Source organism: Somniosus microcephalus, unplaced genomic scaffold, assembly GCF_052327205.1.
Source record: "Somniosus microcephalus isolate GS21.2 unplaced genomic scaffold, FLI_Smic_1.0 scaffold111, whole genome shotgun sequence".
NCBI lineage: Eukaryota > Metazoa > Chordata > Chondrichthyes > Squaliformes > Somniosidae > Somniosus > Somniosus microcephalus.
The window spans coordinates 166313-310491 of NW_028225298.1; positions in this window are offsets into that span (position 1 = coordinate 166313).

The window sequence follows — 144179 nt, forward strand, 5'->3', positions numbered from 1 at the left end:
CACTCCGTCCGACAAACACTCCTTCCGACAAACACCCCGTCTGCCAAACACCCCGTCCGGCAGACACCCCGTCCGACAGATACTCTGTCCGACCAACACGCCGTCCGACAGACACGCCATCCAACAGACACGCCATCCGACAGACACGTCATCCGACAGACACTCCGTCTGACAAACACTCCGTCCGCCAAACACGCCGGCCGCAAAACACGCCGTCCGCCAAACACGCCGTCTGACAAACACACCGTCCGACAAACACGCCGTCCAACAAACACGCCTTCCAACAAATACGCCATCCGACAAACATGCCGTCCGACAAACACACGGTCCGACAAACGCGCCGTCGGACAAACACGCCGTCCGACAAACAGGCCGTCCGACAAACACGCCGTCCGAGAAACACGCCGTCCGACAAACATGCCGTCTGACAAACACGCCGTCCGGCAAACGCTCCGTCCAACAAATGCAGCATCCGGCAAACACTCCGTCCGGCATACACTCCATCCGACAAACACGCCATCTGTCAAACACGACGTCCGGCAAACACTCCGTCCGGCATACACTCTGTCCGGCAATCACTCCGTCCGTCAAACAATCCGTCCGACAAACACTCCGTCCGACAAACATTCTGTCCGACAAACACTCCGTCCGACAAACACTCCATCCACCAAAGGCTCCGTCCGATAAACGCTCCGTCCAACAAACGTTCCATCTGCCAAATGCTCCGTCCGACAAACGCTCCGTCCGACAAATGCTCCGTCCGGCAAACACTCCATCCGGCAAACACTCCATCCGTCAAGCACGCCGTCTGTCAAACACGCCGTCCGGTGAATAGTCCGTCCGGCATACACTCCGTCCGGCAATCACTCCGTCCGTGAAGCACTCCATCCGGCAAACACTCCGTCCGGCAAACACTCCATCCGGCAAACACTCCGTCCGACAAACACTCCGTCCGACAAACACTCCGGCCAACAAACACTCCGTCCGACAAACAATCTGTCCGACAAACACGCCATCCGACAAACACACGGTCCGCCAAACACTCCGTCCGCCAAACACTCCGTCCACCAAACACTCCATCCGACAAACACTCAGTCTGACAAACACTCCATCCGACAAACACTCCGTCCAACAAAAACACCGTCCAACAGAAACTCCGTCCGACAAACAATCCGTCCGACAAACACGCAGTCCGACAAACATGACGTCCATCAAACATTCCATCCGCCAAACACTCCGTCCGCCAAACACTCCGTCCGACAGACAGTCCATCCGACAGACACTCCGTCCGACAGACACTCCGTCCGACAGACACTCATCCGACAGACACTACGTCCGACAGACACTCTGTCCGACAGACACGCCGTCCGACAGACACGCCGTCCGACAGACACTCCATCCGACAGATACTCCGTCCGACCAACAGTCCGTCCGACAGACACGCCATCCAACAGACACGCCGTCCGACAGACACGTCATCCGACAGACACTCCATCTGGCAAACACTCCGTCCGGCAAACATTCTGCCCGGCAAATACTCAGGCCGACAAACACTCCGTCCGGCAAACACTCCGCCCGGCAAACACGCCTTCCGGCAATCACGCCGTCCGGCAAACACTCCGTCCGGCAAACACTCCATCCGGCAAACACTCCGTCCGCCAAACACTCCGTCCGCCAAACATTACGTCCACCAAACACTACGTCCGCCAAACACTCCGTCCGACAAACACTCCTTCCGACAAACACCCCGTCTGCCAAACACTCCGTCCGGCAGACACCCCGTCCGACAGATACTCCGTCCGACCGACATGCTGTCCAACAGACACGCCATCCAACAGACACGCCGTCCGACAGACACGTCGTCCGACAGACACTCCGTCCGGCAAACACTCCGTCCGGAAAACACTCTGCCCGGCAAATACTCCGTCCGACAAACACTCCGTCCGCCAAACACTCCGTCCGACAAACACTCCGTCCGCCAAACACTACGTCCGCCAAACAGTACGTCCGCCAAACACTACGTCCGCCAAACACTCCGTCCGACAAACACTCCGTCCGACAAACACACCGTCCGACAAAAACTCTGTCCGCTAAACACTCCTCTGCCAAACACTCCATCTGGCAAACACTCCAAACCCTCCGTCCGGCAAACACTCCATCCAGCAAACACTCCATCTGGCAAATACTCCGTCCGGCAAACACTCTGCCCAGCAAATACTCAGGCCGACAAACACTCCGTCCGGCAAACACTCCGCCCGGCAAACACGCCGTCCGGCAATCACGCCGTCCGGCAAACACTCCATCCGGCAAACACTCCATCCAGCAAACACTCCGTCCGCCAAACACTCCGTCCGCCAAACAGTACGTCCGCCAAACACTACGTCCGTCAAACACTCCGTCCGACAAACACTCCTTCCGACAAACACCCCGGCAGCCAAACACCCCGTCCGGCAGACACCCCGTCCGACAGACACGCCATCCAACAGACACGCCGTCCGACAGACACGTCATCCGACAGACACTCCGTCTGACAAACACTCCGTCCGAGAAACACTCCGTCCGGCAAACACTCCGTCCGCCAAACACGCCGGCCGCAAAACACGCCGTCCGCCAAACACTCCATCCGCCAAACATTACGTCCGCCAAACATTACATCCGCCAAACACTACGTCCGCCAAACACTCCGTCCGACAAACACTCCTTCCGACAAACACCCCGTCTGCCAAACACTCCGTCCGGCAGACACCCCGTCCGACAGATACTCCGTCCGACCGACACGCTGTCCGACAGACACGCCATCCAACAGACACGCCGTCCGACAGACACGTCGTCCGACAGACACTCCGTCCGGCAAACACTCCGTCCGGCAAACACTCCCTCCGGTATACACTCCAACCGTCAAACACTCCGTCTGACAAACACTCCGTCCGACAAGCACTCCGTCCGGCAAACACACTGCCCGGCAAATACTCAGGCCGACAAACACTCCGTCCGGCAAACACACCGCCCGGCAAACACGCCGTCCGGCAAACACGCCGTCCGGCAAACACGCCGTCCGGCAAACACTCTGTCCGCCAAACACTCTGTCCACCAAACACTCCATCTGGCAAACACTCCAAACCCTCCTTCCGGCAAACACTCCATCCGGCAAACACACCGTCTGGCAAACACTCCATCCGGCAAACACTCCGTCCAACAAACGCTCCGTTCTGCAAACACTCCATCCGGCAAACACTCCGTCCGACAAACACGCCGTCCATCAAACACGCCGTCCAGCAAACACACCCTCCGGCATATACTCCGTCCGGCAATCATTCCGTCCGTCAAACACTCCATCCGGCAAACACTCCGTCCGGCAAACACTCCGTCCGGCAAGCACTCCATCCGGCAAACACTCCGTCTGGCAAACACTCCCTCCGGTATACACTCCAACCATCAAACACTCCGTCCGACAAACACTCCGTCCGACAAGCACTCCGTCCGGCAAACACTCTGCCCGGCAAATACTCAGGCCGACAAACACTCCGTCCGGCAAACACACCGCCCGGCAAACACGCCGTCCGGCAAACACGCCGTCTGGCAAACACGCCGTCTGGCAAACACTCCGTCTGGCAAACACTCCGTCCGCCAAACACTCTGTCCGCCAAACACTCTGTCCGTCAAAAACTCCGTCCGCCAAACACTCCGTCCGCCAAACACTCCGTCCGACAAACACTCCGTCCGACAAACACTACATGCGCCAAACAGTACGTCCGCCAAATACTACGTCCGCCAAACACTCCGTCCGACAAACACTGCGTACACCATACACTCCATCCGTCAAACACCCTGTCCGCCAAACACTCCATCCGCCAAACACTCCATCTGGCAAACACTCCAAACCCTCCGTCCGGCAAGCACTACCTCTGGCAAACACGCCGTCCGACAAACACTCCATCCGGCAAACACTCCGTACACCATACACTCCATCCATCAAACACTCTGTCCGCCAAACACTCAATCTGGCAAACACTCCAAACCCTCCATCCGGCAAACACTCCATCCAGCAAACAATCCTTCTGGCAAATACTCCGTCCGGCAAACACTCCGTCCGGAAAACACTCTGCCCGGCAAATACTCCATCCGACAAACACTCCGTCCGCCAAACACTCCGTCCGACAAACACTCCGTCTGCCAAACACTACGTCCGCCAAACAGTACGTCCGCCAAACACTACGTCCGCCAAACACACCGTCCGCCAAACACTCCGTCCGACAAACACACCGTCCGACAAAAACTCTGTCCGCCAAACACTCCTCCGCCAAACACTCCATCTGGCAAACACTCCAAACCCTCCGTCCGGCAAACACTCCATCCAGCAAACACTCCATCTGGCAAACACTCCGTCCGGCAAACACTCTGCCCGGCAAATACTCAGGCCGACAAACACTCCGTCTGGCAAACACTCCGCCCGGCAAACACGCCGTCCGGCAATCACGCCGTCCGGCAAACACTCCGTCCGGCAAACACTCCGTCCGGCAAACACTCCATCCGCCAAACACTCCGTCCGCCAAACAGTACGTCCGCCAAACACTACGTCTGCCAAACACTCCGTCCGACAAACACTCCTTCCGACAAACACCCCGTCTGCCAAACACCCCGTCCGGCAGACACCCCGTCCGACAGATACTCTGTCCGACCAACACGCCGTCCGACAGACACGCCATCCAACAGACACGCCATCCGACAGACACGTCATCCGACAGACACTCCGTCTGACAAACACTCCGTCCGAGAAACACTCCGTCTGGCAAACACTCCGTCCGCCAAACACGCCGGCCGCAAAACACGCCGTCCGCCAAACACGCCGTCTGACAAACACACCGTCCGACAAACACGCCGTCCAACAAACACGCCTTCCAACAAATACGCCATCCGACAAACATGCCGTCCGACAAACACACGGTCCGACAAACGCGCCGTCGGACAAACACGCCGTCCGACAAACAGGCCGTCCGACAAACACGCCGTCCGAGAAACACGCCGTCCGACAAACATGCCGTCTGACAAACACGCCGTCCGGCAAACGCTCCGTCCAACAAATGCAGCATCCGGCAAACACTCCGTCCGGCATACACTCCATCCGACAAACACGCCATCTGTCAAACACGACGTCCGGCAAACACTCCGTCCGGCATACACTCTGTCCGGCAATCACTCCGTCCGTCAAACAATCCGTCCGACAAACACTCCGTCCGACAAACATTCTGTCCGACAAACACTCCGTCCGACAAACACTCCATCCACCAAAGGCTCCGTCCGATAAACGCTCCGTCCAACAAACGTTCCATCTGCCAAATGCTCCGTCCGACAAACGCTCCGTCCGACAAATGCTCCGTCCGGCAAACACTCCATCCGGCAAACACTCCATCCGTCAAGCACGCCGTCTGTCAAACACGCCGTCCGGTGAATAGTCCGTCCGGCATACACTCCGTCCGGCAATCACTCCATCCGTGAAGCACTCCATCCGGCAAACACTCCGTCCGGCAAACACTCCATCCGGCAAACACTCCGTCCGACAAACACTCCGTCCGACAAACACTCCGGCCAACAAACACTCCGTCCGACAAACAATCTGTCCGACAAACACGCCATCCGACAAACACACGGTCCGCCAAACACTCCGTCCGCCAAACACTCCGTCCACCAAACACTCCATCCGACAAACACTCAGTCTGACAAACACTCCATCCGACAAACACTCCGTCCAACAAAAACACCATCCAACAGAAACTCCGTCCGACAAACAATCCGTCCGACAAACACGCAGTCCGACAAACACGACGTCCATCAAACATTCCGTCCGCCAAACACTCCGTCCGCCAAACACTCCGTCCGACAGACAGTCCATCCGACAGACACTCCGTCCGACAGACACTCCGTCCGACAGACACTCATCCGACAGACACTACGTCCGACAGACACTCCGTCCGACAGACACGCCGTCCGACAGACACGCCGTCCGACAGACACTCCATCCGACAGATACTCCGTCCGACCAACAGTCCGTCCGACAGACACGCCATCCAACAGACACGCCGTCCGACAGACACGTCATCCGACAGACACTCCATCTGGCAAACACTCCGTCCGGCAAACATTCTGCCCGGCAAATACTCAGGCCGACAAACACTCCGTCCGGCAAACACGCCATCTGTCAAACACGACGTCCGGCAAACACTCCGTCCGGCATACACTCTGTCCGGCAATCACTCCGTCCGTCAAACAATCCGTCCGACAAACACTCCGTCCGACAAACATTCTGTCCGACAAACACTCCGTCCGACAAACACTCCATCCACCAAAGGCTCCATCCGATAAACGCTCCGTCCAACAAACGTTCCATCTGCCAAATGCTCCGTCCGACAAACGCTCCGTCCGACAAATGCTCCGTCCGGCAAACACTCCATCCGGCAAACACTCCATCCGTCAAGCACGCCGTCTGTCAAACACGCCGTCCGGCGAATAGTCCGTCCGGCATACACTCCGTCCGGCAATCACTCCGTCCGTGAAGCACTCCATCCGGCAAACACTCCGTCCGGCAAACACTCCATCCGGCAAACACTCCGTCCGACAAACACTCCGTCCGACAAACACTCCGGCCAACAAACACTCCGTCCGACAAACAATCTGTCCGACAAACACGCCATCCGACAAACACACGGTCCGCCAAACACTCCGTCCGCCAAACACTCCGTCCACCAAACACTCCATCCGACAAACACTCAGTCTGACAAACACTCCATCCGACAAACACTCCATCCAACAAAAACACCGTCCAACAGAAACTCCGTCCGACAAACAATCCGTCCGACAAACACGCAGTCCGACAAACACGACGTCCATCAAACATTCCGTCCGCCAAACACTCCGTCCGCCAAACACTCCGTCCGACAGACAGTCCATCCGACAGACACTCCGTCCGACAGACACTCCGTCCGACAGACACTCATCCGACAGACACTACGTCCGACAGACACTCCGTCCTACAGACACGCCGTCCGACAGACACGCCGTCCGACAGACACTCCATCCGACAGATACTCCGTCCGACCAACAGTCCGTCCGACAGACACGCCATCCAACAGACACGCCGTCCGACAGACACGTCATCCGACAGACACTCCATCTGGCAAACACTCCGTCCGGCAAACATTCTGCCCGGCAAATACTCAGGCCGACAAACACTCCGTCCGGCAAACACTCCGCCCGGCAAACACGCCTTCCGGCAATCACGCCGTCCGGCAAACACTCCGTCCGGCAAACACTCCATCCGGCAAACACTCCGTCCGCCAAACACTCCGTCCGCCAAACATTACGTCCACCAAACACTACGTCCGCCAAACACTCTGTCCGACAAACACTCCTTCCGACAAACACCCCGTCTGCCAAACACTCCGTCCGGCAGACACCCCGTCCGACAGATACTCCGTCCGACCGACATGCTGTCCAACAGACACGCCATCCAACAGACACGCCGTCCGACAGACACGTCATCCGACAGACACTCCGTCTGACAAACACTCCGTCCGAGAAACACTCCGTCCGGCAAACACTCCGTCCGCCAAACACGCCGGCCGCAAAACACGCCGTCCGCCAAACACTCCATCCGCCAAACATTACGTCCGCCAAACATTACATCCGCCAAACACTACGTCCGCCAAACACTCCGTCCGACAAACACTCCTTCCGACAAACACCCCGTCTGCCAAACACTCCGTCCGGCAGACACCCCGTCCGACAGATACTCCGTCCGACCGACACGCTGTCCGACAGACACGCCATCCAACAGACACGCCGTCCGACAGACACGTCGTCCGACAGACACTCCGTCCGGCAAACACTCCGTCCGGCAAACACTCCCTCCGGTATACACTCCAACCGTCAAACACTCCGTCTGACAAACACTCCGTCCGACAAGCACTCCGTCCGGCAAACACACTGCCCGGCAAATACTCAGGCCGACAAACACTCCGTCCGGCAAACACACCGCCCGGCAAACACGCCGTCCGGCAAACACGCCGTCCGGCAAACACGCCGTCCGGCAAACACTCTGTCCGCCAAACACTCTGTCCACCAAACACTCCATCTGGCAAACACTCCAAACCCTCCTTCCGGCAAACACTCCATCCGGCAAACACACCGTCTGGCAAACACTCCATCCGGCAAACACTCCGTCCAACAAACGCTCCGTTCTGCAAACACTCCATCCGGCAAACACTCCGTCCGACAAACACGCCGTCCATCAAACACGCCGTCCAGCAAACACACCCTCCGGCATATACTCCGTCCGGCAATCATTCCGTCCGTCAAACACTCCATCCGGCAAACACTCCGTCCGGCAAACACTCCGTCCGGCAAGCACTCCATCCGGCAAACACTCCGTCTGGCAAACACTCCCTCCGGTATACACTCCAACCATCAAACACTCCGTCCGACAAACACTCCGTCCGACAAGCACTCCGTCCGGCAAACACTCTGCCCGGCAAATACTCAGGCCGACAAACACTCCGTCCGGCAAACACACCGCCCGGCAAACACGCCGTCCGGCAAACACGCCGTCTGGCAAACACGCCGTCTGGCAAACACTCCGTCTGGCAAACACTCCGTCCGCCAAACACTCTGTCCGCCAAACACTCTGTCCGTCAAAAACTCCGTCCGCCAAACACTCCGTCCGCCAAACACTCCGTCCGACAAACACTCCGTCCGACAAACACTACATGCGCCAAACAGTACGTCCGCCAAATACTACGTCCGCCAAACACTCCGTCCGACAAACACTGCGTACACCATACACTCCATCCGTCAAACACCCTGTCCGCCAAACACTCCATCCGCCAAACACTCCATCTGGCAAACACTCCAAACCCTCCGTCCGGCAAGCACTACCTCTGGCAAACACGCCGTCCGACAAACACTCCATCCGGCAAACACTCCGTACACCATACACTCCATCCATCAAACACTCTGTCCGCCAAACACTCAATCTGGCAAACACTCCAAACCCTCCATCCGGCAAACACTCCATCCAGCAAACAATCCTTCTGGCAAATACTCCGTCCGGCAAACACTCCGTCCGGAAAACACTCTGCCCGGCAAATACTCCATCCGACAAACACTCCGTCCGCCAAACACTCCGTCCGACAAACACTCCGTCTGCCAAACACTACGTCCGCCAAACAGTACGTCCGCCAAACACTACGTCCGCCAAACACACCGTCCGCCAAACACTCCGTCCGACAAACACACCGTCCGACAAAAACTCTGTCCGCCAAACACTCCTCCGCCAAACACTCCATCTGGCAAACACTCCAAACCCTCCGTCCGGCAAACACTCCATCCAGCAAACACTCCATCTGGCAAACACTCCGTCCGGCAAACACTCTGCCCGGCAAATACTCAGGCCGACAAACACTCCGTCTGGCAAACACTCCGCCCGGCAAACACGCCGTCCGGCAATCACGCCGTCCGGCAAACACTCCGTCCGGCAAACACTCCGTCCGGCAAACACTCCATCCGCCAAACACTCCGTCCGCCAAACAGTACGTCCGCCAAACACTACGTCTGCCAAACACTCCGTCCGACAAACACTCCTTCCGACAAACACCCCGTCTGCCAAACACCCCGTCCGGCAGACACCCCGTCCGACAGATACTCTGTCCGACCAACACGCCGTCCGACAGACACGCCATCCAACAGACACGCCATCCGACAGACACGTCATCCGACAGACACTCCGTCTGACAAACACTCCGTCCGAGAAACACTCCGTCTGGCAAACACTCCGTCCGCCAAACACGCCGGCCGCAAAACACGCCGTCCGCCAAACACGCCGTCTGACAAACACACCGTCCGACAAACACGCCGTCCAACAAACACGCCTTCCAACAAATACGCCATCCGACAAACATGCCGTCCGACAAACACACGGTCCGACAAACGCGCCGTCGGACAAACACGCCGTCCGACAAACAGGCCGTCCGACAAACACGCCGTCCGAGAAACACGCCGTCCGACAAACATGCCGTCTGACAAACACGCCGTCCGGCAAACGCTCCGTCCAACAAATGCAGCATCCGGCAAACACTCCGTCCGGCATACACTCCATCCGACAAACACGCCATCTGTCAAACACGACGTCCGGCAAACACTCCGTCCGGCATACACTCTGTCCGGCAATCACTCCGTCCGTCAAACAATCCGTCCGACAAACACTCCGTCCGACAAACATTCTGTCCGACAAACACTCCGTCCGACAAACACTCCATCCACCAAAGGCTCCGTCCGATAAACGCTCCGTCCAACAAACGTTCCATCTGCCAAATGCTCCGTCCGACAAACGCTCCGTCCGACAAATGCTCCGTCCGGCAAACACTCCATCCGGCAAACACTCCATCCGTCAAGCACGCCGTCTGTCAAACACGCCGTCCGGTGAATAGTCCGTCCGGCATACACTCCGTCCGGCAATCACTCCATCCGTGAAGCACTCCATCCGGCAAACACTCCGTCCGGCAAACACTCCATCCGGCAAACACTCCGTCCGACAAACACTCCGTCCGACAAACACTCCGGCCAACAAACACTCCGTCCGACAAACAATCTGTCCGACAAACACGCCATCCGACAAACACACGGTCCGCCAAACACTCCGTCCGCCAAACACTCCGTCCACCAAACACTCCATCCGACAAACACTCAGTCTGACAAACACTCCATCCGACAAACACTCCGTCCAACAAAAACACCATCCAACAGAAACTCCGTCCGACAAACAATCCGTCCGACAAACACGCAGTCCGACAAACACGACGTCCATCAAACATTCCGTCCGCCAAACACTCCGTCCGCCAAACACTCCGTCCGACAGACAGTCCATCCGACAGACACTCCGTCCGACAGACACTCCGTCCGACAGACACTCATCCGACAGACACTACGTCCGACAGACACTCCGTCCGACAGACACGCCGTCCGACAGACACGCCGTCCGACAGACACTCCATCCGACAGATACTCCGTCCGACCAACAGTCCGTCCGACAGACACGCCATCCAACAGACACGCCGTCCGACAGACACGTCATCCGACAGACACTCCATCTGGCAAACACTCCGTCCGGCAAACATTCTGCCCGGCAAATACTCAGGCCGACAAACACTCCGTCCGGCAAACACGCCATCTGTCAAACACGACGTCCGGCAAACACTCCGTCCGGCATACACTCTGTCCGGCAATCACTCCGTCCGTCAAACAATCCGTCCGACAAACACTCCGTCCGACAAACATTCTGTCCGACAAACACTCCGTCCGACAAACACTCCATCCACCAAAGGCTCCATCCGATAAACGCTCCGTCCAACAAACGTTCCATCTGCCAAATGCTCCGTCCGACAAACGCTCCGTCCGACAAATGCTCCGTCCGGCAAACACTCCATCCGGCAAACACTCCATCCGTCAAGCACGCCGTCTGTCAAACACGCCGTCCGGCGAATAGTCCGTCCGGCATACACTCCGTCCGGCAATCACTCCGTCCGTGAAGCACTCCATCCGGCAAACACTCCGTCCGGCAAACACTCCATCCGGCAAACACTCCGTCCGACAAACACTCCGTCCGACAAACACTCCGGCCAACAAACACTCCGTCCGACAAACAATCTGTCCGACAAACACGCCATCCGACAAACACACGGTCCGCCAAACACTCCGTCCGCCAAACACTCCGTCCACCAAACACTCCATCCGACAAACACTCAGTCTGACAAACACTCCATCCGACAAACACTCCATCCAACAAAAACACCGTCCAACAGAAACTCCGTCCGACAAACAATCCGTCCGACAAACACGCAGTCCGACAAACACGACGTCCATCAAACATTCCGTCCGCCAAACACTCCGTCCGCCAAACACTCCGTCCGACAGACAGTCCATCCGACAGACACTCCGTCCGACAGACACTCCGTCCGACAGACACTCATCCGACAGACACTACGTCCGACAGACACTCCGTCCTACAGACACGCCGTCCGACAGACACGCCGTCCGACAGACACTCCATCCGACAGATACTCCGTCCGACCAACAGTCCGTCCGACAGACACGCCATCCAACAGACACGCCGTCCGACAGACACGTCATCCGACAGACACTCCATCTGGCAAACACTCCGTCCGGCAAACATTCTGCCCGGCAAATACTCAGGCCGACAAACACTCCGTCCGGCAAACACTCCGCCCGGCAAACACGCCTTCCGGCAATCACGCCGTCCGGCAAACACTCCGTCCGGCAAACACTCCATCCGGCAAACACTCCGTCCGCCAAACACTCCGTCCGCCAAACATTACGTCCACCAAACACTACGTCCGCCAAACACTCTGTCCGACAAACACTCCTTCCGACAAACACCCCGTCTGCCAAACACTCCGTCCGGCAGACACCCCGTCCGACAGATACTCCGTCCGACCGACATGCTGTCCAACAGACACGCCATCCAACAGACACGCCGTCCGACAGACACGTCGTCCGACAGACACTCCGTCCGGCAAACACTCCGTCCGGAAAACACTCTGCCCGGCAAATACTCCGTCCGACAAACACTCCGTCCGCCAAACACTCCGTCCGACAAACACTCCGTCCACCAAACACTACGTCCGCCAAACAGTACGTCCGCCAAACACTACGTCCGCCAAACACTCCGTCCGACAAACACTCCGTCCGACAAACACACCGTCCGACAAAAACTCTGTCCGCTAAACACTCCTCTGCCAAACACTCCATCTGGCAAACACTCCAAACCCTCCGTCCGGCAAACACTCCATCCAGCAAACACTCCATCTGGCAAATACTCCGTCCGGCAAACACTCTGCCCAGCAAATACTCAGGCCGACAAACACTCCGTCCGGCAAACACTCCGCCCGGCAAACACGCCGTCCGGCAATCACGCCGTCCGGCAAACACTCCATCCGGCAAACACTCCGTCCAGCAAACACTCCGTCCGCCAAACACTCCGTCCGCCAAACAGTACGTCCGCCAAACACTACGTCCGTCAAACACTCCGTCCGACAAACACTCCTTCCGACAAACACCCCGTCTGCCAAACACCCCGTCCGGCAGACACCCCGTCCGACAGATACTCCGTCCAACCAACACGCCGTCCGACAGACACGCCATCCAACAGACACGCCGTCCGACAGACACGTCATCCGACAGACACTCCGTCTGACAAACACTCCGTCCGAGAAACACTCCGTCCGGCAAACACTCCGTCCGCCAAACACGCCGGCCGCAAAACACGCCGTCCGCCAAACACGCCGTCTGACAAACACACCGTCCGACAAACACGCCGTCCGACAAACACGCCTTCCGACAAATACGCCATCCGACAAACATGCCGTCCGACAAACACACCGTCCGACAAACGCGCCGTCGGACTAACGCGCCGTCCGACAAACAGGCCGTCCGACAAACACGCCGTCCGAGAAACACGCCGTCCGACAAACATGCCGTCTGACAAACACTCCGTCCGGCAAACGCTCCGTCCAACAAATGCAGCATCCGGTACACACTCCGTCCGGCATACACTCCGTCCGACAAACACTCCATCCGGCAAACACTCCGTCCGGCAAACACTCCCTCCGGTATACACTCCAACCGTCAAACACTCCGTCCGGCATATACTCTGTCCGGCAATCACTCCGTCCATCAAACAATCCGTCCGACAAACACTCCGTCCGACAAACATTCTGTCCGACAAACACTCCGTCTGACAAACACTCCGTCCGACAAACACTCCATCCGCCAAAGGCTCCGTCCGATAAATGCTCCGTCCAACAAACGTTCCATCTGCCAAATGCTCCGTCCGACAAACGCTCCATCCGACAAATGCTCCGTCCGGCAAACACTCCGTCCGGCAAACACTCCATCCGGCAAACACTCCATCCGACAAACACTCCGTCCGACAAACACTCCGGCCAACAAACACTCCGTCCGACAAACAATCCGTCCGACAAACACGCCATCCGACAAACACACGGTCCGCCAAACACTCCGTCCGCCAAACACTCCATCCACCAAACACTCCATCCGACAAACACTCAGTCCGACAAACACTCCATCCGACAAACACTCTGTCCAACAAACACTCTGTCCAACAAACACTCCGTCCAACAAACACACCGTCCGACAGAAACTCCGTCCGACAAACACTCCGTCCGGCAAACACTCCGCCCGGCAAACACGCCGTCCGGCAAACACGCCGTCCGGCAAACACTCCATCCGGCAAACACGCCGTCCGGCAAACACTCCATCCGGCAAACACTCCGTCCGGCAAACACTCCGTCCGCCAAACACTCCGTCCGCCAAACATTACGTCCGCCAAACACTACGTCCGCCAAACACTCCGTCCGACAAACACTCCTTCCGACAAACACCCCGTCTGCCAAACACTCCGTCCGGCAGACACCCCGTCCGACAGATACTCCGTCCGACTGACACGCTGTCCGACAGACACGCCATCCAACAGACACGCCGTCCGACAGACACGTCGTCCGACAGACACTCCGTCCGGCAAACACTCCGTCCGGCAAACACTCCCTCCGGTATACACTCCAACCGTCAAACACTCCGTCTGACAAACACTCCGTCCGACAAGCACTCCGTCCGGCAAACACTCTGCCCGGCAAATACTCAGGCCGACAAACACTCCGTCCGGCAAACACACCGCCCGGCAAACACGCCGTCCGGCAAACACGCCGTCCGGCAAACACGCCGTCCGGCAAACACTCTGTCCACCAAACACTCTGTCCACCAAACACTCCATCTGGCAAACACTCCAAACCCTCCTTCCGGCAAACACTCCATCCGGCAAACACACCGTCTGGCAAACACTCCATCCGGCAAACACTCCGTCCAACAAACGCTCCGTTCTGCAAACACTCCATCCGGCAAACACTCCGTCCGACAAACACGCCGTCCATCAAACACGCCGTCCGGCAAACACACCCTCCAGCATATACTCCGTCCGGCAATCACTCCGTCCGTCAAACACTTCATCCGGCAAACACTCCGTCCGGCAAACACTCCGTCCGGCAAGCACTCCATCCGGCAAACACTCCGTCTGGCAAACACTCCCTCCGGTATACACTCCAACCGTCAAACACTCCGTCCGACAAACACTCCGTCCGACAAGCACTCCGTCCGGCAAACACTCTGCCCGGCAAATACTCAGGCCGACAAACACTCCGTCCGGCAAACACACCGCCCGGCAAACACGCCGTCCGGCAAACACGCCGTCTGGCAAACACGCCGTCTGGCAAACACTCCGTCTGGCAAACACTCCGTCCGCCAAACACTCTGTCCGCCAAACACTCTGTCCGTCAAAAACTCCGTCCGCCAAACACTCCGTCCGCCAAACACTCCGTCCGACAAACACTCCGTCCGACAAACACTACATGCGCCAAACAGTACGTCCGCCAAATACTACGTCCGCCAAACACTCCGTCCGACAAACACTCCGTACACCATACACTCCATCCGTCAAACACCCTGTCCGCCAAACACTCCATCCGCCAAACACTCCATCTGGCAAACACTCCAAACCCTCCGTCCGGCAAGCACTACCTCTGGCAAACAAGCCGTCCGACAAACACTCCATCCGGCAAACACTCCATACACCATACACTCCATCCATCAAACACTCTGTCCGCCAAACACTCAATCTGGCAAACACTCCAAACCCTCCATCCGGCAAACACTCCATCCAGCAAACAATCCTTCTGGCAAATACTCCGTCCGGCAAACACTCCGTCCGGAAAACACTCTGCCCGGCAAATACTCCGTCCGACAAACACTCCGTCCGCCAAACACTCCGTCCGACAAACACTCCGTCTGCCAAACACTACGTCTGCCAAACAGTACGTCCGCCAAACACTACGTCCGCCAAACACTCCGTCCGCCAAACACTCCGTCCGACAAACACACCGTCCGACAAAAACTCTGTCCGCCAAACACTCCTCCGCCAAACACTCCATCTGGCAAACACTCCAAACCCTCCGTCCGGCAAACACTCCATCCAGCAAACACTCCATCTGGCAAACACTCCGTCCGGCAAACACTCTGCCCGGCAAATACTCAGGCCGACAAACACTCCGTCCGGCAAACACTCCGCCCGACAAACACGCCGTCCGGCAATCACGCCGTCCGGCAAACACTCCGTCCGGCAAACACTCCGTCTGGCAAACACTCCATCCGCCAAACACTCCGTCCGCCAAACAGTACGTCCGCCAAACACTACGTCTGCCAAACACTCCGTCCGACAAACACTCCTTCCGACAAACACCCCGTCTGCCAAACACCCCGTCCGGCAGACACCCCGTCCGACAGATACTCTGTCCGACCAACACGCCGTCCGACAGACACGCCATCCAACAGACACGCCATCCGACAGACACGTCATCCGACAGACACTCCGTCTGACAAACACTCCGTCCGAGAAACACTCCGTCTGGCAAACACTCCGTCCGCCAAACACGCCGGCCGCAAAACACGCCGTCCGCCAAACACGCCGTCTGACAAATACACCGTCCGACAAACACGCCGTCCAACAAACACGCCTTCCAACAAATACGCCATCCGACAAACATGCCGTCCGACAAACACACGGTCCGACAAACGCGCCGTCGGACAAACACGCCGTCCGACAAACAGGCCGTCCGACAAACACGCCGTCCGAGAAACACGCCGTCCGACAAACATGCCGTCTGACAAACACGCCGTCCGGCAAACGCTCCGTCCAACAAATGCAGCATCCGGCAAACACTCCGTCCGGCATACACTCCGTCCGACAAGCACGCCATCTGTCAAACACGACGTCCGGCAAACACTCCGTCCGGCATACACTCTGTCCGGCAATCACTCCTTCCGTCAAACAATCCGTCCGACAAACACTCCGTCCGACAAACATTCTGTCCGACAAACACTCCGTCCGACAAACACTCCATCCACCAAAGGCTCCGTCCGATAAACGCTCCGTCCAACAAACGTTCCATCTGCCAAATGCTCCGTCCGACAAACGCTCCGTCCGACAAATGCTCCGTCCAGCAAACACTCCGTCCGGCAAACACTCCATCCGTCAAGCACGCCGTCTGTCAAACACGCCGTCCGGCGAATAGTCCGTCCGGCATACACTCCGTCCGGCAATCACTCCGTCCGTGAAGCACTCCATCCGGCAAACACTCCGTCCGGCAAACACTCCATCCGGCAAACACTCCGTCCGACAAACACTCCGTCCGACAAACACTCCGGCCAACAAACACTCCGTCCGACAAACAATCTGTCCGACAAACACGCCATCCGACAAACACACGGTCCGCCAAACACTCCGTCCGCCAAACACTCCGTCCACCAAACACTCCATCCGACAAACACTCAGTCTTACAAACACTCCATCCGACAAACACTCTGTCCGACAAACACTCTGTCCAACAAACACTCCGTCCAACAAACACACCGTCCGACAGAAACTCCGTCCGACAAACAATCCGTCCGACAAACACGCAGTCTGACAAACACGACGTCCATCAAACATTCCGTCCGCCAAACACTCCATCCGCCAAACACTCCGTCCGACAGACAGTCCATCTGACAGACACTCCGTCCGACAGACACTCCGTCCGACAGACACTCATCCGACAGACACTCCGTCCGACAGACACTCCGTCCGACAGACACGCCGTCCGACAGGCACGCCGTCCGACAGACACTCCATCCGACTAACACTCCGTCCGACAAACACTCCGTCCGACAAAAACTCCGTCCGACAAACACTCCGTCCGACTAACACTCCGTCCGACAAACACTCCATCCGACAAATACTATGTCCGCCAAACACTCCGTCCGACAAACACGCCGTCCGACAAACACGCCATCAGACAAACACGCCATCCGACAAACACACCGTCCGACCAACACGCCGTCCAACAAACACGCCGTCCGACAAACACGCCGTCCGACAAACACGCCATTCGACAAACACTCCTTCCGACAAACACGCCGTCCGACAAACACGCCATCCAACAAACACGCAGACCGACAAACATGCCGTCCAATAAACACGGCGTCCGACAAACACGCCGTCCGGCAAAAACGCCGTCCGAGAAACATGCCGTCCGAGAAACACGGCGTCCGACATAAACCCCGTTCGACAAACACGCCGTCCAACAAAGACGCCATCCGACAAACACACCATCTGGCAAACACGCCCTCTGGCACACACGCGCCCGGCAAACACGCCGCCCGGCAAACAAGCCGCCCGGCAAACAAACCGCCCGGCAAACATGCCGCCCGGCAAGCATGCCGTCCGGCATACACGCCCTCCAGCATACACGCCGTCTGGAAAACACGCCCTCCGGCAAACACGCCGTCCGGCAAAAACTCTGTCCGTCAAACACGCCCTCCTGCAAACACACCGTCCGGCAAACACACCGTCCGCCAAACACTTCCTCCAGCAAACATGCTATCCGGCAAACACTCCAGCCGGCAAACACTACGTCTGGCAAGAACTCACTCCGACAAACACACCATCCGGCAAACACTCCGTCCACCATATACTGCGTCCGCCAAACACTCCGTCCGCTAAACACTCTGTCCCCCAAACACTCCGTCCGCCAAACACTCCGTCTGGCAACACTCCGAACACTCCATCTGGCAAATGCTCTGTCCGCCAAACCCTCCGTCTGGCAAACACTCCGTCCGGTAAACATTCCGTCCGAAAAACACTCCGTCCAACAAACACCCCGTCCGACAAACACACCGTCCGAAAAACACTCCATCCAACAAACACTCCGTCCGACAAATACTCCATCCGGCAATCACTCCCTCCAGCAAACGCGCCATCCGGCAAACACTCCGTCCAGCAAATACTACCTTCGGCAAACACGACGTCCGACAAACACTCTATCCGGCAAACACACCATACACCATACACTCCATCTGCCAAACACTCTGTCCGCCAAACACTCCATCTGCCAAACACTCCGTCTGGCAAACACACCAAACCCTCCGTCCGGCAAACACACCATCTGGCAAACACTCCATCTGGCAAACACTCCATCCGGCAAACACTCCGTCCGGCAAACACTCTGCCCGGCAAATACTCTGGCCAACAAACACTCCGTCCGACAAACACTCCGCCCGGCAAACACTCCGTCCGCCAAACACTCCATCCGGCAAACACTCCGTCCAACAAACGCTCCATTCTGCAAAAACTCCATCCGGCAAACACTCCGTCTGACAAACACGCCGTCCGTCAAACACGCCGTCCGGCAAACACTCCGTCTGGCATATACTCCGTCCGTCAATCACTCCGTCCGTCAAACACTCCATCCGGCAAACACTCCATCCGGCAAACACTCCATCCGGCAAGCACTCCATCCGGCAAACACTCCGTCCGGCAAACACTCCCTCCGGTATACACTCCAACCGTCAAACACTCCGTCCGACAAACACTCCGTCCGACAAGCACTCCGTCCGGCAAACACTCTGCCCGGCAAATACTCAGGCCGACAAACACTCCGTCCGGCAAACACACCGCCCGGCAAACACGCAGTCCGGCAAACATGCCGTCCGGCAAACACGCCGTCCGGCAAACACGCCGTCCGGCAAACACTCTGTCCGCCAAACACTCTGTCCGCCAAACACTCCATCTGGCAAACACTCCAAACCCTCCTTCCGGCAAACACACCGTCCGACAAACACGCCGTCCGACAAACACGCCTTCCAACAAATACGCCATCCGACAAACATGCCGTCCGACAAACGCGCCGTCGGACAAACACGCCGTCCGACAAACAGGCCGTCCGACAAACACGCCGTCCGAGAAACACGCCGTCCAACAAAGATGCCGTCTGACAAACACGCCGTCCGGCAAACGCTCCGTCCAACAAATGCAGCATCCGGCAAACACTCCGTCCGGCATACACTCCGTCCGACAAACACGCCATCTGTCAAACACGACGTCCGGCAAACACTCCGTCCGGCATACACTCTGTCCGGCAATCACTCCGTCCGTCAAACAATCCGTCCGACAAACACTCCGTCCGACAAACATTCTGTCCGACAAACACTCCGTCCGACAAACACTCCGTCCGACAAACACTCCATCCACCAAAGGCTCCGTCCGATAAACGCTCCGTCCAACAAACGTTCCATCTGCCAAATGCTCCGTCCGACAAACGCTCCGTCCGACAAATGCTCCATCCGGCAAACACTCCGTCCGGCAAACACTCCATCCGTCAAGCACGCCATCTGTCAAACACGCCGTCCGGCGAATAGTCCGTCTGGCATACACTCCGTCCGGCAATCACTCCGTCCGTGAAGCACTCCATCCGGCAAACACTCCGTCCGGCAAACACTCCATCTGGCAAACACTCCGTCCGACAAACACTCCGTCCGACAAACACTCCGGCCAACAAACACTCCGTCCGACAAACAATCTGTCCGACAAACACGCCATCCGACAAACACACGGTCCGCCAAACACTCCGTCCGCCAAACACTCCGTCCACCAAACACTCCATCCGACAAACACTCAGTCTGACAAACACTCCATCCGACAAACACTCTGTCCGACAAACACTCTGTCCAACAAACACTCCGTCCAACAAACACACCGTCCGACAGAAACTCCGTCCGACAAACAATCCGTCCGACAAACACGCAGTCCGACAAACACGACGTCCATCAAACATTCCATCCGCCAAACACTCCGTCCGCCAAACACTCCGTCCGACAGACAGTCCATCCGACAGACACTCCGTCCGACAGACACTCCGTCCGACAGACACTCATCCGACAGACACGCCGTCCGACAGGCATGCCGTCCGACAGACACTCCATCCGACTAACACTCCGTCCGACAAACACTCCGTCCGACAAAAACTCCGTCCGACAAACACTCCGTCCGACTAACACTCCATCCGACAAATACTATGTCCGCCAAACACTCCGTCCGACAAACACGCCGTCCGACAAACACGCCGTCAGACAAACACGCCATCCGACAAACACACCGTCCGACCAACACGCCGTCCAACAAACACGCCGTCCGACAAACACGCCGTCCGACAAACACGCCATTCGACAAACACTCCTTCCGACAAACACGCCGTCCGACAAACACGCCATCCAACAAACACGCAGACCGACAAACACGCCGTCCAATAAACACGGCGTCCGACAAACACGCCGTCCGGCAAAAACGCCGTCCGAGAATCATGCCGTCCGAGAAACACGGCGTCCGACATAAACCCCATTCGACAAACACGCCGTCCAACAAAGACGCCATCCGACAAACACGCCATCTGGCAAACACGCCCTCTGGCACACACGCGCCCGGCAAACACGCCGCCCGGCAAACAAGCCGCCCGGCAAACAAACCGCCCGGCAAACATGCCGCCCGGCAAGCATGCCGTCCGGCACACACGCCCTCCAGCATTCACACCGTCCGGAAAACACGCCCTCCGGCAAACACGCCGTCCGGCAAAAACTCTGTCCGTCAAACACGCCCTCCTGCAAACACGCCGTCCGGCAAACACACCGTCCGCCAAACACTTCCTCCGGCAAACATGCTATCCGGCAAACACTCCAGCCGGCAAACACTACGTCTGGCAAAAACTCACTCCGACAAACACACCATCCGGCAAACACACCGTCCACCATACACTGCGTCCGCCAAACACTCCGTCCGCTAAACACTCTGTCCCCCAAACACTCCGTCCGCCAAACACTCCGTCTGGCAACACTCCGAACACTCCGTCTGGCAAATGCTCTGTCCGCCAAACCCTCCGTCTGGCAAACACTCCGTCCGGTAAACATTCCGTCCGAAAAACACTCCGTCCAACAAACACCCCGTCCGACAAACACACCGTCCGAAAAACACTCCATCCAACAAACACTCCGTCCGACAAATACTCCATCCGGCAATCACTCCCTCCAGCAAACGCGCCATCCGGCAAACAATCCGTCCAGCAAATACTACCTTCGGCAAACACGACGTCCGACAAGCACTCTATCCGGCAAACACACCATACACCATACACTCCATCCGCCAAACACTCTGTCCACCAAACACTCCATCTGCCAAACACTCCGTCTGGCAAACACACCAAACCCTCCGTCCGGCAAACACACCATCTGGCAAACACTCCATCTGGCAAACACTCCGTCCAACAAATGCTCCATTCTGCAAACACTCCATCCGGCAAACACTCCGTCCGACAAACACGCCGTCTGTCAAACACGCCGTCCGGCAAACACTCCGTCTGGCATATACTCCGTCCGGCAATCACTCCGTCCGTCAAACACTCCATCCGGCAAACACTCCGTCCGGCAAACACTCCATCCGGCAAGCACTCCATCCGGCAAACACTCCGTCTGGCAAACACTCCCTCCGGTATACACTCCAACCGTCAAACACTCCGTCCGGCAAACACTCCATCCGGCAAGCACTCCATCCGGCAAACACTCCGTCTGGCAAACACTCCCTCCGGTATACACTCCAACCGTCAAACACTCCGTCCGACAAACACTCCGTCCGACAAGCACTCCGTCCGGCAAACACTCTGCCCGGCAAATACTCAGGCCGACAAACACTCCGTCCGGCAAACACACCGCCCGGCAAACACGCCGTCCGGCAAACATGCCGTCCGGCAAACACGCCGTCCGGCAAACACTCTGTCCGCCAAACACTCTGTCCGCCAAACACTCCATCTGGCAAACAATCCAAACCCTCCTTCCGGCAAACACTCCATCCGGCAAACACACCGTCTGGCAAATACTCCATCTGGCAAACACTCCGTCCAACAAATGCTCCCTTCTGCAAACACTCCATCCGGCAAACACTCCATCTGACAAACACGCCGTCCATCAAACACGCCGTCCAGCAAACACTCCGTCCGGCATATACTCCGTCCTTCAATCACTCCGTCCGTCAAACACTCCATCCGTCAAACACTCCATCCGGCAAACACTCCATCAGGCAAGCACTCCATCCGGCAAACACTCCGTCCGGCAAACACTCCCTCCGGTATACACTCCAACCGTCAAACACTCCGTCCGACAAACACTCCGTCCGACAAGCACTCCGTCCGGCAAACACTCTGCCCGGCAAATACTCAGGCCGACAAACACTCCGTCCGGCAAACACACCGCCCGGCAAACACGCCGTCTGGCAAACACGCCGTCCGGCAAACACGCCGTCCGGCAAACACTCCGTCTGGCAAACACTCCGTCCGCCAAACACTCTGTCCGCCAAACACTCTGTCCGTCAAAAACTCCGTCCACCAAACACTCCGTCCGCCAAACACTCCGTCCGACAAACACTCCGTCCGCCAAACACTACATGCGCCAAAAGTACGTCCGCCAAATACTACGTCCGACAAACACTCCGTCCGACAAACACTCCGTACACCATACACTCCATCCGTCAAACACTCTGTCCGCCAAACACTCCATCCGCCAAACACTCCATCTGGCAAACACTCCAAACCCTCCATCCGGCAAGCACTACCTCTGGCAAACACACCGTCCGACAAAAACACCATCCGGCAAACACTCCGTACACCATACACTCCATCCATCAAACACTCTGTCCGCCAAACACTCAATCTGGCAAACACTCCAAACCCTCCATCCGGCAAACACTCCATCCAGCAAACAATCCTTCTGGCAAATAGTCCGTCCGGCAAACACTCCGTCCGGAAAACACTCTGCCCGGCAAATACTCCGTCCGACAAACACTCCGTCCGCCAAACACTCCGTCCGACAAACACTCCGTCCGCCAAACACTACGTCCGCCAAACAGTACGTCCGCCAAACACTACGTCCGCCAAACACTCCGTCCGACAAACACTCCGTCCGACAAACACACCGTCCGACAAAAACTCTGTCCGCCAAACACTCCTCCGCCAAACACTCCATCTGGCAAACACTCCAAACCCTCCGTCCGGCAAACACTCCATCCAGCAAACACTCCATCTGGCAAAAACTCCGTTCGGCAAACACTCTGCCCGGCAAATACTCAGGCCGACAAACACTCCGTCCGGCAAACACTCCGCCCGGCAAACACGCCGTCCGGCAATCACGCCGTCCGGCAAACACTCCGTCCGGCAAACACTCCGTCCGGCAAACACTCCGTCCGCCAAACACTCCGTCCGCCAAACAGTACGTCCGCCAAACACTACGTCCGCCAAACACTCTGTCCGACAAACACTCCTTCCGACAAACACCCCGTCTGCCAAACACCCTGTCCGGCAGACACCCCGTCCGACAGATACTCTGTCCGACCAACACGCCGTCTGACAGACACGCCATCCTACAGACACGCCGTCCGACAGACACGTCATCCGACAGACACTCCGTCTGACAAACACTCCGTCCGAGAAACACTCCGTCCGGCAAACACTCCGTCCGCCAAACACGCCGGCCGCAAAACACGCCGTCCGCCAAACACGCCGTCTGACAAACACACCGTCCGACAAACACGCCATCCGACAAACACGCCTTCCAACAAATACGCCATCCGACAAACATGCCGTCCGACAAACACACCGTCCGACAAACGCGCCATCGGACAAACGCGCCGTCCGACAAACAGGCCGTCCGACAAACACGCCGTCCGAGAAACACGCCGTCCAACAAACATGCCGTCTGACAAACACGCCATCCGGCAAACGCTCCGTCCAACAAATGCAGCATCCGGCAAACACTCCGTCCGGCATACACTCCGTCCGACAAACATGCCATCTGTCAAACACGACGTCCGGCAAACATTCCGTCCGGCATACACTCTGTCCGGCAATCACTCCGTCCGTCAAACAATCCGTCCGAAAAACACTCCGTCCGACAAACATTCTGTCCGACAAACACTCCCTCCGACAAACACTCCGTCCGACAAACACTCCATCCACCAAAGGCTCCGTCCGATAAACGCTCCGTCCAACAAACGTTCCATCTGCCAAATGCTCCGTCCGACAAACGCTCCGTCCGACAAATGCTCCGTCCGGCAAAAACTCCGTCCGGCAAACACTCCATCCGTCAAGCACGCTGTCTGTCAAACACGCCGTCCGGCGAATAGTCCGTCCGGCATACACTCCGTCCGGCAATCACTCCGTCCGTGAAGCACTCCGTCGGGCAAACACTCCGTCCGGCAAACACTCCATCCGGCAAACACTCCGTCCGACAAACACTCCGTCCGACAAACACTCCGGCCAACAAACACTCCGTCCGACAAACAATCCGTCCGACAAACACGCCATCCGACAAACACACGGTCCGCCAAACACTCCGTCCGCAAAACACTCCGTCCACCAAACACTCCATCCGACAAACACTCAGTCCGACAAACACTCCATCCGACAAACACTCTGTCCGACAAACACTCTGTCCAACAAACACTCCGTCCAACAAACACACCGTCCGACAGAAACTCCGTCCGACAAACAATCCGTCCGACAAACACGCAGTCCGACAAACACGACGTCCATCAAACATTCCGTCCGCCAAACACTCCGTCCGCCAAACACTCCGTCCGACAGACAGTCCATCCGACAGACACTCCGTCCGACAGAAACTCCGTTCGACAGACACTCATCCGACAGACACTACGTCCGACAGACACTCCATCTGACAGACACGCCGTCCGACAGACACGCCGTCCGACAGACACTCCATCCGACTAACATTCCGTCCGACAAACACTCCGTCCGACAAAAACTCCGTCCGACAAACACTCCGTCCGACTAACACACCGTCCGACAAACACTCCATCCGACAAATACTATGTCCGCCAAACACTCCGTCCGACAAACACGCCGTCCGACAAACACGCCGTCAGACAAACACGCCCTCCGACAAACACACCGTCCGACCAACACGCCGTCCGACAAACACGCCGTCCGACAAACACGCCGTCCGACAAACACGCCATCCGACAAACACTCCTTCCGACAAACACGCCGTCTGACAAACACGCCATCCAACAAACACGCAGACCGACAAACACGCTGTCCAACAAACACGGCGTCCCACAAACACGCCGTCCGGCAAATACGCCGTCCGAGAAACATGCCGTCCGAGAAACACGGCGTCCGACATAAACTCCATCCGACAAACACGCCGTCCAACAAAGACGCCATCCGACAAACACGCCATCTGGCAAACACGCCCTCTGGCAAACACGCGCCCAGCAAACACGCCGCCCGGCAAACAAGCCGCCCGGCAAACAAACCGCCCGGCAAACATGCCGCTTGGCAAGCACGCCGTCCGGCATACACGCCCTCCGGCAAACACGCCGTCCGGCAAAGAATCTGTCCGTCAAACACGCCCTCCGGCAAACACGCCGCCCGGCAAACACACTGTCCGCCAAACACTTCCTCCGGCAAACATGCCATCCGGCAAACACTCCAGCCGGCAAACACTACGTCTGGCAAACACTCACTCCGACAAACACACCATCTGGCAAATACTCAGGCTGACAGAAACTCCGTCCGACAAACAATCCGTCCGAAAAACACGCAGTCCGACAAAGACGACGTCCATCAAACACTCCGTCCACCATACACTGCATCCGCCAAACACTCCGTCCGCTAAACACTCTGTCCCCCAAACACTCCGTCCGCCAAACACTCCATCTGGCAACACTCCGAACACTCCGTCTGGCAAATATTCCATCCGGCAATCACTCCCTCCAGCAAACGCGCCGTCCGGCAAACACTCCATCCAGCAAACACTACCTTCGGCAAACACGACGTCCGACAAACACTCTATCCGGCAAACACACCATACACCATACACTCCATCTGCCAAACACTCTGTCCGCCAAACACTCCATCTGCCAAACACTCCGTCTGGCAAACACACCAAACCCTCCGTCCGGCAAACACACCATCTGTCAAACACTCCATCTGGCAAACACTCCATCCGGCAAACACTCCGTCCGGCAAACACTCTGCCCGGCAAATACTCTGGCCAACAAACACTCCGTCCGGCAAACACTCCGCCCGGCAAACACGCCGTCCGGCAAATACTCCATCCGGCAAACACTCCATCCGCCAAACACTCCATCCGGCAAACACTCCGTCCAACAAACGCTCCATTCTGCAAACACTCCATCCGGCAAACACTCCGTCCGACAAACACGCCGTCCGTCAAACACGCCGTCCGGCAAACACTCCGTCTGGCATATACTCCGTCCGGCAATCACTCCGTCCGTCAAACACTCCATCCGGCAAACACTCCGTCCGGCAAACACTCCATCCGGCAAGCACTCCGTCCGGCAAACACTCCGTCCGGCAAACACTCCCTCCGGTATACACTCCAACCGTCAAACACTCCGTCCGACAAACACTCCGTCCGACAAGCACTCCGTCCGGCAAACACTCTGCCCGGCAAATACTCAGGCCGACAAACACACCGTCCGGCAAACACACCGCCCGGCAAACACGCCGTCCGGCAAACATGCCGTCCGGCAAACACGCCGTCCGGCAAACACTCTGTCCGCCAAACACTCTGTCCGCCAAACACTCCATCTGGCAAACACTCCAAACCCTCCTTCCGGCAAACACTCCATCCGGCAAACACTCCGTCTGGCAAACACTCCATCCGGCAAACACTCCGTCCAACAAACGCTCCGTTCTGCAAACACTCCATCCGGCAAACACTCCGTCCGACAAACACGCCGTCCATCAAACACGCCGTCCGGCAAACACTCCGTCCGGCATATACTCCGTCCGGCAATCACTCCGTCCGTCAAACACTCCATCCGGCAAACACTCCGTCCGGCAAACACTCCATCCGGCAAGCACTCCGTCCGGCAAACACTCCGTCCGGCAAACACTCCCTCCGGTATACACTCCAACCGTCAAACACTCCGTCCGACAAACACTCCATCCGACAAGCACTCCATCCGGCAAACACTCTGCCCGGCAAATACTCAGGCCGACAAACACTCCGTCCGGCAAACACACCGCCCGGGAAACACGCCGTCCGGCAAACACGCCGTCCGGCAAACACTCTGTCCGCCAAACACTTTGTCCGCCAAACACTCCATCTGGCAAACACTCCAAACCCTCCTTCCAGCAAACACTCCATCCGGCAAACACTCCGTCTGGCAAACACTCCATCTGGCAAACACTCCGTCCAACAAATGCTCCGTTCTGCAAACACACCATCCGGCAAACACTCCGTCCGACAAACACGCCATCCATCAAACACGCCGTCCGGCAAACACACCGTCCGGCAAACACTCCATCCGGCAAGCATTCCATCCGGCAAACACTCCGTCCAACAAACGCTCCGTTCTGCAAACACTCCATCCGGCAAACACTCCGTCCGACAAACACGCCGTCCATCAAACACGCCGTCCGGCAAACACTCCGTCCGGCATATACTCCGTCCAGCAATCACTCCATCCGTCAAACACTCCATCCGGCAAACACTCCGTCCGGCAAAAACTCCATCCGGCAAGCACTCCATCCGGCAAACACTCCGTCCGGCAAACACTCCCTCCGGTATACACTCCAACCGTCAAACACTCCGTCCGACAAACACTCCATCCGACAAGCACTCCATCCGGCAAACACACCGCCCGGCAAACACGCCGTCCGGCAAACACGCCGTCTGGCAAACACGCCGTCTGGCAAACACTCCGTCTGGCAAATACTCCGTCCGCCAAACACTCTGTCCGCCAAACACTCTGTCCGTCAAAAACTCCGTCCGCCAAACACTCCGTCCGCCAAACACTCCGTCCGACAAACACTCCGTCCGCCAAAAACTACATGCGCCAAACAGTACGTCCGCCAAACACTACGTCCGCCAAACACTCCGTCCGACAAACACTCCGTACACCATACACTCCATCCGTCAAACACTCTGTCCGCCAAACACTCCATCCGCCAAACACTCCATCTGGCAAACACTCCAAACCCTCCGTCCGGCAAACACTACCTCTGGCAAACACGCCGTCCGACAAACACTCCATCCGGCAAACACTCCGTACACCATACACTCCATCCATCAAACACTCTGTCTGCCAAACTCTCCATCTGGCAAACACTCCAAACCCTCCATCCAGCAAACACTCCATCCAGCAAACAATCCTTCTGGCAAATACTCCGTCCGACAAAAACTCCATCCGACAAACACTCCGTCCGACTAACACTCCGTCCGACAAACACTCCATCCGACAAATACTATGTCCGCCAAACACTCCGTCCGACAAACACGCCGTCCGACAAACACGCCGTCAGACAAACACGCCATCCGACAAACACACCGTCCGACCAACACGCCGTCCAACAAACACGCCGTCCGACAAACACGCCGTCCGACAAACACGCCATCCGACAAGCACTCCTTCCGACAAACACGCCGTCCGACAAACACGCCATCCAACAAACACGCAGTCCGACAAACACGCCGTCCAACAAACACGGCGTCCGACAAACACGCCGTCCGGCAAATACGCCGTCCGAGAAACATGCCGTCCGAGAAACACAGCGTCCGACATAAACTCCGTCCGACAAACACGCCGTCCAACAAAGACGCCATCCGACAAACACGCCATCTGGCAAACACGCCCTCTGGCAAACACGCGCCCGGCAAACACGCCACCCGGCAAACACAACGCCCGGCAAACAAACCGCGTGGCAAACATGCCGCCCGGCAAGCACGCCGTCCGGCATACACGCCCTCCAGCATACACGCCGTCTGGAAAACACGCCCTCCGGCAAACACGCCGTCCGGCAAACACACCGTCCGTCAAACACTTCCTCCGGCAAACATGCCATCCGCCAAACACTCCAGCCGGCAAACACTACGTCTGGCAAACACTCACTCCGACAAACACACCATCCGGCAAACACTCCGTCCACCATACACTGCGTCCGCCAAACACTCCGTCCGCTAAACACTCCGTCCTCCAAACACTCCATCCGCCAAACACTCCGTCTGGCAACACTCCGAACACTCCGTCTGGCAAATACTCTGTCCGCCAAACCCTCCGTCTGGCAAACACTCCGTCCGGTAAACACTCCGTCCGACAAACACTCCGTCCAAAAAACACCCCGTCCGACAAACACACCGTCCGACAAACACTCCATCCAACAAACACTCCGTCTGACAAAAACTCCATCCGGCAATCACTCCCTCCAGCAAACGCACCGTCCGGCAAACACTCCATCCAGCTAACACTACATTCGGCAAACACGACGTCCGACAAACACTCTATCCGGCAAACACACCGTACACCATACACTCCATCCGCCAAACACTCTGTCCGCCAAACACTCCGTCTGCCAAACACTCCGTCTGGCAAACACACCAAACCCTCCGTCCGGCAAACACACCATCCGGCAAACACTCCATCTGGCAAACACTCCATCCGGCAAACACTCCGTCCGGCAAACACTCTGCCCGGCAAATACTCTGGCCAACAAACACTCCGTCCGGCAAACACTCCGCCCAGCAAACACGCCGTCCGGCAAATACTCTGTCCGGCAAACACTCCATCCGCCAAACACTCCATCCGGCAAACACTCCGTCCAACAAACGCTCCATTCTGCAAACACTCCATCCGGCAAACACTCCGTCCGACAAGCACGCCGTCCGTCAAACACGCCGTCCAGCAAACACTCCGTCCGGCATATACTCCGTCCGGCAATCACTCCGTCCGTCAAACATTCCATCCGGCAAACACTCCGTCCGGCAAACACTCCATCCGGCAAGCACTCCGTCCGGCAAACACTCCGTCCGGCAAACACTCCCTCTGGTATACACTCCAACCGTCAAACACTCCATCCGACAAACACTCCGTCCGACAAGCACTCCGTCCGGCAAACACTCTGCCCGGCAAATACTCAGGCCGACAAACACTCCGTTCGGCAAACACACCGCCCGGCAAACACGCCGTCCGGCAAACACGCCGTCCGGCAAACACGCCGTCCGGCAAACACACCGTCCGACCAACACGCCGTCCAACAAACACGCCGTTCGACAAACACGCCGTCCGACAAACACGCCATCCAACAAGCACTCCTTCTGACAAACACGCCGTCCGACAAACACGCCATCCAACAAACACGCAGTCCGACAAACACGCCGTCCAACAAACACGGCGTCCGACAAACATGCCGTCCGGCAAATACGCCGTCCGAGAAACATGCCGTCCGAGAAACACGGCGTCCGACATAAACTCCGTCCGACAAACACGCCGTCCAACAAAGACGCCATCTGACAAACACGCCATCTGGCAAACACGCCCTCTGGCAAACACGCGCCCGGCAAACACGCCGCCCGGCAAACAAGCCGCCCGGCAAACAAACCACGCGGCAAACATGCCGCCCGGCAAGCACGCCGTCCGGCATACACGCCCTCCAGCATACACGCCGTCTGGAAAACACGCCCTCCGGCAAACATGCCGTCCGGCAAAAACACTGTCCGTCAAACACGCCCTCCGGCAAACACACCGACCGGCAAACACATCGTCCGTCAAACACTTCCTCCGGCAAACATGCCATCCGCCAAACACTCCAGCCGGCAAACACTACGTCTGGCAAACACTCACTCCGACAAACACACCATCCGGCAAACACTCCGTCCACCATACACTGCGTCCGCCAAACACTCCGTCCGCTAAACACTCCGTCCCCCAAACACTCCATCCGCCAAACACTCCGTCTGGCAACACTCCGAACACTCCGTCTGGCAAATACTCTGTCCGCCAAACCCTCCGTCTGGCAAACACTCCGTCCGGTAAACACTCCGTCCGACAAACACTCCGTCCAAAAAACACCCCGTCCGACAAACACACCGTCCGACAAACACTCCATCCAACAAACACTCCGTCCGACAAAAACTCCATCCGGCAATCACTCCCTCCAGCAAACGCGCCGTCCGGCAAACACTCCATCCAGCTAACACTACCTTCGGCAAACACGACGTCCGACAAATACTCTATCCGGCAAACACACCGTACACCATACACTCCATCCACCAAACACTCTGTCCGCCAAACACTCCGTCTGCCAAACACTCCGTCTGGCAAACACACCAAACCCTCCGTCCGGCAAACACACCATCCGGCAAACACTCCATCTTGCAAACACTCCATCCGGCAAACACTCCGTCCGGCAAACACTCTGCCCAGCAAATACTCTGGCCAACAAACACTCCGTCCGGCAAACACTCCGCCCGGCAAACACGCCGTCCGGCAAATACTCCGTCCGGCAAACACTCCGTCCGCCAAACACTCCATCCGGCAAACACTCCGTCCAACAAACGCTCCATTCTGCAAACACTCCATCCGGCAAACACTCCGTCCGACAAACACGCCGTCCTTCAAACACGCCGTCCAGCAAACACACCGTCCGGCATATACTCCGTCCGGCAATCACTCCGTCCGTCAAACATTCCATCCGGCAAACACTCCGTCCGGCAAACACTCCATCCGGCAAGCACTCCGTCCGGCAAACACTCCCTCTGGTATACACTCCAACCGTCAAACACTCCATCCGACAAACACTCCATCCGACAAGCACTCCGTCCGGCAAACACTCTGCCCGGCAAATACTCAGGCCGACAAACACTCCGTTCGGCAAACACACCGCCCGGCAAACACGCCGTCCGGCAAACACTCTGTCCGCAAAACACTCTGTCCGCCAAACACTCCATCTGGCAAACACTCCAAACCCTCCTTCCGGCAAACACTCCATCCGGCAAACACTCCGTCTGGCAAACACTCCATCCGGCAAACACTCCGTCCAACAAACGCTCCGTTCTGCAAACACTCCACCCGGCAAATACTCCGTCTGACAAACACGCCGTCCATCAAACACGCCGTCCGGCAAACACTCCGTCCGGCATATATACCGTCCGGCAATCACTCCGTCCGTCAAACACTCCATCCGGCAAACACTCCGTCCGGCAAACACTCCATCCGGCAAGCACTCCATCCGACAAGCACTCCGTCCGGCAAACACTCCGCCCGGCAAACACGCGGTCCGGCAATCACGCCGTCCGGCAAACACTCCGTCCGGCAAACACTCCGTCCGGCAAACACTCCGTCCGCCAAACACTCCGTCCGCCAAACAGTACATCCGCCAAACACTACGTCCGCCAAACACTCCGTCCGACAAACACTCATTCCGACAAACACCCCGTCTGCCAAGCACCCCGTCCGGCAGACACCCCGTCCGACAGATACTCCGTCCGACCAACACGCCGTCCGACAGACACGCCATCCAACAGACACGCCGTCCGACAGACACGTCATCCGACAGACACTCCGTCTGACAAACACTCCGTCCGAGAAACACTCCGTCCGGCAAACACTCCGTCCGCCAAACACGCCGGCCGCAAAACACGCCGTCCGCCAAACACGCCGTCCGACAAACACACCGTCCGACAAACACGCCGTCCGACAAACACGCCTTCCGACAAATACGCCATTCGACAAACATGCCGTCCGACAAACACACCGTCCGACAAACGCGCCGTCGGACAAACGCGCCGTCCGACAAACAGGCCGTCCGACAAACACGCCGTCCGAGAAACACGCCATCCGACAAACATGCCGTCTGACAAACACGCCGTTCGGCAAACGCTCCGTCCAACAAATGCAGTATCCGGCAAACACTCCGTGCGGCATACACTCCGTCCGACAAACACGCCATCTGTCAAACACGACATCCGGCAAACACTCCGTCCGGCATACACTCTGTCCGGCAATCACTCCATCCGTCAAACAATCCGTCCGACAAACACTCCGTCCGACAAACACTCCATCCGCCAAAGGCTCCGTCCGATAAACGCTCCGTCCAACAAACGTTCCATCTGCCAAATGCTCCGTCCGACAAACGCTCCGTCCGACAAATGCTCCGTCCGGCAAACACTCCGTCCGGCAAACACTCCATCCGTCAAGCACGCCGTCTGTCAAACACGCCGTCCGGCGAATAGTCCGTCCGGCATACACTCCGTCCGGCAATCACTCCGTCCGTGAAGCACTCCGTCCGGCAAACACTCCGTCCGGCAAACACTCCATCCGGCAAACACTCCGTCCGACAAACACTCCATCCGACAAACACTCCGGCCAACAAACACTCCGTCCGACAAACAATCCGTCCGACAAACACGCCATCCGACAAACACACGGTCCGCCAAACACTCCGTCCGCCAAACACTCCGTCCACCAAACACTCCATCCGACAAACACTCAGTCTGACAAACACTCCATCCGACAAACACTCTGTCCGACAAACACTCTGTCCAACAAACACTCCGTCCAACAAACACACCGTCCGACAGAAACTCCGTCCGACAAACACGCAGTCCGACAAACACGACGTCCATCAAACATTCCGTCCGCCAAACACTCCGTCCGCCAAACACTCCGTCCGACAGACAGTCCATCCGACAGACACTCCGTCCGACAGACACTCCGTCTGACAGACACTCATCCGACAGACACTCCGTCCGACAGACACTCCGTCCGACAGACATGCCGTCCGACAGACACGCCGTCCGACAGACACTCCATCCGACAGATAATCCGTCCGACCAACAGTCCGTCCGACAGACACGCCATCCAACAGACACGCCGTCCGACAGACACGTCATCCGACAGACACTCCATCTGGCAAACACGCCGTCCGGCAAACACTCTGCCCGGCAAATACTCAGGCCGACAAACACTCCGTCCGGCAAACACTCCGCCCGGCAAACACGCCGTCCGGCAATCACGCCGTCCGGCAAACACTCCGTCCGGCAAACACTCCGTCCGGCAAACACTCCGTCCGCCAAACACTCCGTCCGCCAAACAGTACGTCCGCCAAACACTCCGTCCGCCAAACACTACATGCGCCAAACAGTACGTCCGCCAAACACTACGTCCGCCAAACACTCCGTCCGACAAACACTCCGTACACCATACACTCCATCCGTCAAACACTCTGTCCGCCAAACACTCCATCCGCCAAACACTCCATCTGGCAAACACTCCAAACCCTCCGTCCGGCAAACACTACCTCTGGCAAACACGCCGTTCGACAAACACTCCATCCGGCAAACACTCCGTACACCATACACTCCATCCATCAAACACTCTGTCCGCCAAACTCTCCATCTGGCAAACACTCCAAACCCTCCATCCGGCAAACACTCCATCCAGCAAACAATCCTTCTGGCAAATACTCCGTCCGGCAAACACTCCGTCCGGAAAACACTCTGCCCGGCAAATACTCTGGCCGACAAACACTCCGTCCGCCAAACACTCCGTCCGACAAACACTCCGTCCGCCAAACACTACGTCCGCCAAACACTACGTCCGCCAAACACTACGTCCGCCAAACAGTCCGTCCGACAAACACTCCGTCCGACAAACACACCGTCCGACAAAAACTCTGTCCGCCAAACACTCCTCCGCCAAACACTCCATCTGGCAAACACTCCAAACCCTCCGTCCGGCAAACACTCCATCCAGCAAACACTCCATCTGGCAAACACTCCGTCCGGCAAACACTCTGCCCGGCAAATACTCAGGCCGACAAACACTCCGTCCGGCAAACACTCCGCCCGGCAAACACGCCGTCCAGCAATCACGCCGTCCGGCAAACGCTCCGTCCGGCAAACACTCCGTCCAGCAAACACTCCGTCCGCCAAACACTCCGTCCGCCAAACAGTACATCCGCCAAACACTACGTCCGCCAAACACTCCATCCGACAAATACTCCTTCCGACAAACACCCCGTCTGCCAAACACCCCGTCCGGCAGACACCCCGTCCGACAGATACTCCGTCCGACCAACATGCCATCCGACAGACATGCCATCCAACAGACACGCCGTCCGACAGACACGTCATCCGACAGACACTCCGTCTGACAAACACTCCGTCTGAGAAACACTCCGTCCGGCAAACACTCCGTCCGCCAAACACGCCGGCCGCAAAACACGCCGTCCGCCAAACACGCCGTCTGACAAACACACCGTCCGACAAACACGCCGTCCGACAAACACGCCTTCCGACAAATACGCCATCCGACAAACATGCCGTCCGACAAACACACCGTCCGACAAACGCGCCGTCGGACAAACGCGCCGTCCGACAAACAGGCCGTCCGACAAACACGCCGTCCGAGAAACACGCCGTCCGACAAACATGCCGTCTGACAAACACGCCGTCCGGCAAACGCTCCGTCCAACAAATGCAGCATCCGGCAAACACTCCGTCCGGCATACACTCCGTCCGACAAACACGCCATCTGTCAAACACGACGTCCGGCAAACACTCCGTCCGGCATACACTCTGTCCGGCAATCACTCCGTCCGTCAAACAATCCGTCCGACAAACACGCCGTCCGACAAACATTCTGTCCGACAAACACTCCATCCGACAAACACTCCGTCCGACAAACACTCCATCCGCCAAAGGCTCCGTCCGATAAACGCTCCGTCCAACAAACATTCCATCTGCCAAATGCTCCGTCCGACAAACGCTCCGTCCGACAAATGCTCCGTCCGGCAAACACTCCGTCCGGCAAACACTCCATCCGTCAAGCACGCCGTCTGTCAAACACGCCGTCCGGCGAATAGTCCGTCCGGCATACACTCCGTCCGGCAATCACTCCGTCCGTGAAGCACTCCGTCCGGCAAACACTCCGTCCGGCAAACACTCCATCCGGCAAACACTCCATCCGACAAACACTCCGTCCGACATACACTCCAGCCAACAAACACTCCGTCCGACAAACAATCCGTCCGACAAACACGCCATCTGACAAACACACGGTCCGCCAAACACTCCGTCCGCCAAACACTCCGTCCACCAAACACTCCATCCGACAAACACTCAGTCCGACAAACACTCCATCCGACAAACACTCTGTCCGACAAACACTCTGTCCAACAAACACTCCGTCCAACAAACACACCGTCCAACAGAAACTCCGTCCGACAAACAATCCGTCCGACAAACACGCAGTCCGACAAACACGACGTCCATCAAACATTCCGTCCGCCAAACACTCCGTCCGGCAAACACTCCGTCCGACAGACAGTCCATCCGACAGACACTCCGTCCGACTGACACTCCGTTCGACAGACACTCATCCGACAGACACTCCGTCCGACAGACACGCCGTCCGACAGACACGCCGTCCGACAGATACTCCGTCCGACCAACAGTCCGTCCGACAGACACGCCATCCAACAGACACGCCGTCCGACAGACACGTCATCCGACAGACACTCCATCTGGCAAACACTCCGTCCGGCAAACACTCTGCCCGGCAAATACTCAGGCCGACAAACACTCCGTCTGGCAAACACTCTGCCCGGCAAACACGCCGTCCGGCAATCACGCCGTCCGGCAAACACTCCATCCGGCAAACACACCGTCCGGCAAACACTCTGTCCGCCAAACACTCCGTCCGCCAAACATTACGTCCGCCAAACACTACGTCCGCCAAACATTCCGTCCGACAAACACTCCTTCCGACAAACACCCCGTCTGCCAAACACACCGTCCGGCAGACACCCCGTCCGACAGATACTCCGTCCGACCGACACGCTGTCCGACAGACACGCCATCCAACAGACACGCCGTCCGACAGACACGTCGTCCGACAGACACTCCATCCGGCAAACACACCGTCCGGCAAACACTCCCTCCGGTATACACTCCAACCGTCAAACACTCCGTCCGACAAACACACCGTCCGACAAGCACTCCGTCCGGCAAACACTCTGCCCGGCAAATACTCAGGCCGACAAATACTCCGTCCGGCAAACACACCGCCCGGCAAACACGCCGTCCGGCAAACACGCCGTCCGGCAAACACTCTGTCCGCCAAACACTCTGTCCACCAAACACTCCATCTGGCAAACACTCCAAACCCTCCTTCCGGCAAACACTCCTTCCGGCAAACACACCGTCTGGCAAACACTCCATCCGGCAAACACTCCGTCCAACAAACGCTCCGTTCTGCAAACACTCCATCCGGCAAACACTCTGTCCGCCAAACACGCTGTCCATCAAACACGCCGTCCGGCAAACACTCCCTCCGGCATATACTCCGTCCGGCAATCACTCCGTCCATCAAACACTCCATCCGGCAAACACTCCGTCCGGCAAACACTCCGTCCGGCAAGCACTCCATCCGGCAAACACTCCGTCCAGCAAACACTCCCTCCGGTATACACTCCAACCGTCAAACACTCCGTCCGACAAACACTCCGTCCGACAAGCACTCCGTCCGGCAAACACTCTGCCCGGCAAATACTCAGGCCGACAAACACTCCGTCCGGCAAACACACCGCCCGGCAAACACGCCGTCCGGCAAACACGCCGTCTGGCAAACACGCCGTCTGGCAAACACTCCGTCTGGCAAACACTCCGTCCGCCAAACACTCTGTCCGCCAAACACTCTGTCCGTCAAAAACTCCATCCGCCAAACACTCCGTCCGCCAAACACTCCGTCCGCCAAACACTCCGTCCGCCAAACACTACATGCGCCAAACAGTACGTCCACCAAACACTACGTCCGCCAAACACTCCGTCCGACAAACACTCCGTACACCATACACTCCATCCGTCAAACACTCTGTCCGCCAAACACTCCATCCGCCAAACACTCCAGCTGGCAAACACTCCAAACCCTCCGTCCGGCAAACACTACCTCTGGCAAACACGCCGTCCGACAAACACTCCATCCGGCAAACACTCCGTACACCATACACTCCATCCATCAAACACTCTGTCCGCCAAACACTCAATCTGGCAAACACTCCAAACCCTCCATCCGGCAAACACTCCATCCAGCAAACAATCCTTCTGGCAAATACTCCGTCCGGCAAACACTCCGTCCGGAAAACACTCTGCCCGGCAAATACTCCGTCCGACAAACACTCCGTCCGCCAAACACTCCGTCCGACAAACACTCCGTCCGCCAAACACTACGTCCGCCAAACAGTACGTCCGCCAAACACTACGTCCGCCAAACACTCCGTCCGACAAACACTCCGTCCGACAAACACACCGTCCAACAAAAACTCTGTCCGCTAAACACTCCTCCGCCAAACACTCCATCTGGCAAACACTCCAAACCCTCTGTCCGGCAAACACTCCATCCAGCAAACACTCCATCTGGCAAACACTCCGTCCGGCAAACACTCTGCCCGGCAAATACTCAGGCCGACAAACACTCCGTCCGGTAAACACTCCGCCCGGCAAACACGCCGTCCGGCAATCACGCCGTCTGACAAACACTCCGTCCGAGAAACACTCCGTCCGGCAAACGCTCCGTCCGCCAAACACGCCGGCCGCAAAACACGCCGTCCGCCAAACACGCCGTCTGACAAACACACCGTCCGACAAACACGCCGTCCGACAAACACGCCTTCCGACAAATACGCCATCCGACAAACATGCCGTCCGACAAACACACCGTCCGACAAACGCGCTGTCGGACTAACGCGCCGTCCGACAAACAGGCCGTCCGACAAACACTCCATCCGAGAAACACGCCGTCCGACAAACATGCCGTCTGACAAACACGCCGTCCGGCAAACGCTCCGTCCAACAAATGTAGCATCCGGCAAACACTCCGTCCGGCATACACTCCGTCCGACAAACACTCCATCCGGCAAACACTCCGTCCGGCAAACACTCCCTCCGGTATACACTCCAACAGTCAAACACTCCGTCCGGCATACACTCTGTCCGGCAATCACTCCATCCGTCAAACAATCCGTCCGACAAACACTCCGTCCGACAAACATTCTGTCCGACAAACACTCCGTCCGACAAACACTCCGTCCGACAAACACTCCATCCACCAAAGGCTCCGTCCGATAAACGCTCCATCCAACAAACATTCCATCTCCCAAATGCTCCGTGCGACAAACGCTCCGTCCGACAAATGCTCCGTCCGGCAAACACTCCGTCCGGCAAACACTCCATCCGTCAAGCACGCCGTCTGTCAAACACGCCGTCCGGCGAATAGTCCGTCCGGCATACACTCCGTCCGGCAATCACTCCGTCCGTGAAGCACTCCGTCCGGCAAACACTCTGTCCGGCAAACACTCCATCCGGCAAACACTCCATCCGACAAACACTCCGTCCGACAAACACTCCGGCCAACAAACACTCCGTCCGACAAACAATCCGTCCGAGAAACACGCCATCCGACAAACACACGGTCCGCCAAACACTCCGTCCGCCAAACACTCCGTCCACCAAACACTCCATCCGACAAACACTCAGTCCGACAAACACTCCATCCGACAAACACTCTGTCCGACAAACACTCTGTCCAACAAACACTCCGTCCAACAAACACACCGTCCAACAGAAACTCCGTCCGACAAACAATCCGTCCGACAAACACGCAGTCCGACAAACACGACGTCCATCAAACATTCCGTCCGCCAAACACTCCGTCCGCCAAACACTCCGTCCGACAGACAGTCCATCCGACAGACACTCCGTCCGACAGACACTCCGTCCGACAGACACTCATCCGACAGACACTACGTCCGACAGACACTCCGTCCGACAGACACGCCGTCCGACAGACACACCGTCCGACAGACACTCCATCCGACAGATACTCCGTCCGACCAACAGTCCGTCCGACAGACATGCCATCCAACAGACACGCCGTCCGACAGACACGTCATCCGACAGACACTCCATCTGGCAAACACTCCGTCCGGCAAACAATCTGCCCGGCAAATACACAGGCCGACAAACACTCCGTCCGGCAAACACTCCGCCCGGCAAACACGCCGTCCGGCAATCACGCCGTCCGGCAAACACTCCGTCCGGCAAACACTCCGTCTGACAAGCACTCCGTCCGGCAAACACTCTGCCCGGCAAATACTCAGGCCGACAAACACTCCGTCCGGCAAACACACCGCCCGGCAAACACGCCGTCCGGCAAACACGCCGTCCGGCAAACACTCTGTCCGCCAAACACTCTGTCCACCAAACACTCCATCTGGCAAACACTCCAAACCCTCCTTCCGGCAAACACTCCATCCGGCAAACACACCGTCTGGCAAACACTCCATCCGGCAAACACACCGTCCAACAAACGCTCCGTTCTGCAAACACTCCATCCGGCAAACACTCCGTCCGACAAACACACCGTCCATCAAACACGCCGTCCGGCAAACACTCCCTCCGGCATATACTCCATCCGGCAATCACTCCGTCCGTCAAACACTCCATCCGGCAAACACTCCGTCCGGCAAACACTCCGTCCGGCAAGCACTCCATCCGGCAAACACTCCATCTGGCAAACACTCCCTCCGGTATACACTCCAACCGTCAAACACTCCGTCCGACAAACACTCCGTCCGACAAGCACTCCGTCCGGCAAACACTCTGCCCGGCAAATACTCAGGCCGACAAACACTCCGTCCGGCAAACACACCACCCGGCAAACACGCCGTCCGGCAAACACGCCGTCTGGCAAACACGCCGTCTGGCAAACACTCCGTCTGGCAAACACTCCGTCCGCCAAACACTCTGTCCGCCAAACACTCTGTCCGTCAAAAACTCCGTCCGCCAAACACTCCGTCCGCCAAACACTCCGTCCGACAAACACTCCGTCCGCCAAACACTACATGCGCCAAACAGTACGTCCGCCAAATACTACGTCCGCCAAACACTCCGTCCGACAAACACTCCGTACACCATACACTCCATCCGTCAAACACTCTGTCCGCCAAACACTCCATCCGCCAAACACTCCATCTGGCAAACACTCCAAACCCTCCGTCCGGCAAGCACTACCTCTGGCAAACACGCCGTCCGACAAACACTCCATCCGGCAAACACTCCGTACACCATACACTCCATCCATCAAACACTCTGTCCGCCAAACACACAATCTGGCAAACACTCCAAACCCTCCATCCGGCAAACACTCCATCCAGCAAACAATCCTTCTGGCAAATACACCGTCCGGCAAACACTCCATCCGGAAAACACTCTGCCCGGCAAATACTCCGTCCGACAAACACTCCGTCCGCCAAACACTCCGTCCGACAAACACTACGTCCGCCAAACACTACGTCCGCCAAACAGTACGTCCGCCAAATACTACGTCCGCCAAACACTCCGTCCGACAAACACTCAGTCCGACAAACACTCCATCCGACAAACAGTCTGTCCGACAAACACTCTGTCCAACAAACACTCCGTCCAACAAACACACCATCCAACAGAAACTCCGTCCGACAAACAATCCGTCCGACAAACACGCAGTCCGACAAACACGACGTCCATCAAACATTCCGTCCGCCAAACACTCCGTCCGCCAAACACTCCGTCCGACAGACAGTCCATCCGACAGACACTCCGTCCGACAGACACTCCGTCCGACAGACACTCATCCGACAGACACTACGTCCGACAGACACTCCGTCCGACAGACACGCCGTCCGACAGACACACCGTCCGACAGACACTCCATCCGACAGATACTCCTTCTGACCAACAGTCCGTCCGACAGACATGGCATCCAACAGACACGCCGTCCGACAGACATGTCATCCGACAGACACTCCATCTGGCAAACACTCCGTCCGGCAAACAATCTGCCCGGCAAATACTCAGGCCGACAAACACTCCGTCCGGCAAACACTCCAACCGGCAAACACGCCGTCCGGCAATCACGCCGTCCGGCAAACACTCCGTCCGGCAAACACTCCGTCCGGCAAACACTCCGTCCGCCAAACACTCCGTCCGCCAAACATTACGTCCGCCAAACACTACGTCCGCCAAACACTCCGTCCGACAAACACTCCTTCCGACAAACACCCCGTCTGCCAAACACTCCGTCCGGCAGACACCCCGTCCGACAGATACTCCGTCCGACCGACACGCTGTCCGACAGACACGCCATCCAACAGACACGCCGTCCGACAGACATGTCGTCCGACAGACACTCCGTCCGGCAAACACTCCGTCCGGCAAACACTCCCTCCGGTATATACTCCAACCGTCAAACACTCCGTCCGACAAACACTCCGTCCGACAAGCACTCCGTCCGGCAAACACTCTGCCCGGCAAATACTCAGGCCGACAAACACTCCGTCCGGCAAACACACCGCCCGGCAAACACGCCGTCCGGCAAACACGCCGTCCGGCCAACACGCCGTCCGGCAAACACTCTGTCCGCCAAACACTCTGTCCACCAAACATTCCATCTGGCAAACACTCCAAACCCTCCTTCCGGCAAACACTCCATCCGGCAAACACACCGTCTGGCAAACACTCCATCCGGCAAACACTCCGTCCAACAAACGCTCCGATCTGCAAACACTCCATCCGGCAAACACTCCGTCCGACAAACACGCCGTCCATCAAACACGCCGTCCGGCAAACACTCCCTCCGGCATATACTCCATCCGGCAACCACTCCGTCCGTCAAACACTCCATCCGGCAAACACTCCGTCCGGCAAACACTCCGTCCGGCAAGCACTCCATCCGGCAAACACTCCGTCTGGCAAACACTCCCTCCGGTATACACTCCAACCGTCAAACACTCCGTCCGACAAACACTCCGTCCGACAAGCACTCCGTCCGGCAAACACTCTGCCCGGCAAATACTCAGGCCGACAAACACTCCGTCCGGCAAACACACCGCCCGGCAAACACGCCGTCCGGCAAACACGCCGTCTGGCAAACACGCCGTCTGGCAAACACTCCGTCTGGCAAAAACTCCGTCCGCCAAACACTCTGTCCGCCAAACACTCTGTCCGTCAAAAACTCCGTCCGCCAAACACTCCGTCCGCCAAACACTCCGTCCGACAAACACTCCGTCCGCCAAACACTACATGCGCCAAACAGTACGTCCGCCAAATACTACGTCCGCCAAACACTCCGTCCGACAAACACTCCGTACACCATACACTCCATCCGTCAAACACTCTGTCCGCCAAACACTCCATCCGCCAAACACTCCATCTGGCAAACACTCCAAACCCTCCGTCCGGCAAGCACTACCTCTGGCAAACACGCCGTCCGACAAACACTCCATCCGGCAAACACTCCGTACACCATACACTCCATCCATCAAACACTCTGTCCGCCAAACACTCAATCTGGCAAACACTCCAAACCCTCCATCCGGCAAACACTCCATCCAGCAAACAATCCTTCTGGCAAATACTCCGTCCGGCAAACACTCCATCCGGAAAACACTCTGCCCGGCAAATACTCCGTCCGACAAACACTCCGTCCGCCAAACACTCCGTCCGACAAACACTCCGTCCGCCAAACACTACGTCCGCCAAACAGTACGTCCGCCAAACACTACGTCCGCCAAACACTCCGTCCGACAAACACTCCGTCCGACAAACACACCGTCCGACAAAAACTCTGTCCGCCAAACACTCCTCCGCCAAACACTCCATCTGGCAAACACTCCAAACCCTCCGTCCGGCAAACACTCCATCCAGCAAACACTCCATCTGGCAAACACTCCGTCCGGCAAACACTCTGCCCGGCAAATACTCAGGCCGACAAACACTCCGTCCGGCAAACACTCCGTCCGCCAAACACGCCGGCCGCAAAACACGCCGTCCGCCAAACACGCCGTCTGACAAACACACCGTCCGACAAACACGCCGTCCGACAAACACGCCTTCCAACAAATACGCAATCCGACAAACATGCCGTCCGACAAACACACGGTCCGACAAACGCGCCGTCGGACAAACACGCCGTCTGACAAACAGGCCGTCCGACAAACACGCCATCCGAGAAACACGCCGTCCGACAAACATGCCGTCTGACAAACACGCCGTCCGGCAAACGCTCCGTCCAACAAATGCAGCATCCGGCAAACACTCCGTCCGGCATACACTCCGTCTGACAAACACGCCATCTGTCAAACACGACGTCCGGCAAACACTCCGTCCGGCATACACTCTGTCCGGCAATCACTCCGTCCGTCAAACAATCCGTCCGACACACACTCCGTCCGACAAACATTCTGTCCGACAAACACTCCGTCCGACAAACACTCCGTCCGACAAACACTCCATCCACCAAAGGCTCCGTCCGATAAACGCTCCGTCCAACAAACGTTCCATCTGCCAAATGCTCCGTCCGACAAACGCTCCGTCCGACAAATGCTCCGTCCGGCAAACACTCCGTCCGGCAAACACTCCATCCGTCAAGCACGCCGTCTGTCAAACACGCCGTCCGGCGAATAGTCCGTCCGGCATACACTCCGTCCGGCAATCACTCCGTCCGTGAAGCACTCCATCCGGCAAACACTCCGTCCGGCAAACACTCCATCCGGCAAACACTCCGTCCGACAAACACTCCGTCCGACATACACTCCGGCCAACAAACACTCCGTCCGACAAACAATCCGTCCGACAAACACGCCATCCGACAAACACACGGTCCGCCAAACACTCCTTCCGCCAAACACACCGTCCACCAAACACTCCATCCGACAAACACTCAGTCTGACAAACACTCCATCCGACAAACACTCTGTCCGACAAACACTCTGTCCAACAAACACTCCGTCCAACAAACACACCATCCGACAGAAACTCCGTCCGACAAACAATCCGTCCGACAAACACGCAGTCCGACAAACACGACGTCCATCAAACATTCCGTCCGCCAAACACTCCGTCCGCCAAACACTCCGTCCGACAGACAGTCCATCCGACAGACACTCCGTCCGACAGACACTCCGTCCGACAGACACTCATCCGACAGACACTCCGTCCGACAGACACTCCATCCAACAGACACGCCGTCCGACAGGCACGCCGTCCGACAGACACTCCATCCGACTAACACTCCGTCCGACAAACACTCCGTCCGACAAAAACTCCGTCCGACAAACACTCCGTCCGACTAACACTCCGTCCGACAAACACTCCATCCGACAAATACTATATCCGCCAAACACTCCGTCCGACAAACACGCCGTCCGACAAACACGCCGTCAGACAAACAAGCCATCCGACAAACACACCGTCCGACCAACACGCCGTCCAACAAACACGCCGTCCGACAAACACGCCGTCCGACAAACACGCCATTCGACAAACACTCCTTCCGACAAACACGCCGTCCGACAAACACGCCATCCAACAAACACGCAGACCGACAAACACGCCGTCCAATAAACACGGCGTCCGACAAACACGCCGTCCGGCAAAAACGCCGTCCGAGAAACATGCCGTCCGAGAAACACGGCGTCCGACATAAACCCCGTTCGACAAACATGCCGTCCAACAAAGACGCCCTCCGACAAACACGCCATCTGGCAAACACGCCCTCTGGCACACACGCGCCCGGCAAACACGCCGCCCGGCAAACAAGCCGCCCGGCAAACAAACCGCCCGGCAAACATGCCGCCCGGCAAGCATGCCGTCCGGCATACACGCCCTCCAGCATACACGCCGTCCGGAAAACACGCCCTCCGGCAAACACGCCGTCCGGCAAAAACTCTGTCCGTCAAACACGCCCTCCTGCAAACACGCCGTCCGGCAAACACACCATCCGCCAAACACTTCCTCCGACAAACATGCTATCCGGCAAACACTCCAGCCGGCAAACACTACGTCTGGCAAAAACTCACTCCGACAAACACACCATCCGGCAAACACTCCGTCCACCATACACTGCGTCCGCCAAACACTCCGTCCGCTAAACACTCTGTCCCCCAAACACTCCGTCCGCCAAACACTCCATCTGGCAACACTCCGAACACTCCGTCTGGCAAATGCTCTGTCCGCCAAACCCTCCGTCTGGCAAACACTCCGTCCGGTAAACATTCCGTCCGAAAAAGACTCCGTCCAACAAACACCCCGTCCGACAAACACACCGTCCGAAAAACACTCCATCCAACAAACACTCCGTCCGACAAATACTCCATCTGGCAATCACTCCCTCCAGCAAACGCGCCATCCGGCAAACACTCCGTCCAGCAAATACTACTTTCGGCAAACACGACGTCCGACAAACACTCTATCCGGCAAACACACCATACACCATACCCTCCATCCGCCAAACACTCTGTCCGCCAAACACTCCATCTGCCAAACACTCCGTCTGGCAAACACACCAAACCCTCCGTCCGGCAAACACACCATCTGGCAAACACTCCATCTGGCAAACACTCCATCCGGCAAACACGCCGACCGGCAAATACACCGTCCGGCAAACACTCCGTCCGCCAAACACTCCATCCGGCAAACACTCCGTCCAACAAACGCTCCATTCTGCAAACACTCCATCCGGCAATCACTCCGTCCGACAAACACGCCGTCCGTCAAACACGCCGTCCGGCAAACACTCCGTCTGGCATATACTCCGTCCGGCAATCACTCCGTCCGTCAAACACTCCATCCGGCAAACACTCCGTCCGGCAAACACTCCATCCGGCAAGCACTCCATCCGGCAAACACTCCGTCCGGCAAACACTCCCTCCGGTATACACTCCAACCGTCAAACACTCCGTCCGACAAACACTCCGTCCGACAAGCACTCCGTCCGGCAAACACTCTGCCCGGCAAATACTCAGGCCGACAAACACTCCGTCCGGCAAACACACCGCCCGGCAAACACGCCGTCCGGCAAACATGCCGTCCGGCAAACACGCCGTCCGGCAAACACTCTGTCCGCCAAACACTCTGTCCGCCAAACACTCCATCTGGCAAACACTCCAAACCCTCCTTCCGGCAAACACTCCATCCGGCAAACACTCCGTCTGGCAAACACTCCATCCGGCAAACACTCCGTCCAACAAATGCTCCCTTCTGCAAACACTCCATCCGGCAAACACTCCGTCTGACAAACACGCCGTCCATCAAACACGCCGTCCGGCAAACACTCCGTCCGGCATATACTCCGTCCGTCAATCACTCCGTCCGTCAAACACTCCATCTGTCAAACACTCCATCCGGCAAACACTCCATCAGGCAAGCACTCCATCCGGCAAAAACACCGTCCGTCAAACAGTCCGTCCGACAAACACTCCGTCCGACAAGCACTCCGTCCGGCAAACACTCTGCCTGGCAAATACTCAGGCCGACAAACACTCCATCCGGCAAACACACCGCCCGGCAAACACGCCGTCCGGCAAACACGCTGTCCGGCAAACACACCGTCCGGCAAACACTCCGTCTGGCAAACACTCCGTCCGCCAAACACTCTGTCCGCCAAACACTCTGTCCGTCAAAAACTCCGTCCGCCAAACACTCCGTCCGCCAAACACTCCGTCCGACAAACACTCCGTCCGCCAAACACTACATGCGCCAAACAGTACGTCCGCCAAACACTACGTCCGCCAAACACTCGGTCCGACAAACACTCCGTACACCATACACTCCATCCGTCAAACACTCTGTCCGCCAAACACTCCATCCGCCAAACACTCCATCTGGCAAACACTCCAAACCCTCCGTCCGGCAAACACTACCTCTGGCAAACACGCCGTCCGACAAACACTCCATCCGGCAAACACTCCGTACACCATACACTCCATCCATCAAACACTCTGTCCGCCAAACACTCCGTCTGGCAAACACTCCAAACCCTCCGTCCGGCAAACACTCCATCCAGCAAACAATCCTTCTGGCAAATACTCCGTCCGGCAAACACTCCATCCGGAAAACACTCTGCCCGGCAAATACTCCGTCCGACAAACACTCCGTCCACCAAACACTCCGTCCGACAAACACTCCGTCCGCCAAACACTACGTCTGCCAAACAGTACGTCCACCAAACACTACGTCCGCCAAACACTCCGTCCGACAAACACTCCGTCCGACAAACACACCGTCCGACAAAAACTCTGTCCGCCAAACACTACTCCGCCAAACACTCCATCTGGCAAACACTCCAAACCCTCTGTCCGGCAAACACTCCATCCAGCAAACACTCCATCTGGCAAACACTCCGTCCGGCATACACTCTACCCGGAAAATACTCAGGCCGACAAACACTCCATCCGGCAAACACTCCGCCCGGCAAACACGCCGTCCGGCAATCACGCCGTCCGGCAAACACTCCGTCCGGCAAACACACCGTCCGGCAAACACTCCGTCCGCCAAACACTCCGTCCGCCAAACAGTACGTCCGCCAAACACTATGTCCGCCAAACACTCCGTCCGACAAACACTCCTTCCGCCAAACACCCCATCCGGCAGACACCCCGTCCGACAGATACTCCGTCCGACCGACACGCCGTCCTACAGACACACCATCCAACAGACACGCCGTCCGACAGACACGTCGTCCGACAGACACTCCGTCCGGCAAACACTCCGTTCGGCAAACACTCCCTCCGGTATGCACTCCAACCGTCAAACACTCCGTCCGACAAACACTCCGTCCGACAAGCACTCCGTCCGGCAAACACTCTGCCCGGCAAATACTCAGGCCGACAAACACTCTGTCCGGCAAACACACCGCCCGGCAAACACGCCGTCCGGCAAACACGCCTTCCGGCAAACACGCCGTCCGGCAAACACTCTGTCCGCCAAACACTCTGTCTGCCAAACACTCCATCTGGCAAACACTCCAAACCCCCCTTCCGGCAAACACTCCATCCGGCAAACACTCCATCCGGCAAACACTCCGTCCAACAAACGCTCCGTTCTGCAAACACTCCATCCGGCAAACACTCCGTCCGACAAACACGCCGTCCGACAAACACGCCGTCCATCAAACACGACTTCCGGCAAACACTCCATCCGGCATATACTCCGTCCGGCAATCACTCCGTCCGTCAAACACTCCATCCGGCAAACACTCCATCCGGCAAACACTCCATCCGGCAAGCACTCCATCCGGCAATCACTCCGTCCGTCAAACACTCCATCCGGCAAACACTCCATCCGGCAAACACTCCATCCGGCAAGCACTCCGTCCGACAAGCACTCCGTCCGGCAAACACTCTGCCCGGCAAATACTCAGGCCGACAAACACTCCGTCTGGCAAACACACCGCCCGGCAAACACGCCGTCCGGCAAACACGCCGTCTGGCAAACACTCCGTCTGGCAAACACTCCGTCCGTCAAACACTCTGTCCGCCAAACACTCTGTCCGTCAAAAACTCCGTCCGCCAAACACTCCGTCCGCCAAACACTCCGTCCGACAAACACTCCGTCCGCCAAACACTACATGCGCCAAACAGTACGTCCGCCAAACACTACGTCCGCCAAACACTCCATCCGACAAACACTCCGTACACCATACACTCCATCCGTCAAACACTCTGTCCGCCAAACACTCCATCCACCAAACACTCCATCTGGCAAACACTCCAAAACCTCCGTCCGGCAAACACTACCTCTGGCAAACACGCCGTCCGACAAACACTCCATCCGGCAAACACTCCATACACCATACACTCCATCCATCAAACACTCTGTCCGCCAAACACTCCGTCTGGCAAACACTCCAAACCCTCCGTCCGGCAAACACTCCATCCAGCAAACAATCCTTCTGGCAAATACTCCGTCCGGCAAACACTCTGTCCGGAAAACACTCTGCCCGGCAAATACTCCGGCCGACAAACACTCCGTCCGCCAAACACTCCATCCGACAAACACTCCGACCGCCAAACACTACGTCCGCCAAACAGTACATCCGCCAAACAGTACATCCGCCAAACACTACGTCCGACAAACACTCCGTCCGACAAACACTCCGTCTGACAAACACACCGTCCGACAAAAACTCTGTCCGCCAAACACTCCTCCGCCAAACACTCCATCTGGCAAACACTCCAAACCCTCCGTCCGGCAAACACTCCATCCAGCAAACACTCCATCTGGCAAACACTCCGTCCGGCAAACACACTGCCCGGCAAATACTCAGGCCGACAAACACTCCGTCCGGCAAATACTCCGCCCGGCAAACACGCCGTCCGGCAATCACGCCGTCCGGCAAACACTCCGTCCGGCAAACACTCCGTCCGGCAAACACTCCGTCCGCCAAACACTCCGTCCGCCAAACAGTACGTCCGCCAAACACTACGTCCGCCAAACATCCCGTCCGACAAACACTCCTTCCGACAAACACCCCGTCTGCCAAACACCCCGTCCGGCAGACACCCCGTCCGACAGATACTCCATCCGACCGACACGCCGTCCGACAGACACGCCATCCAACAGACACGCCGTCCGACAGACACGTCGTCCGACAGACACTCCGTCTGACAAACACTCCGTCCGAGAAACACTCCGTCCGGCAAACACTCCGTCCGCCAAACACGCCGGCCGCAAAACACGCCGTCCGCCAAACACGCCGTCTGACAAACACATCGTCCGACAAACACGCCGTCCAACAAACACGCCTTCCGACAAATACGCCATCCGACAAACATGCCGTCCGACAAAGACACCGTCCGACAAACGCGCCGTCGGACAAACGCGCCGTCCGACAAACAGGCCGTCCGACAAACACGCCGTCCGAGAAACACGCCGTCCGACAAACATGCCATCTGACAAACACGCCGTCCGGCAAACGCTCCGTCCAACAAATGCAGCATCCGGCAAACACTCCGTCCGGCATACACTCCGTCCGACAAACACGCCATCTGTCAAACACGACGTCCGGCAAACACTCCATCCGGCATACACTCTGTCCGGCAATCACTCCGTCCGTCAAACAATCCGTCCGACAAACACTCCGTCCGACAAACATTCTGTCCGACAAAAATTCCATCGGACAAACACTCCGTCCGACAAACACTCCATCCGCCAAAGGCTCCGTCCGATAAACGCTCCATCCAACAAACGTTCCATCTGCCAAATGCTCCATCCGACAAACGCTCCGTCCGACAAATGCACCGTCCGGCAAACACTCCGTCCGGCAAACACTCCATCCGTCAAGCACGCCGTCTGTCAAACACGCCGTGCGGCGAATAGTCCGTCCGGCATACACTCCGTCCGGCAATCACTCCGTCTGTGAAGCATTCCGTCCGGCAAACACTCCGTTCGGCAAACACTCCATCCGGCAAACACTCTGTCCGACAAACACTCCGGCCAACAAACACTCCGTCCGACAAACAATCCGTCCGACAAACACGCCATCCGACAAACACACGGTCCGACAAACACTCCGTCCGCCAAACACTCCGTCCACCAAACACTCCATCCGACAAACACTCAGTCCGACAAACACTCCATCCAACAAACACTCTGTCCAACAAACACTCTGTCCAACAAACACACCGTCCAACAAATACACCGTCCGACAGAAACTCCGTCCGATAAACAATCCGTCCGACAAACACGCAGTCCGACAAACACGACGTCCATCAAACACTCCGTCTGCCAAACACTCCGTCCGCCAAACACCCCGTCCGACAGACAGTCCATCCGACAGACGCTCCGTCCGACAGACACTCCGTCCGACAGACACTCGTCCGACAGACACTCCGGCCGACAGACACTTAGTCCGACAGACACGCCCTCCAGCATACACGCCGTCTGGAAAACACGCCCTCCAGCAAATATGCCGTCCGGCAACAACTCTGTCCGTCAAACACGCCCTCCGGCAAACACGCCGTCCGGCAAACACACCGTCCGCCAAACACTTCCTCCGGCAAACATGCCATCCGGCAAACACTCCAGCTGGCAAACACTACGTCTGGCAAACACTCACTCCGACAAACACACCATCCGGCAAACACTCCGTCCACCATAAACTGCGTTCGCCAAACACTCCATCCGCTAAACACTCCGTCCCCCAAACACTCCGTCCGCCAAACACTCCGTCTGGCAACACTCCGAACACTCCGTCTGGCAAATGCTCTGTCCACCAAACCCTCCGTCTGGCAAACACTCCGTCCGGTAAACACTCCGTCCGCCAAACACTCCGTCCAACAAACACGCCGTCCGACAAACACACCATCCGACAAACACTCCATCCAACAAACACTCCGTCCGACAAACACACCATCCGACAAACACTCCGTCCGCCAAACACTCCGTCTGGCAAACACACCAAACCCTCCGTCCGGCAAACACACCATCCGGCAAACACTCCATCTGGCAAACACTCCATCCGGCAAAAACTCCGTCCGGCAAACACTCTGCCCGGCAAATACTCTGGCCAACAAACACTCCGTCTGGCAAACACTCCGGCCGGCAAACACGCCGTCCGGCAAATACTCCTTCCGGCAAACACTCCGTCTGCAAAAACACTCCATCCGGCAAACACTCCATCCAACAAACGCTCCATTCTGCAAACACTCCATCCGGCAAACACTCCGTCCGACAAACACGCCGTCCGTCAAACATGCCGTCCGGCAAACACTCCGTCCGGCATATACTCCGTCCGGCAATCACTCCGTTTGTCAAACACTCCATCTGGCAAACACTCCATCCGGCAAACACTCCATCCGGCAAGCACTCCGTCCGGCAAACACTCCGTCCGGCAAACACTCCCTCCGGTATACACTCCAACCGTCAAACACTCCGTCCGACAAACACTCCGTCCGACAAGCACTCCGTCCGGCAAACACTCTGCCCGGCAAATACTCAGGCCGACAAACACTCCGTCCGGCAAACACACCGCCCGGCAAACACGCCGACCGGCAAACACGCCATCCGGCAAACACGCCGTCCGGCAAACACTCTGTCCGCCAAACACTCTGTCCGCCAAACACTCCATCTGGCAAACACTCCAAACCCTCCTTCCGGCAAACACTCCATCCGGCAAACACTCCGTCCAACAAACGCTCCGTTCTGCAAACACTCCATCCGGTAAACACTCCGTCCGACAAACACGCCGTCCATCTAACACGCCGTCCGGCAAACACTCCGTCCGGCATAGACTCCCTCCGGCAATCACTCCGTCCGTCAAAAACTCCATCCGGCAAACACTCCGTCCGGCAAACACTCCATCCGGCAAGCACTCCATCCGGCAAACACTACGTCTGGCAAACACTCACTCCGACAAACACACCATCCGGCAAACACTCCGTCCACCATAAACTGCGTTCGCCAAACACTCCATCCGCTAAACACTCCGTCCCCCAAACACACCGTCCGCCAAACACTCCGTCTGGCAACACTCCGAACACTCCGTCTGGCAAATGCTCTGTCCACCAAACCCTCCGTCTGGCAAACACTCCGTCCGGTAAACACTCCGTCCGCCAAACACTCCGTCCAACAAACACGCCGTCCGACAAACACACCATCCGACAAACACTCCATCCAACAAACACTCCGTCCGACAAACACACCATCCGACAAACACTCCGTCCGCCAAACACTCCGTCTGGCAAACACACCAAACCCTCCGTCCGGCAAACACACCATCCGGCAAACACTCCATCTGGCAAACACTCCATCCGGCAAAAACTCCGTCCGGCAAACACTCTGCCCGGCAAATACTCTGGCCAACAAACACTCCGTCTGGCAAACACTCCGGCCGGCAAACACGCCGTCCGGCAAATACTCCTTCCGGCAAACACTCTGTCTGCCAAACACTCCATCCGGCAAACACTCCATCCAACAAACGCTCCATTCTGCAAACACTCCATCCGGCAAACACTCCGTCCGACAAACACGCCGTCCGTCAAACATGCCGTCCGGCAAACACTCCGTCCGGCATATACTCCGTCCGGCAATCACTCCGTTTGTCAAACACTCCATCCGGCAAACACTCCATCCGGCAAACACTCCATCCGGCAAGCACTCCGTCCGGCAAACACTCCGTCCGGCAAACACTCCCTCCGGTATACACTCCAACCGTCAAACACTCCGTCCGACAAACACTCCGTCCGACAAGCACTCCGTCCGGCAAACACTCTGCCCGGCAAATACTCAGGCCGACAAACACTCCGTCCGGCAAACACACCGCCCGGCAAACACGCCGACCGGCAAACACGCCGTCCGGCAAACACGCCGTCCGGCAAACACTCTGTCCGCCAAACACTCTGTCCGCCAAACACTCCATCTGGCAAACACTCCAAACCCTCCTTCCGGCAAACACTCCATCCGGCAAACACTCCGTCCAACAAACGCTCCGTTCTGCAAACACTCCATCCGGCAAACACTCCGTCCGACAAACACGCCGTCCATCTAACACGCCGTCCGGCAAACACTCCGTCCGGCATATACTCCCTCCGGCAATCACTCCGTCCGTCAAAAACTCCATCCGGCAAACACTCCGTCCGGCAAACACTCCATCCGGCAAGCACTCCATCCGGCAAACACTACGTCTGGCAAACACTCACTCCGACAAACACACCATCCGGCAAACACTCCGTCCACCATAAACTGCGTTCGCCAAACACTCCATCCGCTAAACACTCCGTCCCCCAAACACTCCGTCCGCCAAACACTCCGTCTGGCAACACTCCGAACACTCCGTCTGGCAAATGCTCTGTCCACCAAACCCTCCGTCTGGCAAACACTCCGTCCGGTAAACACTCCGTCCGCCAAACACTCCGTCCAACAAACACGCCGTCCGACAAACACACCATCCGACAAACACTCCATCCAACAAACACTCCGTCCGACAAACACACCATCCGACAAACACTCCGTCCGCCAAACACTCCGTCTGGCAAACACACCAAACCCTCCGTCCGGCAAACACACCATCCGGCAAACACTCCATCTGGCAAACACTCCATCCGGCAAAAACTCCGTCCGGCAAACACTCTGCCCGGCAAATACTCTGGCCAACAAACACTCCGTCTGGCAAACACTCCGGCCGGCAAACACGCCGTCCGGCAAATACTCCTTCCGGCAAACACTCCGTCTGCCAAACACTCCATCCGGCAAACACTCCATCCAACAAACGCTCCATTCTGCAAGCACTCCATCCGGCAAACACTCCGTCCGACAAGCACGCCGTCCGTCAAACATGCCGTCCGGCAAACACTCCGTCCGGCATATACTCCGTCCGGCAATCACTCCGTTTGTCAAACACTCCATCCGGCAAACACTCCATCCGGCAAACACTCCATCCGGCAAGCACTCCGTCCGGCAAACACTCCGTCCGGCAAACACTCCCTCCGGTATACACTCCAACCGTCAAACACTCCGTCCGACAAACACTCCGTCCGACAAGCACTCCGTCCGGCAAACACTCTGCCCGGCAAATACTCAGGCCGACAAACACTCCGTCCGGCAAACACACCGCCCGGCAAACACGCCGACCGGCAAACACGCCGTCCGGCAAACACGCCGTCCGGCAAACACTCTGTCCGCCAAACACTCTGTCCGCCAAACACTCCATCTTGCAAACACTCCAAACCCTCCTTCCGGCAAACACTCCATCCGGCAAACACTCCGTCCAACAAACGCTCCGTTCTGCAAACACTCCATCCGGCAAACACTCCGTCCGACAAACACGCCGTCCATCTAACACGCCGTCCGGCAAACACTCCGTCCGGCATATACTCCCTCCGGCAATCACTCCGTCCGTCAAAAACTCCATCCGGCAAACACTCCGTCCGGCAAACACTCCATCCGGCAAGCACTCCATCCGGCAAACACTCCGCCCGGCAAACACTCCCTCCGGTATACACTCCAACCGTCAAACACTCCGTCCGACAAATACTCCGTCCGACAAGCACTCCGTCCGGCAAACACTCTGCCCGGCAAATACTCAGGCCGACAAACACACCGTCCGGCAAACACACCGCCCGGCAAACACGCCGTCCGGCAAACACGCCGTCCGGCAAACACGCCGTCCGGCAAACACTCCGTCCGACAAACACTCCGTCCGCCAAACACTACGTCCGCCAAACACTCCGTCCGACAAAAACTCCATACACCATACACTCCATCCATCAAACACTCTGTCCGCCAAACACTCCATCCGCCAAACACTCCATCTGGCAAACACTCCAAACCCTCCGTCCGGCAAACACTACCTCTGGCAAACACACCGTCCGACAAACACTCCATCTGGCAAACACTCCGTACACCATACACTCCATCCATCAAACACTCTGTCCGCCAAACACTCCGTCTGGCAAACACTCCAAACCCTCCGTCCGGCAAACACTCCATCCAGCAAACAATCCTTCTGGCAAATAATCCGTCCGGCAAACACTCCGTCCGGAAAACACTCTGCCCGGCAAATACTCCGGCCGACAAACACTCCGTCCGCCAAACACTCCGTCCGACAAACACTCCGTCCGCCAAACACTACGTCCGCCAAACAGTACGTCCGCCAAACACTACGTCCGCCAAACACTCCGTCCGACAAACACTACGTCTGCCAAACACTCCTCCGCCAAACACTCCATCTGGCTAACACTCCAAACCCTCCGTCCGGCAAACACTCCATCCAGCAAACACTCCATCTGGCAAACACTCCGTCCGGCAAACACTCTGCCCGGCAAATACTCAGGCCGACAAACACTCTGTCCGGCAAACACTCCGCCCGGCAAGCACGCCGTCCGGCAATCACGCCGTCCGGCATACACTCCGTCCGGCAAACACACCGTCCGGCAAACACTCCGTCCGCCAAACACTCCGCCCACCAAACAGTACGTCCGCCAAACACTACGTCCGCCAAACACTCCGTCCGACAAACACTCCTTCCGACAAACACCCCGTCTGCCAAACACCCCGTCCGGCAGACACCCCGTCCGACAGATACTCCGTCCGACCGACACACCGTCCGACAGACACGCCATCCAACAGACACGCCGTCCGACAGACACGTCGTCCGACAGACACTCCGTCTGACAAACACTCCGTCCGAGAAACACTCCGTCCGGCAAACACTCCGTCCGCCAAACACGCCGGCCGCAAAACACGCCGTCCGCCAAACACGCCGTCTGACAAACACACCGTCCGACAAACATGCCGTCCGACAAACACGCCTTCCGACAAATACGCCATCCGACAAACATGCCGTCCGACAAACACACCGTCCGACAAACGCGCCGTCGGACAAACGCGCCGTCCGACAAACAGGCCGTCCGACAAACACGCCGTCCGAGAAACACGCCGTCCGACAAACATGCCATCTGACAAATACGCCGTCCGGCAAATGCTCCGTCCAACAAATGCAGCATCCGGCAAACACTCCGTCCGGCATACACTCCGTCCGACAAACATGCCATCTGTCAAACACGACGTCCGTCAAACACTCCGTCCGGCATACACTCTGTCCGGCAATCACTCCGTCCGTCAAACAATCCGTCCGACAAACACTCCGTCCGACAAACATTCTGTCCGACAAACACTGCATCCGACAAACACTCCGTCCGACAAACACTCCATCCGCCAAAGGCTCCGTCCGATAAACGCTCCGTCCAACAAACGTTCCATCTGCCAAATGCTCCGTCCGACAAATGCTCCGTCCGACAAATGCGCCGTCCGACAAACACTCCGTCCGACAAACACTCCATCTGACAAACACTCCGTCCGACAAACACTCCGTCCGACAATCACGCCGTCCGACAATCACACCGTCTGACAAACACGCCATCCGACAAACACGCCGTCCGACAAACACGCCGCCCGGCAAACATGCCCTCTGGCAAGCACGCCGCCGGGCAAACACGCCGCCCGGCAAACACGCCGCCCGGCAAACACACCACCCGGCAAGCATGCAGTCCGGCAAACACGCCCTCTGGCAAACATGCCCTCTGGCAAACACGCCCTCTGGCAAAAACTCCGTCCGGCAAACACTCCCTCCGGCAAAAGCTCCGTCCGGCAAACACTCCGTCCAGCAAACACTACCTCTGGCAAACACGCTGTCCGACAAACACTCCATCCGGCAAACACTCCGTACACCATAAACTCCATCCGTCAAACACTCTGTCTGCCAAACACTCCGTCCGGCAAACACGCCGTCCGGAAAACACTCCGTCCGGCAAACACTCCGTCCGACAAACACTCCGTCGAACAAACACTCCTCCGCCAAACACTACGTCCGCCAAACAGTACGTCTGCCAAACACTACATCCGACAAACACTCCGTCCGGCAAACACTCCATCCGGCAAACACTCTGCCCGGCAAATACTCAGGCCGACAAACACTCCGTCCGGCAAACACACCGTCCAGCAAACACGCCATCCTGCAAACACTCCATCTGGCAAACACTCCGTCCACCAAACACTCCATCTGCCAAACGCTCTGTCCGTCAAAAACTCCGTCCGCCAAACACTCTGTCCGCCAAACACACCGTCCGACAAACATTCCGTCCACCAAACACTACGTCCGCCAAACAGTACGTCCGCCAATCACTACGTCCGCCAAACACACCGTCCGACAAACACTCAGTACACTATACACTCCATCCGTCAAACACTCTGTCCGCCAAACACTCCGTCCGCCAAACACTCCATCCGCCAAAGGCTCCGTCCGATAAACGCTCCGTCCAACAAACGTTCCATCTGCCAAATGCTCCGTCCGACAAACGCTCCGTCCGACAAATGCGCCATCCGACAAACACTCCGTCCGACAAACACTCCATCTGACAAACACTCCATCCGACAAACACTCCGTCCGACAATCACGCCGTCCGACAATCACGCCGTCCGACAAACACGCCATCCGACAAACACGCCGTCCGACAAACACGCCGCCCGGCAAACATGCCCTCTGGCAAGCACGCCGCCGGGCAAACACGCCGCCCGGCAAACACACCACCCGGCAAGCATGCAGTCCGGCAAACACGCCCTCTGGCAAACATGCCCTCTGGCTAACACGCCCTCTGGCAAAAACTCCGTCCGGCAAACACACCCTCCGGCAAAAGCTCCGTCCGGCAAACACTCCGTCCAGCAAACACTACCTCTGGCAAACACGCTGTCCGACAAACACTCCATCCGGCAAACACTCCGTACCCCATAAAGTCCATCCGTCAAACACTCTGTCCGCCAAACACTCCGTCCGGCAAACACGCCGTCCGGAAAACAATCCGTCCGGCAAACACTCCGTCCGACAAACACTCCGTCGAACAAACACTCCTCCGTCAAACACAACGTCCGCCAAACAGTACGTCTGCCAAAAACTACATCCGACAAACACTCCGTCCGACAAACACACCGTCCGACAAAAACTCTGTCCACCAAACACTCCTCCGCCAAACACTCCATCTGGCAAACACTCCAAACCCTCCGTCCGGCAAACATTCCATCCGGCAAACATTCTGTCTGGCAAACACTCCATCCGGCAAACACTCCATCCGGCAAACACTCTGCCCGGCAAATACACAGGCCGACAAACACTCCGTCCGGCAAACACACCACCCGGCAAACACGCCGTCTGGCAAACACGCCATCCGGCAAACACGCCGTCCGGCAAACACTCCATCTGGCAAACACTCCGTCCGCCAAACACTCCGTCTGCCAAACGCTCTGTCCATCAAAAACTCCATCCGCCAAACACTCTGTCCGCCAAACACTCCGTCCGACAAACATTCCATCCACCAAACACTACGTCCGCCAAACAGTACGTCCGCCAATCACTACGTCCGCCAAACACACCGTCCGACAAACACTCAGTACACTATACACTCCATCCGTCAAACACTCTGTCCGCCAAACACTCCGTCCGCCAAACACTCCATCTTGCAAACACACCAAACCCTCCGTCCGGCAAACACTACCTCTGGCAAACACGCCGTCCGACAAATACTCCATCCAGCAAACACTCCGTACACCATACACTCCATCCATCAAACACTCTGTCCGCCAAACACTCCGTCTGGCAAACACTCCAAACCCTCCGTCCGGCAAACACTCCATCCAGCAAACAATCCTTCTGGCAAATAATCCGTCCGGCAAACACACCGTCCGGAAAACACTCTGCCCGGCAAATACTCCGGCCGACAAACACTCTGTCCGCCAAACACTCCGTCCGACAAACACTCCGTCCGCCAAACACTACGTCCGCCAAACAGTACGTCCGCCAAACACTACGTCCGCCAAACACTCCGTCCGACAAACACTACGTCCGCCAAACACTCCTCCGCCAAACACTCCATCTGGCAAACACTCCAAACCCTCCGTCCGGCAAACACTCCATCCAGCAAACACTCCATCTGGCAAACACTCCGTCCGGCAAACACTCTGCCCGGCAAATACTCAGGCCGACAAACACTCTGTCCGGCAAGCACTCCGCCCGGCAAGCAAGCCGTCCGGCAATCACGCCGTCCGGCATACACTCCGTCCGGCAAACACACCGTCCGGCAAACACTCCGTCCGCCAAACACTCCGTCCGCCAAACAGTACGTCCGCCAAACACTACGTCCGCCAAAAACTCCATCCGACAAACACTCCTTCCGACAAACACCCCGTCTGCCAAACACCCCGTCCGGCAGACACCCCGTCTGACAGATACTCCGTCCGACCGACACGCCGTCCGACAGACACGCCATCCAACAGACACGCCGTCCGACAGACACGTCGTCCGACAGACACTCCGTCTGACAAACACTCCGTCCGAGAAACACTCCGTCCGGCAAACACTCCGTCCGCCAAACACGCCGGCTGCAAAACACGCCGTCCGCCAAACACGCCGTCTGACAAACACACCGTCCGACAAACACGCCGTCCGACAAACACGCCTTCCGACAAATACGCCATCCGACAAACATGCCGTCCGACAAACACACCGTCCGACAAACGCGCCGTCGGACAAACGCGCCATCCGACAAACAGGCCGTCCGACAAACACGCCGTCCGAGAAACACGCCGTCTGACAAACATGCCATCTGACAAACACGCCGTCCGGCAAACGCTCCGTCCAACAAATGCAGCATCCGGCAAACACTCCGTCCGGCAGACACTCCGTCCGACAAACACGCCATCTGTCAAACACGACGTCCGGCAAACACTCCGTCCGGCATACACTCTGTCCAGCAATCACTCCGTCCGTCAAACAATCCGTCCAACAAACACTCCGTCCGACAAACATTCTGTCCGACAAACACTGCATCCGACAAACACTCCGTCCGACAAACACTGCATCCGCCAAAGGCTCCGTCCGATAAACGCTCCGTCCAACAAACGTTCCATCTGCCAAATGCTCCGTCCGACAAACGCTCCGTCCGACAAATGCACCGTCCGACAAACACTCCGTCCGACAAACACTCCATCTGACAAACACTCCGTCCGACAAACACTCCGTCCGACAATCACGCCGTCCGACAATCATGCCGTCCGACAAACACGCCATCCGACAAACACGCCGTCCGACAAACACGCCGCCCGGCAAACATGCCCTCTGGCAAGCACGCCGCTGGGCAAACACGCCGCCCGGCAAACACGCCGCCCAGCAAACACACCACCCGGCAAGCATGCAGTCTGGCAAACACGCCCTCTGGCAAACACGCCCTCTGGCAAAAACTCCGTCCGGCAAACACTCCCTCCGGCAAAAGCTCCGTCCGGCAAACACTCCGTCCAGCAAACACTACCTCTGGCAAACACGCTGTCCGACAAACACTCCATCCGGCAAAGACTCCGTACACCATAAACTCCATCCGTCAAACACTCTGTCCGCCAAACACTCCGTCCGGCAAACACGCCGTCCGGAAAACACTCCGTCCGGCAAACACTCCGTCCGACAAACACTCCGTCGAACAAACACTCCTCCGCCAAACACTACGTCCGCCAAACAGTACATCTGCCAAACACTACATCCGACAAACACTCCATCCGGCAAACACTCCATCCGGCAAACACTCTGCCCGGCAAATACTCAGGCCGACAAACACTCCGTCCGGCAAACACACCGTCCGGCAAACACGCCGTCCGGCAAACACTCCATCTGGCAAACACTCCGTCCACCAAACACTCCATCTGCCAAACGCTCTGTCCGTCAAAAACTCCGTCCGCCAAACACTCTGTCCGCCAAACACTCCGTCCGACAAACATTCCGTCCACCAAACACTACGTCCGCCAAACAGTACGTCCGCCAATCACTACGTCCGCCAAACACACCGTCCGACAAACACTCAGTACACTATACACTCCATCCGTCAAACACTCTGTCCGCCAAACACTCCGTCCGCCAAACACTCCATCTGGCAAACACACCAAACCCTCCGTCCGGCAAACACTACCTCTGGCAAACACGCCGTCCGACAAACACTCCGTCCGACAAACACTCCATCTGCCAAACGCTCTGTCCGTCAAAAACTCCGTCCGCCAATCACTCTGTCCGCCAAACACTCCGTCCGACAAACATTCCGTCCACCAAACACTACGTCCGCCAAACAGTACGTCCACCAATCACTACGTCCGACAAACACGCCGTCCGAGAAACACGCCGTCTGACAAACATGCCATCCGGCAAACACTCCGTCTGGCAAACACTACGTCTGGCAAACACTCACTCCGGCAAACACGCCATCAGGCAAACACTCCGTCCACCATACACTGCGTCCGCCAAACACTCCGTCCGCCAAACACTCCGTCCGCCAAACACTCCGTCCGCCAAACACTCTGTCTGGCTAACACTCCGAACACACAGTCTGGCAAACGCTCCGTCCGACAAACCCTCCATCAGGCAAACACTCCGTCCGGTAAACACTTCTTCCGACAAACACTCCGTCCAACAAACACCCCGTCCGACAAACACACCGTCCGACAAACACACCATCCGACAAACACAACATCCGCCAAACACTCCGTCCGCCAAAGGCTCCGTCCGACAAACGCTCCGTCCGTCAAACGCTCCGTCCGCCAAACGCTCCGTCTGATAAACGCTCCGTCCGACAAACGCGCCGTCCAACAAACACTCTGTCCGACAAACACTCCGTCCGACAAACACTCCGTCCGACAAACACTCCGTCCGACAAACACGCCATCCGACAAATATGCCGTCCGAGAAACATGCCGTCCGAGAAACACGCCGTCCGACAATTACGCCGTCCAACAAACACGCCACCTGACAAACACGCCGTCCGACTAACACGTCGTCCGGCAAACACGACCTCTGGCAAACACGCCGCCGGGCAAACACGCCGCCCGGCAAACACGCCGCCCGGCAAACACACCGCCCGGCAAGCATGCCGTCCGGCAAACACGCCCTTTGGCAAATAGGTCGTCCGGCAAACACGCCCTCTGGCAAACACTCCGTCCGGCAAAAATTACCTCCGGCAAACGCGCCGTCCGGCAAACACTCGGTCCAGCAAACACTACCTCCGGCAAACACGCCGTCCGACAAACACTCCATCCAGCAAACATTCCGTACACCATACACTCCATCCACCAAACACTCTGTCCACCAGACACTCCGTCCGCCAAACACTCCGCCTGGCAAACACTCCAAACCCTCCATCCAGCAAACACTCCATCCGGCAAACACTCCATCTGGCAAACACTCCGTCCGACAAATACTCCGTCTGGCAAACACTCCGCCCGCCAAACACGCCGTCCGGCAAACACGCCGTACGGCAAACACACCGTCCGGCAAACACTCCGTCCGGCAAACACTCCTTCCAACAAACACTCCGCCCGACAAACACTCCATCCGACAAACACTCCGTCCGACATACACTCCGTCCGACAAACACTCCATCCGGCAAACACTCCCTCCAGCAAACGCGCCGACTGGCAAACACACCATCCAGCAAGCACTACCTCCAGCAAACACGTTGTCCGACAAACACTCCATCCGGCAAACACTCCGTACACCATACACTCCATGCGCCAAACACTCTGTCCGCCAAACACTCCGTCCGCCAAACACTCCGTCTGGAAAACACTTCAAACCCTCCGTCCGGCAAACACACCATCCGGCAAACACTCCATCTGGCAAACACGCCGTCCGGCAAACACTCTCTCCGGCAAACATGCCATCCGGCAAACACTCCATCTGGCAAACACTACGTCTGGCAAACACTCACTCCGGCAAACACGCCATCAGGCAAACACTCCATCCACCATACACTGCGTCCGCCAAACACTCCGTCCGCCAAATACTCCGTCCGCCAAACACTCCGTCCGCCAAACACTCCGTCTGGCAAACACTCCGAACACTCAGTATGGCAAACACTCCGTCCGACAAACCCTCCATCAGGCAAACACTCCGTCCGGTAAACACTCCGTCCGACAAACACTCCGTCCAACAAACACCCCGTCCGACAAACACACCGTCCGACAAACACACCATCCGACAAACACTCCGTCCGCCAAACACTCCGTCCGCCAAAGGCTCCGTCCGACAAATGCTCCGTCTGACAAACGCTCCGTCCGCCAAACGCTCCATCCGATAAACGCTCCGTCCGACAAACGCGCCGTCCGACATACACTCTGTCCGACAAAAACTCCGTCCGACAAACACTCCGTCCGACAAACACTTCGTCCGACAAACACACCATCCGACAAACACGCCGTCCGAGAAACACGCCGTCCGAGAAACATGCCGTCCGACAAATACGCCGTCCAACAAACACGCCATCTGACAAACACGCCGTCCGACTAACACGCCGTCCGGCAAACACGCCCTCTGGCAAACACGCCGCCGGGCAAACACGCCGCCCGGCAAACACGCCGCCCGACAAACATACCGCCCGGCAAGCATGCCGTCCGGCAAACACGCCCTTTGGCAAATAGGTCGTCCGGCAAACACGCCCTCCGGCAAACACTCCGTCCGGCAAAAACTCCCTCCGGCAAACGCGCCGTCCGGCAAACACTCGGTCCAGCAAACACTACCTCCGGCAAACACGCCGTCCGACAAACACTCCATCCAGCAAACACTCCGTACACCATACACTACATCCACCAAACACCCTGTCCACCAGACACTCCGTCCGCCAAACACTCTGTCTGACAAACACTCCAAACCCTCCGCCCGCCAAACACGCCGTCCGGCAAACACGCCGTCCGGCAAACACACCGTCTGGCAAACACTCCGTCCGGCAAAAACACCTTCCAACAAACACTCCGCCCGACAAACACTCCATCTGACAAACACTCCGTCCGACATACACTCCGTCCGACAAACACTCCATCCGGCAAACACTCCCTCCGGCAAACGCGCCGTCCGGCAAACACTCCATCCAGCAAGCACTACCTCCGGCAAACACGCTGTCCGACAAACACTCCATCCGGCAAACACTCCGTACACCATACACTCCATCCGCCAAACACTCTGTCCGCCAAACACTCCGTCCGCCAAACACTCCATCTGGAAAACACTTCAAACCTTCCGTCCGGCAAACACACCATCCGGCAAACACTCCATCTGGCAAACACTCCGTCCGGCAAACACTCCGTCCGGCAAACACTCTGCCTGGCAAATACGCTGGCAGAAAAGCACTCCGTGCGGCAAACACTCCTTCCGACAAACACGCCATCCGACAAACACACCATCCGACAAACATGCCGTCCGACAAACACGCCGTCCAACAAACACGGCGTCCGACAAACACGCCATCCGGCAAATACGCCGTCCGAGAAACATGCCGTCCGAGAAACACGGTGTCCGACATAAACTCCGTCCGACAAACACGCCGTCCGACAAACACGTCGTCCGACAAACACGCCATCTGGCAAACACGCCCTCTGGCAAACACGCGCCCGGCAAACACGCCGCCCAGCAAAAAAGCCGCCCGGCAAACAAACCACCCGGAAAACATGCCACCCGGCAAGCACGCCGTCTGGCATACATGCCCTCCAGCATACACGCCGTCCGGCAAACACTCTCTCCGGCAAACATGCCATCCGGCAAACACTCCGTCTGGCAAACACTACGTCTGGCAAACACTCACTCCGGCAAACACGCCATCAGTCAAACACTCCGTCCGCCAAACACTCCGTCCACCAAACACTCCGTCTGGCAAACACTACCTCTGGCAAACACGCCGTCCGACAAACACACCATCAGGCAAATACTCCGTCCGGTAAACACTCTGTCCGACAAACACTCCGTCCAACAAACACCCCGTCTGACAAACACACCGTCCGACAAACACACAATCCGACAAACACTCCGTCTGACAAACACTCCATCCGGCAAACACTCCCTCCAGCAAACGCGCCATCCGGCAAACACACCGTCCAGCAAACACTACCTCTGGCAAACACGCCGTCCGACAAACACACCATCCTGCAAACACTCTGTACACCATACACTCCATCCGCCAAACACTCTGTCCGCCAAACACTCCGTCCGCCAAACACTCTGTCTGGCAAACACTCCAAACCCTCCGTCCGGCAAACACTCCATCTGGCAAACACTCCATCCGCCAAACACTCCATCCGCCAAACACTCCGCCCGGCAAACATGCCGTCCGGCAAACACGCCGTCCGGCAAACACACCGTCTGGCAAAAACTCCATCCGGCAAACACTCCGTCCGCCAAACACACCGTCCGCCAAACACTCCGTCCGACAAACACTCCGTCCGACAAATACTACGTCCGCCAATCAGTACGTCCGCCAAACACTACGTCCGCCAAACACTCCGTCCGACAAACACTCCGTCCGACAAACACACCGTCCAACAAACACTCTGTCCGACAAACACGCTATCCGACAAAGACGCGTCCGACAAACACGCCATCCGACAAACACGACGTCCGACAGACACTCCGTCCGACAAGCACCCCGTCCGAGAAATACTCCGTCCGGCAAACACTCTGTCCGCCACACACGCTGGCCGCCAAACACGCCGTCCGCCAAACACGCCGTCTGACAAACACGCCATCCGACAAACACGCTGTCTGACAAACACGCCTTCCGACAAACACGCCATCCGACAAACACGCAGTCCGACAAACACATCGTCCGACAAACGCGCCGTCCGACAAAGGCTCCGTCCGGCAAACACTCCGTCCGGCAAACACTCCGTCCAACAAACATGACGTCTGTCAAACACGCCATCCGGCAAACACTCCGTCCGGCATACAATCCGTCCGGCAATCACTCCGTCCGTCAAACACTCCGTCCGTCAAACACTCCATCCGGCAAACACTCCATCCGGCAAACACTCCGTCCGGCAAACACTCCATCAAGCAAACACTCCACCGGCATACACTCCATCTGTCAAACACTCCGTCCGACAAACACTCCGTCCGACAAACACTACGTCCGCCAAACACTCCGTCCGCCAAAGGCTGCGTCCGACAAACGCTCCATCCGACAAACGTTCCGTCCACCAAAAGCTCCGTCCGATAAATGCTCCGTCCGACAAACACGCCGTCCGACAAACACTCCGTCCGACAAACATTCCGTCCGACAAATACTCCGTCCGACAAACACTCCGTCCGACAAACACGCCGTCCAACAAACACGCCATCCGACAAACACGCCATCCGAGAAACACGCCGTCCGAGAAACACGCCGTCCGACAAATATGCCGTCCAACAAACACGCCTGCCGACAAACACGCCGTCTGGCAAACACGCCCTCTGGCAAACACGCCGCCGGGCAAACAAGCCGCCCGGCAAACACGCCGCCCGGCAAACACACCGCCCGGCAAGCATGCCGTCCGGCAAACACGCCCTCTGGCAAATACGCCATCCGGCAAACACGCCCTCCGGCAAACACTCCGTCCGGCAAAAACTCCCTCCGGCAAACGCGCCGTCCGGCAAATACTCGGTCCAGCAAATGCTACCTCCGGCAATCACACCGTCCGACAAACACTCCATCCAGCAAACACTCCGTACACCATACACTCCATCCGCCAAACACTCTGTCCGCCAAACACTCCGTCCGCCAAACACTCCATCTGGCAAACACTCCAAACCCTCCGTCCGGCAAACACTCCATCCAGCAAACACTCCGCCAGGCAAACACGCCGTCCGGCAAACACACCGTCCGGCAAATACGCCGTCCGGCAAACACACCGTCCGGCAAACACTCCGTCTGCCAAACACTCCGTCTGACAAACACTCCGTCCGACAAACACTCCGTCCGACAAACACACCGTCCGACAAACACTCTGTCCGCCAAACAGTACGTCCGCCAAACACTACGTCCGCCAAACACTCCGTCCGACAAACACTCCGTCCGACAAACACTCCGTCCGACAAACACACCGTCCGACAAACACTCTGTCCGACAAACACTCCGTCCGACAAATACGCTATCCGACAAACACGCCGTCCGACAAACACGCCGTCCGACAAACACGCTATCCGGCAAACACTCCGTCCGACAAACACGCCATCCAACAAACACGCCGTCCGACAAACACGCCGTCTGACAAGCACGCCGTCCGACAAAAACCCCGTCCGACATACACTCTGTCCAACAAACACCCCGTCTGCCAAACACCCTGTCCAGCAGACAACCCATCCGACAGACACTCTGTCCGACCGACATGCCGTCCGACAGACACGCCGTCCGACAGACAGGCCGTCCGACAGACACGCCGTCCGACAGACACTCCGTCCGACAAACACTACGTCCGACAAACACTCCGTCCGGCAAACACTCCGCCCGGCAAACACGCCGTCCGGCAATCACGCCGTCCGGCAAACACACCGTCCGGAAACACTCCGTCCGCCAAACACTCCGTCCGCCAAACACTCCGTCCGCCAAACATTACGTCCGCCAAACACTACATCCGCCAAACACTCCGTCCGACAAACACTCCTTCCGACAAACACCCCGTCTGCCAAACACTCCGTCCGGCAGACACCCCGTCCGACAGATACTCCGTCCGACCGACACGCTGTCCGACAGACACGCCATCCAACAGACACGCCGTCCGACAGACATGTCGTCCGACAGACACTCCGTCCGGCAAACACTCCGTCCGGCAAACACTCCCTCCGGTATACACTCCAACCGTCAAACACTCCGTCCGACAAACACTCCGTCTGACAAGCACTCCGTCCGGCAAACACTCTGCCCGGCAAATACTCAGGCCGACAAACACTCCGTCCGGCAAACACACCGCCCGGCAAACACGCCGTCCGGCAAACACGCCGTCCGGCAAACACTCTGTCCGCCAATCACTCTGTCCACCAAACACTCCATCTGGCAAACACTCCAAACCCTCCTTCCGGCAAACACTCCATCCGGCAAACACACCGTCTGGCAAACACTCCATCCGGCAAACACTCCGTCCAACAAACGCTCTGTTCTGCAAACACTCCATCCGGCAAACACTCCGTCCGACAAACACGCCGTCCATCAAACACGCCGTCCGGCAAACACTCCCTCCGGCATATACTCCATCCGGCAATCACTCCGTCCGTCAAACACTCCATCCGGCAAACACTCCATCCGGCAAACACTCCGTCCGGCAAGCACTCCATCCGGCAAACACTCCGTCTGGCAAACACTCCCTCCGGTATACACTCCAACCGTCAAACACTCCGTCCGACAAACACTCCGTCCGACAAGCACTCCGTCCGGCAAACACTCTGCCCGGCAAATACTCAGGCCGACAAACACTCCGTCCGGCAAACACACCGCCCGGCAAACACGCCGTCCGGCAAACACGCCGTCTGGCAAACACGCCGTCTGGCAAGCACTCCGTCTGGCAAACACTCCGTCCGCCAAACACTCTGTCCGCCAAACACTCTGTCCATCAAAAACTCCGTCCGCCAAACACTCCGTCCGCCAAACACTCCGTCCGACAAACACTCCATCCGCCAAACACTACATGCGCCAAACAGTACGTCCGCCAAATACTACGTCCGCCAAACACTCCGTCCGACAAACACTCCGTACACCATACACTCCATCCGTCAAACACTCTGTCCGCCAAACACTCCATCCGCCAAACACTCCATCTGGCAAACACTCCAAACCCTCCGTCCGGCAAGCACTACCTCTGGCAAACACGCCGTCCGACAAACACTCCATCCGGCAAACACTCCGTACACCATACACTCCATCCATCAAACACTCTGTCCGCCAAACACTCAATCTGGCAAACACTCCAAACCCTCCATCCGGCAAACACTCCATCCAGCAAACAATCCTTCTGGCAAATACTCCGTCCGGCAAACACTCCATCCGGAAAACACTCTGCCCGGCAAATACTCCGTCCGACAAACACTCCGTCCGCCAAACACTCCGTCCGACAAACACTCCGTCCGCCAAACACTACGTCCGCCAAACAGTACGTCCGCCAAACACTACGTCCGCCAAACACTCCGTCCGACAAACACTCCGTCCGACAAACACACCGTCCGACAAAAACTCTGTCCGCCAAACACTCCTCCGCCAAACACTCCATCTGGCAAACACTCCAAACCCTCCGTCCGGCAAACACTCCATCCAGCAAACACTCCATCTGGCAAACACTCCGTCCGGCAAACACTCTGCCCGGCAAATACTCAGGCCGACAAACACTCCATCCGGCAAACACTCCGTCCGCCAAACACGCCGGCCGCAAAACACGCCGTCCGCCAAACACGCCGTCTGACAAACACACCGTCCGACAAACACGCCGTCCGACAAACACGCCTTCCAACAAATACGCAATCCGACAAACATGCCGTCTGACAAACACACGGTCCGACAAACGCGCCGTCGGACAAACACGCCGTCTGACAAACAGGCCGTCCGACAAACACGCCATCCGAGAAACACGCCGTCCGACAAACATGCCGTCTGACAAACACGCCGTCCGGCAAACGCTCCATCCAACAAATGCAGCATCCGGCAAACACTCCATCCGGCAAACACTCCGCCCGGCAAACACGCCGTCCGGCAAACACGCCGTCCGGCAAACACACCGTCTGGCAAAAACTCCATCCGGCAAACACTCCGTCCGCCAAACACACCGTCCGCCAAACACTCCGTCCGACAAACACTCCGTCCGACAAATACTACGTCCGCCAAACAGTACGTCCGCCAAACACTACGTCCGCCAAACACTCCGTCCGACAAACACTCCGTCCGACAAACACACCGTCCGACAAACACTCTGTCCGACAAACACGCTATCCGACAAAGACGCGTCCGACAAACACGCCATCCGACAAACACGACGTCCGACAGACACTCCGTCCGACAAGCACCCCGTCCGAGAAATACTCCGTCCGGCAAACACTCTGTCCGCCACACACGCTGGCCGCCAAACACGCCGTCCGCCAAACACGCCGTCTGACAAACACGCCATCCGACAAACACGCTGTCTGACAAACACGCCTTCCGACAAACACACCATCCGACAAACACGCAGTCCGACAAACACATCGTCCGACAAACGCGCCGTCCGACAAAGGCTCCGTCCGGCAAACACTCCGTCCGGCAAACACTCCGTCCAACAAACATGACGTCTGTCAAACACGCCATCCGGCAAACACTCCGTCCGGCATACAATCCGTCCGGCAATCACTCCGTCCGTCAAACACTCCGTCCGTCAAACACTCCATCCGGCAAACACTCCATCCGGCAAACACTCCGTCCGGCAAACACTCCATCGAGCAAACACTCCTCCGGCATACACTCCATCTGTCAAACACTCCGTCCGACAAACACTCCGTCCGACAAACACTACGTCCGCCAAACACTCCGTCCGCCAAAGGCTGCGTCCGACAAACGCTCCATCCGACAAACGTTCCGTTCACCAAAAGCTCCGTCCGATAAATGCTCCGTCCGACAAACACGCCGTCCGACAAACACTCCGTCCGACAAACATTCCGTCCGACAAATACTCCGTCCGACAAACACTCCGTCCGACAAACACGCCGTCCAACAAACACGCCATCCGACAAACACGCCATCCGAGAAACACGCCGTCCGAGAAACACGCCGTCCGACAAATATGCCGTCCAACAAACACGCCATCCGACAAACACGCCTGCCGACAAACACGCCGTCTGGCAAACACGCCCTCTGGCAAACACGCCGCCGGGCAAACACGCCGCCCGGCAAACACGCCGCCCGGCAAACACACCGCCCGGCAAGCATGCCGTCCGGCAAACACGCCCTCTGGCAAATACGCCATCCGGCAAACACGCCCTCCGGCAAACACTCCGTCCGGCAAAAACTCCCTCCGGCAAACGCGCCGTCCGGCAAACACTCGGTCCAGCAAATGCTACCTCCGGCAATCACACCGTCCGACAAACACTCCATCCAGCAAACACTCCGTACACCATACACTCCATCCGCCAAACACTCTGTCCGCCAAACACTCCGTCCGCCAAACACTCCGTCTGGCAAACACTCCAAACCCTCCGTCCGGCAAACACTCCATCCAGCAAACACTCCGCCCGGCAAACACGCCGTCCGGCAAACACTCCGTACACCATACACTCCATCCGCCAAACACTCTGTCCGCCAAACACTCCGTCTGCCAAACACTCCGTCTGGCAAACACTCCAAACCCTCCGTCCGGCAAACACTCCATCCAGCAAACACTCCGCCCGGCAAACACGCCGTCCGGCAAACACGCCGTCCGGCAAACACTCTGTCCGCCAATCACTCTGTCCACCAAACACTCCATCTGGCAAACACTCCAAACCCTCCTTCCGGCAAACACTCCATCCGGCAAACACACCGTCTGGCAAACACTCCATCCGGCAAACACTCCGTCCAACAAACGCTCTGTTCTGCAAACACTCCATCCGGCAAACACTCCGTCCGACAAACACGCCGTCCATCAAACACGCCGTCCGGCAAACACACCCTCCGGCATATACTCCATCCGGCAACCACTCCGTCCGTCAAACACTCCATCCGGCAAACACTCCGTCCGGCAAACACTCCGTCCGGCAAGCACTCCATCCGGCAAACACTCCGTCTGGCAAACACTCCCTCCGGTATACACTCCAACCGTCAAACACTCCGTCCGACAAACACTCCGTCCGACAAGCACTCCGTCCGGCAAACACTCTGCCCGGCAAATACTCAGGCCGACAAACACTCCGTCCGGCAAACACACCGCCCGGCAAACACGCCGTCCGGCAAACACGCCGTCTGGCAAACACGCCGTCTGGCAAACACTCCGTCTGGCAAACACTCCGTCCGCCAAACACTCTTTCCGCCAAACACTCTGTCCGTCAAAAACTCCGTCCGCCAAACACTCCGTCCGCCAAACACTCCGTCCGACAAACACTCCGTCCGCCAAACACTACATGCGCCAAACAGTACGTCCGCCAAATACTACGTCCGCCAAACACTCCGTCCGACAAACACTCCGTACACCATACACTCCATCCGTCAAACACTCTGTCCGCCAAACACTCCATCCGCCAAACACTCCATCTGGCAAACACTCCAAACCCTCCATCCGGCAAGCACTACCTCTGGCAAACACGCCGTCCGACAAACACTCCATCCGGCAAACACTCCGTACACCATACACTCCATCCATCAAACACTCTGTCCGCCAAACACTCAATCTGGCAAACACTCCAAACCCTCCATCCGGCAAACACTCCATCCAGCAAACAATCCTTCTGGCAAATACTCCGTCCGGCAAACACTCCATCCGGAAAACACTCTGCCCGGCAAATACTCCGTCCGACAAACACTCCGTCCGCCAAACACTCCGTCCGACAAACACTCCGTCCGCCAAACACTACGTCCGCCAAACAGTACGTCCGCCAAACACTACGTCCGCCAAACACTCCGTCCGACAAACACTCCGTCCGACAAACACACCGTCCGACAAAAACTCTGTCCGCCAAACACTCCTCCGCCAAACACTCCATCTGGCAAACACTCCAAACCCTCCGTCCGGCAAACACTCCATCCAGCAAACACTCCATCTGGCAAACACTCCGTCCGGCAAACACTCTGCCCGGCAAATACTCAGGCCGACAAACACTCCGTCCGGCAAACACTCCGTCCGCCAAACACGCCGGCCGCAAAACACGCCGTCCGCCAAACACGCCGTCTGACAAACACACCGTCCGACAAACACGCCGTCCGACAAACACGCCTTCCAACAAATACGCAATCCGACAAACATGCCGTCTGACAAACACACGGTCCGACAAACGCGCCGTCGGACAAACACGCCGTCTGACAAACAGGCCGTCCGACAAACACGCCATCCGAGAAACACGCCGTCCGACAAACATGCCGTCTGACAAACACGCCGTCCGGCAAACGCTCCGTCCAACAAATGCAGCATCCGGCAAACACTCCGTCCGGCATACACTCCGTCCGACAAACACGCCATCTGTCAAACACGACGTCCGGCAAACACTCCGTCCGGCATACACTCTGTCCGGCAATCACTCCGTCCGTCAAACAATCCGTCCGACAAACACTCCGTCCGACAAACATTCTGTCCGACAAACACTCCGTCCGACAAACACTCCGTCCGACAAACATTCCATCCACCAAAGGCTCCGTCCGATAAACGCTCCGTCCAACAAACGTTCCATCTGCCAAATGCTCCGTCCGACAAACGCTCCGTCCGACAAATGCTCCGTCCGGCAAACACTCCGTCCGGCAAACACTCCATCCGTCAAGCACGCCGTCTGTCAAACACGCCGTCCGGCGAATAGTCCGTCCGGCATACACTCCGTCCGGAAATCACTCCGTCCGTGAAGCACTCCATCCGGCAAACACTCCGTCCGGCAAACACTCCATCCGGCAAACACTCCGTCCGACAAACACTCCGTCCGACATACACTCCGGCCAACAAACACTCCGTCCGACAAACAATCCATCCGACAAACACGCCATCCGACAAACACACGGTCCGCCAAACACTCCGTCCGCCAAACACTCCGTCCACCAAACACTCCATCTGACAAACACTCAGTCTGACAAACACTCCATCCGAAAAACACTCTGTCCGACAAACACTCTGTCCAACAAACACTCCGTCCAACAAACACACCGTCCGACAGAAACTCCGTCCGACAAACAATCCGTCCGACAAACACGCAGTCCGACAAACACGACGTCCATCAAACATTCCGTCCGCCAAACACTCCGTCCGCCAAACACTCCGTCCGACAGACAGTCCATCCGACAGACACTCCGTCCGACAGACACTCCGTCCGACAGACACTCATCCGACAGACACTCCGTCCGACAGACACTCCGTCCAACAGACACGCCGTCCGACAGGCACGCCGTCCGACAGACACTCCATCCGACTAACACTCCGTCCGACAAACACTCCGTCCGACAAAAACTCCGTCCGACAAACACTCCGTCCGACTAACACTCCGTCCGACAAACACTCCATCCGACAAATACTATGTCCGCCAAACACTCCGTCCGACAAACACGCCGTCCGACAAACACGCCGTCAGACAAACAAGCCATCCGACAAACACACCGTCCGACCAACACGCCGTCCAACAAACACGCCGTCCGACAAACACGCCGTCCGACAAACACGCCATTCGACAAACACTCCTTCCAACAAACACGCCGTCCGACAAACACGCCATCCAACAAACACGCAGACCGACAAACACGCCGTCCAATAAACACGGCGTCCGACAAACACGCCGTCCGGCAAAAACGCCGTCCGAGAAACATGCCGTCCGAGAAACACGGCGTCCGACATAAACCCCGTTCGACAAACACGCCATCCAACAAAGACGCCCTCCGACAAACACGCCATCTGGCAAACACGCCCTCTGGCACACACGCGCCCGGCAAACACGCCGCCCGGCAAACAAGCCGCCCGGCAAACAAACCGCCCGGCAAACATGCTGCCCGGCAAGCATGCCGTCTGGCATACACGCCCTCCAGCATACACGCCGTCCGGAAAACACGCCCTCCGGCAAACACGCCGTCCGGCAAAAACTCTGTCCGTCAAACACGCCCTCCTGCAAACACGCCGTCCGGCAAACACACCATCCGCCAAACACTTCCTCCGACAAACATGCTATCCGGCAAACACTCCAGCCGGCAAACACTACGTCTGGCAAAAACTCACTCCGACAAACACACCATCCGGCAAACACTCCGTCCACCATACACTGCGTCCGCCAAACACTCCGTCCGCTAAACACTCTGTCCCCCAAACACTCCGTCCGCCAAACACTCCATCTGGCAACACTCCGAACACTCCGTCTGGCAAATGCTCTGTCCGCCAAACCCTCCGTCTGGCAAACACTCCGTCCGGTAAACATTCCGTCCGAAAAAGACTCCGTCCAACAAACACCCCGTCCGACAAACACACCGTCCGAAAAACACTCCATCCAACAAACACTCCGTCCGACAAATACTCCATCCGGCAATCACTCCCTCCAGCAAACGCGCCATCCGGCAAACACTCCGTCCAGCAAATACTACTTTCGGCAAACACGACGTCCGACAAACACTCTATCCGGCAAACACACCATACACCATACCCTCCATCCGCCAAACACTCTGTCCGCCAAACACTCCATCTGCCAAACACTCCGTCTGGCAAACACACCAAACCCTCCGTCCGGCAAACACACCATCTGGCAAACACTCCATCTGGCAAACACTCCATCCGGCAAACACGCCGTCCGGCAAATACACCGTCCGGCAAACACTCCGTCCGCCAAACACTCCATCCGGCAAACACTCCGTCCAACAAACGCTCCATTCTGCAAACACTCCATCCGGCAATCACTCCGTCCGACAAACACGCCGTCCGTCAAACACGCCGTCCGGCAAACACTCCGTCTGGCATTTACACCATCCGGCAATCACTCCGTCCGTCAAACACTCCATCCGGCAAACACTCCGTCCGGCAAACACTCCATCCGGCAAGCACTCCATCCGGCAAACACTCCGTCCGGCAAACACTCCCTCCGGTATACACTCCAACCGTCAAACACTCCATCCGACAAACACTCCGTCCGACAAGCACTCCGTCCGGCAAACACTCTGCCCGGCAAATACTCAGGCCGACAAACACTCCGTCCGGCAAACACACCGCCCGGCAAACACGCCGTCCGGCAAACATGCCGTCCGGCAAACACGCCGTCCGGCAAACACTCTGTCCGCCAAACACTCTGTCCGCCAAACACTCCATCTGGCAAACACTCCAAACCCTCCTTCCGGCAAACACTCCATCCGGCAAACACTCCGTCTGGCAAACACTCCTTCCGGCAAACACTCCATCCAACAAACGCTCCCTTCTGCAAACACTCCATCCGGCAAACACTCCGTCTGACAAACACGCCGTCCATCAAACACGCCGTCCGGCAAACACTCCGTCCGGCATATACTCCGTCCGTCAATCACTCCGTCCGTCAAACACTCCATCCGTCAAACACTCCATCCGGCAAACACTCCATCAGGCAAGCACTCCATCCGGCAAACACACCGTCCGTCAAACACTCCGTCCGACAAACACTCCGTCCGACAAGCACTCCGTCCGGCAAACACTCTGCCTGGCAAATACTCAGGCCGACAAACACTCCATCCGGCAAACACACCGCCCGGCAAACACGCCGTCCGGCAAACACGCTGTCCGGCAAACACACCGTCCGGCAAACACTCCGTCTGGCAAACACTCCGTCCGCCAAACACTCTGTCCGCCAAACACTCTGTCCGTCAAAAACTCCGTCCGCCAAACACTCCGTCCGCCAAACACTCCGTCCGACAAACACTCCGTCCGCCAAACACTACATGCGCCAAACAGTACGTCCGCCAAACACTACGTCCGCCAAACACTCGGTCCGACAAACACTCCGTACACCATACACTCCATCCGTCAAACACTCTGTCCGCCAAACACTCCATCCGCCAAACACTCCATCTGGCAAACACTCCAAACCCTCCGTCCGGCAAACACTACCTCTGGCAAACACGCCGTCCGACAAACACTCCATCCGGCAAACACTCCGTACACCATACACTCCATCCATCAAACACCCTGTCCGCCAAACACTCCGTCTGGCAAACACTCCAAACCCTCCGTCCGGCAAACACTCCATCCAGCAAACAATCCTTCTGGCAAATACTCCGTCCGGCAAACACTCCATCCGGAAAACACTCTGCCCGGCAAATACTCCGTCCGACAAACACTCCGTCCGCCAAACACTCCGTCCGACAAACACTCCGTCCGCCAAACACTACGTCTGCCAAACAGTACGTCCGCCAAACACTACGTCCGCCAAACACTCCGTCCGACAAACACTCCGTCCGACAAACACACCGTCCGACAAAAACTCTGTCCGCCAAACACTACTCCGCCAAACACTCCATCTGGCAAACACTCCAAACCCTCCGTCCGGCAAACACTCCATCCAGCAAACACTCCATCTGGCAAACACTCCGTCCGGCAAACACTCTACCCGGAAAATACTCAGGCCGACAAACACTCCATCCGGCAAACACTCCGCCCGGCAAACACGCCGTCCGGCAATCACGCCGTCCGGCAAACACTCCGTCCGGCAAACACACCGTCCGGCAAACACTCCGTCCGCCAAACACTCCGTCCGCCAAACAGTACGTCCGCCAAACACTATGTCCGCCAAACACTCCGTCCGACAAACACTCCTTCCGACAAACACCCCGTCTGCCAAACACCCCATCCGGCAGACACCCCGTCCGACAGATACTCCGTCCGACCGACACGCCGTCCTACAGACACACCATCCAACAGACACGCCGTCCGACAGACACGTCGTCCGACAGACACTCCGTCCGGCAAACACTCCGTTCGGCAAACACTCCCTCCGGTATACACTCCAACCGTCAAACACTCCGTCCGACAAACACTCCGTCCGACAAGCACTCCGTCCGGCAAACACTCTGCCCGGCAAATACTCAGGCCGACAAACACTCTGTCCGGCAAACACACCGCCCGGCAAACACGCCGTCCGGCAAACACGCCTTCCGGCAAACTCGCCGTCCGGCAAACACTCTGTCCGCCAAACACTCTGTCCGCCAAACACTCCATCTGGCAAACACTCCAAACCCTCCTTCCGGCAAACACTCCATCCGTCAAACACTCCATCCGGCAAACACTCCGTCCAACAAACGCTCCGTTCTGCAAACACTCCATCCGGCAAACACTCCGTCCGACAAACACGCCGTCCGACAAACACGCCGTCCATCAAACACGACGTCCGGCAAACACTCCATCCGGCATATACTCCGTCCGGCAATCACTCCGTCCGTCAAACACTCCATCCGGCAAACACTCCATCCGGCAAACACTCCATCCGGCAAGCACTCCATCCGGCAAACACTCCGTCCGGCAAACATTCCCTCCGGTATACACTCCAACCGTCAAACACTCCATCCGACAAACACTCCGTCCGACAAGCACTCCGTCCGGCAAACACTCTGCCCGGCAAATACTCTGGCCGACAAACACTCCGTCCGGCAAACACACCGCCCGGCAAACACGCCGTCCGGCAAACACGCCGTCTGGCAAACACTCCGTCTGGCAAGCACTCCGTCCGTCAAACACTCTGTCCGCCAAACACTCTGTCCGTCAAAAACTCCGTCCGCCAAACACTCCGTCCGCCAAACACTCCGTCCGACAAACACTCCGTCCGCCAAACACTACATGCGCCAAACAGTACGTCCGCCAAACACTACGTCCGCCAAACACTCCATCTGACAAACACTCCGTACACCATACACTCCATCCGTCAAACACTCTGTCCGCCAAACACTCCATCCACCAAACACTCCATCTGGCAAACACTCCAAAACCTCCGTCCGGCAAACACTACCTCTGGCAAACACGCCGTCCGACAAACACCCCATCCGGCAAACACTCCATACACCATACACTCCATCCATCAAACACTCTGTCCGCCAAACACTCCGTCTGGCAAACACTCCAAACACTCCGTCCGGCAAACACTCCATCCAGCAAACAATCCTTCTGGCAAATACTCCGTCCGGCAAACACTCTGTCCGGAAAACACTCTGCCCGGCAAATACTCCGGCCGACAAACACTCCGTCCGCCAAACACTCCATCCGACAAACACTCCGACCGCCAAACACTACGTCCGCCAAACAGTACATCCGCCAAACACTACGTCCGACAAACACTCCGTCCGACAAACACTCCGTCCGACAAACACACCGTCCGACAAAAACTCTGTCCGCCAAACACTCCTCCGCCAAACACTCCATCTGGCAAACACTCCAAACCCTCCGTCCGGCAAACACTCCATCCAGCAAACACTCCATCTGGCAAACACTCCGTCCGGCAAACACACTGCCCGGCAAATACTCAGGCCGACAAACACTCCGTCCGGCAAACACTCCGCCCGGCAAACACGCCGTCCGGCAATCACGCCATCCGGCAAACACTCCGTCCGGCAAACACTCCGTCCGGCAAACACTCCGTCCGCCAAACACTCCGTCCGCCAAACAGTACGTCCGCCAAACACTACATCCGCCAAACACCCCGTCCGGCAGACACCCCGTCCGACAGATACTCCATCCGACCGACACGCCGTCCGACAGACACGCCATCCAACAGACACGCCGTCCGACAGACACGTCGTCCGACAGACACTCTGTCTGACAAACACTCCGTCCGAGAAACACTCCGTCCGGCAAACACTCCGTCCGCCAAACACGCCGGCCGCAAAACACGCCGTCCGCCAAACACGCCGTCTGACAAACACATCGTCCGACAAACACGCCGTCCAACAAACACGCCTTCCGACAAATACGCCATCCGACAAACATGCCGTCCGACAAAGACACCGTCCGACAAACGCGCCGTCGGACAAACGCGCCGTCCGACAAACAGGCCGTCCGACAAACACGCCGTCCGAGAAACACGCCGTCCGACAAACATGCCGTCTGACAAACACGCCGTCTGGCAAACGCTCCGTCCAACAAATGCAGCATCCGGCAAACACTCCGTCCAGCATACACTCCGTCCGACAAACACGCCATCTGTCAAACACGACATCCGGCAAACACTCCATCCGGCATACACTCTGTCCGGCAATCACTCCGTCCGTCAAACAATCCGTCCGACAAACACTCCGTCCGACAAACATTCTGTCCGACAAAAATTCCATCGGACAAACACTCCGTCCGACAAACACTCCATCCGCCAAAGGCTCCGTCCGATAAACGCTCCGTCCAACAAACGTTCCATCTGCCAAATGCTCCATCCGACAAACGCTCCGTCCGACAAATGCACCGTCCGGCAAACACTCCGTCCGGCAAACACTCCATCCGTCAAGCACGCCGTCTGTCAAACACGCCGTCTGGCGAATAGTCCGTCCGGCATATACTCCGTCCGGCAATCACTCCGTCCGTGAAGCATTCTGTCCGGCAAACACTCCGTCCGGCAAACACTCCATCCGGCAAACACTCCGTCCGACAAACACTCCGGCCAACAAACACTCCGTCCGACAAACAAACCGTCCGACAAACACGCCATCCGACAAACACACGGTCCGACAAACACTCCGTCCGCCAAACACTCCGTCCACCAAACACTCCATCCGACAAACACTCAGTCCGACAAACACTCCATCCAACAAACACTCTGTCCGACAAACACTCTGTCCAACAAACACTCCGTCCAACAAATACACCGTCCGACAGAAACTTCGTCCGATAAACAATCCGTCCGACAAACACGCAGTCCGACAAACACGACGTCCATCAAACACTCCGTCCGCCAAACACTCCGTCCGCCAAACACTCCATCCGACAGACAGTCCATCCGACAGACACTCCGTCCGACAGACACTCCGTCCGACAGACACTCGTCCGACAGACACTCCGTACGACAGACACTTAGTCCGACAGACACGCCCTCCAGCATACACGCCGTCTGGAAAACACGCCCTCCGGCAAATATGCCGTCCGGCAACAACTCTGTCCGTCAAACACGCCCTCCGGCAAACACGCCGTCCGGCAAACACACCGTCCGCCAAACACTTCCTCCGGCAAACATGCCATCCGGCAAACACTCCAGCCGGCAAACACTACGTCTGGCAAACACTCACTCCGACAAACACACCATCCGGCAAACACTCCGTCCACCATAAACTGCGTTCGCCAAACACTCCATCCGCTAAACACTCCGTCCCCCAAACAATCCGTCCGCCAAACACTCCGTCTGGCAACACTCCGAACACTCCGTCTGGCAAATGCTCTGTCCACCAAACCCTCCGTCTGGCAAACACTCCGTCCGGTAAACACTCCGTCCGCCAAACACTCCGTCCAACAAACACGCCGTCCGACAAACACACCATCCGACAAACACTCCATCCAACAAACACTCCGTCCGACAAACACACCATCCGACAAACACTCCGTCCGCCAAACACTCCGTCTGGCAAACACACCAAACCCTCCGTCCGGCAAACACACCATCCGGCAAACACTCCATCTGGCAAACACTCCATCCGGCAAAAACTCCGTCCGGCAAACACTCTGCCCGGCAAATACTCTGGCCAACAAACACTCCGTCTGGCAAACACTCCGCCCGGCAAACACGCCGTCCGGCAAATACTCCTTCCGGCAAACACTCCGTCTGCCAAACACTCCATCCGGCAAACACTCCATCCAACAAACGCTCCATTCTGCAAACACTCCATCCGGCAAACACTCCGTCCGACAAACACGCCGTCTGTCAAACACGCCATCCGGCAAACACTCCGTCCGGCATATACTCCATCCGGCAATCACTCCATTTGTCAAACACTCCATCCGGCAAACACTCCATCCGGCAAACACTCCATCCGGCAAGCACACCGTCCGGCAAACACTCCATCCGGCAAACACTCCCTCCGGTATACACTCCAACCGTCAAACACTCCATCCGACAAACACTCCATCCGACAAGCACTCCGTCCGGCAAACACTCTGCCCGGCAAATACTCAGGCCGACAAACACTCCGTCCGGCAAACACACCGCCCGGCAAACACGCCGTCCGGCAAACACGCCGTCCGGCAAACACTCTGTCCGCCAAACACTCTGTCCGCCAAACACTCCATCTGGCAAACACTCCAAACCCTCCTTCCGGCAAACACTCCATCCGGCAAACACTCCGTCCAACAAACGCTCCGTTCTGCAAACACTCCATCCGGCAAACACTCCGTCCGACAAACACGCCGTCCATCTAACACGCCGTCCGGCAAACACTCCGTCCGGCATATACTCCCTCCGGCAATCACTCCGTCCGTCAAAAACTCCATCCGGCAAACACTCCGTCCGGCAAACACTCCATCCGGCAAGCACTCCATCCGGCAAACACTCCGCCCAGCAAACACTCCCTCCGGTATACACTCCAACCGTCAAACACTCCGTCCGACAAATACTCCGTCCGACAAGCACTCCGTCTGGCAAACACACTGCCCGGCAAATACTCAGGCCGACAAACACTCCGTCCGGCAAACACACCGCCCGGCAAACACGCCGTCCGGCAAACACGCCGTCCGGCAAACACTCCGTCCGACAAACACTCCGTCCGCCAAACACTACGTCCGCCAAACACTCCGTCCGACAAACACTCCATACACCATACACTCCATCCGTCAAACACTCTGTCCGCCAAACACTCCATCCGCCAAACACTCCATCTGGCAAACACTCCAAACCCTCCGTCCGGCAAACACTACCTCTGGCAAACACGCCGTCCGACAAACACTCCATCTGGCAAACACTCTGTACACCATACACTCCATCCATCAAACACTCTGTCCACCAAACACTCCGTCTGGCAAACACTCCAAACCCTCCGTCCGGCAAACACTCCATCCAGCAAACAATCCTTCTGGCAAATAATCCGTCCGGCAAACACTCCGTCCGGAAAACACTCTGCCCGGCAAATACTCCGGCCGACAAACACTCTGTCCGCCAAACACTCCGTCCGACAAACACTCCATCCGCCAAACACTACGTCCGCCAAACAGAACGTCCGCCAAACACTACGTCTGCCAAACACTCCGTCCGACAAACACTACGTCTGCCAAACACTCCTCCGCCAAACACTCCATCTGGCAAACACTCCAAACCCTCCGTCCGGCAAACACTCCATCCAGCAAACACTCCATCTGGCAAACACTCCGTCCGGCAAACACTCTGCCCGGCAAATACTCAGGCCGACAAACACTCTGTCCGGCAAACACTCCGCCCGGCAAGCACGCCGTCCGGCAATCACGCCTTCCGGCATACACTCCGTCCGGCAAACACACCGTCCGGCAAACACTCCGTCCGCCAAACACTCCGTCCGCCAAACAGTACGTCCGCCAAACACTACGTCCGCCAAACACTCCGTCCGACAAACACTCCTTCCGACAAACACCCCGTCTGCCAAACACCCCGTCCGGCAGACACCCCGTCCGACAGATACTCCGTCCGACCGACACACCGTCCGACAGACACGCCATCCAACAGACACGCCGTCCGACAGACACGTCGTCCGACAGACACTTCGTCTGACAAACACTCCGTCCGAGAAACACTCCGTCCGGCAAACACTCCGTCCGCCAAACACGCCGGCCGCAAAACACGCCGTCCGCCAAACACGCCATCTGACAAACACACCGTCCGACAAACATGCCGTCCGACAAACACGCCTTCCGAAAAATACGCCATCCGACAAACATGCCGTCCGACAAACACACCGTCCGACAAACGCGCCGTCGGACAAACGCGCCGTCCGACAAACAGGCCGTCCGACAAACACGCCGTCCGAGAAACACGCCGTCCGACAAACATGCCATCTGACAAACACGCCGTCCGGCAAACGCTCCGTCCAACAAATGCAGCATCCGGCAAACACTCCGTCCGGCATACACTCCGTCCGACAAACATGCCATCTGTCAAACACGACGTCCGTCAAACACTCCGTCCGGCATACACTCTGTCCGGCAATCACTCCGTCCGTCAAACAATCCGTCCGACAAACACTCCGTCCGACAAACATTCTGTCCGACAAACACTGCATCCGACAAACACTCCGTCCGACAAACACTCCATCCGCCAAAGGCTCCGTCCGATAAACGCTCCGTCCAACAAACGTTCCATCTGCCAAATGCTCCGTCCGACAAATGCTCCGTCCGACAAATGCGCCGTCCGACAAACACTCCGTCCGACAAACACTCCATCTGACAAACACTCCGTCCGACAAACACTCCGTCCGACAATCACGCCGTCCGACAATCATGCCGTCCGACAAACACGCCATCCGACAAACACGCCGTCCGACAAACACGCCGCCCGGCAAACATGCCCTCTGGCAAGCACACCGCCGGGCAAACACGCCGCCCGGCAAACACGCCGCCCAGCAAACACACCACCCGGCAAGCATGCAGTCCGGCAAACACGCCCTCTGGCAAACATGCCCTCTGGCAAACACGCCCTCTGGCAAAAACTCCGTCCGGCAAACACTCCCTCCGGCAAAAGCTCCGTCCGGCAAACACTCCGTCCAGCAAACACTACCTCTGGCAAACACGCTGTCCGCCAAACACTCCGTCCGCCAAACACTCCATCTGGCAAACACACCAAACCCTCCGTCCGGCAAACACTACCTCTGGCAAACACGCCGTCCGACAAACACTCCGTCCGACAAACACTCCATCCGCCAAAGGCTCCGTCCGATAAACGCTCCGTCCAACAAACGTTCCATCTGCCAAATGCTCCGTCCGACAAACGCTCCGTCCGACAAATGCGCCATCCGACAAACACTCCGTCCGACAAACACTCCATCTGACAAACACTCCATCCGACAAACACTCCGTCCGACAATCACGCCGTCCGACAATCACGCCGTCCGACAAACACGCCATCCGACAAACACGCCGTCCGACAAACACGCCGCCCGGCAAACATGCCCTCTGGCAAGCACGCTGCCGGGCAAACACGCCGCCCGGCAAACACACCACCCGGCAAGCATGCAGTCCGGCAAACACGCCCTCTGGCAAACATGCCCTCTGGCTAACACGCCCTCTGGCAAAAACTCCGTCCGGCAAACTCACCCTCCGGCAAAAGCTCCGTCCGGCAAACACTCCGTCCAGCAAACACTACCTCTGGCAAACACGCTGTCCGACAAACACTCCATCCGGCAAACACTCCGTACACCATAAAGTCCATCCGTCAAACACTCTGTCCGCCAAACACTCCGTCCGGCAAACACGCCGTCCGGAAAACACTCCGTCCGGCAAACACTCCGTCCGACAAACACTCCGTCGAACAAACACTCCTCCGTCAAACACTACGTCCGCCAAACAGTACGTCTGCCAAACACTACATCCGACAAACACTCCGTCCGACAAACACACCGTCCGACAAAAACTCTGTCCACCAAACACTCCTCCGCCAAACACTCCATCTGGCAAACACTCCAAACCCTCCGTCCGGCAAACATTCCATCCGGCAAACATTCTGTCTGGCAAACACTCCATCCGGCAAACACTCCATCCGGCAAACACTCTGCCCGGCAAATACACAGGCCGACAAACACTCCGTCCGGCAAACACACCACCCGGCAAACACGCCATCTGGCAAACACGCCATCCGGCAAACACGCCGTCCGGCAAACACTCCATCTGGCAAACACTCCGTCCGCCAAACACTCCGTCTGCCAAACGCTCTGTCCATCAAAAACTCCATCCGCCAAACACTCTGTCCGCCAAACACTCCGTCCGACAAACATTCCGTCCACCAAACACTACGTCCGCCAAACAGTACGTCCGCCAATCACTACGTCCGCCAAACACACCGTCCGACAAACACTCAGTACACTATACACTCCATCCGTCAAACACTCTGTCCGCCAAACACTCCGTCCGCCAAACACTCCATCTTGCAAACACACCAAACCCTCCGTCCGGCAAACACTACCTCTGGCAAACACGCCGTCCGACAAACACTCCATCCGGCAAACACTCCGTACACCATACACTCCATCCATCAAACACCCTGTCCGCCAAACACTCCGTCTGGCAAACACTCCAAACCCTCCGTCCGGCAAACACTCCATCCAGCAAACAATCCTTCTGGCAAATAATCCGTCCGGCAAACACTCCGTCCGGAAAACACTCTGCCCGGCAAATACTCCGGCCGACAAACACTCTGTCCGCCAAACACTCCGTCCGACAAACACTCCGTCCGCCAAACACTACGTCCGCCAAACAGTACGTCCGCCAAACACTACGTCCGCCAAACACTCCGTCCGACAAATACTACGTCCGCCAAACACTCCTCCGCCAAACACTCCATCTGGCAAACACTCCAAACCCTCCGTCCGGCAAACACTCCATCCAGCAAACACTCCATCTGGCAAACACTCCGTCCGGCAAACACTCTGCCCGGCAAATACTCAGGCCGACAAACACTCTGTCCGGCAAACACTCCGCCCGGCAAGCACGCCGTCCGGCAATCACGCCGTCCGGCATACACTCCGTCCGGCAAACACACCGTCCGGCAAACACTCCGTCCGCCAAACACTCCGTCCGCCAAACAGTACGTCCGCCAAACACTACGTCCGCCAAACACTCCGTCCGACAAACACTCCTTCCGACAAACACCCCGTCTGCCAAACACCCCGTCCGGCAGACACCCCGTCTGACAGATACTCCGTCCGACCGACACGCCGTCCGACAGACACGCCATCCAACAGACACGCCGTCCGACAGACACGTCGTCCGACAGACACTCCGTCTGACAAACACTCCGTCCGAGAAACACTCCGTCCGGCAAACACTCCGTCCGCCAAACACGCCGGCTGCAAAACACGCCGTCCGCCAAACACGCCGTCAGACAAACACACCGTCCGACAAACACGCCGTCCGACAAACACGCCTTCCGACAAATACGCCATCCGACAAACATGCCGTCCGACAAACACACCGTCCGACAAACGCGCCGTCGGACAAACGCGCCGTCCGACAAACAGGCCGTCCGACAAACACGCCGTCCGAGAAACACGCCGTCCGACAAACATGCCATCTGACAAACACGCCGTCCGGCAAACGCTCCGTCCAACAAATGCAGCATCCGGCAAACACTCCGTCCGGCATACACTCCGTCCGACAAACACGCCATCTGTCAAACACGACGTCCGGCAAACACTCCGTCCGGCATACACTCTGTCCGGCAATCACTCCGTCCGTCAAACAATCCGTCCGACAAACACTCCGTCCGACAAACATTCTGTCCGACAAACACTCCATCCGCCAAAGGCTCCGTCCGATAAACGCTCCGTCCAACAAACGTTCCATCTGCCAAATGCTCCGTCCGACAAACGCTCCGTCCGACAAATGCGCCGTCCGACAAACACTCCGTCCGACAAACACACCATCTGACAAACACTCCGTCCGACAAACACTCCGTCCGACAATCACGCCGTCCGACAATCATGCCGTCCGACAAACACGCCATCCGACAAACGCGCCGTCCGACAAACACGCCGCCCGGCAAACATGCCCTCTGGCAAGCACGCCGCTGGGCAAACACACCGCCCGGCAAACACGCCGCCCGGCAAACACACCACCCGGCAAGCATGCAGTCTGGCAAACACGCCCTCTGGCAAACACGCCCTCTGGCAAAAACTCCGTCTGGCAAACACTCCGTCCAGCAAACACTACCTCTGGCAAACACGCTGTCCGACAAACACTCCATCCGGCAAACACTCCGTACACCATAAACTCCATCCGTCAAACACTCTGTCCGCCAAACACTCCGTCCGGCAAACACGCCGTCCGGAAAACACTCCGTCCGGCAAACACTCCGTCCGACAAACACTCCGTCGAACAAACACTCCTCCGCCAAACACTACGTCCGCCAAACAGTACGTCTGCCAAACACTACATCCGACAAACACTCCGTCCGGCAAACATTCCATCCGGCAAACACTCTGCCCGGCAAATACTCAGGCCGACAAACACTCCGTCCGGCAAACACACCGTCCGGCAAACACGCCGTCCGGCAAACACTCCATCTGGCAAACACTCCGTCCACCAAACACTCCATCTGCCAAACGCTCTGTCCGTCAAAAACTCCGTCCACCAAACACTCTGTCCGCCAAACACTCCGTCCGACAAACATTCCGTCCACCAAACACTACGTCCGCCAAACAGTACGTCCGCCAATCACTACGTCCGCCAAACACACCGTCCGACAAACACTCAGTACACTATACACTCCATCCGTCAAACACTCTGTCCGCCAAACACTCCGTCCGCCAAACACTCCATCTGGCAAACACACCAAACCCTCCGTCCGGCAAACACTACCTCTGGCAAACACGCCGTCCGACAAACACTCCGTCCGACAAACACTCCATCCGCCAAAGGCTCCGTCCGATAAACGCTCCGTCCAACAAACGTTCCATCTGCCAAATGCTCCGTCCGACAAACGCTCCGTCCGACAAATGCGCCGTCCGACAAACACTCCGTCCGACAAACACTCCATCTGACAAACACTCCATCCGACAAACACTCCGTCCGACAATCACGCCGTCCGACAATCACGCCGTCCGACAAACACGCCATCCGACAAACACGCCGTCCGACAAACACGCCGCCCGGCAAACATGCCCTCTGGCAAGCACGCCGCCGGGCAAACACGCCGCCCGGCAAACACACCACCCGGCAAGCATGCAGTCCAGCAAACACGCCCTCTGGCAAACATGCCCTCTGGCTAACACGCCCTCTGGCAAAAACTCCGTCCGGCAAACACACCCTCCGGCAAAAGCTCCGTCCGGCAAACACTCCGTCCAGCAAACACTACCTCTGGCAAACACGCTGTCCGACAAACACTCCATCCGGCAAACACTCCGTACACCATAAACTCCATCCGTCAAACACTCTGTCCGCCAAACACTCCGTCCGGCAAACATGCCGTCCGGAAAACACTCCGTCCGGCAAACACTCCGTCCGACAAACACTCCGTCGAACAAACACTCCTCCGCCAAACACTACGTCCGCCAAACAGTACGTCTGCCAAACACTACATCCGACAAACACTCCGTCCGACAAACACACCGTCCGACAAACACTCCATCTGGCAAACACTCCGTCCGGCAAACACTCTGCCCGGCAAATACTCAGGCCGACAAACACTCTGTCCGGCAAACACTCCGCCCGGCAAGCACGCCATCCGGCAATCACGCCGTCTGGCATACACTCCGTCCGGCAAACACACCGTCCGGCAAACACTCCGTCCGCCAAACACTCCATCCGCCAAACAGTACGTCCGCCAAACACTACGTCCGCCAAACACTCCGTCCGACAAACACTCCTTCCGACAAACACCCCGTCTGCCAAACACCCCGTCCGGCAGACACCCCGTCTGACAGATACTCCGTCCGACCGACACGCCGTCCGACAGACACGCCATCCAACAGACACGCCGTCCGACAGACACGTCGTCCGACAGACACTCCGTCTGACAAACACTCCGTCCGAGAAACACTCCGTCCGGCAAACACTCCGTCCGCCAAACACGCCGGCTGCAAAACACGCCGTCCGCCAAACACGCCGTCTGACAAACACACCGTCCGACAAACACGCCGTCCGACAAACACGCCTTCCGACAAATACGCCATCCGACAAACATGCCGTCCGACAAACACACCGTCCGACAAACGCGCCGTCGGACAAACACGCCGTCCGACAAACAGGCCGTCCGACAAACACGCCGTCCGAGAAACACACCGTCCGACAAACATGCCATCTGACAAACACGCCGTCCGGCAAACGCTCCGTCCAACAAATGCAGCATCCGGCAAACACTCCGTCCGGCATACACTCCGTCCGACAAACACGCCATCTGTCAAACACGACGTCCGGCAAACACTCCGTCCGGCATACACTCTGTCCGGCAATCACTCCGTCCGTCAAACAATCCGTCCGACAAACACTCCGTCCGACAAACATTCTGTCCGACAAACACTGCATCCGACAAACACTCCGTCCGACAAACACTCCATCCGCCAAAGGCTCCGTCCGATAAACGCTCCGTCCAACAAACGTTCCAACTGCCAAATGCTCCGTCCGACAAACGCTCCGTCCGACAAATGCGCCGTCCGACAAACACTCCGTCCGACAAACACTCCATCTGACAAACACTCCGTCCGACAAACACTCCGTCCGACAATCACGCCGTCCGACAATCATGCCGTCCGACAAACACGCCATCCGACAAACACGCCGTCCGACAAACACGCCGCCCGGCAAACATGCCCTCTGGCAAGCACGCCGCTGGGCAAACACGCCACCCGGCAAACACGCCACCCGGCAAGCACACCACCCGGCAAGCATGCAGTCTGGCAAACACGCCCTCTGGCAAACACGCCCTCTGGCAAAAACTCCGTCTGGCAAACACTCCCTCCGGCAAAAGCTCCGTCCGGCAAACACTCCGTCCAGCAAACACTACCTCTGGCAAACACGCTGTCCGACAAACACTCCATCCGGCAAACACTCCGTACACCATAAACTCCATCCGTCAAACACTCTGTCCGCCAAACACTCCGTCCGGCAAACACGCCGTCCGGAAAACACTCCGTCCGGCAAACACTCCGTCCGACAAACACTCCGTCGAACAAACACTCCTCCGCCAAACACTACGTCCGCCAAACAGTACGTCTGCCAAACACTACATCCGACAAACACTCCGTCCGGCAAACACTCCATCCGGCAAACACTCTGCCCGGCAAATACTCAGGCCGACAAACACTCCGTCCGGCAAACACACCGTCCGGCAAACACGCCGTCCGGCAAACACTCCATCTGGCAAACACTCCGTCCACCAAACACTCCATCTGCCAAACGCTCTGTCCGTCAAAAACTCCGTCCGCCAAACACTCTGTCCGCCAAACACTCCGTCCGACAAACATTCCGTCCACCAAACACTACGTCCGCCAAACAGTACGTCCGCCAATCACTACGTCCGCCAAACACACCGTCCGACAAACACTCAGTACACTATACACTCCATCCATCAAACACTCTGTCCGCCAAACACTCCGTCCGCCAAACACTCCATCTGGCAAACACACCAAACCCTCCGTCCGGCAAACACTACCTCTGGCAAACACGCCGTCCGACAAACACTCCGTCCGGCAAACACTCCATCCGGCAAACACGCTGCCCGGCAAATACTCAGGCCGACAAACACTCCGTCCGGCAAACACACCGTCCGGCAAACACGCCGTCCGGCAAACACTCCATCTGGCAAACACTCCGTCCACCAAACACTCCATCTGCCAAACGCTCTGTCCGTCAAAAACTCCGTCCGCCAAACACTCTGTCCGCCAAACACTCCGTCCGACAAACATTCCGTCCACCAAACACTACGTCCGCCAAACAGTACGTCCGCCAATCACTACGTCCGCCAAACACACCGTCCGACAAACACTCAGTACACTATACACTCCATCCGTCAAACACTCTGTCCGCCAAACACTCCGTCCGCCAAACACTCCATCTGGCAAACACACCAAACCCTCCGTCCGGCAAACACTACCTCTGGCAAACACGCCGTCCGACAAACACTCCGTCCGACAAACACTCCATCCGCCAAAGGCTCCGTCCGATAAACGCTCCGTCCAACAAACGTTCCATCTGCCAAATGCTCCGTCCGACAAACGCTCCGTCCGACAAATGCGCCGTCCGACAAACACTCCGTCCGACAAACACTCCATCTGACAAACATTCCATCCGACAAACACTCCGTCCGACAATCACGCCGTCCGACAATCACGCCGTCCGACAAACACGCCATCCGACAAACACGCCGTCCGACAAACACGCCGCCCGGCAAACATGCCCTCTGGCAAGCACGCCGCCGGGCAAACACGCCGCCCGGCAAACACACCACCCGGCAAGCATGCAGTCCAGCAAACACGCCCTCTGGCAAACATGCCCTCTGGCTAACACGCCCTCTGGCAAAAACTCCGTCCGGCAAACACACCCTCCGGCAAAAGCTCCGTCCGGCAAACACTCCATCCAGCAAACACTACCTCTGGCAAACACGCTGTCCGACAAACACTCCATCCGGCAAACACTCCGTACACCATAAACTCCATCCGTCAAACACTCTGTCCGCCAAACACTCCGTCCGGCAAACATGCCGTCCGGAAAACACTCCGTCCGGCAAACAATCCGTCCGACAAACACTCCGTCGAACAAACACTCCTCCGCCAAACACTACGTCCGCCAAACAGTACGTCTGCCAAACACTACATCCGACAAACACTCCGTCCGACAAACACACCGTCCGACAAACACTCCATCTGGCAAACACTCCGTCCGGCAAACACTCTGCCCGGCAAATACTCAGGCCGACAAACACTCTGTCCGGCAAACACTCCGCCCGGCAAGCACGCCGTCTGGCAATCACGCCGTCTGGCAAACACTCCGTCCGGCAAACACACCGTCCGGCAAACACTCCGTCCGCCAAACACTCCGTCCGCCAAACAGTACGTCCGCCAAACACTACGTCCGCCAAACACTCCGTCCGACAAACACTCCTTCCGACAAACACCCCGTCTGCCAAACACCCCGTCCGGCAGACACCCTGTCTGACAGATACTCCGTCCGACCGACACGCCATCCGACAGACACGCCATCCAACAGACACGCCGTCCGACAGACACGTCGTCCGACAGACACTCCGTCTGACAAACACTCCCTCCGAGAAACACTCCGTCCGGCAAACACTCCGTCCGCCAAACACGCCGGCTGCAAAACACGCCGTCCGCCAAACACGCCGTCTGACAAACACACCGTCCGACAAACACGCCGTCCGACAAACACGCCTTCCGACAAATACGCCATCCGACAAACATGCCGTCCGACAAACACACCGTCCGACAAACGCGCCGTCGGACAAACGCGCCGTCCGACAAACAGGCCGTCCGACAAACACGCCGTCCGAGAAACACGCCGTCTGACAAACATGCCATCTGACAAACACGCCGTCCGGCAAACGCTCCGTCCAACAAATGCAGCATCCGGCAAACACTCCGTCCGGCATACACTCCGTCCGACAAACACGCCATCTGTCAAACACGACGTCCGGCAAACACTCCGTCCGGCATACACTCTGTCCGGCAATCACTCCGTCCGTCAAACAATCCGTCCGACAAACACTCCGTCCGACAAACATTCTGTCCGACAAACACTGCATCCGACAAACACTCCGTCCGACAAACACTCCATCCGCCAAAGGCTCCGTCCGACAAACGCTCCGTCCGACAAATGCGCCGTCCGACAAACACTCCGTCCGACAAACACTCCATCTGACAAACACTCCGTCCGACAAACACTCCGTCCGACAATCACGCCGTCCGACAATCATGCCGTCCGACAAACACGCCATCCGACAAACACGCCGTCCGACAAACACGCCGCCCGGCAAACATGCCCTCTGGCAAGCACGCCGCCGGGCAAACACGCCGCCCGGCAAACACACCACCCGGCAAGCATGCAGTCCAGCAAACACGCCCTCTGGCAAACATGCCCTCTGGCTAACACGCCCTCTGGCAAAAACTCCGTCCGGCAAACACACCCTCCGGCAAAAGCTCCGTCCGGCAAACACTCCGTCCAGCAAACACTACCTCTGGCAAACACGCTGTCCGACAAACACTCCATCCGGCAAACACTCCGTACACCATAAACTCCATCCGTCAAACACTCTGTCCGCCAAACACTCCGTCCGGCAAACATGCCGTCCGGAAAACACTCCGTCCGGCAAACAATCCGTCCGACAAACACTCCGTCGAACAAACACTCCTCCGCCAAACACTACGTCCGCCAAACAGTACGTCTGCCAAACACTACATCCGACAAACACTCCGTCCGACAAACACACCGTCCGACAAACACTCCATCTGGCAAACACTCCGTCCGGCAAACACTCTGCCCGGCAAATAGTCAGGCCGACAAACACTCTGTCCGGCAAACACTCCGCCCGGCAAGCACGCCGTCCGGCAATCACGCCGTCTGGCATACACTCCGTCCGGCAAACACACCGTCCGGCAAACACTCCGTCCGCCAAACACTCCGTCCGCCAAACAGTACGTCCGCCAAACACTACGTCCGCCAAACACTCCGTCCGACAAACACTCCTTCCGACAAACACCCCGTCTGCCAAACACCCCGTCCGGCAGACACCCTGTCTGACAGATACTCCGTCCGACCGACACGCCATCCGACAGACACGCCATCCAACAGACACGCCGTCCGACAGACACGTCGTCCGACAGACACTCCGTCTGACAAACACTCCCTCCGAGAAACACTCCGTCCGGCAAACACTCCATCCGGCAAACACTCCGTCCGCCAAACACGCCGTCCGCCAAACACTCCGTCCGACAAACACTCCGTCCGACAAATACTACGTCCGCCAATCAGTACGTCCGCCAAACACTACGTCCGCCAAACACTCCGTCCGACAAACACTCCGTCCGACAAACACACCGTCCAACAAACACTCTGTCCGACAAACACGCTATCCGACAAAGACGCGTCCGACAAACACGCCATCCGACAAACACGACGTCCGACAGACACTCCGTCCGACAAGCACCCCGTCCGAGAAATACTCCGTCCGGCAAACACTCTGTCCGCCACACACGCTGGCCGCCAAACACGCCGTCCGCCAAACACGCCGTCTGACAAACACGCCATCCGACAAACACGCTGTCTGACAAACACGCCTTCCGACAAACACGCCATCCGACAAACACGCAGTCCGACAAACACATCGTCCGACAAACGCGCCGTCCGACAAAGGCTCCGTCCGGCAAACACTCCGTCCGGCAAACACTCCGTCCAACAAACATGACGTCTGTCAAACACGCCATCCGGCAAACACTCCGTCCGGCATACAATCCGTCCGGCAATCACTCCGTCCGTCAAACACTCCGTCCGTCAAACACTCCATCCGGCAAACACTCCATCCGGCAAACACTCCGTCCGGCAAACACTCCATCAAGCAAACACTCCACCGGCATACACTCCATCTGTCAAACACTCCGTCCGACAAACACTCCGTCCGACAAACACTACGTCCGCCAAACACTCCGTCCGCCAAAGGCTGCGTCCGACAAACGCTCCATCCGACAAACGTTCCGTCCACCAAAAGCTCCGTCCGATAAATGCTCCGTCCGACAAACACGCCGTCCGACAAACACTCCGTCCGACAAACATTCCGTCCGACAAATACTCCGTCCGACAAACACTCCGTCCGACAAACACGCCGTCCAACAAACACGCCATCCGACAAACACGCCATCCGAGAAACACGCCGTCCGAGAAACACGCCGTCCGACAAATATGCCGTCCAACAAACACGCCTGCCGACAAACACGCCGTCTGGCAAACACGCCCTCTGGCAAACACGCCGCCGGGCAAACAAGCCGCCCGGCAAACACGCCGCCCGGCAAACACACCGCCCGGCAAGCATGCCGTCCGGCAAACACGCCCTCTGGCAAATACGCCATCCGGCAAACACGCCCTCCGGCAAACACTCCGTCCGGCAAAAACTCCCTCCGGCAAACGCGCCGTCCGGCAAATACTCGGTCCAGCAAATGCTACCTCCGGCAATCACACCGTCCGACAAACACTCCATCCAGCAAACACTCCGTACACCATACACTCCATCCGCCAAACACTCTGTCCGCCAAACACTCCGTCCGCCAAACACTCCATCTGGCAAACACTCCAAACCCTCCGTCCGGCAAACACTCCATCCAGCAAACACTCCGCCAGGCAAACACGCCGTCCGGCAAACACACCGTCCGGCAAATACGCCGTCCGGCAAACACACCGTCCGGCAAACACTCCGTCTGCCAAACACTCCGTCTGACAAACACTCCGTCCGACAAACACTCCGTCCGACAAACACACCGTCCGACAAACACTCTGTCCGCCAAACAGTACGTCCGCCAAACACTACGTCCGCCAAACACTCCGTCCGACAAACACTCCGTCCGACAAACACTCCGTCCGACAAACACACCGTCCGACAAACACTCTGTCCGACAAACACTCCGTCCGACAAATACGCTATCCGACAAACACGCCGTCCGACAAACACGCCGTCCGACAAACACGCTATCCGGCAAACACTCCGTCCGACAAACACGCCATCCAACAAACACGCCGTCCGACAAACACGCCGTCTGACAAGCACGCCGTCCGACAAAAACCCCGTCCGACATACACTCTGTCCAACAAACACCCCGTCTGCCAAACACCCTGTCCAGCAGACAACCCATCCGACAGACACTCTGTCCGACCGACATGCCGTCCGACAGACACGCCGTCCGACAGACAGGCCGTCCGACAGACACGCCGTCCGACAGACACTCCGTCCGACAAACACTACGTCCGACAAACACTCCGTCCGGCAAACACTCCGCCCGGCAAACACGCCGTCCGGCAATCACGCCGTCCGGCAAACACACCGTCCGGAAACACTCCGTCCGCCAAACACTCCGTCCGCCAAACACTCCGTCCGCCAAACATTACGTCCGCCAAACACTACATCCGCCAAACACTCCGTCCGACAAACACTCCTTCCGACAAACACCCCGTCTGCCAAACACTCCGTCCGGCAGACACCCCGTCCGACAGATACTCCGTCCGACCGACACGCTGTCCGACAGACACGCCATCCAACAGACACGCCGTCCGACAGACATGTCGTCCGACAGACACTCCGTCCGGCAAACACTCCGTCCGGCAAACACTCCCTCCGGTATACACTCCAACCGTCAAACACTCCGTCCGACAAACACTCCGTCTGACAAGCACTCCGTCCGGCAAACACTCTGCCCGGCAAATACTCAGGCCGACAAACACTCCGTCCGGCAAACACACCGCCCGGCAAACACGCCGTCCGGCAAACACGCCGTCCGGCAAACACTCTGTCCGCCAATCACTCTGTCCACCAAACACTCCATCTGGCAAACACTCCAAACCCTCCTTCCGGCAAACACTCCATCCGGCAAACACACCGTCTGGCAAACACTCCATCCGGCAAACACTCCGTCCAACAAACGCTCTGTTCTGCAAACACTCCATCCGGCAAACACTCCGTCCGACAAACACGCCGTCCATCAAACACGCCGTCCGGCAAACACTCCCTCCGGCATATACTCCATCCGGCAATCACTCCGTCCGTCAAACACTCCATCCGGCAAACACTCCATCCGGCAAACACTCCGTCCGGCAAGCACTCCATCCGGCAAACACTCCGTCTGGCAAACACTCCCTCCGGTATACACTCCAACCGTCAAACACTCCGTCCGACAAACACTCCGTCCGACAAGCACTCCGTCCGGCAAACACTCTGCCCGGCAAATACTCAGGCCGACAAACACTCCGTCCGGCAAACACACCGCCCGGCAAACACGCCGTCCGGCAAACACGCCGTCTGGCAAACACGCCGTCTGGCAAACACTCCGTCTGGCAAACACTCCGTCCGCCAAACACTCTGTCCGCCAAACACTCTGTCCATCAAAAACTCCGTCCGCCAAACACTCCGTCCGCCAAACACTCCGTCCGACAAACACTCCATCCGCCAAACACTACATGCGCCAAACAGTACGTCCGCCAAATACTACGTCCGCCAAACACTCCGTCCGACAAACACTCCGTACACCATACACTCCATCCGTCAAACACTCTGTCCGCCAAACACTCCATCCGCCAAACACTCCATCTGGCAAACACTCCAAACCCTCCGTCCGGCAAGCACTACCTCTGGCAAACACGCCGTCCGACAAACACTCCATCCGGCAAACACTCCGTACACCATACACTCCATCCATCAAACACTCTGTCCGCCAAACACTCAATCTGGCAAACACTCCAAACCCTCCATCCGGCAAACACTCCATCCAGCAAACAATCCTTCTGGCAAATACTCCGTCCGGCAAACACTCCATCCGGAAAACACTCTGCCCGGCAAATACTCCGTCCGACAAACACTCCGTCCGCCAAACACTCCGTCCGACAAACACTCCGTCCGCCAAACACTACGTCCGCCAAACAGTACGTCCGCCAAACACTACGTCCGCCAAACACTCCGTCCGACAAACACTCCGTCCGACAAACACACCGTCCGACAAAAACTCTGTCCGCCAAACACTCCTCCGCCAAACACTCCATCTGGCAAACACTCCAAACCCTCCGTCCGGCAAACACTCCATCCAGCAAACACTCCATCTGGCAAACACTCCGTCCGGCAAACACTCTGCCCGGCAAATACTCAGGCCGACAAACACTCCATCCGGCAAACACTCCGTCCGCCAAACACGCCGGCCGCAAAACACGCCGTCCGCCAAACACGCCGTCTGACAAACACACCTTCCGACAAACACGCCGTCCGACAAACACGCCTTCCAACAAATACGCAATCCGACAAACATGCCGTCTGACAAACACACGGTCCGACAAACGCGCCGTCGGACAAACACGCCGTCTGACAAACAGGCCGTCCGACAAACACGCCATCCGAGAAACACGCCGTCCGACAAACATGCCGTCTGACAAACACGCCGTCCGGCAAACGCTCCATCCAACAAATGCAGCATCCGGCAAACACTCCATCCGGCAAACACTCCGCCCGGCAAACACGCCGTCCGGCAAACACGCCGTCCGGCAAACACACCGTCTGGCAAAAACTCCATCCGGCAAACACTCCGTCCGCCAAACACACCGTCCGCCAAACACTCCGTCCGACAAACACTCCGTCCGACAAATACTACGTCCGCCAAACAGTACGTCCGCCAAACACTACGTCCGCCAAACACTCCGTCCGACAAACACTCCGTCCGACAAACACACCGTCCGACAAACACTCTGTCCGACAAACACGCTATCCGACAAAGACGCGTTCGACAAACACGCCATCCGACAAACACGACGTCCGACAGACACTCCGTCCGACAAGCACCCCGTCCGAGAAATACTCCGTCCGGCAAACACTCTGTCCGCCACACACGCTGGCCGCCAAACACGCCGTCCGCCAAACACGCCGTCTGACAAACACGCCATCCGACAAACACGCTGTCTGACAAACACGCCTTCCGACAAACACACCATCCGACAAACACGCAGTCCGACAAACACATCGTCCGACAAACGCGCCGTCCGACAAAGGCTCCGTCCGGCAAACACTCCGTCCGGCAAACACTCCGTCCAACAAACATGACGTCTGTCAAACACGCCATCCGGCAAACACTCCGTCCGGCATACAATCCGTCCGGCAATCACTCCGTCCGTCAAACACTCCGTCCGTCAAACACTCCATCCGGCAAACACTCCATCCGGCAAACACTCCGTCCGGCAAACACTCCATCGAGCAAACACTCCTCCGGCATACACTCCATCTGTCAAACACTCCGTCCGACAAACACTCCGTCCGACAAACACTACGTCCGCCAAACACTCCGTCCGCCAAAGGCTGCGTCCGACAAAAGCTCCATCCGACAAACGTTCCGTTCACCAAAAGCTCCGTCCGATAAATGCTCCGTCCGACAAACACGCCGTCCGACAAACACTCCGTCCGACAAACATTCCGTCCGACAAATACTCCGTCCGACAAACACTCCGTCCGACAAACACGCCGTCCAACAAACACGCCATCCGACAAACACGCCATCCGAGAAACACGCCGTCCGAGAAACACGCCGTCCAACAAATATGCCGTCCAACAAACACGCCATCCGACAAACACGCCTGCCGACAAACACGCCGTCTGGCAAACACGCCCTCTGGCAAACACGCCGCCGGGCAAACACGCCGCCCGGCAAACACGCCGCCCGGCAAACACACCGCCCGGCAAGCATGCCGTCCGGCAAACACGCCCTCTGGCAAATACGCCATCCGGCAAACACGCCCTCCGGCAAACACTCCGTCCGGCAAAAACTCCCTCCGGCAAACGCGCCGTCCGGCAAACACTCGGTCCAGCAAATGCTACCTCCGGCAATCACACCGTCCGACAAACACTCCATCCAGCAAACACTCCGTACACCATACACTCCATCCGCCAAACACTCTGTCCGCCAAACACTCCGTCCGCCAAACACTCCGTCTGGCAAACACTCCAAACCCTCCGTCCGGCAAACACTCCATCCAGCAAACACTCCGCCCGGCAAACACGCCGTCCGGCAAACACTCCGTACACCATACACTCCATCCGCCAAACACTCTGTCCGCCAAACACTCCGTCCGCCAAACACTCCGTCTGGCAAACACTCCAAACCCTCCGTCCGGCAAACACTCCATCCAGCAAACACTCCGCCCGGCAAACACGCCGTCCGGCAAACACGCCGTCCGGCAAACACTCTGTCCGCCAATCACTCTGTCCACCAAACACTCCATCTGGCAAACACTCCAAACCCTCCTTCCGGCAAACACTCCATCCGGCAAACACACCGTCTGGCAAACACTCCATCCGGCAAACACTCCGTCCAACAAACGCTCTGTTCTGCAAACACTCCATCCGGCAAACACTCCGTCCGACAAACACGCCGTCCATCAAACACGCCGTCCGGCAAACACACCCTCCGGCATATACTCCATCCGGCAACCACTCCGTCCGTCAAACACTCCATCCGGCAAACACTCCGTCCGGCAAACACTCCGTCCGGCAAGCACTCCATCCGGCAAACACTCCGTCTGGCAAACACTCCCTCCGGTATACACTCCAACCGTCAAACACTCCGTCCGACAAACACTCCGTCCGACAAGCACTCCGTCCGGCAAACACTCTGCCCGGCAAATACTCAGGCCGACAAACACTCCGTCCGGCAAACACACCGCCCGGCAAACACGCCGTCCGGCAAACACGCCGTCTGGCAAACACGCCGTCTGGCAAACACTCCGTCTGGCAAACACTCCGTCCGCCAAACACTCTTTCCGCCAAACACTCTGTCCGTCAAAAACTCCGTCCGCCAAACACTCCGTCCGCCAAACACTCCGTCCGACAAACACTCCGTCCGCCAAACACTACATGCGCCAAACAGTACGTCCGCCAAATACTACGTCCGCCAAACACTCCGTCCGACAAACACTCCGTACACCATACACTCCATCCGTCAAACACTCTGTCCGCCAAACACTCCATCCGCCAAACACTCCATCTGGCAAACACTCCAAACCCTCCATCCGGCAAGCACTACCTCTGGCAAACACGCCGTCCGACAAACACTCCATCCGGCAAACACTCCGTACACCATACACTCCATCCATCAAACACTCTGTCCGCCAAACACTCAATCTGGCAAACACTCCAAACCCTCCATCCGGCAAACACTCCATCCAGCAAACAATCCTTCTGGCAAATACTCCGTCCGGCAAACACTCCATCCGGAAAACACTCTGCCCGGCAAATACTCCGTCCGACAAACACTCCGTCCGCCAAACACTCCGTCCGACAAACACTCCGTCCGCCAAACACTACGTCCGCCAAACAGTACGTCCGCCAAACACTACGTCCGCCAAACACTCCGTCCGACAAACACTCCGTCCGACAAACACACCGTCCGACAAAAACTCTGTCCGCCAAACACTCCTCCGCCAAACACTCCATCTGGCAAACACTCCAAACCCTCCGTCCGGCAAACACTCCATCCAGCAAACACTCCATCTGGCAAACACTCCGTCCGGCAAACACTCTGCCCGGCAAATACTCAGGCCGACAAACACTCCGTCCGGCAAACACTCCGTCCGCCAAACACGCCGGCCGCAAAACACGCCGTCCGCCAAACACGCCGTCTGACAAACACACCGTCCGACAAACACGCCGTCCGACAAACACGCCTTCCAACAAATACGCAATCCGACAAACATGCCGTCTGACAAACACACGGTCCGACAAACGCGCCGTCGGACAAACACGCCGTCTGACAAACAGGCCGTCCGACAAACACGCCATCCGAGAAACACGCCGTCCGACAAACATGCCGTCTGACAAACACGCCGTCCGGCAAACGCTCCGTCCAACAAATGCAGCATCCGGCAAACACTCCGTCCGGCATACACTCCGTCCGACAAACACGCCATCTGTCAAACACGACGTCCGGCAAACACTCCGTCCGGCATACACTCTGTCCGGCAATCACTCCGTCCGTCAAACAATCCGTCCGACAAACACTCCGTCCGACAAACATTCTGTCCGACAAACACTCCGTCCGACAAACACTCCGTCCGACAAACATTCCATCCACCAAAGGCTCCGTCCGATAAACGCTCCGTCCAACAAACGTTCCATCTGCCAAATGCTCCGTCCGACAAACGCTCCGTCCGACAAATGCTCCGTCCGGCAAACACTCCGTCCGGCAAACACTCCATCCGTCAAGCACGCCGTCTGTCAAACACGCCGTCCGGCGAATAGTCCGTCCGGCATACACTCCGTCCGGAAATCACTCCGTCCGTGAAGCACTCCATCCGGCAAACACTCCGTCCGGCAAACACTCCATCCGGCAAACACTCCGTCCGACAAACACTCCGTCCGACATACACTCCGGCCAACAAACACTCCGTCCGACAAACAATCCGTCCGACAAACACGCCATCCGACAAACACACGGTCCGCCAAACACTCCGTCCGCCAAACACTCCGTCCACCAAACACTCCATCTGACAAACACTCAGTCTGACAAACACTCCATCCGAAAAACACTCTGTCCGACAAACACTCTGTCCAACAAACACTCCGTCCAACAAACACACCGTCCGACAGAAACTCCGTCCGACAAACAATCCGTCCGACAAACACGCAGTCCGACAAACACGACGTCCATCAAACATTCCGTCCGCCAAACACTCCGTCCGCCAAACACTCCGTCCGACAGACAGTCCATCCGACAGACACTCCGTCCGACAGACACTCCGTCCGACAGACACTCATCCGACAGACACTCCGTCCGACAGACACTCCGTCCAACAGACACGCCGTCCGACAGGCACGCCGTCCGACAGACACTCCATCCGACTAACACTCCGTCCGACAAACACTCCGTCCGACAAAAACTCCGTCCGACAAACACTCCGTCCGACTAACACTCCGTCCGACAAACACTCCATCCGACAAATACTATGTCCGCCAAACACTCCGTCCGACAAACACGCCGTCCGACAAACACGCCGTCAGACAAACAAGCCATCCGACAAACACACCGTCCGACCAACACGCCGTCCAACAAACACGCCGTCCGACAAACACGCCGTCCGACAAACACGCCATTCGACAAACACTCCTTCCAACAAACACGCCGTCCGACAAACACGCCATCCAACAAACACGCAGACCGACAAACACGCCGTCCAATAAACACGGCGTCCGACAAACACGCCGTCCGGCAAAAACGCCGTCCGAGAAACATGCCGTCCGAGAAACACGGCGTCCGACATAAACCCCGTTCGACAAACACGCCATCCAACAAAGACGCCCTCCGACAAACACGCCATCTGGCAAACACGCCCTCTGGCACACACGCGCCCGGCAAACACGCCGCCCGGCAAACAAGCCGCCCGGCAAACAAACCGCCCGGCAAACATGCTGCCCGGCAAGCATGCCGTCTGGCATACACGCCCTCCAGCATACACGCCGTCCGGAAAACACGCCCTCCGGCAAACACGCCGTCCGGCAAAAACTCTGTCCGTCAAACACGCCCTCCTGCAAACACGCCGTCCGGCAAACACACCATCCGCCAAACACTTCCTCCGACAAACATGCTATCCGGCAAACACTCCAGCCGGCAAACACTACGTCTGGCAAAAACTCACTCCGACAAACACACCATCCGGCAAACACTCCGTCCACCATACACTGCGTCCGCCAAACACTCCGTCCGCTAAACACTCTGTCCCCCAAACACTCCGTCCGCCAAACACTCCATCTGGCAACACTCCGAACACTCCGTCTGGCAAATGCTCTGTCCGCCAAACCCTCCGTCTGGCAAACACTCCGTCCGGTAAACATTCCGTCCGAAAAAGACTCCGTCCAACAAACACCCCGTCCGACAAACACACCGTCCGAAAAACACTCCATCCAACAAACACTCCGTCCGACAAATACTCCATCCGGCAATCACTCCCTCCAGCAAACGCGCCATCCGGCAAACACTCCGTCCAGCAAATACTACTTTCGGCAAACACGACGTCCGACAAACACTCTATCCGGCAAACACACCATACACCATACCCTCCATCCGCCAAACACTCTGTCCGCCAAACACTCCATCTGCCAAACACTCCGTCTGGCAAACACACCAAACCCTCCGTCCGGCAAACACACCATCTGGCAAACACTCCATCTGGCAAACACTCCATCCGGCAAACACGCCGTCCGGCAAATACACCGTCCGGCAAACACTCCGTCCGCCAAACACTCCATCCGGCAAACACTCCGTCCAACAAACGCTCCATTCTGCAAACACTCCATCCGGCAATCACTCCGTCCGACAAACACGCCGTCCGTCAAACACGCCGTCCGGCAAACACTCCGTCTGGCATTTACACCATCCGGCAATCACTCCGTCCGTCAAACACTCCATCCGGCAAACACTCCGTCCGGCAAACACTCCATCCGGCAAGCACTCCATCCGGCAAACACTCCGTCCGGCAAACACTCCCTCCGGTATACACTCCAACCGTCAAACACTCCATCCGACAAACACTCCGTCCGACAAGCACTCCGTCCGGCAAACACTCTGCCCGGCAAATACTCAGGCCGACAAACACTCCGTCCGGCAAACACACCGCCCGGCAAACACGCCGTCCGGCAAACATGCCGTCCGGCAAACACGCCGTCCGGCAAACACTCTGTCCGCCAAACACTCTGTCCGCCAAACACTCCATCTGGCAAACACTCCAAACCCTCCTTCCGGCAAACACTCCATCCGGCAAACACTCCGTCTGGCAAACACTCCTTCCGGCAAACACTCCATCCAACAAACGCTCCCTTCTGCAAACACTCCATCCGGCAAACACTCCGTCTGACAAACACGCCGTCCATCAAACACGCCGTCCGGCAAACACTCCGTCCGGCATATACTCCGTCCGTCAATCACTCCGTCCGTCAAACACTCCATCCGTCAAACACTCCATCCGGCAAACACTCCATCAGGCAAGCACTCCATCCGGCAAACACACCGTCCGTCAAACACTCCGTCCGACAAACACTCCGTCCGACAAGCACTCCGTCCGGCAAACACTCTGCCTGGCAAATACTCAGGCCGACAAACACTCCATCCGGCAAACACACCGCCCGGCAAACACGCCGTCCGGCAAACACGCTGTCCGGCAAACACACCGTCCGGCAAACACTCCGTCTGGCAAACACTCCGTCCGCCAAACACTCTGTCCGCCAAACACTCTGTCCGTCAAAAACTCCGTCCGCCAAACACTCCGTCCGCCAAACACTCCGTCCGACAAACACTCCGTCCGCCAAACACTACATGCGCCAAACAGTACGTCCGCCAAACACTACGTCCGCCAAACACTCGGTCCGACAAACACTCCGTACACCATACACTCCATCCGTCAAACACTCTGTCCGCCAAACACTCCATCCGCCAAACACTCCATCTGGCAAACACTCCAAACCCTCCGTCCGGCAAACACTACCTCTGGCAAACACGCCGTCCGACAAACACTCCATCCGGCAAACACTCCGTACACCATACACTCCATCCATCAAACACCCTGTCCGCCAAACACTCCGTCTGGCAAACACTCCAAACCCTCCGTCCGGCAAACACTCCATCCAGCAAACAATCCTTCTGGCAAATACTCCGTCCGGCAAACACTCCATCCGGAAAACACTCTGCCCGGCAAATACTCCGTCCGACAAACACTCCGTCCGCCAAACACTCCATCCGACAAACACTCCGTCCGCCAAACACTACGTCTGCCAAACAGTACGTCCGCCAAACACTACGTCCGCCAAACACTCCGTCCGACAAACACTCCGTCCGACAAACACACCGTCCGACAAAAACTCTGTCCGCCAAACACTACTCCGCCAAACACTCCATCTGGCAAACACTCCAAACCCTCCGTCCGGCAAACACTCCATCCAGCAAACACTCCATCTGGCAAACACTCCGTCCGGCAAACACTCTACCCGGAAAATACTCAGGCCGACAAACACTCCATCCGGCAAACACTCCGCCCGGCAAACACGCCGTCCGGCAATCACGCCGTCCGGCAAACACTCCGTCCGGCAAACACACCGTCCGGCAAACACTCCGTCCGCCAAACACTCCGTCCGCCAAACAGTACGTCCGCCAAACACTATGTCCGCCAAACACTCCGTCCGACAAACACTCCTTCCGACAAACACCCCGTCTGCCAAACACCCCATCCGGCAGACACCCCGTCCGACAGATACTCCGTCCGACCGACACGCCGTCCTACAGACACACCATCCAACAGACACGCCGTCCGACAGACACGTCGTCCGACAGACACTCCGTCCGGCAAACACTCCGTTCGGCAAACACTCCCTCCGGTATACACTCCAACCGTCAAACACTCCGTCCGACAAACACTCCGTCCGACAAGCACTCCGTCCGGCAAACACTCTGCCCGGCAAATACACAGGCCGACAAACACTCTGTCCGGCAAACACACCGCCCGGCAAACACGCCGTCCGGCAAACACGCCTTCCGGCAAACTCGCCGTCCGGCAAACACTCTGTCCGCCAAACACTCTGTCCGCCAAACACTCCATCTGGCAAACACTCCAAACCCTCCTTCCGGCAAACACTCCATCCGTCAAACACTCCATCCGGCAAACACTCCGTCCAACAAACGCTCCGTTCTGCAAACACTCCATCCGGCAAACACTCCGTCCGACAAACACGCCGTCCGACAAACACGCCGTCCATCAAACACGACGTCCGGCAAACACTCCATCCGGCATATACTCCGTCCGGCAATCACTCCGTCCGTCAAACACTCCATCCGGCAAACACTCCATCCGGCAAACACTCCATCCGGCAAGCACTCCATCCGGCAAACACTCCGTCCGGCAAACATTCCCTCCGGTATACACTCCAACCGTCAAACACTCCATCCGACAAACACTCCGTCCGACAAGCACTCCGTCCGGCAAACACTCTGCCCGGCAAATACTCTGGCCGACAAACACTCCGTCCGGCAAACACACCGCCCGGCAAACACGCCGTCCGGCAAACACGCCGTCTGGCAAACACTCCGTCTGGCAAGCACTCCGTCCGTCAAACACTCTGTCCGCCAAACACTCTGTCCGTCAAAAACTCCGTCCGCCAAACACTCCGTCCGCCAAACACTCCGTCCGACAAACACTCCGTCCGCCAAACACTACATGCGCCAAACAGTACGTCCGCCAAACACTACGTCCGCCAAACACTCCATCTGACAAACACTCCGTACACCATACACTCCATCCGTCAAACACTCTGTCCGCCAAACACTCCATCCACCAAACACTCCATCTGGCAAACACTCCAAAACCTCCGTCCGGCAAACACTACCTCTGGCAAACACGCCGTCCGACAAACACCCCATCCGGCAAACACTCCATACACCATACACTCCATCCATCAAACACTCTGTCCGCCAAACACTCCGTCTGGCAAACACTCCAAACACTCCGTCCGGCAAACACTCCATCCAGCAAACAATCCTTCTGGCAAATACTCCGTCCGGCAAACACTCTGTCCGGAAAACACTCTGCCCGGCAAATACTCCGGCCGACAAACACTCCGTCCGCCAAACACTCCATCCGACAAACACTCCGACCGCCAAACACTACGTCCGCCAAACAGTACATCCGCCAAACACTACGTCCGACAAACACTCCGTCCGACAAACACTCCGTCCGACAAACACACCGTCCGACAAAAACTCTGTCCGCCAAACACTCCTCCGCCAAACACTCCATCTGGCAAACACTCCAAACCCTCCGTCCGGCAAACACTCCATCCAGCAAACACTCCATCTGGCAAACACTCCGTCCGGCAAACACACTGCCCGGCAAATACTCAGGCCGACAAACACTCCGTCCGGCAAACACTCCGCCCGGCAAACACGCCGTCCGGCAATCACGCCATCCGGCAAACACTCCGTCCGGCAAACACTCCGTCCGGCAAACACTCCGTCCGCCAAACACTCCGTCCGCCAAACAGTACGTCCGCCAAACACTACATCCGCCAAACACCCCGTCCGGCAGACACCCCGTCCGACAGATACTCCATCCGACCGACACGCCGTCCGACAGACACGCCATCCAACAGACACGCCGTCCGACAGACACGTCGTCCGACAGACACTCTGTCTGACAAACACTCCGTCCGAGAAACACTCCGTCCGGCAAACACTCCGTCCGCCAAACACGCCGGCCGCAAAACACGCCGTCCGCCAAACACGCCGTCTGACAAACACATCGTCCGACAAACACGCCGTCCAACAAACACGCCTTCCGACAAATACGCCATCCGACAAACATGCCGTCCGACAAAGACACCGTCCGACAAACGCGCCGTCGGACAAACGCGCCGTCCGACAAACAGGCCGTCCGACAAACACGCCGTCCGAGAAACACGCCGTCCGACAAACATGCCGTCTGACAAACACGCCGTCTGGCAAACGCTCCGTCCAACAAATGCAGCATCCGGCAAACACTCCGTCCAGCATACACTCCGTCCGACAAACACGCCATCTGTCAAACACGACATCCGGCAAACACTCCATCCGGCATACACTCTGTCCGGCAATCACTCCGTCCGTCAAACAATCCGTCCGACAAACACTCCGTCCGACAAACATTCTGTCCGACAAAAATTCCATCGGACAAACACTCCGTCCGACAAACACTCCATCCGCCAAAGGCTCCGTCCGATAAACGCTCCGTCCAACAAACGTTCCATCTGCCAAATGCTCCATCCGACAAACGCTCCGTCCGACAAATGCACCGTCCGGCAAACACTCCGTCCGGCAAACACTCCATCCGTCAAGCACGCCGTCTGTCAAACACGCCGTCTGGCGAATAGTCCGTCCGGCATATACTCCGTCCGGCAATCACTCCGTCCGTGAAGCATTCCGTCCGGCAAACACTCCGTCCGGCAAACACTCCATCCGGCAAACACTCCGTCCGACAAACACTCCGGCCAACAAACACTCCGTCCGACAAACAAACCGTCCGACAAACACGCCATCCGACAAACACACGGTCCGACAAACACTCCGTCCGCCAAACACTCCGTCCACCAAACACTCCATCCGACAAACACTCAGTCCGACAAACACTCCATCCAACAAACACTCTGTCCGACAAACACTCTGTCCAACAAACACTCCGTCCAACAAATACACCGTCCGACAGAAACTTCGTCCGATAAACAATCCGTCCGACAAACACGCAGTCCGACAAACACGACGTCCATCAAACACTCCGTCCGCCAAACACTCCGTCCGCCAAACACTCCATCCGACAGACAGTCCATCCGACAGACACTCCGTCCGACAGACACTCCGTCCGACAGACACTCGTCCGACAGACACTCCGTACGACAGACACTTAGTCCGACAGACACGCCCTCCAGCATACACGCCGTCTGGAAAACACGCCCTCCGGCAAATATGCCGTCCGGCAACAACTCTGTCCGTCAAACACGCCCTCCGGCAAACACGCCGTCCGGCAAACACACCGTCCGCCAAACACTTCCTCCGGCAAACATGCCATCCGGCAAACACTCCAGCCGGCAAACACTACGTCTGGCAAACACTCACTCCGACAAACACACCATCCGGCAAACACTCCGTCCACCATAAACTGCGTTCGCCAAACACTCCATCCGCTAAACACTCCGTCCCCCAAACAATCCGTCCGCCAAACACTCCGTCTGGCAACACTCCGAACACTCCGTCTGGCAAATGCTCTGTCCACCAAACCCTCCGTCTGGCAAACACTCCGTCCGGTAAACACTCCGTCCGCCAAACACTCCGTCCAACAAACACGCCGTCCGACAAACACACCATCCGACAAACACTCCATCCAACAAACACTCCGTCCGACAAACACACCATCCGACAAACACTCCGTCCGCCAAACACTCCGTCTGGCAAACACACCAAACCCTCCGTCCGGCAAACACACCATCCGGCAAACACTCCATCTGGCAAACACTCCATCCGGCAAAAACTCCGTCCGGCAAACACTCTGCCCGGCAAATACTCTGGCCAACAAACACTCCGTCTGGCAAACACTCCGCCCGGCAAACACGCCGTCCGGCAAATACTCCTTCCGGCAAACACTCCGTCTGCCAAACACTCCATCCGGCAAACACTCCATCCAACAAACGCTCCATTCTGCAAACACTCCATCCGGCAAACACTCCGTCCGACAAACACGCCGTCTGTCAAACACGCCATCCGGCAAACACTCCGTCCGGCATATACTCCGTCCGGCAATCACTCCATTTGTCAAACACTCCATCCGGCAAACACTCCATCCGGCAAACACTCCATCCGGCAAGCACACCGTCCGGCAAACACTCCATCCGGCAAACACTCCCTCCGGTATACACTCCAACCGTCAAACACTCCATCCGACAAACACTCCATCCGACAAGCACTCCGTCCGGCAAACACTCTGCCCGGCAAATACTCAGGCCGACAAACACTCCGTCCGGCAAACACACCGCCCGGCAAACACGCCGTCCGGCAAACACGCCGTCCGGCAAACACTCTGTCCGCCAAACACTCTGTCCGCCAAACACTCCATCTGGCAAACACTCCAAACCCTCCTTCCGGCAAACACTCCATCCGGCAAACACTCCGTCCAACAAACGCTCCGTTCTGCAAACACTCCATCCGGCAAACACTCCGTCCGACAAACACGCCGTCCATCTAACACGCCGTCCGGCAAACACTCCGTCCGGCATATACTCCCTCCGGCAATCACTCCGTCCGTCAAAAACTCCATCCGGCAAACACTCCGTCCGGCAAACACTCCATCCGGCAAGCACTCCATCCGGCAAACACTCCGCCCAGCAAACACTCCCTCCGGTATACACTCCAACCGTCAAACACTCCGTCCGACAAATACTCCGTCCGACAAGCACTCCGTCCGGCAAACACACTGCCCGGCAAATACTCAGGCCGACAAACACTCCGTCCGGCAAACACACCGCCCGGCAAACACGCCGTCCGGCAAACACGCCGTCCGGCAAACACTCCGTCCGACAAACACTCCGTCCGCCAAACACTACGTCCGCCAAACACTCCGTCCGACAAACACTCCATACACCATACACTCCATCCGTCAAACACTCTGTCCGCCAAACACTCCATCCGCCAAACACTCCATCTGGCAAAGACTCCAAACCCTCCGTCCGGCAAACACTACCTCTGGCAAACACGCCGTCCGACAAACACTCCATCTGGCAAACACTCTGTACACCATACACTCCATCCATCAAACACTCTGTCCACCAAACACTCCGTCTGGCAAACACTCCAAACCCTCCGTCCGGCAAACACTCCATCCAGCAAACAATCCTTCTGGCAAATAATCCGTCCGGCAAACACTCCGTCCGGAAAACACTCTGCCCGGCAAATACTCCGGCCGACAAACACTCTGTCCGCCAAACACTCCGTCCGACAAACACTCCATCCGCCAAACACTACGTCCGCCAAACAGAACGTCCGCCAAACACTACGTCTGCCAAACACTCCGTCCGACAAACACTACGTCTGCCAAACACTCCTCCGCCAAACACTCCATCTGGCAAACACTCCAAACCCTCCGTCCGGCAAACACTCCATCCAGCAAACACTCCATCTGGCAAACACTCCGTCCGGCAAACACTCTGCCCGGCAAATACTCAGGCCGACAAACACTCTGTCCGGCAAACACTCCGCCCGGCAAGCACGCCGTCCGGCAATCACGCCTTCCGGCATACACTCCGTCCGGCAAACACACCGTCCGGCAAACACTCCGTCCGCCAAACACTCCGTCCGCCAAACAGTACGTCCGCCAAACACTACGTCCGCCAAACACTCCGTCCGACAAACACTCCTTCCGACAAACACCCCGTCTGCCAAACACCCCGTCCGGCAGACACCCCGTCCGACAGATACTCCGTCCGACCGACACACCGTCCGACAGACACGCCATCCAACAGACACGCCGTCCGACAGACACGTCGTCCGACAGACACTTCGTCTGACAAACACTCCGTCCGAGAAACACTCCGTCCGGCAAACACTCCGTCCGCCAAACACGCCGGCCGCAAAACACGCCGTCCGCCAAACACGCCGTCTGACAAACACACCGTCCGACAAACATGCCGTCCGACAAACACGCCTTCCGAAAAATACGCCATCCGACAAACATGCCGTCCGACAAACACACCGTCCGACAAACGCGCCGTCGGACAAACGCGCCGTCCGACAAACAGGCCGTCCGACAAACACGCCGTCCGAGAAACACGCCGTCCGACAAACATGCCATCTGACAAACACGCCGTCCGGCAAACGCTCCGTCCAACAAATGCAGCATCCGGCAAACACTCCGTCCGGCATACACTCCGTCCGACAAACATGCCATCTGTCAAACACGACGTCCGTCAAACACTCCGTCCGGCATACACTCTGTCCGGCAATCACTCCGTCCGTCAAACAATCCGTCCGACAAACACTCCGTCCGACAAACATTCTGTCCGACAAACACTGCATCCGACAAACACTCCGTCCGACAAACACTCCATCCGCCAAAGGCTCCGTCCGATAAACGCTCCGTCCAACAAACGTTCCATCTGCCAAATGCTCCGTCCGACAAATGCTCCGTCCGACAAATGCGCCGTCCGAAAAACACTCCGTCCGACAAACACTCCATCTGACAAACACTCCGTCCGACAAACACTCCGTCCGACAATCACGCCGTCCGACAATCATGCCGTCCGACAAACACGCCATCCGACAAACACGCCGTCCGACAAACACGCCGCCCGGCAAACATGCCCTCTGGCAAGCACGCCGCCGGGCAAACACGCCGCCCGGCAAACACGCCGCCCAGCAAACACACCACCCGGCAAGCATGCAGTCCGGCAAACACGCCCTCTGGCAAACATGCCCTCTGGCAAACACGCCCTCTGGCAAAAACTCCGTCCGGCAAACACTCCCTCCGGCAAAAGCTCCGTCCGGCAAACACTCCGTCCAGCAAACACTACCTCTGGCAAACACGCTGTCCGCCAAACACTCCGTCCGCCAAACACTCCATCTGGCAAACACACCAAACCCTCCGTCCGGCAAACACTACCTCTGGCAAACACGCCGTCCGACAAACACTCCGTCCGACAAACACTCCATCCGCCAAAGGCTCCGTCCGATAAACGCTCCGTCCAACAAACGTTCCATCTGCCAAATGCTCCGTCCGACAAACGCTCCGTCCGACAAATGCGCCATCCGACAAACACTCCGTCCGACAAACACTCCATCTGACAAACACTCCATCCGACAAACACTCCGTCCGACAATCACGCCGTCCGACAATCACGCCGTCCGACAAACACGCCATCCGACAAACACGCCGTCCGACAAACACGCCGCCCGGCAAACATGCCCTCTGGCAAGCACGCTGCCGGGCAAACACGCCGCCCGGCAAACACACCACCCGGCAAGCATGCAGTCCGGCAAACACGCCCTCTGGCAAACATGCCCTCTGGCTAACACGCCCTCTGGCAAAAACTCCGTCCGGCAAACTCACCCTCCGGCAAAAGCTCCGTCCGGCAAACACTCCGTCCAGCAAACACTACCTCTGGCAAACACGCTGTCCGACAAACACTCCATCCGGCAAACACTCCGTACACCATAAAGTCCATCCGTCAAACACTCTGTCCGCCAAACACTCCGTCCGGCAAACACGCCGTCCGGAAAACACTCCGTCCGGCAAACACTCCGTCCGACAAACACTCCGTCGAACAAACACTCCTCCGTCAAACACTACGTCCGCCAAACAGTACGTCTGCCAAACACTACATCCGACAAACACTCCGTCCGACAAACACACCGTCCGACAAAAACTCTGTCCACCAAACACTCCTCCGCCAAACACTCCATCTGGCAAACACTCCAAACCCTCCGTCCGGCAAACATTCCATCCGGCAAACATTCTGTCTGGCAAACACTCCATCCGGCAAACACTCCATCCGGCAAACACTCTGCCCGGCAAATACACAGGCCGACAAACACTCCGTCCGGCAAACACACCACCCGGCAAACACGCCATCTGGCAAACACGCCATCCGGCAAACACGCCGTCCGGCAAACACTCCATCTGGCAAACACTCCGTCCGCCAAACACTCCGTCTGCCAAACGCTCTGTCCATCAAAAACTCCATCCGCCAAACACTCTGTCCGCCAAACACTCCGTCCGACAAACATTCCATCCACCAAACACTACGTCCGCCAAACAGTACGTCCGCCAATCACTACGTCCGCCAAACACACCGTCCGACAAACACTCAGTACACTATACACTCCATCCGTCAAACACTCTGTCCGCCAAACACTCCGTCCGCCAAACACTCCATCTTGCAAACACACCAAACCCTCCGTCCGGCAAACACTACCTCTGGCAAACACGCCGTCCGACAAACACTCCATCCGGCAAACACTCCGTACACCATACACTCCATCCATCAAACACCCTGTCCGCCAAAAACTCCGTCTGGCAAACACTCCAAACCCTCCGTCCGGCAAACACTCCATCCAGCAAACAATCCTTCTGGCAAATAATCCGTCCGGCAAACACTCCGTCCGGAAAACACTCTGCCCGGCAAATACTCCGGCCGACAAACACTCTGTCCGCCAAACACTCCATCCGACAAACACTCCGTCCGCCAAACACTACGTCCGCCAAACAGTACGTCCGCCAAACACTACGTCCGCCAAACACTCCGTCCGACAAATACTACGTCCGCCAAACACTCCTCCGCCAAACACTCCATCTGGCAAACACTCCAAACCCTCCGTCCGGCAAACACTCCATCCAGCAAACACTCCATCTGGCAAACACTCCGTCCGGCAAACACTCTACCCGGCAAATACTCAGGCCGACAAACACTCTGTCCGGCAAACACTCCGCCCGGCAAGCACGCCGTCCGGCAATCACGCCGTCCGGCATACACTCCGTCCGGCAAACACACCGTCCGGCAAACACTCCGTCCGCCAAACACTCCGTCCGCCAAACAGTACGTCCGCCAAACACTACGTCCGCCAAACACTCCGTCCGACAAACACTCCTTCCGACAAACACCCCGTCTGCCAAACACCCCGTCCGGCAGACACCCCGTCTGACAGATACTCCGTCCGACCGACACGCCGTCCGACAGACACGCCATCCAACAGACACGCCGTCCGACAGACACGTCGTCCGACAGACACTCCGTCTGACAAACACTCCGTCCGAGAAACACTCCGTCCGGCAAACACTCCGTCCGCCAAACATGCCGTCCGACAAACACGCCTTCCGACAAATACGCCATCCGACAAACATGCCGTCCGACAAACACACCGTCCGACAAACGCGCCGTCGGACAAACGCGCCGTCCGACAAACAGGCCGTCCGACAAACACGCCGTCCGAGAAACACGCCGTCCGACAAACATGCCATCTGACAAACACGCCGTCCGGCAAACGCTCCGTCCAACAAATGCAGCATCCGGCAAACACTCCGTCCGGCATACACTCCGTCCGACAAACATGCCATCTGTCAAACACGACGTCCGTCAAACACTCCGTCCGGCATACACTCTGTCCGGCAATCACTCCGTCCGTCAAACAATCCGTCCGACAAACACTCCGTCCGACAAACATTCTGTCCGACAAACACTGCATCCGACAAACACTCCGTCCGACAAACACTCCATCCGCCAAAGGCTCCGTCCGATAAACGCTCCGTCCAACAAACGTTCCATCTGCCAAATGCTCCGTCCGACAAATGCTCCGTCCGACAAATGCGCCGTCCGACAAACACTCCGTCCGACAAACACTCCATCTGACAAACACTCCGTCCGACAAACACTCCGTCCGACAATCACGCCGTCCGACAATCATGCCGTCCGACAAACACGCCATCCGACAAACACGCCGTCCGACAAACACGCCGCCCGGCAAACATGCCCTCTGGCAAGCACACCGCCGGGCAAACACGCCGCCCGGCAAACACGCCGCCCAGCAAACACACCACCCGGCAAGCATGCAGTCCGGCAAACACGCCCTCTGGCAAACATGCCCTCTGGCAAACACGCCCTCTGGCAAAAACTCCGTCCGGCAAACACTCCCTCCGGCAAAAGCTCCGTCCGGCAAACACTCCGTCCAGCAAACACTACCTCTGGCAAACACGCTGTCCGCCAAACACTCCGTCCGCCAAACACTCCATCTGGCAAACACACCAAACCCTCCGTCCGGCAAACACTACCTCTGGCAAACACGCCGTCCGACAAACACTCCGTCCGACAAACACTCCATCCGCCAAAGGCTCCGTCCGATAAACGCTCCGTCCAACAAACGTTCCATCTGCCAAATGCTCCGTCCGACAAACGCTCCGTCCGACAAATGCGCCATCCGACAAACACTCCGTCCGACAAACACTCCATCTGACAAACACTCCATCCGACAAACACTCCGTCCGACAATCACGCCGTCCGACAAACACGCCGTCCGACAAACACGCCGCCCGGCAAACATGCCCTCTGGCAAGCACACCGCCGGGCAAACACGCCGCCCGGCAAACACGCCGCCCAGCAAACACACCACCCGGCAAGCATGCAGTCCGGCAAACACGCCCTCTGGCAAACATGCCCTCTGGCAAACACGCCCTCTGGCAAAAACTCCGTCCGGCAAACACTCCCTCCGGCAAAAGCTCCGTCCGGCAAACACTCCGTCCAGCAAACACTACCTCTGGCAAACACGCTGTCCGCCAAACACTCCGTCCGCCAAACACTCCATCTGGCAAACACACCAAACCCTCCGTCCGGCAAACACTACCTCTGGCAAACACGCCGTCCGACAAACACTCCGTCCGACAAACACTCCATCCGCCAAAGGCTCCGTCCGATAAACGCTCCGTCCAACAAACGTTCCATCTGCCAAATGCTCCGTCCGACAAACGCTCCGTCCGACAAATGCGCCATCCGACAAACACTCCGTCCGACAAACACTCCATCTGACAAACACTCCATCCGACAAACACTCCGTCCGACAATCACGCCGTCCGACAATCACGCCGTCCGACAAACACGCCATCCGACAAACACGCCGTCCGACAAACACGCCGCCCGGCAAACATGCCCTCTGGCAAGCACGCTGCCGGGCAAACACGCCGCCCGGCAAACACACCACCCGGCAAGCATGCAGTCCGGCAAACATGCCCTCTGGCAAACATGCCCTCTGGCTAACACGCCCTCTGGCAAAAACTCCGTCCGGCAAACTCACCCTCCGGCAAAAGCTCCGTCCGGCAAACACTCCGTCCAGCAAACACTACCTCTGGCAAACACGCTGTCCGACAAACACTCCATCCGGCAAACACTCCGTACACCATAAAGTCCATCCGTCAAACACTCTGTCCGCCAAACACTCCGTCCGGCAAATACGCCGTCCGGAAAACACTCCGTCCGGCAAACACTCCGTCCGACAAACACTCCGTCGAACAAACACTCCTCCGTCAAACACTACGTCCGCCAAACAGTACGTCTGCCAAACACTACATCCGACAAACACTCCGTCCGACAAACACACCGTCCGACAAAAACTCTGTCCACCAAACACTCCTCCGCCAAACACTCCATCTGGCAAACACTCCAAACCCTCCGTCCGGCAAACATTCCATCCGGCAAACATTCTGTCTGGCAAACACTCCATCCGGCAAACACTCCATCCGGCAAACACTCTGCCCGGCAAATACACAGGCCGACAAACACTCCGTCCGGCAAACACACCACCCGGCAAACACGCCATCTGGCAAACACGCCATCCGGCAAACACGCCGTCCGGCAAACACTCCATCTGGCAAACACTCCGTCCGCCAAACACTCCGTCTGCCAAACGCTCTGTCCATCAAAAACTCCATCCGCCAAACACTCTGTCCGCCAAACACTCCGTCCGACAAACATTCCGTCCACCAAACACTACGTCCGCCAAACAGTACGTCCGCCAATCACTACGTCCGCCAAACACACCGTCCGACAAACACTCAGTACACTATACACTCCATCCGTCAAACACTCTGTCCGCCAAACACTCCGTCCGCCAAACACTCCATCTTGCAAACACACCAAACCCTCCGTCCGGCAAACACTACCTCTGGCAAACACGCCGTCCGACAAACACTCCATCCGGCAAACACTCCGTACACCATACACTCCATCCATCAAACACCCTGTCCGCCAAACACTCCGTCTGGCAAACACTCCAAACCCTCCGTCCGGCAAACACTCCATCCAGCAAACAATCCTTCTGGCAAATAATCCGTCCGGCAAACACTCCGTCCGGAAAACACTCTGCCCGGCAAATACTCCGGCCGACAAACACTCTGTCCGCCAAACACTCCGTCCGACAAACACTCCGTCCGCCAAACACTACGTCCGCCAAACAGTACGTCCGCCAAACACTACGTCCGCCAAACACTCCGTCCGACAAATACTACGTCCGCCAAACACTCCTCCGCCAAACACTCCATCTGGCAAACACTCCAAACCCTCCGTCCGGCAAACACTCCATCCAGCAAACACTCCATCTGGCAAACACTCCGTCCGGCAAACACTCTGCCCGGCAAATACTCAGGCCGACAAACACTCTGTCCGGCAAACACTCCGCCCGGCAAGCACGCCGTCCGGCAATCACGCCGTCCGGCATACACTCCGTCCGGCAAACACACCGTCCGGCAAACACTCCGTCCGCCAAACACTCCGTCCGCCAAACAGTACGTCCGCCAAACACTACGTCCGCCAAACACTCCGTCCGACAAACACTCCTTCCGACAAACACCCCGTCTGCCAAACACCCCGTCCGGCAGACACCCCGTCTGACAGATACTCCGTCCGACCGACACGCCGTCCGACAGACACGCCATCCAACAGACACGCCGTCCGACAGACACGTCGTCCGACAGACACTCCGTCTGACAAACACTCCGTCCGAGAAACACTCCGTCCGGCAAACACTCCGTCCGCCAAACACGCCGGCTGCAAAACACGCCGTCCGCCAAACACGCCGTCAGACAAACACACCGTCCGACAAACACGCCGTCCGACAAACACGCCTTCCGACAAATACGCCATCCGACAAACATGCCGTCCGACAAACACACCGTCCGACAAACGCGCCGTCGGACAAACGCGCCGTCCGACAAACAGGCTGTCCGACAAACACGCCGTCCGAGAAACACGCCGTCCGACAAACATGCCATCTGACAAACACGCCGTCCGGCAAACACTCCGTCCGGCATACACTCCGTCCGACAAACACGCCATCTGTCAAACACGACGTCCGGCAAACACTCCGTCCGGCATACACTCTGTCCGGCAATCACTCCGTCCGTCAAACAATCCGTCCGACAAACACTCCGTCCGACAAACATTCTGTCCGACAAACACTCCATCCGCCAAAGGCTCCGTCCGATAAACGCTCCGTCCAACAAACGTTCCATCTGCCAAATGCTCCGTCCGACAAACGCTCCGTCCGACAAATGCGCCGTCCGACAAACACTCCGTCCGACAAACACACCATCTGACAAACACTCCGTCCGACAAACACTCCGTCCGACAATCACGCCGTCCGACAATCATGCCGTCCGACAAACACGCCATCCGACAAACGCGCCGTCCGACAAACACGCCGCCCGGCAAACATGCCCTCTGGCAAGCACGCCGCTGGGCAAACACACCGCCCGGCAAACACGCCGCCCGGCAAACACACCACCCGGCAAGCATGCAGTCTGGCAAACACGCCCTCTGGCAAACACGCCCTCTGGCAAAAACTCCGTCTGGCAAACACTCCGTCCAGCAAACACTACCTCTGGCAAACACGCTGTCCGACAAACACTCCATCCGGCAAACACTCCGTACACCATAAACTCCATCCGTCAAACACTCTGTCCGCCAAACACTCCGTCCGGCAAACACGCCGTCCGGAAAACACTCCGTCCGGCAAACACTCCGTCCGACAAACACTCCGTCGAACAAACACTCCTCCGCCAAACACTACGTCCGCCAAACAGTACGTCTGCCAAACACTACATCCGACAAACACTCCGTCCGGCAAACATTCCATCCGGCAAACACTCTGCCCGGCAAATACTCAGGCCGACAAACACTCCGTCCGGCAAACACACCGTCCGGCAAACACGCCGTCCGGCAAACACTCCATCTGGCAAACACTCCGTCCACCAAACACTCCATCTGCCAAACGCTCTGTCCGTCAAAAACTCCGTCCACCAAACACTCTGTCCGCCAAACACTCCGTCCGACAAACATTCCGTCCACCAAACACTACGTCCGCCAAACAGTACGTCCGCCAATCACTACGTCCGCCAAACACACCGTCCGACAAACACTCAGTACACTATACACTCCATCCGTCAAACACTCTGTCCGCCAAACACTCCGTCCGCCAAACACTCCATCTGGCAAACACACCAAACCCTCCGTCCGGCAAACACTACCTCTGGCAAACACGCCGTCCGACAAACACTCCGTCCGACAAACACTCCATCCGCCAAAGGCTCCGTCCGATAAACGCTCCGTCCAACAAACGTTCCATCTGCCAAATGCTCCGTCCGACAAACGCTCCGTCCGACAAATGCGCCGTCCGACAAACACTCCGTCCGACAAACACTCCATCTGACAAACACTCCATCCGACAAACACTCCGTCCGACAATCACGCCGTCCGACAATCACGCCGTCCGACAAACACGCCATCCGACAAACACGCCGTCCGACAAACACGCCGCCCGGCAAACATGCCCTCTGGCAAGCACGCCGCCGGGCAAACACGCCGCCCGGCAAACACACCACCCGGCAAGCATGCAGTCCAGCAAACACGCCCTCTGGCAAACATGCCCTCTGGCTAACACGCCCTCTGGCAAAAACTCCGTCCGGCAAACACACCCTCCGGCAAAAGCTCCGTCCGGCAAACACTCCGTCCAGCAAACACTACCTCTGGCAAACACGCTGTCCGACAAACACTCCATCCGGCAAACACTCCGTACACCATAAACTCCATCCGTCAAACACTCTGTCCGCCAAACACTCCGTCCGGCAAACATGCCGTCCGGAAAACACTCCGTCCGGCAAACACTCCGTCCGACAAACACTCCGTCGAACAAACACTCCTCCGCCAAACACTACGTCCGCCAAACAGTACGTCTGCCAAACACTACATCCGACAAACACTCCGTCCGACAAACACACCGTCCGACAAACACTCCATCTGGCAAACACTCCGTCCGGCAAACACTCTGCCCGGCAAATACTCAGGCCGACAAACACTCTGTCCGGCAAACACTCCGCCCGGCAAGCACGCCATCCGGCAATCACGCCGTCTGGCATACACTCCGTCCGGCAAACACACCGTCCGGCAAACACTCCGTCCGCCAAACACTCCGTCCGCCAAACAGTACGTCCGCCAAACACTACGTCCGCCAAACACTCCTTCCGACAAACACCCCGTCTGCCAAACACCCCGTCCGGCAGACACCCCGTCTGACAGATACTCCGTCCGACCGACACGCCGTCCGACAGACACGCCATCCAACAGACACGCCGTCCGACAGACACGTCGTCCGACAGACACTCCGTCTGACAAACACTCCGTCCGAGAAACACTCCGTCCGGCAAACACTCCGTCCGCCAAACACGCCGGCTGCAAAACACGCCGTCCGCCAAACACGCCGTCTGACAAACACACCGTCCGACAAACACGCCGTCCGACAAACACGCCTTCCGACAAATACGCCATCCGACAAACATGCCGTCCGACAAACACACCGTCCGACAAACGCGCCGTCGGACAAACACGCCGTCCGACAAACAGGCCGTCCGACAAACACGCCGTCCGAGAAACACACCGTCCGACAAACATGCCATCTGACAAACACGCCGTCCGGCAAACGCTCCGTCCAACAAATGCAGCATCCGGCAAACACTCCGTCCGGCATACACTCCGTCCGACAAACACGCCATCTGTCAAACACGACGTCCGGCAAACACTCCGTCCGGCATACACTCTGTCCGGCAATCACTCCGTCCGTCAAACAATCCGTCCGACAAACACTCCGTCCGACAAACATTCTGTCCGACAAACACTGCATCCGACAAACACTCCGTCCGACAAACACTCCATCCGCCAAAGGCTCCGTCCGATAAACGCTCCGTCCAACAAACGTTCCAACTGCCAAATGCTCCGTCCGACAAACGCTCCGTCCGACAAATGCGCCGTCCGACAAACACTCCGTCCGACAAACACTCCATCTGACAAACACTCCGTCCGACAAACACTCCGTCCGACAATCACGCCGTCCGACAATCATGCCGTCCGACAAACACGCCATCCGACAAACACGCCGTCCGACAAACACGCCGCCCGGCAAACATGCCCTCTGGCAAGCACGCCGCTGGGCAAACACGCCACCCGGCAAACACGCCACCCGGCAAGCACACCACCCGGCAAGCATGCAGTCTGGCAAACACGCCCTCTGGCAAACACGCCCTCTGGCAAAAACTCCGTCTGGCAAACACTCCCTCCGGCAAAAGCTCCGTCCGGCAAACACTCCGTCCAGCAAACACTACCTCTGGCAAACACGCTGTCCGACAAACACTCCATCCGGCAAACACTCCGTACACCATAAACTCCATCCGTCAAACACTCTGTCCGCCAAACACTCCGTCCGGCAAACACGCCGTCCGGAAAACACTCCGTCCGGCAAACACTCCGTCCGACAAACACTCCGTCGAACAAACACTCCTCCGCCAAACACTACGTCCGCCAAACAGTACGTCTGCCAAACACTACATCCGACAAACACTCCGTCCGGCAAACACTCCATCCGGCAAACACTCTGCCCGGCAAATACTCAGGCCGACAAACACTCCGTCCGGCAAACACACCGTCCGGCAAACACGCCGTCCGGCAAACACTCCATCTGGCAAACACTCCGTCCACCAAACACTCCATCTGCCAAACGCTCTGTCCGTCAAAAACTCCGTCCGCCAAACACTCTGTCCGCCAAACACTCCGTCCGACAAACATTCCGTCCACCAAACACTACGTCCGCCAAACAGTACGTCCGCCAATCACTACGTCCGCCAAACACACCGTCCGACAAACACTCAGTACACTATACACTCCATCCATCAAACACTCTGTCCGCCAAACACTCCGTCCGCCAAACACTCCATCTGGCAAACACACCAAACCCTCCGTCCGGCAAACACTACCTCTGGCAAACACGCCGTCCGACAAACACTCCGTCCGGCAAACACTCCATCCGGCAAACACTCTGCCCGGCAAATACTCAGGCCGACAAACACTCCGTCCGGCAAACACACCGTCCGGCAAACACGCCGTCCGGCAAACACTCCATCTGGCAAACACTCCGTCCACCAAACACTCCATCTGCCAAACGCTCTGTCCGTCAAAAACTCCGTCCGCCAAACACTCTGTCCGCCAAACACTCCGTCCGACAAACATTCCGTCCACCAAACACTACGTCCGCCAAACAGTACGTCCGCCAATCACTACGTCCGCCAAACACACCGTCCGACAAACACTCAGTACACTATACACTCCATCCGTCAAACACTCTGTCCGCCAAACACTCCGTCCGCCAAACACTCCATCTGGCAAACACACCAAACCCTCCGTCCGGCAAACACTACCTCTGGCAAACACGCCGTCCGACAAACACTCCGTCCGACAAACACTCCATCCGCCAAAGGCTCCGTCCGATAAACGCTCCGTCCAACAAACGTTCCATCTGCCAAATGCTCCGTCCGACAAACGCTCCGTCCGACAAATGCGCCGTCCGACAAACACTCCGTCCGACAAACACTCCATCTGACAAACATTCCATCCGACAAACACTCCGTCCGACAATCACGCCGTCCGACAATCACGCCGTCCGACAAACACGCCATCCGACAAACACGCCGTCCGACAAACACGCCGCCCGGCAAACATGCCCTCTGGCAAGCACGCCGCCGGGCAAACACGCCGCCCGGCAAACACACCACCCGGCAAGCATGCAGTCCAGCAAACACGCCCTCTGGCAAACATGCCCTCTGGCTAACACGCCCTCTGGCAAAAACTCCGTCCGGCAAACACACCCTCCGGCAAAAGCTCCGTCCGGCAAACACTCCATCCAGCAAACACTACCTCTGGCAAACACGCTGTCCGACAAACACTCCATCCGGCAAACACTCCGTACACCATAAACTCCATCCGTCAAACACTCTGTCCGCCAAACACTCCGTCCGGCAAACATGCCGTCCGGAAAACACTCCGTCCGGCAAACAATCCGTCCGACAAACACTCCGTCGAACAAACACTCCTCCGCCAAACACTACGTCCGCCAAACAGTACGTCTGCCAAACACTACATCCGACAAACACTCCGTCCGACAAACACACCGTCCGACAAACACTCCATCTGGCAAACACTCCGTCCGGCAAACACTCTGCCCGGCAAATACTCAGGCCGACAAACACTCTGTCCGGCAAACACTCCGCCCGGCAAGCACGCCGTCTGGCAATCACGCCGTCTGGCAAACACTCCGTCCGGCAAACACACCGTCCGGCAAACACTCCGTCCGCCAAACACTCCGTCCGCCAAACAGTACGTCCGCCAAACACTACGTCCGCCAAACACTCCGTCCGACAAACACTCCTTCCGACAAACACCCCGTCTGCCAAACACCCCGTCCGGCAGACACCCTGTCTGACAGATACTCCGTCCGACCGACACGCCATCCGACAGACACGCCATCCAACAGACACGCCGTCCGACAGACACGTCGTCCGACAGACACTCCGTCTGACAAACACTCCCTCCGAGAAACACTCCGTCCGGCAAACACTCCGTCCGCCAAACACGCCGGCTGCAAAACACGCCGTCCGCCAAACACGCCGTCTGACAAACACACCGTCCGACAAACACGCTGTCCGACAAACACGCCTTCCGACAAATACGCCATCCGACAAACATGCCGTCCGACAAACACACCGTCCGACAAACGCGCCGTCGGACAAACGCGCCGTCCGACAAACAGGCCGTCCGACAAACACGCCGTCCGAGAAACACGCCGTCTGACAAACATGCCATCTGACAAACACGCCGTCCGGCAAACGCTCCGTCCAACAAATGCAGCATCCGGCAAACACTCCGTCCGGCATACACTCCGTCCGACAAACACGCCATCTGTCAAACACGACATCCGGCAAACACTCCGTCCGGCATACACTCTGTCCGGCAATCACTCCGTCCGTCAAACAATCCGTCCGACAAACACTCCGTCCGACAAACATTCTGTCCGACAAACACTGCATCCGACAAACACTCCGTCCGACAAACACTCCATCCGCCAAAGGCTCCGTCCGACAAACGCTCCGTCCGACAAATGCGCCGTCCGACAAACACTCCGTCCGACAAACACTCCATCTGACAAACACTCCGTCCGACAAACACTCCGTCCGACAATCACGCCGTCCGACAATCATGCCGTCCGACAAACACGCCATCCGACAAACACGCCGTCCGACAAACACGCCGCCCGGCAAACATGCCCTCTGGCAAGCACGCCGCCGGGCAAACACGCCGCCCGGCAAACACACCACCCGGCAAGCATGCAGTCCAGCAAACACGCCCTCTGGCAAACATGCCCTCTGGCTAACACGCCCTCTGGCAAAAACTCCGTCCGGCAAACACACCCTCCGGCAAAAGCTCCGTCCGGCAAACACTCCGTCCAGCAAACACTACCTCTGGCAAACACGCTGTCCGACAAACACTCCATCCGGCAAACACTCCGTACACCATAAACTCCATCCGTCAAACACTCTGTCCGCCAAACACTCCGTCCGGCAAACATGCCGTCCGGAAAACACTCCGTCCGGCAAACAATCCGTCCGACAAACACTCCGTCGAACAAACACTCCTCCGCCAAACACTACGTCCGCCAAACAGTACGTCTGCCAAACACTACATCCGACAAACACTCCGTCCGACAAACACACCGTCCGACAAACACTCCATCTGGCAAACACTCCGTCCGGCAAACACTCTGCCCGGCAAATAGTCAGGCCGACAAACACTCTGTCCGGCAAACACTCCGCCCGGCAAGCACGCCGTCCGGCAATCACGCCGTCTGGCATACACTCCGTCCGGCAAACACACCGTCCGGCAAACACTCCGTCCGCCAAACACTCCGTCCGCCAAACAGTACGTCCGCCAAACACTACGTCCGCCAAACACTCCGTCCGACAAACACTCCTTCCGACAAACACCCCGTCTGCCAAACACCCCGTCCGGCAGACACCCTGTCTGACAGATACTCCGTCCGACCGACACGCCATCCGACAGACACGCCATCCAACAGACACGCCGTCCGACAGACACGTCGTCCGACAGACACTCCGTCTGACAAACACTCCCTCCGAGAAACACTCCGTCCGGCAAACACTCCGTCCGCCAAACACGCCGGCTGCAAAACACGCCGTCCGCCAAACACGCCGTCTGACAAACACACCGTCCGACAAACACGCCGTCCGACAAACACGCCTTCCGACAAATACGCCATCCGACAAACATGCCGTCCGACAAACACACCGTCCGACAAACGCGCCGTCGGACAAACGCGCCGTCCGACAAACAGGCCGTCCGACAAACACGCCGTCCGAGAAACACGCCGTCCGACAAACATGCCATCTGACAAACACGCCGTCCGGCAAACGCTCCGTCCAACAAATGCAGCATCCGGCAAACACTCCGTCCGGCATACACTCCGTCCAACAAACACGCCATCTGTCAAACACGACGTCCGGCAAACACTCCGTCCGGCATACACTCTGTCCGGCAATCACTCCGTCCGTCAAACAATCCGTCCGACAAACACTCCGTCCGACAAACACTCCATCCGCCAAAGGCTCCGTCCGACAAACGCTCCGTCCGACAAATGCGCCGTCCGACAAACACTCCGTCCGACAAACACTCCATCTGACAAACACTCCGTCCGACAAACACTCCGTCCGACAATCACGCCGTCCGACAATCATGCCGTCCGACAAACACGCCATCCGACAAACACGCCGTCCGACAAACACGCCGCCCGGCAAACATGCCCTCTGGCAAGCACGCCGCTGGGCAAACACGCCGCCCGGCAAACACGACGCCCGGCAAACACACCACCCGGCAAGCATGCAGTCTGGCAAACACGCCCTCTGGCAAACACGCCCTCTGGCAAAAACTCCGTCTGGCAAACACTCCCTCCGGCAAAAGCTCCGTCCGGCAAACACTCCGTCCAGCAAACACTACCTCTGGCAAACACGCTGTCCAACAAACACTCCATCCGGCAAACACTCCGTACACCATAAACTCCATCCATCAAACACTCTGTCCGCCAAACACTCCGTCCGGCAAACACGCCGTCCGGAAAACACTCCGTCCGGCAAACACTCCGTCCGACAAACACCCCGTCGAACAAACACTCCTCCGCCAAACACTACGTCCGCCAAACAGTACATCTGCCAAACACTACATCCGACAAACACTCCGTCCGGCAAACACTCCATCCGGCAAACACTCTGCCCGGCAAATACTCAGGCCGACAAACACTCCGTCCGGCAAACACACCGTCCGGCAAACACGCCGTCCGGCAAACACACCATCTGGCAAACACTCCGTCCACCAAACACTCCATCTGCCAAACGCTCTGTCCGTCAAAAACTCCGTCCGCCAAACACTCTGTCCGCCAAACACTCCGTCCGACAAACATTCCGTCCACCAAACACTACGTCCGCCAAACAGTACGTCCGCCAATCACTACGTCCGCCAAACACACCGTCCGACAAACACTCAGTACACTATACACTCCATCCGTCAAACACTCTGTCCGCCAAACACTCCGTCCGCCAAACACTCCATCTGGCAAACACACCAAACCCTCCGTCCGGCAAACACTACCTCTGGCAAACACGCCGTCCGACAAACACTCCGTCCGACAAACACTCCATCCGCCAAGGGCTCCGTCCGATAAACGCTCCGTCCAACAAACGTTCCATCTGCCAAATGCTCCGTCCGACAAACGCTCCGTCCGACAAATGCGCCGTCCGACAAACACTCCGTCCGACAAACACTCCATCTGACAAACACTCCATCCGACAAACACTCCGTCCGACCATCACGCCGTCCGACAATCACGCCGTCCGACAAACACGCCATCCGACAAACACGCCGTCCGACAAACACGCCGCCCGGCAAACATGCCCTCTGGCAAGCACGCCGCCGGGCAAACACGCCGCCCGGCAAACACACCACCCGGCAAGCATGCAGTCCAGCAAACATGCCCTCTGGCAAACATGCCCTCTGGCTAACACGCCCTCTGGCAAAAACTCCGTCCGGCAAACACACCCTCCGGCAAAAGCTCCGTCCGGCAAACACTCCGTCCAGCAAACACTACCTCTGGCAAACACGCTGTCCGACAAACACTCCATCCGGCAAACACTCCGTACACCATAAACTCCATCCGTCAAACACTCTGTCCGCCAAACACTCCGTCCGGCAAACATGCCGTCCGGAAAACACTCCGTCCGGCAAACATTCCGTCCGACAAACACTCCGTCGAACAAACACTCCTCCGCCAAACACTACGTCCGCCAAACAGTACGTCTGCCAAACACTACATCCGACAAACACTCCGTCCGACAAACACACCGTCCGACAAAAACTCTGTCCGCCAAACACTCCTCCGCCAAACACTCCATCTGGCAAACACTCCAAACCCTCCGTCCGGCAAATATTCCATCCGGCAAACATTCTGTCTGGCAAACACTCCATCCGGCAAACACTCCATCCGGCAAACACTCTGCCCGGCAAGTACTCAGGCCGACAAACACTCCGTCCGGCAAACACACCGCCCGGCAAACACGCCGTCTGGCAAACACGCCATCCGGCAAACACGCCGTCTGGCAAACACTCCATCTGGCAAACACTCCGTCCGCCAAACACTCCGTCTGCCAAACGCTCTGTCCGTCAAAAACTCCATCCGCCAAACACTCTGTCCGCCAAACACTCCGTCCGACAAACATTCCGTCCACCAAACACTACGTCCGAAAAACAGTACGTCCGCCAATCACTACGTCCGCCAAACACACCGTCCGACAAACACTCAGTACACTATACACTCCATCCGTCAAACACTCTGTCCGCCAAACACTCCGTCCGCCAAACACTCCATCTGGCAAACACACCAAACCCTCCGTCCGGCAAACACTACCTCTGGCAAACACGCCGTCCGACAAACACTCCATCCGGCAAACACTCCGTACACCATACACTCCATCCATCAAACACTCTGTCCGCCAAACACTCCGTCCGCCAAACACTCCATCTGGCAAACACACCAAACCCTCCGTCCGGCAAACACTACCTCTGGCAAACACGCCGTCCGACAAACACTCCATCCGGCAAACACTCCGTACACCATACACTCCATCCATCAAACACTCTGTCCGCCAAACACTACGTCCGCCAAACAGTACGTCCGCCAATCACTACGTCCGCCAAACACACCGTCCGACAAACACTCAGTACACTATACACTCCATCCGTCAAACACTCTGTCCGCCAAACACTACGTCCGCCAAACAGTACGTCCGCCAAACATTACGTCCGCCAAACACTCCGCCCGACAAACACTCCGTCCGACAAACACACCGTCCGACAAAAACTCTGTCCGCCAAACACTCCTCCGCCAAACACTCCATCTGGCAAACACTCCAAACCCTCCGTCCGGCAAACACTCCATCCAGCAAACACTCTATCTGGCAAACACTCCATCCGGCAAACACACCGTCCGGCAGACACTCTGCCTGGCAAATACTCAGGCCGACAAACATTCCGTCCGGCAAACACTCCGCCCGGCAAACACGCCGTCCGGCAAACACACCATCCGGCAAACACTCCATCCGGCAAATACTCCATCCGGTAAACACTCCGTCCACCAAACACTACTTCCGCCAAACACTACGTCCGCCAAACAGTACATCCGCCAAACACTACGTCCGCCAAACACTCTGTCCGACAAACACTCCTTCCGACAAACACCCCGTCTGCCAAACACTCCGTCCGGCAGACACCCCGTCCGACAGACACTCTGTCCGACCGACACGCCATCTGACAGACACGCCATCCAACAGGCACGCCGTCCGACAGACACGTCGTCCGACAGACACGCCGTCTGACAAACACTCCGTCCGAGAAACACTCCGTCCGGCAAACACTCCGTCCGCCAAACACGCCGGCTGCCAAACACGCCATCCGCCAAACACGCCGTCTGACAAACATGCCGTCTGACAAACACGCCGTCCGACAAACACGCCTTCCGACAAATACGCCATCCGACAAACATGCCGTCCGACAAACACCGTCCGACAAACGCGCCGTCAGACAAACACGCCGTCCGACAAACAGGCCGTCCGACAAACACGCCGTCCGAGAAACACGCCATCCGACAAACACGCCATCTGACAAACACGCCGTCCGGCAAACGCTCCGTCCAACAAATGCAGCATCCGGCAAAAACTCCGTCCGGCATACACTCCATCCGACAAACACGCCATCTGTCAAACACGACGTCCGGCAAACACTCCGTCCGGCATACACTCTGTCCGGCAATCACTCCGTCCGTCAAGCACAACACCCGGCAAACCCTCCGTCCGGCAAACACACCATCTGACAAACACGCCGTCCGACAAACACGCCGTCCGACAAACACGCCGTCCGACAAACATGCCGTCCGAGAAGCACGCCGTCCGAGAAACACGCCGTCCGACAAATACGCCGTCCGACAAACATGCCGTCCGACAAATACGCCGTCCGACAAACATGCCGTCCGACAAATACGCCGTCCGAGAAACACGCCGTCCGACAAATATGCCGTCCGACAAACACGCCGTCCGGCAAACACGCCCTCTGGCAAACACGCCGCCGGGCAAACACGCCGCCCGGCAAACACGCCGCCTGGCAAACACACCGCCCGGCAAGCATGCCGTCCGGCAAACACGCCCTCTGGCAAACATGCCGTCCGACAAACATGCCGTCCGACAATCACGCCGTCCGACAAACACGCCGTCCGGCAAACACGCCCTCTGGCAAACACGCCGCTGGGCAAACACGTCGCCCGGCAAACACGCCGCCTGGCAAACACACCGCCTGGCAAGCATGCCGTCAGGCAAACACGCCCTCTGGCAAACATGCCATCCGGCAAACACACCCTCCAGCAAACACTCCATCCGGCAAACACACCCTCCGGCAAACGCGCCGTCCGGCAAGCACTCCGTCCAGCAAACACGACCTCCGGCAAACACGCCGTCCGACAAACCGTCCATCCGGCAAACAATCCGTACCCCATACACTCCATCCGCCAAACACTCTGTCCGCCAAACACACCGTCCGCCAAACACTCCATCTGGCATACACTCCAAACCCTCCGTCCGGCAAACACTCCAGCCAGCAAACACTCCGTCTGGCAAACACTCCGTCCGGCAAGCACTCCGTCCGGCAAACAATCTGCCTGGCAAATACTCCGGCCGACAAACACTCCGTCTGGCAAACACTCCGCCCGGCAAACACGCCGTCCGGCAAACACGCCGTCCGGCAAACACACCGTCCGACAAACACACCGTCCGACAAAAACTCTGTCCGACAAACACGCCGTCCGACAAACACGCCGACTGACAAACACGCCGTCCGACAAACACGCCGTACGACAAACACGCCGTCCGACAAACACACCGTCCGACAAGCACGCCATCCGACAAATACGCCGTCCGACAAACAAGCCGTCCGACAAGCACGCCGTCTGACAAACACGCCGTCTGACAAACACTCCGTCCACCAAACACTCCATCCGCCAAACACTCCCTCCAACAAACACTCCGTCCGACAAACACTCCATCTGACAAACACTCCGTCCGACAAACACCCCGTCCGACAAACACTCTGTCCGACAAACACCCCGTCTGCCAAACACCCCGTCCGGCAGACACCCTGTCCGAAAGACACTCCGTCCGACCGACACGCCGTCCGACAGACACTCCGTCTGAAAAACACTCCATCCGTGAAACACTCCGTCCGGCAAACACTCCGTCCGCCAAACACGTCGGCCACCAAACACGCGTCCGCCAAACACGCCATCTGACAAACACGCCGTCCGACAAACGCCATCCGACAAACACGCCTTCCGACAAACACGCCATCCGACATGCATGCCATCCGTCAAACACACCGTCCGACAAATGCGCCGCCCGACAAACGCTCCATCCGGCAAACACTCCGTCCAGCAAACACTCCATCCGTCAAGCACGCCTTCTGTCAAACACGCCGTCCGGCGAATAGTCCGTCCGGCATACACTCCGTCCGGCAATCACTCCGTCCGTGAAGCACTCCGTCCGCCAAACACTCCGTCCGGCAAACACTCCATCCGGCAAACACTCCGTCCAACAAACACTCTGTCCGACAAACACTCCGGCCAACAAACACTCCGTCCGACAAACAATCCGTCCGACAAACACGCCATCCGACAAACACACGGTCCGCCAAACACTCCGTCCACCAAACATTCCGCCCACCAAACACTCCATCCGACAAACACTCTGTCCGACAAACACTCTGTCCAACAAACACTCCGTCCAACAAACACACCGTCCGACAGAAACTCCGTCCGACAAACAATCCGTCCGACAAACACGCAGTCCGACAAACACGACGTCCATCAAACACTCCGTCCGCCAAACACTCCATCCGCCAAACACTCCGTCCGACAGACAGTCCATCCGACAGACACTCCGTCCGACAGACACTCCGTCCGACAGACACTCGTCCGACAGACACTCCGTCCGACAGACACTCCGTCCGACAGACACGCCATCCGACAGACACGCCGTCCGACAGACACTCCATCCGACTAACACTCCGTCCGACAAACACTCCGTCCAACAAAAACTCCGTCCGACAAACACTCTGTCCGACTAACACTCCGTCCGACAAACACTCCATCCGACAAATACTATGTCCGCCAAACACTCCGTCCGACAAACACGCCGTCCAACAAACACGCCGTCAGACAAACACGCCATCCGACAAACACACCGTCCGACAAACACACCGTCCGACAAACACGCCGTCCGACAAACACGCCGTCCGACAAACACTCCCTCCGACAAAGACTACATCCAACAAACACTCCTTCCGACAAACACGCCGTCCGACAAACACGCCATCCAACAAACATGCAGTCCGACAAACACGCCGTCCAACAAACACGGCTTCCGACAAACACGCCGTCCGGCAAATACGCCGTCCGAGAAACATGCCGTTCGAGAAACACGGCGTCCGACATAAAGTCCGTCCGACAAACACGCCGTCCAACAAACACGCCGTCCAACAAACACGGCATCCGACAAACATGCCGTCCGGCAAATACGCCGTCCGAGAAACATGCCGTCCGAGAAACACGGTGTCCGACATAAACTCCGTCCGACAAACACGCCGTCCGACAAACACGCCGTCCGACAAACACGCCATCTGGCAAACACGCCCTCTGGCAAACACGCGGCCGGCAAACACACCGCCCGGCAAACAAGCCGCCCGGCAAACAAACCGCCCGGCAAACATGCCGCCCGGCAAGCACGCCATCTGGCATACACGCCCTCTAGCATACACGCCGTCCAGAAAACACACCCTCTGGCAAACACGCCGTCCGGCAAAAACTCTGTCCGTCAAACACGCCCTCCGGCAAACACGCCGTCCGGCAAACACGCCGTCCGACAAACATGCCGTCCGAGAAGCACGCCGTCCGAGAAACACGCCGTCCGACAAATACGCCGTCCGACAAACATGCCGTCCGACAAATACACCGTCCGACAAACATGCCGTCCGACAAATACGCCGTCCGAGAAACACGCCGTCCGACAAATATGCCGTCCGACAAACACGCCGTCCGGCAAACACGCCCTCCGGCAAACACGCCGCCGGGCAAACACGCCGCCCGGCAAACACGCCGCCTGGCAAACACACCGCCCGGCAAGCATGCCGTCCGGCAAACACGCCCTCTGGCAAACATGCCGTCCGACAAACACGCCGTCCGACAATCACGCCGTCCGACAAACACGCCGTCCGGCAAACACGCCCTCCGGCAAACACGCCGCTGGGCAAACACGTCGCCCGGCAAACACGCCGCCTGGCAAACACACCGCCCGGCAAGCATGCCGTCCGGCAAACACGCCCTCTGGCAAACATGCCATCTGGCAAACACACCCTCCAGCAAACACTCCATCCGGCAAACACACCCTCCGGCAAACGCGCCGTCCGGCAAGCACTCCGTCCAGCAAACACGACCTCCGGCAAATACGCCGTCCGACAAACCGTCCATCCGGCAAACAATCCGTACCCCATTCACTCCATCCGCCAAACACTCTGTCCGCCAAACAAACCTCCGCCAAACACTCCGTCTGGCATACACTCCAAACCCTCCGTCCGGCAAACACTCCAGCCAGCAAACACTCCGTCTGGCAAACACTCCGTCCGGCAAGCACTCCGCCCGGCAAACAATCTGCCTGGCAAATACTCCGGCCGACAAACACTCCGTCTGGCAAACACTCCGACCGGCAAACACGCCGTCCGGCAAACACGCCGTCCGGCAAACACACCGTCCGACAAACACACCGTCCGACAAAAACTCTGTCCGACAAACACGCCGTCCGACAAACACGCCGTCTGACAAACACGCCGTCCGACAAACACGCCGTACGACAAACACGCCGTCCGACAAACACACCGTCCGACAAGCACGCCATCCGACAAATACGCCGTCCGACAAACAAGCCGTCCGACAAACACGCCGTCTGACAAACACGCCATCTGACAAACACTCCGTCCACCAAACACTCCATCCGCCAAACACTCCCTCCGACAAACACTCCGTCCGACAAACACTCCATCTGACAAACACTCCGTCCGACAAACACCCCGTCCGACAAACACTCTGTCCGACAAACACCCCGTCTGCCAAACACACCGTCCGGCAGACACCCTGTCCGAAAGACACTCCGTCCGACCGACACGCCGTCCGACAGACACTCCGTCTGAAAAACACTCCATCCGTGAAACACTCCGTCCGGCAAACACTCCGTCCGCCAAACACGTCGGCCACCAAACACGCGTCCGCCAAACACGCCATCTGACAAACACGCCGTCTGACAAACACGCCATCCGACAAACACGCCTACCGACAAACACGCCATCCGACATGCATGCCATCCATCAAACACACCGTCCGACAAATGCGCCGCCCGACAAACGCTCCATCCGGCAAACACTCCGTCCAGCAAACACTCCATCCGTCAAGCACGCCTTCTGTCAAATACGCCGTCCGGCGAATAGTCCGTCCGGCATACACTCCGTCCGGCAATCACTCCGTCCGTGAAGCACTCCGTCCGCCAAACACTCCGTCCGGCAAACACTCCATCCGGCAAACACTCCGTCCAACAAACACTCCGTCCGACAAACACTCCGGCCAACAAACACTCCGTCCGACAAACAATCCGTCCGACAAACACGCCATCCGACAAACACACGGTCCGCCAAACACTCCGTCCGCTAAACATTCCGCCCACCAAACACTCCATCCGACAAACACTCTGTCCGACAAACACTCTGTCCAACAAACACTCCGTCCAACAAACACACCGTCCGACAGAAACTCCGTCCGACAAACAATCCGTCCGACAAACACGCAGTCCGACAAACACGACGTCCATCAAACACTCCGTCCGCCAAACACTCCATCCGCCAAACACTCCGTCCGACAGACAGTCCATCCGACAGACACTCCGTCCGACAGACACTCCGTCCGACAGACACTCGTCCGACAGACACTCCGTCCGACAGACACTCCGTCCGACAGACACGCCGTCCGACAGACACGCCGTCCGACAGACACTCCATCCGACTAACACTCCGTCCGACAAACACTCCGTCCAACAAAAACTCCGTTCGACAAACACTCTGTCCGACTAACACTCCGTCCGACAAACACTCCATCCGACAAATACTATGTCCGCCAAACACTCCGTCCGACAAACACGCCGTCCAACAAACACGCCGTCAGACAAACACGCCATCCGACAAACACACCGTCCGACAAACACACCGTCCGACAAACACGCCGTCCGACAAACACGCCGTCCGACAAACACTCCCTCCGACAAAGACTACATCCAACAAACACTCCTTCCGACAAACACGCCGTCCGACAAACACGCCATCCAACAAACATGCAGTCCGACAAACACGCCGTCCAACAAACACGGCGTCTGACAAACACGCCGTCCGGCAAATACACCGTCCGAGAAACATGCCGTCCGAGAAACACAGCGTCCGACATAAAGTCCGTCCGACAAACACGCCGTCCAACAAACACACCATCCAACAAACACGGCATCCGACAAACACGCCGTCCGGCAAATACGCCGTCCGAGAAACATGCCGTCCGAGAAACACGGTGTCCGACATAAACTCCGTCCAACAAACACGCCGTCCGACAAACACGCCGTCCGACAAACACGCCATCTGGCAAACACGCCCTCTGGCAAACACGCGGCCGGCAAACACACCGCCCGGCAAACAAGCCGCCCGGCAAATAAACCGCCCGGCAAACATGCCGCCCGGCAAGCACGCCGTCTGGCATACACGCCCTCCAGCATATACGCCGTCCAGAAAACACGCCCTCTGGCAAACACGCCGTCCGGCAAAAACTCTGTCCGTCAAACACGCCCTCCGGCAAACACGCCGTCCGGCAAACACACCGTCCGCCAAACACTTCCTCCGGCAAACATGCCGTCCGGCAAACACTCCATCCGGCAAACACTACGTCTGGCAAACACTCACTCCGACAAACACGCCATCCGGCAAACACTCCGTCCACCATACACTGCATCCACCAAACACTCCGTCCGCTAAACACTCCGTCTGGCAACACTCCGAACACTCCATCTGGCAAATGCTCTGTCCGCCAAACCCTCCATCTGGCAAACACTCCGTCCAGTAAAAACTCCGTCCGACAAACACTCGGTCCAACAAACACCCCGTCCGACAAACACACCGTCCGACAAACACTCCGTCCAACAAACACTCCGTCCAACAAATACTCCATCCGGCAAACACTCCCTCCAGCAAATGCGCCGTCTGGCAAACACTCCGTCCAGCAAACACTACCTTCGGCAAACACGACGTCCGACAAACACTCCATCCGCCAAACACTACGTCCGCCAAACACTCCGTCCGCCAAACACTCCGCCCGACATACACTCCGTCCGCCAAACACTACGTCCGCCAAACACTCCGTCCGACAAACACTCCGTACATTATACACTCCATCTGTCAAACACTCTGTCCGCCAAACACTCCTTCCGCCAAACACTCCATCTGGCAAACACACCAAACCCTCCGTCCGGCAAACACTACCTCTGGCAAACACGCCGTCCGACAAACACTCCATCCGGCAAACACTCCGTACACCATACACTCCATCCATCAAACACTCTGTCCACCAAACACTCCGTCTGGCAAACACTCCAAACCCTCCGTCCGGCAAACACTCCATCCAGCAAACACTCCTTCTGGCAAATACCCCGTCCGGCAAACACTCCGTCCGGAAAACACTCTGCCCGGGAAATACTCCGGCCGAAAAACACTCCGTCCGGCAAACACTCCGTCCGACAAACAGTACGTCCGCCAAACACTACGTCCGCCAAACAGTACGTCCGCCAAACACTACGTCCGCCAAACACTCCGCCCGACAAACACTCCGTCCGACAAACACACCGTCCGACAAAAACTCTGTCCGCCAAACACACCTCCGCCAAACACTCCATCTGGCAAACACTCCAAACCCTCCGTCCGGCAAACACTCCATCCAGCAAACACTCCATCTGGCAAACACTCCAGCTGGCAAACAATCCGTCCGGCAAACACTCCGTCCGACAAACACTCTGTCCGACAGAAACTCTGTCCGACAAACAATCCGTCCGACAAACACGCAGTCCGACAAACACGATGTCCATCAAACACTCCATCCGCCAAACACTCCGTCCGCCAAGCACTCCGTCCAACAGACAGTCCATCCGACAGACACTCCGTCCGACAGACACTCTGTCCGACAGACACTCGTCCGACAGACACTCCGTCCGACAGACACTCCATCCGACAGACACGCCGTCCGACAGACACGCCGTCCGACAGGCACTCCATCCGACAAACACTCCTTCCAACAAACACTCCGCCCGACAAACACTCCTTCCGACAAACACTCCGTCCGACAAACACTCGGTCCAACAAACACCCCGTCCGACAAACACACCGTCCGACAAACACTCCGTCCAACAAACACTCCGTCCGACAAATACTCCATCCGGCAAACACTCCCTCCAGCAAATGCGCCGTCTGGCAAACACTCCGTCCAGCAAACACTACCTTCGGCAAACACGACATCCGACAAACACTCCATCCGCCAAACACTACGTCCGCCAAACACTCCGTCCGCCAAACACTCCGCCCGACATACACTCCGTCCGCCAAACACTACGTCCGCCAAACACTCCGACCGACAAACACTCCGTACATTATACACTCCATCTGTCAAACACTCTGTCCGCCAAACACTCCTTCCGCCAAACACTCCATCTGGCAAACACACCAAACCCTCCGTCCGGCAAACACTACCTCTGGCAAACACGCCGTCCGACAAACACTCCATCCGGCAAACACTCCGTACACCATACACTCCATCCATCAAACACTCTGTCCGCCAAACACTCCGTCTGGCAAACACTCCAAACCCTCCATCCGGCAAACACTCCATCCAGCAAACACTCCTTCTGGCAAATACTCCGTCCGGCAAACACTCCGTCCGGAAAACACTCTGCCCGGGAAATACTCCGGCCGAAAAACACTCCGTCCGGCAAACACTCCGTCCGACAAACAGTACGTCCGCCAAACACTACGTCCGCCAAACAGTACGTCCGCCAAACACTACGTCCGCCAAACACTCCGCCCGACAAACACTCCGTCCGACAAACACACCGTCCGACAAAAACTCTGTCCGCCAAACACTCCTCCGCCAAACACTCCATCTGGCAAACACTCCATCCGACAAGAACACCATCCGACAGACACACCGTCCGCCAAACACTACATCCACCAAACACACCGTCCGACAAACACTCCGTCCGACAAACACTCCGTCCGCCAAACACTCCATTTGGCAAACACTCCAAACCCTCCGTCCGGCAAACACTCCATCCAGCAAACACTCCGTACACCATACATTCCGTCCGCCAAACACTCTGTCCGCCAAACACTCCGTCCGCCAAACACTCTGTCTGGCAAACACTCCAAACCCTCCGTCCGGCAAACACTCCATCCGGCAAACACTCCGCCCGGCAAACACACCTTCCGGCAAATACGCCGTCCGGCAAACACTCCGTCTGACAAACACTCCGTCCGACAAACACTCCGTCCGCCAAACATTACGTCCGCCAAACAGTACGTCCGCCAAACACTACATCCACCAAACACACCGTCCGACAAACACTCCGTCCGACAAACACACCGTCCGACAAACACTCCGTCCGATAAACACGACGTCCGACAAACACGCCGTCCGACAAACACGCCATCCAACAAACACGCCGTCCGACAAACACGCCGTCCGACAAACACTCCGTCCGGCAAACACTCCGTCCGACAAACACGCCGTCCGACAAACACACCGTCCGACAAACACTCTGTCCGACAAACACGCCGTCCGACAAACACGCTATCCGACAAACACGCCATCCGACAAACACGCCATCCGACAAACACGCCATCCGATAAACACGACGTCCGACAAACACGCCGTCCGACAAACACACCATCCGACAAACACGCCGTCCGACAAACACACCATCCAACAAACATGCCGTCTGACAGACACGCCGTCCGACAAATACCCGTCCACCAAAAGCTCCGTCAGACAATCAGTCCGTCCGCCAAACACTCCGTCCGCCAAACACTCCGTCCACCAAACACACCCACCGACAAACACTCCGTCTGACAAACACTCCGTCTGACAAACACGCCGTCCGACAAACACCCCGTCCGACATACACTCTGTCCAACAAACACCCCATCTGCCAAACACCCTGTCCGGCAGACAACCCGTCCGACAGACACTCTGTCCGACCGACATGCCGTCCGACAGACACGCCGTCCGACAAACACTCCGTCCGAGAAATACTCCGTCTGGCAAACACTCTGTCCGCCAAACACGCTGGCCGCCAAACACGCCGTCCGCCAAACACGCCGTCTGACAAACACGCCATCCGACAAACACGCTGTCCGACAAACACGCCTTCCGACAAACACGCCATCCGACAAACACGCAGTCCGACAAACACGCCATCTGACAAACACGCCATCCGACAAACACGCCGTTCGACAAACACGCCTTCCAACAAACACGCCATCCGACAAACACGCCATCCGACAAACACTCTGTCCGGCAAACACTCCGTCCGACAAACACGCCATCTGTCAAACACGCCGTCTGACAAACACGCCGTCCGACAAACACACCGTCCAACAAACACTCCGTCCACCAAACACTCCATCCGAAAATCAGTCCGTCCGCCAAACACTCCATCCGCCAAACACACCGTCCGCCAAACACTCCCTCTGACAAACACTCTGTCTGGCAAACACTCTGTCTGATAAGCACTCCGTCCGACAATCACCCCGTCAGCCAAACACTCCATCCGGCAGACAACCCATTCTACAGACACTCCGTCCGACCGACACGCCGTCCGACAGACATGCCATCTGACAGACACGCCGTCTGACAGGCACGCCGTCCAACAGACACTCCATCTGACAAACACTCCGTCCGAGAAATACTCCGTCCAGTAAACACGCCATCCGCCAAACACGCCGGCCACCAAACACGCCGTCCGCCAAACACGCCATCTGACAAACACGCCGTCTGATATAACACGCCGTCTGACAAACATGCCTTCCGACAAACACGCCATCCGACAAACACGCCGTCCGACAAACACACCGTCCGACAAAAGCGGCGTACGACAAACGCGCCGTCCGACAAACAGGCCATCCAACAAACACTCCATCCGACAAACACTCCGTCCAACAAACACTTCGTCCGACAAAGATGCCGTCCGACAAACACGCCGTCTGACAAACACGCCGTCCGACAAACACGCCGTCTGACAAACACGTAGTCCAACAAACACGCCGTCCGACAAACACGCCGTCCGACAAACACTCCGTCCACCAAACACTCCATCCGACAATCAGTCTGTCCGCCAAACACTCCGTCCGCCAAACACTCCATCCACCAAACACTCCCTCCGACAAACACTCCGTCCGACAAACACGCCGTCTGACAAACACTCCGTCCGACAAACACACCGTCCGGCAAACTCTCCGTCCGGCAAACACTCCATCCGACAAACACGCCGTCCGTCAAACACGCCATCGGGCAAACACTCCGTCCGGCATACACTCCGTCCGACAATCACTCCATCCGTCAAACACTCCGTCCGGCAAACACTCCATCCGGCAAACACTCCGTCCGGCAAACACTCCATCCGACAATCACTCCATCCGTCAAACACTCCGTGCGACAATCACTCCATCCGTCAAACACTCCGTCCGGCAAACACTCCATCCGGCAAACACTCCATCCAGCAAACACTCCATCCGGCAAACACTCCATCCAGCAAACACTCCCTCCGGCATACACTCCGTCCGTCAAACACTCCGTCCGACAAACACTCCGTCCGACAAACACTCCGTCCGCCAAAGACTCCGTCCGCCAAAGGCTCCGTGCGACAAACGCTCCGTCCGACAAACGCTCCGTCCGCCAAACGCTCCGTCCGATAAATGCTCCGTCCGACAAACGCGCCGTCCGACAAACACTCCGTCCGACAAACACTCCGTCCGACAAACACACCGTCCGACAAACACGCCGTCCGACAAACACGCCATCCGACAAACACGCCGTCCGAGCAAC